The sequence below is a fragment of the Tenrec ecaudatus genome, chromosome 8 (assembly GCF_050624435.1).
Source record: "Tenrec ecaudatus isolate mTenEca1 chromosome 8, mTenEca1.hap1, whole genome shotgun sequence".
Taxonomy (NCBI): Eukaryota; Metazoa; Chordata; class Mammalia; order Afrosoricida; family Tenrecidae; genus Tenrec; species Tenrec ecaudatus.
The window spans coordinates 44,233,873-44,362,118 of NC_134537.1; the positions used below are offsets into that span (position 1 = coordinate 44,233,873).

The window sequence follows — 128,246 nt, forward strand, 5'->3', positions numbered from 1 at the left end:
GAATTTACATCTCTTGAGCTGGGGACTGTCGGACCTTGTCATCTGGCTGACAGTTGGTGACCTGCCTTGCTATTTGCTGCCTGTGCCCGGATAGCCTGAATTGTTCTACAGAGGACTACCTGGCAGCCCTTAAGACTTGAAGGACTTCCAGTGTCTCACAACTGTCTCACGGGAGTGAGTTTCACTGAGCTATTTGTGCTGCTTTATAATTTAATTAAATGCTCACTTCTTATGTTATATATCTATCTGTATGAATATGTATAAAATTGTTAGCATTCTGGTTTTGTTTCTCTAGAGAACTCTGTCTAACACAAAGTGGTAGCTCAATGAGGCCTCTTTGGAAGTGCGGTCTTCCTGTAAGAGGAAAAAAAAAAAACTAGGAATCTCCCTCTCTCTTGGTGACTCTGCCTCCAGGGATGGCACCATGTGGGTCACCCAACCTGAGCGCTGTCAGTGCCCCGCCATGTTTCCACCCACCTTCCACCCACCAGACCGTGCACCCACCAGCCTGTGGCCTTCCCGCATCTCTCATCACTTTGCTGTTTTATCAGCCTGCGGCAATGTGAGTCTAAAGAGGACCCTGACTTGCATCAGACTTGTGGAATTGAGTTGGACTGGACTGGGATGCCTTTTTTTCCCCCTGTAATTTTACTTGTTGATATAAACCTCTTCCTTACACATATATGACTGTCCCTGGATTTTTCTCTATATACAACCCAGCCAAACGCATTCCATCAAACACAAGCTAGCATTTTTTCTGGTGTTATCTGCCTTCAGCCAAGATCCATCTGATATCAGCAGTGATATCCCTTGTTCCATGTCTTCTTCTGAATCCAGCCTGACCCTCTGGCAGCTCTTTGTTAATGTAAACCTGCAAATATTATCTGATGATCGTCAGCAAAATTTTATTTGTATGTGATATCAATGATATTGTTCTATAATTTGTGTATTCTTTTGAGTCACCTTTCTTTGGAATGGGTACAAATACGAATCTCTTCCAGTCAGTTGGCCAATTAACTGTCTTCTACATTCCTGGCTCAGACTAGTGAGTGCTTCCAATGTTTCATCACCCTGTTGGAACATCTCAATTGGTATTCCATTGATTCTTGGAGTCGTTTCTGGCTAATGCTTTCGGTGCAGCTTGAACTTCTTCCTTCACCATCATTGGTTCGTGCACATATGCTACCTGTTGAAACGACTGAATGTCAACTAGGTTTTTTGGTAAAGTGACTGTATAGTCTTTCCATCTTCTTTTGAAGCTTCCTGAATTGTTCAACATTTTGCTCATAGAATCTTTGAATATTGTAACTCGAGGCTTGAGTTCTTTAAGAGATGCTGAGCATGTTCTTGCTTTTTGGTTTTTCTTATTCTAGCTCTTTTGCACATTTTTCATTATATTATTTTCTTCGTTTTCTCTAGCTGCCCTTTGAAATATTCTGTTCAGCTCTGAATTTATCATTTCTCCTATTTGCCTTAGCTACCTTTTAATTTTCAGAGCAGCGGTTGGTTCTCAACCTGTGGGTCGCGACCCCTTTGGGTGAACAATCCTTTCACGGGGGTCTTCCGATTCATAATAGTAGCAAAATGACAGTGATAAAGTAGCAATGAAAATAACTTTATGGTTGGGGTCACCACAACATGAGGAACTGTATTCAAGGGTCACAGCATTAGGAAGGTGGAGAACCACTGAGTTAGAGTCTCTCCCGACTCTCACAGACTTTTTCTGTCTGGCCTGTCCTTTTTAATGGCCTTTGCTTTCTTCATGTGTGATGTTCTGGATGTCACCCCATAGGCTCATCAGGTCTTATTACTTAGGTTCTCAAAATTCAGGTGAGATAGACTCAAGAACATATTTCAGCTCTTGTGGACTTCATTCAATTTTCTTCAGCTTCAACCTCAACTTACATATGAACTATTGATGGCCTGGTCCACAGTTGGCCTCTGACCAGGTTTTTTGTTGTTTTTTTTTTACCAGGTTTTAGGTGCTGTCATGCTTTCCCATCATCACTTTCCAGAGATGAAGTCAATCTGATTTCCGTGTATTCCACCTGGAGAAACCCATGTGTATAGTCACTGTGCTGTGAAGGAAGAAAAGGTATCTGCTGTGAAGAGTTTCAAAACTATCATCATGTGATCTCGGGCTTCATTTCTCACCAAGGCCGTATCTTCCAACCACTGTTCCCTCCTCTTTATTTCCAACTTTTGCATTCCAATTACCCATGCATCTTCATTTCCTGTTTTAATCAATTTAGATTGAAGACAATGGTAGGATTCTTCAACTTCTGTATCACTAGCTTTGGTGGTTGGTGCATACATTTGAATAATAGTTGTATTGATTGGGTTCCTTATATGCCAATAAATAGATCTCTATCACAAACAGCATTGAACTTTTGGACAGATCTTGAAGTGTTCTTTTTGACAATGAATGCAATGTCATTCCTCTTGATTGTTTAATTCCCAGGAGTAGTAAACCATATTTTTCTGAGATGTCCAGTACTAGTCAATTTCAGTTCAGTAAGATCTAGAATTCAAATTTTTGTGTGTCTCATTTCATTTTTCACAACCTCCAGTTTTCCTAGATTTATACTTTGTCAAGTTCCAATTATTATTTGATGCTTGCAGTGGTTTTTCCCCCCTCACTTTGAGTCCTGCTCCATCAGCAAATTAAGGTCCTGAAAGCTTTATTCCCACAGGCTTTCCATCATCCGTATCATTATGGTTGACTCCACACTGAGAAGGCAGCGTTTCCTCAGTCATACAGAGGAGTACCCAAAAAAAACTTGATTTTTTTTCATGGCCACTATATTTATTCATATAAAAATCATTTTATTGGCGGCTCATACCACTCATATCACAATCCATACATCCATCCATCGGGTCAAGCACATTTGTACATTTGTTGCCATCATCATTCGCAAAACATTTGCTTTCTACTTGAGCCCTTGGTATCAGCCCATTTTCCCTTCCCTCCCTATCCCCCTCCTTCATGAACCCTTGGTAATTTATAAATTATTATTGTCATGTCTTACACTGTCCAATGTCTCCCTTCACCCACTTTTCTGTTGTCTATCCCCCAGGGAGGAGGTTATATGTAGATCCTTGTGATTGGTTCCCCCTTTCTACCCCACCTTCCCTCCACCCTCCTGGTATCATCACTCTCACCACTGGTCCTAAGGGGTTCATCTCTCCTGGATTCCCTGTTTCCAGTTCCTGTCTATATCAGTGTACATCCTCTGGTCTAGCCAGATTTTTAAGGTAAAATTGGGATCATGATAGTATGGGGAAGGAGGCATTAAAGAACTGGAGGAAAGTTGTGTTTCATTGTTGCTACACTGCACCCTGACTGGCTGGTCTCCTCCCCGCGACCCTTCTATAAGGGGATGTCCAGTGGCATACAGATGGGCTTTGGGTCCCCACTCTGCACTCCCCCTCATTCATAATATGATATTTTTCTCTTTGATGCCTGGTACCTAATACCTCATGATCACACAGGCTGGTGTGCTTCTTCCATGTGTGCTTTGTTGCTTCTCAGTTAGATGGCTGCTTGTTGATCTTTAACCCTTTAAGGCCCCAGACACTATATCTTTTGATGGCCAGGCACCATCAACTTTCTTCACAAGATCTGCATATGCACCTGCTTTGTCTTCTTCAGCAATTGTGTCAGAAAGGTGAGCATCATGGATGCCAGTTTAATAGATGAAAGTGTTCTTGCATTGAGGGAGTACTTGAGTGGAGGCCCCATGTCTATCTGCTACCTTAATCCTAAACCTATGAATACATACACATAGATCTATTTCCCCCTCATCATATATTTACATATGTACATGTCTGTATGTCTACCTTTTTAAATGCCCTTTGCCTCCTACTTCTTTCCTCTATTTCCTTTTACTTTCCCCTTGTCCCACTATCATGCTCAGCCTTCATTTTGGTTTCAATAATTCCTCTTGGTTATATTGCCCTTGATCAAGCCCTACCAGGTCTTTTTCGCCCTCCTTGCCACTGATTTTGGATCAGTTGTTGTTCCCTTGTCCCTGGGTTAGTTAACAACTTCCTTTGCCCCACCTCCCCCTCTGCCATGTCTCCCCACAACCATTGGTCCCATTGCTTTTTCCTCCAGATTGCTTATACTACCTATCTTATCTAGAAAGACCTACAGAGATAATAATATGCAAGAAACAAGACAGCAAAACAAACCAACAAAACAATGACAAAGAAAAAGAGAAAAGCCTGTGTATAGTTCAAGGTCTGTTTGTTGACCTTCAGGAGTTTTCCAGTCTAGTCTGATTGGGGGCCACACACTGGCCCCAAAGTCTTTTTTTAGTATTTCCTCTGGCTTCCTTGTTGCTCCGCTTGCTGTTCTGTTGCACGCCCTCAGTGTTTTGCCTTGGTGTGGTGGGTCAGATCAGGCTCAATGCCCACAATGTGTCTCCAGTGTTGTCCCCTGTAGGGCTATGGGTCAGTGAGAAATGTCAGGTCTCATAGTGGGGCTGGCCATATGGTCTTATCTGTGGGTTGGCTGCTCTGAGCGGGGATATCATCGTTAAGGCTTGGTAGGCCAGGATGTGCTCCACTCTCTTCTTTCCCCTTCATTTGCTCCCGTGTGCTTTAATCAAACATGTCCCTCTCCCTAAGTTGTAGCTTCAGTGCTGTCCTCTGAAGTGAATTCTTCTGGGGGAAGGGGTGGCTGTCCATGTAGTTGTGATTGGGGCCAGTCCCTCAGCCCTTTCTTCATGCCGGTATGTTGCATTCACATCTTGGAGCACCAGGTTGGTCAGGTCCTTTTTTCCCTGTGGAGATATAAACAACCTCTCCTTAGGTGGCTTAGTGTTTCGCCACTACCCATTTCCTTTTATTTTTCTTCTCCCCCCACCCCCTCTCGTTTTTAGTTGGCTACCAGATTTGGTCTGGCCCTGCCATACTACCTGGACCTCACCTCAGGAAGGTTTGTATACAGTAGCTATTCCCCTATACCCCTTTTGGATTTTTTTAAAGCTTACCTGAGTGGACTTATGTTGTACTTGTCCTTTTGTGCTTGGCTTACTTCGTTTAACATAATTTCCTGCAGTTCTTCCCATGTGGCGATGTGCTTCATGCATTCATCAAGGATTTTTAGCAATACGTAACACTCCATTGTATGTATGTAGCACAGTTTTTTAATCTATTCATCTGTTGATGGAAATTTGGGTTGTTTCCAACTCCCTGCAATTTTGAACTGTGCCACGATTAACAATGGTTTGTTAACATGGTTTGTTTCTTGCCTCTTCTGAGTATATGCCTAGTAGGGGGATTGCTGGGTCATATGGTAGCTTGATTTCCATCTGTTTTAGATATCGCCAGATCGATTTCCATACGGCCTGTACATACCTATAGGTCCACCAGCAGTGGATGAGAGTTCCTATCTCCCATAGCCTCTCCAACACTTGTTGCTTTCTGATTTTTTTAATTGGGCTATCTTTGAGGGTGTTAGATGGTACCTCATTGTTGTTTTTATTTGCATTTCTCTTATGGCTAAATATCGGGAAAATTTCCTCATATGTTTATTGGCCATTTGGATTTCTGCCCCTGTGAAACTTCTGTTCAGGTCCTTTGCCCACCTTCTCAGTGGGCAATTCATTTTTTTTTTCTTTTTGGAAGCTAGCAGAGTATTGTAGATTTTAGTAAAAAGGCCTTTGTCTGATTTGTCATCGCTAAAGATGTTTTCCCAGTCCATGGACTCTCTTATTACTCTCTTGGTGAATTCTTTCGATGTACACAAGTGTTTTATCTTCAGTATATCCCATTTGTCAATTTGTGCCTCCTCTGTATGTCCTTCCCTATTTCTGATAGCCTATGTATTCCTTGTGCCAAAGTTCTCAAGTTGGTCCCAATTCCCTCATTGATGGCCCTCATAGTTTGGGGTTTTACTTCAAGGTCTGTGATCCACCTTGTGCATGGAGTGAGATAAGGGTCTTGCTTCATTTTTTCTCCAGGTAGATATCCATTTTTTTCCAGCACAACTTGTTAAAGAGGGCATCTGTTTCTCATTGGATATTTGTTGGGCCCTTATCAAAGATCAGTTGTCTGTATGCTGATAATTTATTTCTGGGTTTTCGTTCTTTTCCATTGGTCTGAGTATCTGTCATTGTACCAATACCATACAGTTTTGACAACCGTGGCTGTATAGTATGTGTTAGTCAGGTAAAGCAAGCCCTCCCACTGTGTTCTTCTCCTTGAGGAGTTCTCTGATAATTCTGGGCTTCTTCCCTCTCCATATGAAGTTGGCGATCAGTTTTTCCATTTCTTTGAAGATGAGGGTAATTGTATCGGTATCGCATTAAATTTATACAGTGCCTTAGGCAGAACTGACATCTTTACTATATTGAGTCTTCCAATCCACGAGCATGGAATATTCTTCCATTTGTTGAGGTCACTCTTGGTTTCTTGTAATAGTGTTCTGTAGTTTTCCCCATAAAGATCTTTTGTTCTTTTAGTCAGGTATATCCTTAGATATTTTAATTTGCGTTTGACTATTATGAAGAGTACCACCTTTTTGATCTCCTCTTCTGTGGTCTTATCTGATGTATATAGCAGTCTGATGGACTTCTGTTTGCCGATCTTGTATCCTGCCACTCTGCCAAACTCCTCTATTGCTGCCAGTACTCTACTTGTGGAGCTTTTGGGATTTTCCATATATAAACTCATATCATCTGCAAATAATGATGGTTTCACCAATTCCTTCCCCAGACGAATACCTTTGATGTCTTTTCTTTGCCTTATGCTGTTACCTAAACCTTCCTAAACCTTGATGTTAAATAAGAGTGGGTAAAAGAGGCATCCTTGTTTGGTCCCCTTTTTCAGTGAGATTATGTTAGTCTTTTCTTCATTGACTACCATGTTGGCTGTTGGCTTTTCATATATATTGTCTTGAGGAATTTTCCTTCCATTCCTATCTCCTCAAATGTCTTTAACAGGAATTGGTGTTGGATGTTGTCGAATGCTTTTTCTTCATCTATCAATATTATCATGTGGTTCTTATAGTTTTTTCATGTCAATGTGGTGAATGATACTAATGGTCTTTCGTATGTTGAACCATCCCTGCATCCTGGTATGAATTCCACTTGGTCATTGTGAATTTTTGTTTTATCTACTTTATATTCTATTGGTCAGTATTTTGTTAAGGATTTTTGCATCAATGTTCATTAGGGATATTGGTATGTAGTTCTCAATTTTTGTGGGTTCCTTGCCCGGTTTTGGTTTCAGAGTTATACTAGCTTCATAGAAGGAGTTCGGGAGTTTGCCATCTTTTTCTATGTTCTAGAAGAGTTTGTGCAGGACTGGTGTTAGTTCTTCTCTAAATGCATGGTAGAATTCTCCAGTGTAGCCATCTGGTCCAGAGGATTTTTTTTTGTTAGTAATCCCTTGATAACTTTGTCTATTTCTTCTATTGCTATGGGTCTGTTGAGATTCTTGATGTCCTTTGGGGATAGTCCAGGGAGGGATTGTTTTTCCAAGAATTTGTCCATGTCTTCCAAGTTGTTGAATTCATTGGAGTACAATCTTTTGTAGTACAGTGTAATTATCCTTTTGATTTCATTAGGATCTGTTGTATTGCCCCCTCTTTCAGCCCTCGTTCTTGCTATTGAAGTTTGTTCCCTCCTTTCTTTGGTTAGGTTTGCCAGCGGTCTCTCGATTCTGTTTATCCTTTCAAAGAACCAACTTTTAGGAGCATTACATTTTCCATAATTTTCTTATTTTACCTCTTCTGAATCTCATCCCTGATTTTTATTATTTCTTTTCTTTTGCTATTAGGATTGTCCTGCTGATTGTGCTCTAGTTGTAAATTTTCTGCCAGCATATCACTCGTGAGTCTCTCTTCCTTTTTAAGGTGTGCATCTTTTGCTATGAAACTTCCTCTGATAACTGCCTTTGCTGTGTCCCATAAGTTTTGGTACGTCATGTACTCATTCTCGTTGGTTTCTAGAAATTTCTTAATTTCATCTCTGTTCTGTGCCAATACTCACTCCTTTTGCAATAGAGTCATTCATCCTCCAATTGTTTGTTCTTATATTCTTTGTCTTCCTTTGGTTGATTTCCAGCCTTATGGCCTAGTGATCAGAAAATTATCTGTATGATATTGATGTGCTTAAATTTATGTAGATTTGCCTTATGCCCCAGTATGTGGTCTATCTTCGAGTATGTGCTATGTGACCTTGAAAAGAATGTGTTTATTTTGTATTTGGATGAAAAGCTCTGTAAATATCAGGTGAAATTGTCTAATTGTAGTGTTTAGATCTCTAGCCTCCTTGTTGAGTTTCTTTCTCTGTGATATATCTTTCTCAGAGAGCAGTTTATTGAAATCATCCACTATAATTGTTAACCTCCCTAGAGGTAATCGCGAGTGGCTCCACACTCAGGATTACACTGCAGAGAAGTCCTTTATCTGCTCCATGGTCTAGCGGTGTCCTCCGCTGTGATGGCAGAGCAATCTGACTTCCTCATACCTGGAATGTCTGTCTACTAGAGAGATTAAAATGAGTAATTTCTTAAGAATTACAAGCCCACAATATAAATCAACAAATTTTATGCAAAACAATGTACCGCATTGGGTACAAAATTACTCACATAATTAGGCCGCCAGGGAGGTTAAGGCAATTTCTTTTTTCACCTTTTGGAGTGTTTGGTTGCCGTATTCAGCGGGTCTCCTATTCGGGGAATATATGTTTACAATGCTTGAGCAATGCATTCGCTTGAGTATTATATAGTGTCTCTCATTATCTCTTTATGGTTTGCACTTTGGGGTCAATTTTATCCAAGATTAGGATTGCAACCCCTGCTTTTTTAGAATTTCTCTTTGCTTTGTATGCCTGTCTCCCAGCCTTTGATTCTCAGCCTAATTTTGTCTGTAGTCTTGAGATGTGTCTCCTGCAGGCAGCAGATTGATGGGTTGAGTTTCCTAAGCCAGTCATCTAGTCTCAGTCTTTTAGTGGCTAAGTTCAGTCGATTGATATTCAAGGTTATTGTCTCCATCTGTGGACTCTGTGATGTCATATTATACCTTTTGTGTTCGGTGTTTTCCTACCTTCCTTTCTTATTAGTATGTTGTGCATGTGTGTATCATTCTTTACTTCTTTCCATCCCAAAGCCAATGCTATCTCGGGGTCTATTTTCTCTTTGTTGCCCTCTGGCTGAGGTTGTTCTATGTGGCGGTCTCCCATTTATGCTTGGTGAGTGTTTTTCTTCTGCCCATACTGGGTCGGCAAGGATCTTTTGTAGGGCTGGGTTTCTTCTAACGTATTCTTTGAGTTTTTCCTTGTCTGGGAAGACTCTTACTTCTCCATCTATCTTGATCAATAATTTGGCTGAGTAAAGTATTCTTGGGTTTGCATTGTTTTCCTTCAATTTTTGGAATATGTTACTCCACTCTCTCCTCTTCTTCATAGTGTCTGCTGATAGGTCTGAGCATATTCTTATTCGGGAACCTTTATATGTGATTGCTTGTTTTTCCCTAGATGCTCTCATGATTTTCTCCTTTTCCTCAAAGTTGTATAGTTTATTATGTGCCTTGGTGGCTTCTTGGAATTCAGTCTAGTTGGTGTTCTTTCAGCCTCCTGAATGGTTTCCTGGTTTTCATTCATTAAGCTGGGGAAGTTTTCCTCCAAGAATTCTCTCACTATTGTTGCAGATGACTTTTTTGTTCTGTCTTCCTCCAGTAATCTAATTATTCTGATGTTGTTCCTCTTCATAGCATCACACTTTGTTAGGTTTTCTTCAACTTCTCTGATCTTATTAGATTTTTGTTTGCGATTGTTAACCTCCCTGGAGATCTAATTATGCCAGTAATTTTGTACCCAAAGCAGTACATCGTTTTGCATAAAATGTGTTGTTTTATATTGTAGGCCTGTAATTTTTTAACAATTACTCATTTTAATCCCTCTAGTAGACATTCCAGGCACGATAAACTTTGATACACAATTCTGTTAGTAATTCGAAGTCACTGTCGCTGTCATTTATCTGGTCTAAAACGCCTTTTATGCTAAAGTGACACTGTTTTGATACCATGGACAAAAATTTTTCTGAAAAAAAAAAATTTTTTTTTTACCCCAAATGGCAGGCAGGGCACTGGAGACTAATATGGGGACAAACCTGAGGTGATTTGCTTTGATGCAATGTAATCCCCATAGGTTACACTGTATCACTGTTTGTGTGTGTGAATATCTCTTTTAGACTTGCAATTTTGAATTTCCCGTCCAGTTACACACCCCTGCGGCATGCAGAGAACAGAACAGACAAGGAAATCAGATCACTCTGCAATCACAGCAGAGGACACTGCTGGACCGGGGAGCAGATAAGGGACTTCTCTGCAGTATAATTCCGAGTGGCTCAGGTTACCGCTTCTGACAGTTAACATTTAACCCAAACCACACATGCAATTACTGCCATAGAGGTTAAAGTCCGCTTGGTTGTCTTCTAGGTCGCTGGTGCAGTTTTCTGCCTCCTACAGGCAATTGGTGAAGTCGGTGAGTCCACTAGTTTTTGTTATCTCGTCCGTAAGCTCTTATATTTCTCTTTGGTGTATGGTCTTTATCTTCTCTATCATTTTGTACTTTTCCTATATTGTTTCCCTCATATCTTGTATGACTCCAAGCAGCATTCTGAAAATTTCCTTCTGTGGTAGATCAATATCTGCTTCTTTTATGCATGTTAGGTTCAGGACATCTTCTGCCATTGCCTTTTGTTTCTGTTTTTTTCATTGAGGTCGTCAGGACTAATTGCTGTTTGCATTGTATTGTTTTAGAGGATCCAGGTGCTATTTTCCAAGTAGTCAAAAAACACTGGTCTCTCTGGGTGACTCGTAGGAATGCTTCTTCGAATTGCCTGCAACTAATTTCACTACAGAAGTGGCCAACCACTTTATCCTCCTGTGGCTTCACTCTTTCCTGGTCCTCTCTGGGGAGGCTAGTTGGGTTGTTGTGGACCCATGAGGATGGTGGTGTACTGGGTGATCTCACAAGAAGCCGTGATGATGTGGCCCATGGCAACTTGGGGAGCTGTAGAGGGCGTGCGGGGCTGCCTTTCTGTAACAGGAGTGTCACAAGTTAGTGAGTTTCCCACTTTGGTGTAGAGCACCACGAATGGTGGACAGAATTTCCGTGGTACGGTAGATTCCTGCGGTGGTTGGTCAGAGGTTCCAACAGCAGCATGGAACATTGGTGAGTGTTGGCTGAGCTACCTTAGGCAGTATGAGGAACTACGGCAGGCAGGAGGAAGTTCCCTGTCATGTGGGACCATATAGGACAAGTAGGAACTCCCTCAGCCACACAGGCAGGATTTCCCCTGAAGGTGGATGGGATTTCTCCAGCCACATGTTAAGCACTGCAGAGTGTGGGCGGTAGAAATTTCCCAGGGAAGGTGGGTGGGATTTTCCCTGGAAGAAGTTTGGCAGGATATCCCCTGGTGGAGGGTGGGCGGGCTTTTCCAAGCCTTGGTTTATGCTGCAGAGGGTGGAGCCCTCCTAGATGAGTGGAGGGCAGGAGTAAATGCCCTAGACTAAGGGGAGTGGTCTGGAGGTCGGCAGTGGTGTATGAGAGAAAAGGGACAAGAAAAGAAAAGAAAGAAAAAAAAAAAAACTAAGCCCGCTGGGACTCAGGGGAGACAGAGAAGAGAGGGAAACAAAAGCAACAATATAGCTGAGCTCCGATCCCTGCCAGTGGGGCTTGAGGGGTTTAATCCCTGCCTCAAGGTGACGGCAAACTGTCGCTGTGGTTAGACGAAGTCCATGAGCCAGCTCCAAAGGATGCTGGCTGCGGCCGAGAAAGTGGCAGGTCTAAGGTTAGACCCCTAGCCAGCCTCCAATGTGGTAAGTCACATATTTTCCAAAGCACTGTCCTTGTAAGCTGTGTTCAACATCACAATAGTTTCTGCCGCATTTTTCCCGAGCAAAATATCACCGCTGCACACTGTTCTCTTAAACTGGCCATCACAAAAAACAAAGTTTGAATAAAACTGCTTTTACAAAAAATTCCCCGTGAAGACAGAACCTTCCCAGGCAATGCCTATGGGTGCAGTCAGAGTTACTCAGTGTGTGACTGGTGGGAAAACGCACTTCAAAAGCTCCACTCTGCCCAGCACAATTTGTTTTTTGGGGTACCCCCATATATTTTGGGTGCCTCTGACCTGAGGGGCTCATCTTTTGGAACTAATCTCTTGACAATGCTGTTTCTTTTCACGATATTTTCAGTATCTGACAGTTTCCATTCTGTCTGTAAGGTTTTTAGTAACTAATTTCTCAGAAATGGATAGCCTATTACTTCTTTGTCATCTGTTCTGAGTCTGGAAGTTCTGTTGAAACCTGTTCACTTTGGGTGACCCTGCTGGCATTTGAAATATCGATGACATAGCTCCCAGCATCACACCAAAGCACAAGCCACCAGAGTATGACAAACTGACAGACAAGTGGTGGTTGGTCTATTAGGCCACGGGTTTCAAGAATGCTCAGTGGAATTCATCAGGACACGTCTTCCTCAGTCAAATTCTAAGTCACACCCAACTCTGGTTATATTAGCCTAAAGATAGACCTTTTTCAATTCTGTAATATTTCCTCATCCACGTTAATGTTGCCTGTTGGTTAGCAAGGCACTCCCCATCCTGGTACACACCAGATTTGTGTGTATGTGTCTGTGTGGGCATTTTTGCCTGACATTGATCTTTTTCAAGCCAAGTTGAATCTGTGATTTTTTAAAGTACTGTCATATATACTTGTGTATAAGGCGAGTTTTTCAGAACATTTAAATTTTTTTTGTTTAGTCATTTTTATCATTTTTTCCATTGTCCCCAATTTCTCACCTGGATCATATGAGTTATGTGCTTTCTGGTTTTCTTTTTTTGCTGATGATTTATTTATTTAAAATCATTAGGAGCTCATACAACTCTTATCATAATCCATATATACATCAATTGTATAAAGCACATTTGAACATTCATTCCCTTTTCTCAAAACATTTGCTCTCCACGTATAAGCCTCTGGCATCAGCTCATACTTCCCCTCCCTTATGAAACCTTATTTTTTTTGTCATATTATTTTGTCATATCTTGCCCTGTCCGACGTCTCCCTTCACCCACTTTTCTGTTGTCCATCCCCCCCGGAGGTTATACTAGATCCTTATAATCAATTCCCCCTTTCCAACCCATCCCCCTCCACCCTCCCAGTATCACCACTCATACTGCTGGTCTTGAAGGGATCATCTGTCCTGGGTTCCCTGTGTTTCCAGTTCCTATCTGTACCAGTGTACATCCTCTTGTCTAGCCAGATTTGTAACGTAGAACTGGGATCATGACAGTGGGGGAGGATGAAGCATTTAGGAACTACAGAAAAGTATGTTTCATCATTGCTATATCGCATCCTGACTGGCTCGTCTCCTCCCTGTGACCCTTCTGTAAGGGGATGTCCAGTGGCCTACGAATGAGCTTTGGGTCTCCACTCCACTCACACCCCCCCCCCATTCACAATGATATGAATTTTTGTTCTGATGCCTGATACCTGATCCCTTCGACACCTTGTGATCGCACAGGCAGTGTGCTTCTTAGCTAGATGGCCGCTTGGTTACCTTCAAGCCTTTCAGACCCCAGAAGCTATATCTTTTGATAGCTGGGCACCATCAGCTTTTTTCACCACATTTACTTATTCACCCTCTTGTCTTCAGCAATTGTGTCAGGAAGGTGAGCATCATAGAATGCCAGTTTAATACAAGAAAGTATCCTTGCATTGATGGAGTACTTGAGTGGAGGCCCAATATCCTTCTGCTACCTTAATACTCAGCCTATAAATATATTCACATAGATCTATTTCCCCATCCTTATATATATATTTACATATGTACATGCCTGTGTATCTAGACCTTTATAAATGCTCTTTGCCTCCTAGCTCTTTCTTCTTTCCTTTGACTTTCCTCTTGTCCCACTATCATGCTCAGCCTTCATTTGGGTTTCAGTAATTCCTCTCAGTTATATTACCCTTGATCACCCTTGATCACACCCTACCAGGCCTCCTATACCATCCTCACCACCGATTTGGATTACTTGTTGTTCCCTTGTCCCTGGGTTTATTAACACTACTACCTTTCCCCCCACCATCCTCTCTCCCATGTCCACCTCCCCCACCACCCCCCCGAAACTGTTGGTCCCATTGTTTTCTCCTCCAGACTGTTCATCCAGCCTATCTTATTTAGACAGCAGACCTGTGGAGATAAGAACATGCACAAAAACAAGACAGAGCAAAACCGAGCAACAATATAAAGCAAAACAACAACAAACCAATGACCAAAAACAAAACACAACAACAAGAAAAGCTTATAGTTAGTTCAAGGACTGTTTGTTGGCCTTTAGGAGTGTTTTCCAGTCCAGTCTGTTGGGGCACCAAGCCCTGGTCCCACTGTCCACCTTCAGCATTCCCTGGGGACTTCGCTGCTCCATTACCCTGCTGTTCTGTTGTACCATCTTAGTGTTTTGCCTCGGTGTGGCAGGATCAGATCGGGTGCAATTCCCACACACTATCTCCAGTGTTGTCCTCTGTAGGGCTGTGAGTCAGTCAGGGACGTCATGTCTCATAGTGGGGCCGTCCATGTGGTCCTCTGTGTGGACTGGCTGCTCTGAGCAGGAACATCGTCCTCAAGGCCTGGTGGGCCAGGATGTGCTCCACTTTCTCCTCCTCCCCCTTTATCTGGTCCTGTGTGCTCCCATCAGACATGTCCCTCTTCTGGAGCTGCAGATTCAGTCAGCACATTTTTAATGCAGGTTTTGTGGTAAAATTAGGTGCCTCGGCTGATATTCGGGTTGGCTTATACTCGAGTATATAGGTACCTTTTTGCACTCTCATTCTCTTATTTATGTGATATTGCAGGTTGAAGCTTACTGGCTTCCCACCCAACCTGTCATCCCCCCCCCCCCATACACAAACCAGAGACACATTCTTAGGTGCTATGGAATGGTAAACACTTGAGCAGGTGCCATTCAATAGCACTTGATAACAGATCAGCATGCTCACAACACAGTGTGATGGGGCCAAATGCTTCCAGGATACTGGGTAATTTGGGGGTTCCTGCAGTATCCTTATTTCACAGTGCTGCAGACTCTTACAGAATGGGAAACCAGTGAGCACAGCACAGCCCTTTTAGGGTGTAACACTAGCTAATTTACCCTATTTATCTCAGGATTCCTTTTAATTTTCATTAGCATTCTGTATGTAAAGCACCTCATACACAGTAGGCACTTGGCAGTATGAAAGGCGCTCCCATAGTGCTGGGGGTTCAGTGTTGGGCTGTTAACTCCACAGTTGGTCGTTCAAACCCACCAGCCACTCTGAGGCTGTCTGCTCTCATAAAGATCTGCCATCACAGAAGCCCTCTAAAAAGGTGCTATGAGCCCAAATCCACTCGACGTCAGTGGGTTGTTTGGTTTGGGCAAATACGAACCCGCACGAGTCCCTTCTCTTCTCTTTGCACACATCCCCAGGCCCCACTTAAAAGTCTGCCCATGAAAGCCTGTCTCGGAGATCCTTGTTATTTGGTGATCCCCAAAACGCTACAGGCAATAAATCATTACTTTTGTGGGGTATTTACACCTTAAGACTTAAAGCAGTAACACCAACAAGGTAGATGACAACATGGTAGCCAACACTTCCAGAGCACTTGCTGTGTGCCAGGCTGCCTGGATTTATTTCATCACAATAATTTGTCAAAAGCTCCTGATATCCCTATTTTATAGGTGCAAAAGCTGAGACTGAGGGGCTATGTGATTCTGCAAAGGTCACATGCTGGTAGAGAGAACCAGGGTGTCTTGGAGAATACCCAGTATCCTCTAAGGATCCCTGGTGGTACTGGCCTGCTAACCACAATGTCAGTGGTTCAAACCTACCAGCTGCTTCTTGAAGAATAAAGATGAGGCCATTTTCCTGAAAAATTTATAGTCTCGGACACTCTAGTTAGAGTCACTATGACTGGCTTTGATGGTCGTGGGTTCGTGTTTTGTTTGTTCTGTACTACAAATAGTTCTCGCTTTTTTATTTTCAGATTTGGGGGTCATTTAAATGGAATTCCCGCAATATTTCTTGATGTCAAAGAACCAATTCATTCTGGTCATCAGATGGAAAAGTAAATGCAACTCAAAAACCACCGATGAAGCTGTAACATTGTATCCAGAAATATCCATTCATGAGTTGGTTTTGAGTCTCAGGTGTGGTGCCTGCAGTCCCTGTCTGATTCCAGTTATCAATGTCGGGATGTTAGGAAACTTGTTCTTTCAGTCCAGGACTGCTACACTATACAAGTTAGCATGGACTTGACCTCTCTCATTTGAAAAAGTAATGTGTATTACTTATATCTCGGGGGTCTTAAAAATTCATGAAAAAAATGGAACTAAAGGATAATAGGATTTTTCCATGAACTTTTTGAAATTCATATAAAACTCAAAACTCACGATGGAGTAATTCTGACTCATAGTGACCATATACATATATATTCCTTATTTTTTCCCCAACATACTTGAAACATGTACCTTTTGATGTATGAAACAAAAAAGGGCTTTTTAACATGTTTTGCTGATTGAACAGTTCGTGGTGGAATGGATGAGCAGGGCTCTGGCGTCCATGCGGAGGTGAGCAGAGGTTCTGAAGCAGGCAGACCTGGACTGAATCCTGACCCTAGGCTTGAGTGTGACAGTAGGCAAATTGCTTCCTTCAGGCCTCAGGTGCTTCGTCCTGGCAAGTCTTCGTTTGGAGCCGCTCCCTGTGAGGATGGCATGCTGTGCACACTGTACACTGCCACCCCTTCCTGTTGGCTTCACTACTTCCCCCAGCTGCTCTGACAGGAAGCGCCCAGCTGTTGTCAGTAACGCACACACATACATAACAATTTTCTGACAGGCACCATGGCATAGAAGTCGCTGTTTGTTGTTAGTTGCGCCTGACTCACAGTGACCCTGTAGGACAGGACACCACAGACCCACAGGGTTTCCTAAGGGCAGTCAGTCTTACTCCACAGGTACTCCAGGGTCTCTATGAGTTGGAATCGACTGAATGGTACATCTCACACACACACACACACACACACACACACACACTACAGAAAACACACACGGAGTACAGAAAACACACACACACACACACACACACGGTACAGATCACCAGGACTTTCCTCCGCAGTTGCTGGGTATGTTTGAACTGTTGGCCTTTTAGTTAGCAATTGAGCGTTTAAGCTGTGTCACCAGGGCTCCGTGTAGCATAGGAGAATGCCCATCCACGTTTGCATCATTTAAACCTGAACTCACCTCCACCACTTACCCTGTGATTCCCCACACAAGCCGTCCGCTGTGGGAGCAGTCACTGTGTGTAAGACTGAGTGCTGGCCCACAGTGGGATGGGATAAGCCTGGTCATCACTACTCCTAGGTCCCGGAGGGATTCCAAGTGCAAGGGCAGCACAACGTTTGCTCACATTCAGGCAAGGTTCCCCTGACCACTAGCCACAGAGCAAGCACCCACGGTAGAGTCCGGGAGGGTGGCTGGGCCCCAAGCAGAAACAGAACATGGGAATCTTGTTTCCTGTGGCCACATGGAGCCAGTGTAGCCCACAGGTGAGGCTGGGCAGCTGAGAATGCTGTTGCCCAGGTAACAACAGGGACAATCTGTGTGGCTCTCGGGTTTCGAAAGGCACTCTGAGAATGCTCAGTTCTCTGGGCCCCCAATTATGCAGACTATTTATCACACACGAGCAGGGCGCATGCAGAACACAGGGCGTGCACACACATCACCACCAGTCACTAACAAGCAAGGAGGATGCCAATCACATGGCTCCAGCCATGCAGCGCTCTGACGTTGTGATTCCAGCTGCGACATAAGCCAAGCTAGAAGGCTTGGCCTCTCAAGGAAGAGCTAAGGGTGGCAGCCACAGATCCCGTTTCCATTAAAGGCCTCGACGCTCAAACCGAAGCTGCACAGTCTGCCAGCACTCAAAAGCAGCTCCAGAAAACGATGGTGTGGTTACACGATGGGCTGCTAATTGCAAGAGCAGCAATTTGAAGCCACAAGCCACTCAGCAGGAGAGGCAGGGCTTTCTACCCAGGTAGAGTTACCATCTCAGACACCCACGGGAGCAGTGCTACCCTGGCCGATAGACTCACTAAGAGCTGGAGTCCACTCAGAGGCAGTGCCGTTTTGGCTTCAGAATAGGTGGAGAGCTGGTCTCAATGGAGCTCTGACAAGTCAGCGGTCTGATGGGGATTCAGGCATGGCTAGAGAACTGAGCTCTGCAGTGTCTCCAGACCCGGCTCCACAAGCACACACACGGCAGCACAGTCAAAGGAACTTGCACTCTATAGGGGTTATCAAACCTCCACACTGGGTCAAGAGTCTCCATGCCTGAAGGCGTTTGCCTCAGATGAATTTTCAAGGTTCAACACGAGACACTTGTTTCAGCTTCGGATTTCTTAAGGAACAAAACCCTTATTAATCATATAAATAAAACCAACCAACCAAAAACAACTCCTACGAATGCTGCCCAAGCACCGTGAAAATGGCAACCTCTGGAAGCCACACTGGTTGAGGACTCCGGGTGTAATCGTGATAAGCACACGTGGATAAAGGACAGTTGGGGACTTGGTTCATTTCAGTACTTCCTAGGGCTCCCAAGGGAGGGCATTTTAACCCAACTCACGAGGACAGAGCTTGCTTTGGACGCCCCACAGGGAAGCCTGTCATTTGTTGCCTTGCAAGCGTTGGATGCCAGGAAGATAGTCCCCGAGTCAAACTGTGTGGCCAGTAACAGCAGCAGATGAACCCTTCCTGCCCATTGATTTTTCTCCCCTTCATATTTTAATAACATCAACTTCTTTTGGGGAAACAGCCGGGTATAAGTATATCTCAATGAACGAGAAAAAACCAGGCAGATCACTGCAATTACTTGGGGACAGAAAGTCTAGAGAAGAGCAATTACACACCTCGCTTTGACAGTAGCTCCCAATCCCTTGATTTTTGTTTTTTTAACAAAAACTTAGGGCAGGCATCCTTCCCGAATGCAGTGTCTTGGAAAGAGCCCTGGGCCGACTGATAAACGGGGCTCGGCTGTGTGCTCTTGGAAGTGACAGCTTTATAGCCTGTATGCTTCCCCTTAGCGTCCTACTCTACAAAACCAGTTATTCAGAGGTGCACACAGATTTGCTTTTAGAAACAAAAGTACAATGTAAATGTAAGATTATAAGATCATGCGCATGCTAGTCCTAAGTGACTCTTTCTCTAGAGTTATGGGCTTCTTAAGTTCCTTCTCTCTTCAAATGCATAGTTTCTTTGGGCAACAATGGGGTAGAAGTGGGGAGGCTACATAGGTAAACCCTCCGATCCAGGCACCAAACGCTGGACGAAAGCATCGTACACAACATGCTTTCTAATGGCTTTGGTGTTGTACAGGGAGATGCAGACGCCCCTTACCCCAAAGCTGGTGGAAAACCAAGCAGACACCAAAATCAAACGAGACGCTTCACAATGGCTGGGGAGCACATTCCAGTTCTTGCAAGTCGATCCAACAGCACTCCCTGTTCAGTGGGAAGGAGGGAGCGGCCACACCAGAGGAGCACCAGTGCTCTAGGCTTCCAGCAGCCTACCAGACAGCACAATTCACTGAGCGCTCAGACTTCCCAGAACCAGCCGTTAGGAAACCTTTCTAAACGGAACCACTTCACTTCCCTGAGTCCAACAGGCCAAACATGCTGCTCTCACGATTTATAATCATGTGATACTTTGGCATCTCTCTCAGAAATGAAAAAATGTTTCTTATTTTAGATGACTCCACAGTATCTTAAGCTTCAAGCACTGGAAAGGGGTGTGGAGCACAAAGGTTCCCGGTGGGCAGGATCTCACAGTTTCAGTAACCCCCATATTTGGTGCTGGAGGTACACAAAGTAGCCTGACAGCACCCTCCCATCTTAACAACCACAGTTCATCATGTGAAGTCATGTCATGGAGCCGCTATTGTTCTAACTGATGTGAAACTTCAGTATCTTAGGAACTCCCTTAAAACTTTTGTTTAAAAACCAAGAAAATCAATCCTGGAGAGCTGGAATGCTGTCCACTTTACTAATGGAATCAAACTGTATTTCCTAAATTATTCATTCATAACTGCTTAGACAATCTTTACAATGTTACCAAAACTACGTAATTGTCTCAGATACTACAAAATGCTTAATTCCTCAAAACCACAAAATAGAGTGGCTGGGAGAGAAGCCTGGCTCTGATTCTCTGCAGGGGAGTCCAGTGCTGGCCCCGGTGACAGGACAGAGGAGACTCTCGCCAGGGGTGGGCTACCCCGTGGATTAAATAACAATGAAGCGCAGTGAGCATATCATTCCCTTTGTATTTTCCTTCCCATTCCACAGAGAAAGCCTCGCTGGGGCTGGGTAAAATCTCTTGACTTCAGGAAAGAAAGAGTCAGCCTCTTAATTTCATTGCCCAGATAGACATGAGTGGGAATTTAATAACTTCATTTGTTTTCATTTTCATTGTTTTGTGGCTACCTTTTATACATGGCAAATGGATACTGGCTTTCCACTTGTAATAGGGATTAGTTTCTTTTTACAATACTTTAACAGTTAAAAGATAAACATTAAGTAAATAATAATTTGGCAGTATTCAAGTCATTACAGTTTAAGAAATAATGGCTATAGTCTGACACAGCATGTCTTGAAAGATGACTTCAAAAGAAACTACAAAAGTGGTCTAGGCAGAAAACACGTGTCACCGCATTTTCAATGCTTGTGATGTTCCAGACGCGGGCTCATGAGTGCCTTCTCCCATAGTAGGTGACTTCCAGAGTTGATTCAGGCAAAAGTACCGAGCGAAAACCAGCCAAGTCCACAGCATCCTGGCCCTCAGAAATGCGTGGTACCATAAATGAGTAAAGAAGCTGATGTTTAGTAAGTCACCTGTTTACTGCCCCATCTTTCTCTACTCATGCCTCACAAAGGCAAACCCAGTGTACACTTCCTGCCCTGTCTCCAGAGCAAGGATCACATATACAAGACCCCACTCCGTCAGCAAGAATTCCAGACTGCCAGCCAAGTCTTCCAATGGTGCCCGACTCTTCTTTCACGTAGGGCCCAAGAGAGCGGCCTCTGCCTCCTCAGAATGATGATCTCACAGCACCATTCTTCCGACAGGAGGCCACCCGGCAGGTCTTGCAGGCTCACGGGCATGCCGTGCTGACTGGAAACAGAAAGGAAGGGAGGAGGCAAAGGAAAGTGAAGCTTCTCATTCATGGTGAGCAGTTTCTTGCTCACAGCGGCAGGTAAGATATGCTCCCTCCTTTACCTCTTGAAGCCAAGGCCATCCATCCGAAGGGTGGTGTCAGACATCATAGTCTGGAGCCTTGCCCTGGGCTTGCCTGAGCCAGATCTGTAGCGTGACGAATGCTCCCACAGTCACGTGAAAGAAGAGCTGCCAGAGGTTGCGCAGTTCATAAAGATACATGTTGCACAGGCAGATTAAGCCAAAAGTCAAAAAAGACTTGACGTTCCGCCAGCTGGTGTAGTAGACAAGTAAATAACACTGTTCAAAATATAAAAGTGAATGGTGATTAGGGTCCTAGGAAAAGACACCGATGCTTCTAGCATCCGTAGAATATAACAGGCGAGTCAAAGATGAGAGTGGGGTAGGGGATGAAATAATTAAACCAGGAAGGACAGCAATGAAGCTGCCACAGCCTGAAAGGGATATAGATTTTCTCCTTTTATGGTTTTCATTTTTCAAAGGAAAAGCGTTTTATATCATATTTAAGAAGGAAGTACAATTGGATTATTCCTTTGCAAACAGACCAGGCAAATTGAACACGATGTCAGGGACTAAAAAGCTTCTCAGTGCTTACAAGGGAGAGCTAGGTCCCAGCTCTCATTCTCAAGCTGCGCCCCACCCCCCACCATAAAACAAGCTCCCATAAGCTATTCAGCAAAATGGACTCTTAAAACCTGTATCTGAATATTAATAACATCAATGAATCCTTCTGATCTCCTCTGAGTGCAAGGAACTATGTGTATTTACTGAGGGTCTGTTACAAGTCAGGCAGAGTTCTGCACTTGTGAGTAACACAGATAAAGCCCTTGCTTATACTCTAAAGAAGACAAAAAAACTACAAACATATTTAATATATTATTTAGAAAAATATAAATCTCTTGAAAAAGATAAAGCAGGCAAAAGGGGGCAGAGAAAGACAGAGTCCGAGTTTGGAAGCATCCTGGAACACATCGTCTCCTGTTTTATTTTTCCTCTTCATACAGTGTGGTTGTTGCTGAGTGCTGTCGAGCTGGCTCCACACACGAAACATACTGTACACATACCCACATGTTTACGTTGTCATGTATACCTTTTAAGAGAGCCTACACTTCAACAAAGGAGAGGTTTTGAACTCTTTTCCTAACTCATTTTTCTCTCCAGTGCCCAGATGAATGTCTGATATATATTACATGCTCAGCAAAAAAAAAAAAAAATGCTGAATGGATGAGCTAGTTGTTTTTAAGATGCCTCATCTTGTATTCAAACAAGCAGCCATCTAAGGAGTCAACTAAGTCCACATGGAAGAAGCATACCAGCTGTGTGATCCAGAGATGACAAGTACAAGATTCAAATATGAAGGGAAAAGCATCAGAGCTTAAATTGTGAACACCCAATTTGTGGAGGACTGTGGAGAGCAGTGGGAGCCCCAAACCCATCTGCAGAGCATCTAGTCAGATGAAGCCTCTGGTAGATCCCCTCTAACCACAGACAAAGGTCTGGAACAGCCTTACTATCAGACATAGATTACTATAATCCTGATTGGGCTGGATCACACTTGATACTTGGCCTGCTGCCCGCCTTCTAGACCCAACCTGAACTTGGTCTAGGTGCATGGATGTCTTGTTTGATCCTGGCTTTCTGGATATTGGTGGAGGACTTTTCTTACCTGCTCATTGCGGTATTTTATCTTTATATTGCTGTTGTTTTGTCCTTACCACTTCGTTTTGCTTTTGTTCTTTATTGTTTCTGTTGGGTTTAACAGTTTATGAAGTTCAGAAGGAGTGGAAGCGTAGAAATGATGACTGATGCTAGGATATGTAGGGTGGGTACGGGCAAGGGAGATGGGGAGCATGCACAAGAACTGATATAAGTACACAGCTCATTTAAAGTTGATTTAGTCATGGGGGCAGGGGAGAGAACATGTCTGGAATTGATTGTGGTAATGACTGCACAATTCTTGGCAAGACGGAACAACTGAGTTGTATGTGCAATCAAACTGACAAAAGAAGAAACCTCACATGGATAGCACGGTCAGTATAGGAATGAACTACACGTTAAGGGCTCCGTCTCCATGTGGAACCGGGGCCGGGTGTCAGACAAGGAAGGACGTTAGGGTAGAGCAACAATACAGGAAAGAACCCAGATGAATTCTGCTAAACCTGTTTACTTCTTACACAAATTAGAATGTTGTTTTTATTTTTCTAAGAACATTATTTAAGAATGCAGAGGAAATCAAGACATTATTGCCAGTAAAAGAAGTTCTCTAAGCAGAAAGGAAAAAAGAAACCTTGGTGTATCCAGAAGAAAGAGCTCAGAGAGTAAGACTACGGGTGAGTACAGCAGGTCTTCCTTTAGCACCTCTCTCAACAAACAGGGAAAAAGCGCAGCAAGGATCTGTTAACTCCACACTGCTGACCAAGACCAAACTGACATTCATCACTCACTCACCCAACAACAGGACACATTTACTTATCAAGTGCCAGGGAGTTTATGAGTATACCAGGATAAAACAGATTTTGGGTCATAGAACAAACCTTAGTAAATTAAACAAACAAACAAACAACACACAATTGAAATCATACAGAGATTCTGTTAGAAAATCAGTAACAGAAAATCTTTAAACACTTAGATACTAAATAATATACTTCAAAATAATCTATAGGTCAAGGAGGAAATTTCAAAAAGCAATCAAAAAATAAACGTGAGTAAATGAAAATACAACATGGCAAAATTTGCAGGGCAGAGCTAAAGTCATGGTAGTCACATAATTTCGTGTCAACTTTAAGTGTAGGGGTGGAATCTAGCCTGTTAATCAGGTCACAGCTTGATGGTGCCTCCTTGCGAGTGTGACCCTCCTTCATTACCCGCTGCTTTCACCTTTCTGTTGGTGAGCCAGGTAGCTGAGACCTGCCAGAACCTGGTGGTACTTCCATCGCCACTGGCTCCATAAGACCCTGCACTCACCAGCCGGCGATCTTCCTGCATTCTGCATCATTGCATGGAACAGTGTGAGGATGAAGATGGATTTAAGGACTAGTATCGGACATTTGGACTTAAGTTGGACTGAGCTGAGATGTTTTCCCGATATATACTTACTTCTTGATATAAAGTTCTCCCTTACACAAATGTGAGTGTCACTGAATTTGTTTTTCTAGTCAACCCAGCCTAACACATTCTGGTACCAGGAGTGGGGTACTACAGAAACAAATCATGAAGTTGGAGAGTGCCTGCTTGTCTGACCTCTGCCTTTTAGTAGTTTTTCTTCTTCTTTGGCTAGCTAGAGGTCTGATAGTCTCATACTGTTTACTTGATTGTTTAGTGGAAAAAATATGGAAAGTTACCTTTTCTTTGGCTGATTGTCTTTGGTTATTCCTGTCTGAAATGGTGAAAATCAATGTGGTAAGTATAAATTTTGAGCTCAGTGGGCAAAACTATCCCTTGAACTTCTCCTCTGAGACCACGCTGCACAGTCAGAATGGCTGACAGAAGGCCTCACCCTGGTGTAATGCAGCCAGAGGCATAAGGCTATAATGAATATGAAGGAAGAGTTTAGATAAGATTGAATTTGACTGTTTTAAGCATATGTTTAGGATGTGTCTGTACTAGGAGGTATTGATCTCTTCTAACTATTGTTATTAGTATAATAATGTGGTAGAAATGATTATTAGCAAGTATAATAGTCTGTAAGCCCACTTGCCTTCAGCCATTAAATTCGATCTTTAAATGGGTATTGAACATGCCTGGAAATAAGCCCCACCCAGTGCCTTGAGTGTTCTAGACATGTAAATTTGAAAAGACTTGCTGAGAGAGCAGTTCACAAACTGAAGAAAGAAACTACTGAACTAGTAGTTTGCTCCTGAAGCTGGAAAAAATTTGGAGCAATGAAGAAACTCTCCTCTTTAGGGCTGAAAGTTAAAGAGAAGCTGCAGGCAGCCTGAAACACTTTCTAGGTGATCATCTGGACCACTTGTTGAGTGGAAGTGGGAGAAACACAGCAATAGAGAGATGGGTTGAATCTGGCCACTGACACCGTGGATCCTGGTTCAAAGGGACTAGAGGAGAAGACAAGAGTAGGTTGGTGGTCTGAAGTTTAAAGAGTTATGCAGAACCTGAGCCTATAGCATGACCTATCCCAAGGGGGGGGGGGGGATGGTTAGGGTTGGTGAGAATTTGTGACAGGGCCGATGGTCGAAAGGCAAGGCAGCCAATGGTCACCCTAGTGAGGCTAAGCAAGGCAACCCACATTGAGTCAAACAGAACCCAACCAGACGAAGGTAAGATTTTTGAGCCTGTGAACTGGTGAATGTTGCTGCTGACTTTATGGACAGCCTGTCCTGATTTGACTTTGCTTATGGATGTGGACTCATAAGGTTCCAACTGGAATGAAGATTCTTCACATTAGAGAACATGCTTGTCTCCTCAGAGCACTGAGTTGATGTAAAGGATACCCAAAATGGGGAGGATAAAGGCATGAAGTGGATGTTTACAAACTTTTATCGGATGGGGGAATATTTTGGTAGGATTGTGGTGTAGGTGTTCACATAACTGCAATTGTTAGGCATCGAATACTTTTGTTCACTTATAGAATATGTTTAAATGAAGCTGGCACATTTTGAGTTGTATGCCTTTTAGTTTTATCCTGTTAGATACAACTACAGTTTTACTATTGCCTTTGTTTTAAAAATCATTTATGGCTAAAGAGTTGTGTAAAAGTGTCAAGTTGACGAGATGGTCTGTGGAAGTTACATAATTTCATGTCAACTTGAAGTGTGTGGGTGGAATCTGGCTTGTCCATTAGTTCATAGCTAGTTGGTGCCTCCTTGTGGGTGTGACCTCCTTTTAAGGAGTTGTTTTGGAACCTGCCCCCTCTCTCTGCTTTCATCCTTCTGTTGGTGAGCCAGGCAGCTGAAACCTGCCAGAACCTGATGGTGCTTCCACTGTCACTGGATCCGCAAGATTCTGCACCCACCGACCTGTGATCTTCCTGCATGCTACATCATTGCATGGAGCTGCGTTGAGTCTGAAGAGGGAATTATGAACTAGTATAGAACTTATGGACTTGATCTGGGCTGGGCTGGGCTGTTTTCCTGATATATAAACTACTTCTTGATATAAAGTTCTCTTACACATATATGAGTGTCACTGAATTTGTTTCTCTAGTCAACCCGGCCCAACACAGTACTGCGTAAAATGCAAGCCCTAAAAAGAAGGCACTCTCAAATCAGTAACTTAGCTCCCACCCCATAAACTTAGCAAAAAGAAAACCAAACTGAACACAAAACAAGCAGGAGGGAGAAAATAATAAAGGAAAGAATAGAAATTCGTGAATCTGAAAATAGAAAAACAATAGGGAAAAAGTAAATAAAACAAAGAGCTGGTTCTTTGGTAGGGGAGGTGGGATCAATGAAATTGACAAGTATGAATGATTGGGGGTAGGGATGATACAAATGACCAGCACTGTGAATGAAACAAAGAATTAGCTCTACAGACATCAAGACAATGAGAGACACTATGAACAACTATAAACCAGTTGCTGTTCAGTCAATTCAGACTCATGGAGCCCTGACATGTGTAAGAACAGAACTGTGCTCCATAGAGTTTTCAGTTGTTGATTTCTTGGGTTGCCAGGCCTTTCTTCTGAGGTGCCTCTGGGTAGACTCAAGCCCACTATCTTACAGCTGGCAGCTGAGTGCATTACTCATTTGCTTCACCCAGGGCTCCATAAACAGTTATACAGACAAATGTGAAAAGTTAGATGAAATGGTCTACTCTCTCAAGAAACACAAACTGCCCTAACCAGCCCAAAACAAAACAGATAATTTGAATAACTCTCAGAGCCCTAGTGGCACTGTTGGTTAGTCATGAGCCTGCAAAAAGAAAGGTTCTCAGTTCAAATCCACCAGTTGCTTCTTGAGAGAAAGATGAGACCATCTACTCCTGTAAAGATTCACATGATCAGAAATCCCGTCGAGGGTCACTAGGACTTGGAATCTACTTGATAGTAGTGGTTTGATTCAGTTTTTGAATGACCACTAAAGCAATTGGATTTATAATTAGGCACTCTCAAAACAGAAATCTCCAGGCACAGATGGTTTCACTGGAGAGTTCTATCACAAGTTTAAAGAAGAATTAATACCGATCCTACATGATTTACTCCACATTATAAAATATTATTTCAATATCAAAAGAAAACTGCATACCAATAGCCTTCATGAACACTCATGTGAAGATCCTTAGCAAAATTTTAGTTTTGCAGTTACATTTTAATCTCCTGTCTACTTGCAAAGGGTGGAGTCTAGCAGGTCAATCAAGTCATAGCCAATAATGCCTTTCTGCAAGCCTGGCCTTCTCCTGAGGATTCTGGGAGCTCCTGTCTTCTTCCCTGGAGGAGGGACACACACACACACACACATTCTCTGCTACACATTCCTGTTGACAAGACTCATGGAGCTAAGCTGATGGAGCCAGAGCCCTGGAATTGGAGGAGCCACGGGGAGACCCACGCCAGCGCTGAGATGCCTCCACTGCCACTGAATCCATAAGGCTTTCCACCTACTGGCCTGTGATTATCCCGCATTCGGCATCATTGCATGGCTGCGTGAGTTTGAAGAGGAATTTATAGACTGATGTTGGACATATGGGCTAATATTGGACTTATGGACTTGAATTGCACTGGGCTGTTTTCTTAATGTTCAATTACTCTTTGATATAAAGTTCTCTCTTATACACATGAGTTTCTGTGAATTTGTTTCTCTAGTCCACCCAGACTAACACAATCAGGAAATAGAATTCAGCATTATATAAAAAGAATTATATGTTATTATCAAGTGGGGCTTATTCCAGAAATGGGAGACTGTTTCAATATTGAAATACCAATCAGTAGAATCCATCATATTAACAGCTAAAGGAGAAATATACATGTTCACATCAATTAATACATATAATCATTCGAAAAAATTCCTATTCATTCATGGTAAAAATTCTTCAAAAAAAGGAGTAGAGGAAAACTTCCTTAATCTGGTAAAGAACATCTATGAAAATCCCATGGTAACATCAAACTAATGGGGAAGATGGAATGCTTTCCTCTAAGGTCAGCAAGACAAAGAACTGCAATAGTTAACAAGATTTTGAAAAGGAATAAAATGGGAGGAATTGGTTTACTCAGATTAACGATTTACTATTCAGCTACAGTAATCAAGACTGTGCATTTTTTGTCAGAGAAATAGACACAATGATCAATGGGACAGAGTGAAGAACCAAGAGACAGACTCATATAAACATGACCAACTAATATATGTAAAGCTACAAAAGTAATTCAGTGGAAGAAAAATAGTCTTTTCAACAAATGCATACAGAAATAAATATCCATCTAAGTCATTCCTAAAATTAACTCAAAATGGATCACAGACTTACATGTAAAACTTAGAAAACTCAAAATTTACAGGAAAACCACAACAGGGAATTCATCGGGGTCTAGGGCAAGGCAAATGGCACCTGGGCCTTCCACAAGAAGCCCAATCCACGCGCGGAAAAATGGCCCCACCGGACCGAAGCCAAGGGGAAACGTTTGCTCCGGGAGACCTGTTAAGAGGATGCAAAGGAAAAGCATAGACGGAGAAACTCTTTGCAAACGACATCTCGAACAAAGGACTAGTACCACTGCGTGCGTGCGTGTGTGTGTGTGGGGGGGCGAGCACTCTTAAAATTCAGCAGCAGCAGCAAAAAAAAAAAAGAACCATCAAGTTAGAAAGTGAGCATGGAAAGGAAATGGAGCAGACGTTTAACAGACGGAAATAAGCACAGGTGTTCAGTATCAGTGTATCCTTAACATCTATCAGAATGACTAGATGTTATTTTCTATTTTATATGTAAAATAAAAAACAAAAAACCCCACAAGGTCACCACCTAATGTCAGCAAGGATGCAGAGATGCACAAAATGGATCTCTTACACACAGCTGATGAGAACGGAAAGCCATACAGCCACCCTGGAAACATTTGAAAAACAAAGCAAGCCATTACCATATAACCTAGCAATTGTGTTCCTGGGCCTTTATCCCAGAAAAATTAATATTTATATTCATACAGAAAGCTGTATGTGAATCGTTAAAGCAGCTTTATTTGTGTTTGCCCCAAACTGGAGACAGCGGATGTCTTTCAATGGGTGAATGGTTAAACAGTGGTACGCTGAACCATGGAATACTACTCAGCAGTAAAAAGATGCAAACAAAGATACACACAACAGCCTCTATGAAACCCCACAGAATTGCGAAAGATGAAAAAGGCCATACTAAAAGGCTACATACCGAATGCTTATATTGTGGTGATAGACTTACAATGACAAAATCAGAGATGTGGAGACACGGCAGTGGTTGCACAGGGAGGGGCGGGCTGGGGGCACAGAAGTGGGTGTGGCTATAAACAGCCATAGGAGTGCCTTAGGATGGCAATGGTCTCATGTCCTGACCGTATCAATGGCGCCACCTTGGCTGTGACGCTGTATTACAGTAGTGCAGATGATACCACTGGGGAAATCGGGTAGAGAGGCAGAGGAGCTCTCTGTATCATTTCTTACAACTGCACGCAAATCTACAATTATTCTTTATTAAAAGTTTAATTTCAACTGGTTTATATGCAACTATCTGTCGACAACCCACTTTAGAAAGAACTATATACACATAATACACATGAAAAGAAAATCTAACCATTGATGAATCTAGATGTACTAGTCTTTCACCTTTCCCATACTTTTATCTGAAAATAAACATTGAACGCAGACAACTGGTCTTTATTTTCTTCACATTCCAATTGGAAATGTTCCGCTGCTAGCTGGTGCCCATCTGGCTGTCCTCCCATGGCCTAGCGACAAAGGCATCCCGCCATGGAGCAGCGGCCTCAAAGGCTGGTCCAAAGAGGATGACGAGCATCCTGACAAGTGGGGATGAATCATGTTCTGCAGTAAAAGGTAATCACTGAAACTTTACTGTGTAAGCAGGTCTGAGCTATTATTCTGCTCGGCATACTGAGAAAGCATATAGTTTCATGCCTGATGGGATGAAAAAATGTTTGTTTTGGCTTTTCGTTTTTGAAGCACGCGTTTACTTCTTTCCAGTGAAAGCACACTGAGCAGCAGTGCTCCACCGAGAGGTAATGTCTGGTACTACATCAGGTTGGCCTCAGGAGAGACTGGTGGCCGAGTCACACAGACCTGAGTTCAAATCACTGAGCAACCTTGGTGTCAGGCAAAAAATGGCAAATGTAAAATAGGGCTAATGTGGGGCTTTTTGTGAGGATTTAATAGCAAAACTAAAAATGATAATAATAATAAAGGGTAAAACTCATATAAAAAGGTTAACACAAAAACCTCAATTACTTTTTTACTATTACCTTTTAAAATTACTTCTACTAAGGGAATAATCAGGTAATATAAGAATCTTCAGATAATAGATTTTTATGAGAACAGTTCCTGAAATTACTTTAAAGTTAACACTAAACAGAAATTTCCATATGCTATGTCGTTTTAGACTCAATAGAAACTCAAACACTCACTGCCATGGAGCCGATGCTGACACAGAGAGACGCTCCGCTCCCCCTCTGGGTTTCCAAGGCAGCAACTGCTAACAGGAGCGCCAAGCCCTGTCCTTCTCCCGATAATGCATACAGGAATTACATACATTGGGGCATTCTGCTTAAGGCATGATATAATGGAAAACATACAATATTTAAATTCCAAAAGGCTGAAAATTCAGCCCGGATCTCAGGATAGTATTGAAACTGCCTCAGCTTTCTCATTTTCAAAATGGGACCATATTTTCTGTGCAAAGAATTGCAAGGGTTAAAGCTGAAGTTTTATATAAGCATACTTTATAACTTAAAGCACGATGTAACATTAACAAATACCAATTTTCCTATTTCCTGCATGAAACATCATTTATATGGCTTTATCTTTCAAATTTGACAGGAAAACAATTTCTGAAAATAATACAGATTATTTTTTTAAAGGGAGAGGATTTTTAAAAGTGAGACCAATGAAACTGCAATTTCTAGTTCTTTACATAAAAGTTGAATACATATAAGACAAATATTTCCCCACAAAGGTTTTAATCTTACATTGTCTTATAATTTTGAAATGTTCTAATTATTTTTCTCTACAAGACAGAGGAGTATGTTAGTTATCAAAGACAGGTCAGAGGTTCTTACTCTGAAATGTCTTTAGGGAGAAACTCTGGGTAGGTGACATGCTTACTCACCCTTCCTCCCCACAAACCCGGGCCCACCTTGGGTTAGGGAATGCCTCAGCCTCCCCCAGACACAGAACCTGGCCCTTCACTGCCTTTCATACTTATTCTAATGCCTTCAAATTGTGGCACTCTTCTTTCCCAGTATTCATTTTTTTCTCTATTCCTTAGGTCCATTGTTTAGGTTCTCGTTATCTCCTGGCTGGAGTAGCAAAATCAGTGTTCAGATCACTTGCTTCCACTTTCTCTAACCCTTATAATCCATTCTGTTCACCAGTGCTAAATTGAATTTCCAAAGATCCTGCTCTGTGTCCTCCAGGTACACGACCTGTAGCCTAGAGCACCAGGAGCTCCCAGAGGCAGGACAACCAGTCACCAGGAAAAGGAGAGTTAACCTTGTGTGTCCTGTGCAGGTGACATACTGCCACTGAGGCCCTGGCACAGTGATGTGCATTTCCTAAAATCAGAGCTCCAGGCCACTCAGCTAAGGGAGGCTCCAATAAAAAGGGAGGGAAAGAGCCTAAACATTATCTTCATTTGCTTAGAATGTATAAGCTTTAGCACTGTCGTTGGAATTGACACTTTGGGAAAGTATTCCAACTGTGAAAGAACCTACCTGGTACAGACAGGCTGCTGTGCCAAGGAAAAAGGCGATGATGTAATTAAAATCCTCACCATCACTCTGGAAAAGAAAAGAAGAGATTGTTGTTGGCTGGTGCAAGCCTGTGTCCACAACAAATCCGGTGGGGCAGGGCAATGACAACGTTGAGGCACAAGTGACCAAACACTTCACAATGTGGCATGGAAAAGTTCTCGAGAGTCCCAAAATGGAAATATAAAGCATACTGCAATGCGACAAATGGAGGCTACAAGTGTGCCTCCATTACTTGTCCGCTCACGGCGACTTCGCTTCACCCAGAAGAGAAAGAAAACGGACAAGCTCAACACCCCCGAGGCCCGTAGAGCTACTTCTGCTCACTAGGGTAACTATTTGACTCAATACTCATACTGACAGACTTTCCTGTCTCGTAAGCACAGCACTGGATTGTCCAATAAAGTAATTTGACAGGATTTAAAAGGTAAAACAAAATCATGAAAACTGAAAAGCGACTGCCCACTAGAGTGTGCTAAATCCCAAGGAGAGACCTTGGGCCTCATCAGTCATGTAGGCCAGGCTAGGAAACCAGCCACCCTGTGGAAAAACAGAGGTGGATCACGCATAGAGAATTAAAAAACAAAAACACAAAAACAACAGAACTGTAACTGCCCCTTTCCTATCTCTTCTGTCCCCTTGCGCAGGCACTCTTACTGTTGTCTGAAAATGCTCCTCTTCCCAGGCAGGCGAGGGAAGAGGGCATCTCTCAGGATCATGTCTTCGTGAAATCGTGTAAGGAGAAAAGGCCCTTTGGAATATCAGGCAACAGAACTGGCTCTAAGACAGAGGGCGAGCGGCTTCCCCAATTGAGAAGCTCTTAAAATAGGACCCATTAATCTGTCTGGGATGCTTAGGCCAGCTCTACACCAGAGACAGGGAAGGTCAACAGGAAACCTTTCCACTTTAATAGTTCTAAGACTTTAAGTAAACTGTGGATTTTTTCCCCTTAGTCTTTTTTCTGATTGTAAAGTTTATGTTTACTGCAGAGAATTCAGAAAATACAGGATAATACCAAAGTCAAACAAACTATAAAACCATGTATTTTCTTTTCAGCCTTTTCTAGGTAGATACCAAAGGGTTTTGAAAATAAGTTTGTGGAAAAATGGAATTAAAAGAAAATGTGAAAAAAAGATAACACAAATATTCCATTAATCTTTGAAATTTCATAGCTAGCTAGATAAAAATCAAGCTCTTCAATGTACAATTCGACCACTGCGAACAAGTAGGTATTAGGTTTTCTTAAGTTTACACTATTGGTTTATAACTATATTGTCTTGAAACATCACTTAAAAATAAATTCCTACTGTCAGTTTAAGACAAGGGTTCAAATTTTTACTTAGCATTTGTATGATATTGGGCTCTTTATTTAACTTCCCTTCTTTTGAAAAACTTAAACCACAACTCACAAACTCTGTCACACCCAAACTCACTGCCATCAAGTCGACCGCAACTCTTAGCTACCTGACAGGTCAGAGCAGAGCTGCCCTTGGGGGTTTCCAAGGCTGTAGCTCATGGCAAGAGTAGAAGCCTCCACATTCTCCAGAGGAGCACTCGTGGTTTCAACCTGCGAACCTTATCGTTAGCAGCTCAATGCATAACCCACTATGCTACCCGGGCTCCTTATGAAAGTAATACAAATTAAGTAAGATTTGCAAACACAGGGCAATGAAGGTACAGATGTGCTGGACACAAGTGATGTATGTGTGGACTGTGATAAGAGTTGTATGAGCCCCCAATAAAATGATTTAAAAAGATGTGCAAACACATAGCTAGAAACATACCTGGCACACGGTAAGTGTGCAGTCCTCAACCTCTCTCTCCGGGGTTACAATCATTCACCTGACAACCTGGTTTTCTCTGAGTGCTGCTTACTCTCATGCAATGACGCCCTTATATTCTCAATTAGATCCTAAGTTTCCGTGACGGTAGAAAACAAATCTAGCCACATAGTCTTACACCAAACTGTACACTAGAAACCCAATAAATGCATGCTGAATGGAACCAGGCTTCCCCAAACTTTAATTCTTCTTAATAAAAAGAACATTGAAACATACCTCTGTTCAACATATAGTAACACCTGTGGGGTGGTGCTGTGGCTCAAATAAATATTAATAGACTTTACAATCTAGTAAGCATAGCACTGAATTGCCCAATAAAGTACTTTGACATGATTTAAAAGGCTAACACATAATGTTAGCCGTTTAAAACCACCAGCTGCTCAAGAGGAAGGTGAGGCTGCCTGCATCTGTCAAATGTACAGTCTCAAAAACTCTACACGGGGCCACTGCCAGCCACACTGACTCAGTGGCAGAGGGTTTTAATGGGACAGCCAAATAATTATATTCAGTAGATACTTAAGTCTGTGTCAGGAGGGCTTTGACCTATACATTTAGTTTGGCAGTCACCATATCGAACCCAAAGCACCACATTTAAATAGAGATATGACAAGCAAATGCAAGTCTGAATTCTTGATCAGAGAGGGAAAACACCGTAAAGGACATTTTAGTCAACTGTAGAAAAACGGACTTTTCATATTATATTATGCATCTTCTTAAATTTCTTTGATGTGATGAAAGGTATCGTGATTCTATAGGAGCATTTCTAACTCCTTGGGACACATACCGTATATACTAGAATATAACCCGACCTGAGTATAAGCCGAGGTACCTAATTATTACCTGGGAAACCAGAAAAACTGATTGACTCGAATATAAGCCAAGGGTGGGAAATGCAGAAGCTAATGGTGAGTTTCAATAATCAAAACAAATGAAAATAAAATTACTAAAAATTGAGACATCAGTGGGGTAATGCATTTAAATATTTATTTTAAATAAAAACATAAATAAAAGGACAACAAGTCATTTAACATTAGTAAACCAGCACAGTAAGTGGAAAATAGGTTCAACAAAAACAATAAGGTATCAACAATGATACCTTAAGAGTACTATTCCCTGAGCTCAATCAGCAACCAAGCTAAACTGTAAAGAGTTAAAATCCTTCAAAACTGGATTCCTCATCATCATCTGTATCCCAATGTAGAGCTTCAGCTGGTATGAGGTCATCAGAGACGCTGTCCTCACTGAGATCGCCGTCATCACCATCACTGCTGTCATTTTCATACAAAGCGCAGTCTTCACTGCCATCCATAGCATTACTAATACTACATTTCTGGAAGGCACGTCGCACCGTGTCTTCTGGAATGTCTTTCCATGCATCTCGAACCCACTTTGCTATTAACTCTATGTCAGGCTTCATGAGGTTTCCTCCTTTTGTTAGTCGGGCTTGACCAGATGACATCCATTTATGCCACATCCTTCACACACTGTCTTTAAGAGGCTTATTCAAAGATACATGTCATAGGACGGCTCTGATTGGTTAGATATGATAAACAAACATTCAAAGCCCTGCAGTGTCAGCGGGGCTTTGAATGAACAGCAGAGAAACTGCAATCTCCATGAGATAACAGGTGCTCGTCCCGTTACCTCGGGGGGGGGGGGAGGGGGGTCCCAGCGAGATGTTACACCTCGCTGGGGTATCATTGACCCGTGTATAAGTCGAATCCCAGTTTTTCGGGACATTTTTTGTGCCAAAAAACTGGGGTTCGACTTTTGTGCCGAAAAAACTCGGCTTACACACGAGTATATCCAGTATATTGACTAACCTGGGGGAGGGCTAGTAAACAGTCCTAATTTATACAATTATATTTCCAAAACAGAACAAGAGTGGTCTACAAGTGGATGTTAACTGTATTGGTCTTTAAATATCTTTCTATTTGTTTCAAATAAAACGGTGCACAGTTGGGAGGAGGGGAAGTGGAAAACAGTGAAAATTGCTAGGTAGCTACTGAAAGAATGCTCCAGATTTCTGTGCACTCACCGACAGGGAAGCATCTCCTAAGAACTGCTGGGAGTAAAAAGCAAGAGGCAAATCAATGAGGATATACTGCCATTTGGGCAAAACTTGATTTTAAAAGAAGAAGTCATAAGTAAATCTACAGAAACAGATATACTAGCCTCTGCCTATACTTCGGAAGGATACATCAGTGGTTGCGGACAAGAAATGGGAAGGGAATTTTTCACTTTTATGAAAATTATGTATCAACTTGAGCACACTGTGAAACTGACTATGCATGTTTTCTTGTGTGTGTCTGTGTGTGTGTGCATGGACTAGAGCAGGCGTCCTCAAACTATGGCCCGCAGGCCACATGCGGCCCGCCGAGGACATTTATCTGGCCCGTCGGGTGTTTTTGCCCCTTTTTGATTTTTGCTTCAAAATAAGATATGTGTAGTGTGCATAGGAATTGGTTCATAGATTTTTTTTAAAAAAACTATAGTCCGGCCCTCCAACGGGTCTGAGGGACAGTGAACTGGCTCCCTGTTTAAAGTTGGAGGACCCCTGGACTAGAGGTCAGCAAAAAGATGATGGAAATTTTTTATTATCTTTAATTCTATTTTTCCATAAACTGTTGGCAACACCTTTGTGTTTGTGTGTGTGTGTATATTTAACCTTTTTTTAAAGGTCATGAAAATATTCGAGTAAAAAGTATACACCATATATACTCGTGTATAAGCTGTTTTTCAGCACAAAAATGTTTTTCAGCACGGGTCAGTGGTACCCCAGAGAGGTGTAACATCATGCGGGTGATGGCCGTTCCTCTGCTGTTCATTCAAAGCTCCGCTGACACTGCAGGACTTTGAATGTTTGGCTTATACTCGGGTTGGCTTATACTAGAGTATATACGGTAGTTGAAAGAAAATAAAATAAATAAATAAAATCCAGGACAAAACACTGGGGTAGAGGTATGTCACTATTTCAAGGAAAGGGGAAGGAAGAAAATTTACCAAATAATCTGAAGAAAGAGAAAAAACAAAAACTAGTTGTTTCAAACTACAGGAGACTAAAACGGCAGCATTTGGTCAAATGCAAACGCAAAAAAAATTAATGAGCAACAAACATAAAATAAATCATTTAAAAAGTGTTTGCATGGAAATGAAGGTATCGAATTATCACAGAAAAAAAGTTAATGCACCAATCAAACTATTAAGAGTAATTTATTTTTATTAGCTTTCTAAAATAAACATTACTCTTGAACTTCGGTGGATTCCAACTGTGACAAGGCTGAAAGTGTACCAGGGCAGAACTGTGCTTCACTAGGTTGTTACTAACTGGGGTTTTCAAAGTGGATCGCCAGGCCTTTCTTCTGTGGCAACTCTGGTAGACTCAACCTATGGCCATCTTAGTTTGCCACCAAGGGCATCAGCCACTTGTACCCTCCAACAACTCCTCAAAGAACGCATTTAAAGGGAGAGGCCACGTAAGAACAAGACGTGAGTGTGGCTGCCACATTTGTCTCCCAGAAGGCTGTTGTTAGGTCCATCGAGTTGAAGGATGAGGAGATAAACACCAACAGTCACAAAATGTGGCCCCAAACCCACTGCCAACAAGTCAATTCCAACTCAGAGACCTGACAGGGCTGCGTGGAGCTGTCCCGACAGTCTGAGGCTGCAGAGCCTCACAGAGGCAGCGCTTCTATCTTCCGCTGCACAGCATGTACAAGGGACGATGCTACTAAAATGCTACTTACTGGTAACTCCACAACACTCACTTTTAATCTTAAGTGACACAAAGGGCACAAAATTACACAGTGAACAGGATACAGATACAGAATATAGAGGGGAAATGGGGGGTGGCTCTTTTTTGGGGGAGTGGCTTTCATTTTCTTCTTTATACCTTTCTTCCCAATTCTTTGACAATTATCATAAAATCAGAAGCGTGTCCTTTAATTCTTCTGAAAGAAAGCAAATACTGCACCCTGCCACAGACACTACATCACTAAACAAATTTTAAATTTCCACTGCGCTTAGACAGGTATATAACTTTTAAAAGATATTAAAACATTATGGGAAATAAAGAAGATAAGGAATATAAGCAGAGTAACTACTTTTGCTTCTTTATGGGAGCAGAAAGTTTCCTCTTTCTCCCCAGAGGCAGCTGGTGAGTTGGAACTGCTGCACTCGTGGTTAGCAGCCCAACCACCCACTAACGTACCAGAGCTCCTTGAAGTCACCACTACAAACAATGTTAAAACCAGGGACTCTTAGAATGCGAATGTTGAAGTGGTCTTTGAGCTCATCTTGCAGATTAGGCAACGGACAGTCATGGTCACACTGTGAGGTGGCAGCCATTGGGAACACACGGATCTTGACTTTTAGGCTAGCTTTTTTTTTCCATTTCAGAAGAATAAAAAAAGAGTTCATTTACATATACCCAACAAAAAGCATGTTGTTAGGTATACATCCATGTCCAAGGGGACTTTAAAAAGTTAATGGGCAGATAGAATGAAAATTTTCCAAGGAACTCTTTGAAGCCCCCTTTGCATGAACATATTCATTGGGCTTCAAAAAGTTTGTTGGGAAATGGAATGACAAGATAATAGAATTTCAATTATTTTCATGGAGAGAGAGCCACCATGATGGTTAATTGGCCCGCTGCTAACTAAAGGCCAGTGATTCAAACCTGTCACTCTAGTGACTCGGGAGGAAGACTTGGAGATCCGTTCCCATGCAGAGCACATCCTAGAAAACTCCACGGGGCAGTTCCACGGTCACACAGCGCTGCCACTGCAGATTGCCCCTAGAGGGGCATCGGCGCGCCACGGTGGATTCATGCAGGCGCACAGACAATATAAACTCAATGTGATTCAAACTCATGTCTTCATGAGTGTCAATTCACAAAAAACTTACTGACACCTGGACACTCAGAGCCAAGTGCAGAAGAGAATGAAAGTGATGTAGTTCAGGCCTTACCACGAGCCCCACATCACCTAACAACAGAAAACCCATCCTACACTTACAAGTCGTCTGAACTCAAGGGACCTAAGCAAACTTCAGTGATGCTTCATCCTAGGAGGCAGTTATTAAACTAGAGGAAATATACGCACATTGAATCCTCAAGCATAATTAACAATACACAGAAATGGTGACTCTTGGGTTTCTCAAATTTAAATGTGCCTCAGGCACAGAGTTTCATATTACAAGATAAATATGGCAATCATTTCTAGGAAGATTTCAGAAGAGTAGCAACTCACGGCCTAAAAAAACCAAAAACAACCTGAAATTACTATCTCTATATTGCTTTTATTCAGGAAACATATTACATATTTTTTGCTAGATCTTATAATATGATCCCAAATGAAATCCTATGCTGTTGCATCAAGTATTAAAGAAATGTTAAAGATAATTTAATCCTCCTCCTCTATTTCCACCAATTCTGAAGGACTCACTGTGTAAAAGTTAAAGTACCATGGTTTGAGATTTGCACGCCAGTGTACATGGTAGATCACTTCAAAATAGCTTTGACTGATCAAAAATTCTCTAAACAGCGATTTTAGAGACTATCCCTAACACAAAATACATCTAGAGAGAAGGCTAAGAGTTTGTCTGAAGTCCTACGGCTTCTGTGAGAATAGAAAGCATCTTTCACACAGAGTGGTTTCACTAATACTCCTTCACTAGCCTCCACCACTCACCCCAAGAGCCCTGGTAACCAGTGTTTTCTAACTGCCTCTACAGTTGTCTTTTCTAGAATGTCACAGTTGGAAGCACAGGCTAAACAATGAACTCCTAAGGTCCCCACCCCGGGTCTGGTCTTTTTTGTGGTTAGTAGCTCATTTCTTCTTCTCCCAGAGCACCTACTTTCCATTCTATGGCTGTATGTCCATGTATGTCCAGGCACATTGTGATGGACATCTTGGCTGCTTCTAGAACTTGCCAATTATGAATAGTGCTGCTACAAGTTCATATACAGGTTTAAGTTTTCAACTCATTGAGGTAAATGAGGAGCACATCAATTAGATCACATGGTAAGACACAGTGTAGCTTTGTGAGGAGCTGTCAAACTGTTTTCTAAAGTTGCCTATCACTGTGTTTCCACTAGCAATAAAAGAGAATTCTTACTGTTTCACACCCTAGCCAGCCTTTGATACTGTCATTAAAAAATAACACCCTTGAATTAATTGATTTTTGAATGTTCAACCCGTTTGGCATAGCTGGATTACAAGCCCACTGGATGTGATATAAAACACACTAATATTTTTTCGAGGATTTTCACACAGGACCTTGAGTACATCCCGCCTGAATCTGGGGATCCCATCAAGAAAAGATTTAATGAATCAGAGACTAATGATTGAAGATCAGATGAGCTGTGGAATGCCTTCAAAACATCATTCATGAAGAAAGCATTCAAAAGTCAGAAGAAATGGACAAAGTAGATGTTAGAAGAAGCTTTGAAACTTGCTCTTCAATAGCGCAGCTACAGCAGATGGAAGAAATGATGAAGCAAAAAAGCGTGACTCAGAGGCCAATTGGCAGACTTAAAGTTAGAAACCCCAAAGGGAAGAGCACACCTAGTATTTCTCAAGCGGAAAGAACTGAAACATCCAAACCTTAAGTTAAATATTCAAAGTTTCTATGAGCAAAATATTAAATGATGCAGAAGCATCACACAAAGATGAAAAGTATACACAAAGTCACTGTACCAGGATGAATCTTTTTCGGAGAAAGCGTATGATTAAGAGCTGATGGTACTGAAGGAAGAAGTCAAAGCTGCATTAAGGGCATTGGTGAAAAAATAGAAAAGAGCTCCAGGAATGCACAGAACACAAGCTGAAATGTTTCAACGAGAGAGACGATGCTGGAAGCACTCACCAATGCCCAGAGGACATGATACAAAGTTTCACTAGCCTCGCTTCTAAAGAGCATTCTGGCTGTACTTCTTTCCAGATAAATCTGCTTTTTCTTCTGCAAGTCCATGGAGTATTTCAATTTCTTTATCATAACTTTAAAGGAATCAATTCTTCTTCCTTATTCATTGTCTGTCTTTTGCATACATGACTAAAAATACGATGGGCTGGGTAAGGTACATTTGACCTTGAACACTGTAAAGAAGTCTTTCCTTTGTCCAGTGCAGTCCATCATCTGATTTCTTGACTGCTGCTTCCTTGGGCATTGACTGAGGATCCAGATGAAATGGACTCCTTGACAGTGTCCCCCTTTCTCCGTTTGTTATGCTGGTGCTTACTGGCCCAGTTGGGGGCTTTCTTTTCTCCCCACTTGAAGTATAACCCTTACTGAAGGCTTCTGTCTTTGATCTTCATCAGTAAGTGTTCTAACTGCTTCAGTTTCAGCAAGGTTGGGTCGTCTGCATATTTCAGGTTATTAATGAGTCTTCTCCCAAGCCTCATGCTATGTCTGACTTTCTATGCAAAGGGAGCTTCAGAAGTTCATACTTACTTTTTCTTCCAATTCCATTTTCCATGAAATGTTTTGAGCTTTTTAAGTTCCCTAGTAATCCAGCTTCTTGGATTATTTGCTCAGCATACAGAGAGAGGTATGGTAAAAGGACATATACTTTCCCCAATTTGAAACCACACAATGTACTCTTGTTCTCTCTAAATGATTGCCTCTTGGACTGCCTGCAGGTTCCATAAGAGCACAGTGAAGGGTTCTGGAATTACTATTTTTCTCAGTGGTACCTATAATTCCATCCAGTTCACACAGTAGAATATACCTGTGCATAGTGAATAAAGCATAGGTAAACTTTACATCTTTTGAAGTATTCTCTGCTTTCAGCCAGGATTTATTTTATATCAGCAATGACACCTTTGTTGCATGCCCTCTTCTGAATGTAGCTTGAATTTCTGGGAATTCTTTGTCGATGTACTGCTGTAATCATTTTTAAATGATCTTTAGCAAAATTATGTTTGCATTACTGATACTGCTTGATAATTTCCACATTCTGTTGGATCACTTCTCTTTGGAATGGGCACAAATATGCATCTCTTCCAGTTGGTTGTTTAAACTACGTTCCTTAGTTTTGAAGCTGTGAGTCAGAAGAGGGAGAAAGAAAGAACTTGCTCAAGAAAGAGAACGCTAAGCTATCTGCGTGCAGATAACGGCCAAGGATACACGCGTTGGTTCCTTCATGGGTTTCGTAAAGTACAATAGCTTTGCCTGAATTATGTACTGTCTCCTACGTTAGGGGAGGAATGGCTCTGTGGTATAAAAGATTTTCTCTACTTTTTTATTACCAAAAGGATTGTAAAGACACCCCTGTCCTTGTTCACAGGGGCAGCAGCTTAGTTTAAAACTCTCATTTTAATTTAACCAGAAATTGGCTTAATGCTCTCCTCTGACTCAGGTCTGGGGTAAGGACAGCCGATGTGGTCACCAAGTCCTGGTTTCCACTGCTCCAGGAGAGCAGCTGAGTCTGGTGGGCTACATTTCTGTGCTTAAAAGTCGTCCCCCCCCCCCCCCCCCCCCGCCAGTTTGTGGTCTTCGGCTCTGGCAATCCTAGAAAACTAATACATCCCCTTCTGCACAGAGCCACCTTGTCCTATTTTGACTCATGCTGACCTGAGCTCTGTATTTCGCAATTACTCATGGACTTTTTTGCCTTCCCAATTCAACTGTAAGGTCTGTGATGGTCCCCAGAATGCCTATACAGCACTGCCTTCTGCAAAGTGGAGGTTAAATAAATGTGTACTGATTGAATTAAAGAAGCCGCCTAGAAATCAGTGTTTCAGGAGGAAAGGGAGACTCACACATCAAAGCCAAATTCACTGCCAGTGGGTTGATTTGACCCACAGGGGTTCTGTAGGAGATATGCTGTAAATCTTCACGGGAAGCCTCTACATTTGTATGGCTCTAAATCTTTATGGCAACAGAAAACCTCATCTTTCTCCCAAGAAGCACCTGGTGGGTTTGAACCACTGACCTTGTGGTGAGCAGCCCAACATGTAACCCATTGTGCCACCAGAGTTCCAGAATAGGTATAAAGAACAAAGAACTTAATACCAATACCCAACCCCATTCAATCAACTAACTGTGTGGCAAAGTCATCTCTAAAATGCAAAATTGGTACAGTACCTGGAGGAGACTTTCTATGGCATGGAACCCTCTAATTAAATTCAGAGCCCCACATAAAAGGCTAAGGATAAATGCCACAATTCCGGACAGAGTTGCGGGTTCCAGTCGCTGATGAGCTGGAAAATAAAAAGGTTAGAAATAAACTTACAAATAAAACAGACTCACTGTTCAGCCTAAACTGTCAAAGACAGATTAATCTTCAAAAAGTATTTAACAGTATTTGTTAGCAATTAAGTATTACTAAAAACTGAAGAACATTTGACAACACAAAAGGTTCCCGTCCTCAGTTGAGTGGATGTCCGTTTCCCCCATGTTAGCAAAGTCCTCTAACTTGTGCTTGGGTGAGATGGTGGTAAGGAATGCCCACATCTCGCAGTACACCATGTAAGAAAACCTTATTGCCTAAATGTCTACTATTTGCAACTAGGCGCAAGTGTTTGCAAAGGTGACTTTGCCTGGAAATGCACTGCACAATTCCTTCTTTTTCGGGAAATGCTTAGAAAACATTTTTAAGGACAAAGGTATGCTTTTAAACAGCCCTCCCTTACTTCCCGAGCTAGAAGTACTACTGCGTGTATGTGGAAGCTCATCTAATCTCGACTCTGTACTCCCCAACAGAACAGGTCCTAGAGCTCTGAAACCACTGATGTGACCCTGTGATCGGCAAACATATTTGTTTATGTTGAGGCTTCAGGCGCAGAAGATACTCAATTATACAAGAGCTTCTGTTCATCATCATTTTGCTCCTAATAGAATTAACAGTGGAATCTAAATGAAAACACAAGACTAAATACATAGTCATCTACATGACAAAGGGAGAGACAGGAAAAGAGAGGACAGCAAATTACATTTAGATCAATTTAGTTAACTCATTGAAGTGTAAAGGTGCCAACAATGAAGTTAATGAGGTAGAACTTAATATAAGACAGAGCTTAAATCTTCACTACTTATATTCAGCCATCACAGCAGAAAACCTTGCCTAAACAGTTCATAAAGACACCAAAACTCACCTATCATACACACACACAAAGGATTTATTCCTCCAGTTCAGCATAAAATGGTAATATGAGAATAACATTAGAAATTTTTTTCTGTGCCCAAGTTCACTGCCAGGTCTCTCAATCAATTTCCTTGAAATTTTATTATGAAAAATGGAAAATTAAATGTCATTAAAAAGTATTGATACCCATCAGTAAAGAACAAATTTCACAATTTAAAAATCTATGCAACTGGTCTATCAGTCATGTTTTCCATTTCCTCGCAGCAGTAAGGGCATCAAACAAACAAGAGTATGTAATCTGGGTCTCAAGTAGAAAACCACCAGAATTCAGAACAGATTATGTAAATCATACTTCAGAAGTGTATAAAACGAACTGACCATTAAAAAAAACTCCAAATAATATTTGGCATTATAGCCAAAAGACCTTACTTATTATGGTCATGTAAAATATGGCCATTCTTAAATGGAAAAAAATTACCAACCTAATATGCTGATGACTGTCTACTTAAGAAATGAATAATAAGACTGTATAAATGACATCGGTATTAAGTTTGTAACACTTGCCTCTGGCCTAAGAGCAGACTCACTAGAATTACAGTACACTATAAAGTAGCTGATTCAAAATGACCACAAATATTTTCAAAGGCATTACAGCCAAGAGATAAGCTTACAGATGAGATGCGCGTTGTATGAGGAAGGGCTGGGACGTGCCAAATCACCGTGGGAAAGACAAGGTCCCTCACGAGCCTCCTGAGCATGGTCATCAGGAGACAACTATCGGTGCACACCAAGGATGGCCAGGCCCTGCTTGAGGAGGCCTCATGTTAGCAGACTGCACCAGCCGTTCAACTGCATTTTAAACGTATGATGTATAGTAAAACCGATTGTAGACGTGTTGTCTGCACACTTTGACATCTAGAAGAGTAACAAATGAGAGCCAGGGTAGGAAAAATGTTTGCGGACCCCGAGTGCAGTGTTACCTAGTCCATTTCCTCCCTTCATTACCATGTGCTATCATTTCTTGTCTTTGGTCTCCTTGAACCCAATAAGGAATGGCATTTTCCTATCAAAATTTTCTCAAAATGTGCAATGATTGATGGAGAAGACAAAAGTTTTTAAAAAGCCAGAGAGAAAATCCCTCGGAACCAAAGGACTGATGATGTGGCCGTTAGGTACCATCCAGTCACTTCTGACTCACAGTGGCCCTTTGTTCAAAAGAAGGACGCTGGCCAGTCCTGCGCCATTCTCACAACTGTTGATTGAGCCCACGATTGCAGCCATGTCGGCCCACTTCCACTGAGGGCCCGCCTCGATTTCCTCGCACGACGTCCTTTCCAGTGACTGCTCCCTCCTGGCAACATGTCCCAAGTAGGAGAGACAGTCTCCTTCTCCTCCGTTCTAACCAGCATTCTGGCTGTCCTTCCAAGGCAGATCTGTTGTCTGGCAGTCCATGGTATTGATCACAGGGAATTAATACATGCATCCAGCAAATACTTTTTTTTGGCATGATTCTGGGCAACAGGCTATATGCTTTAGGAGACAAATCTGCCCTCCAGGCATTTCGGTTCTTTTAAAGAGAAACAGGCAGATAAACATATCAAAGTGATAAATACTCTAAATGTGGAAGGATTCCGGAAGAGGAACAAATAGAAAGAAGGGGGTAAAGTCATTAGATCTTTAAGAAAGATAACGTGGCTAGCTGCCAGCGAGTCCGCCCACTCGTGGTAACCTCACGCAGCACAGGATGAGACTGTTGAGTGAGCCAGGAACAAATGGAGAGACGTGCACTCCATGCAGAGAGGAACACGCGCATGCCGACGTTCAGCAACAGCACCGCCACCACTAGGCCGGCTCCTCCTCTCTAACTGTGGCTGCACTCGTGCCGAGAGCTTATCTACAGCTTTCATTTTGTCCTTCTAATAACCCAATGCAGAAGGTATGAGCACTATGCTGGTTTTCAAATGAGGAAACTAAGGTTTAGGGAAAATACATAATTTTTGCAAGATCACAAATGAACTTGGATTAAATTCAGTTCCAAAAACCCAAACCCATTGCCACTGAGTGCATTCTGATTCATAGCAACTGCATATAGGGCTTCTGAGTCTGTACATCTTTAGGGGAACAGGGTAGTCTCACTTTTAACACCCTCAGAGCAGCTGGTGGGTTTGAACTGCTAACCTTGTAGTTAGTGGGCCAACACTTACCAGGCAGTGCCAGCAGAGCTCCTAAATCTAGATCACCTGCCTCTAACGTTCATACTCTTAACTACTCTGTTCACAGAGACTCCACAGGACAAAGAGGGCTTCCAAGCTGTAAATCTCTATAGAAGCAGAAAGCCTCATCTTACCCCAGCAGTGACTGGCGTGCGCGAACTGATGATTCTGTAGTTAGCAGTCTAACTAGTAGCCGACTATGCTACCAGGGCTCCTAAAAGGTTGCTATGAATCAGAATTGACTTGTTAGCAGGGAGTTTTTTTAATAGGTAACCTCTGCCGTTGGCCATTGGTAGTTGTTTTGTTTACATCCAAGGGATGCTTATGCAGAACAGTAGAGGGAACTGGATAAAAAAAATGGAAGTTGAAGCAAATTAATAGTCCATAACACTTTAAAAAATCACTTTATTGGGGGCTCGTACAACTCTTATCACAATCCATTACATGCATTTGTTGCCATCATCATTCACAAACATTTTTTTACTTGAGCCCTTGGTATCAGCTCATTTTTTCCTCTCCCTCATGAACCCTTGTTAATTTATAAATTATTATTTTGTCATGTCTTACACTGTCTGATGTCTCCCTTCACCCACTTTTCTGTTGTCCACCCCCAGGGAGGGGGGTTATATGTAGATTATTGTGATAGGTTCCCCCTTTCTCCCCCTACCTTACCCTTACCCTCTCCTGGTATCTCTACTATCATTATTGGTCCTGAGGGGTTCATCTGTCCTGGAGTCCCTGTGTTTCCAGTTCCTATCTGTACCAGTGCACATGCTCTGGTCTAGCCAGATTTGTAAGGTAGAACTGGGGTCACGATAGTGGGGAGGGGGAGAGGAAGCATTAAAGAACTACAGGAGTTGTATAACTCATCATTGTTATACTGCACCCTGACTGGCTCACCTCCTTCCCGAGACCCTTCTGTAAGGGCATGTCCAGTTGCCTACAGATGGGCTTTGGGTCCCCACTCCGTACTCCCCCTTACTCACAATGATATAATTTTTGTTCTTTGATGCCTGATCCCTGATCCTATCAACACCTCGTGATCACACAGGCTGGTGTGCTTCTTCCATGTGGGCTTTGTTGCTTCTCAGCTAGATGGCCGCTTGTTGATCTTTAAGCCTTTAAGACCGCAGACACTGTATATGTTAATAGCCAATATTTTCTTCACCACGTTTGCTTACGCGCCGCTTTGTCTTCAGAGATCACCATAACACTATTCTATACTAGAGCCACACTAGCTTTAATATGATTTATTATACCTTGGTAATATGTTTAAAATCCTTTTGGCTATGCTTGGTCTTATAATTCAACAATGAAATTTGGAATCAGCTTGCCAGTTTTCACAAATAAAAGACAGCTGGACTTTTCATAGTGATTGCATCAACTCTGCCTCTCAACCTGGGGCTATGACCATCTCAACAGAGTCCCTGGGCAGCACAAATGATTGGATAAGTGAATCCACCAAGCAACACGTATAGAAGAAAAGTCTGGCGATACCTCTACTTGGGTCCAAAGGGTAATTGTGACTGGTGCTACTCCCATTTCTAAGCCTTGATTCTTGGATCCAAGAATGTTCCCTATGAGAAAATAGCCCCATATATCGGACACTGGTTTAGAGCCTACACAAGCCACCTGGAGAACATCGCCCCAACCCTGTTTGGTATTGGCACCAAGTTGGATCTCTAACTAGGTCTTTAGAAGGTCATTCTATTCTATTAAGACAACTTCTTCAAGATAGTGGGGAACATGATAAAACCAGCAAATTTCCTGAGCATGGCCCACTGCCATACCTTATTTGCTGTAAATTTGAGTCCCTTGGGGAAAAGAGGGGAAAAAGAGGACCTGATACCAAGGCCTCAAGTAGAAAGAAAATGTTTTGGAAATGTTGATAGCAACATATGTACAAATGTGCTTAATACAACTGAATGATGATTGTTATAACATTTGGAAGAGCCCTCCTCCCCAATAAAAATGATTATTAAAAAAAATTGAGTCCCTTCATCTTAGGCAATGCTGTGTGGGATACTATACTTACATTCTGTAAGTCTACTGCTACCGATTGTAGTTTTGGCAGGAGCACTGCATACAGGGAAAGTACATTCATATCCAGAGTAAGTGTCTATTTCAGAAAGAATAGAACAGTGTCCTTTTCATGACCGAAATGATCTAATGAAATCAACCAGCCAATTGTCCCTAGGAATAGTGAGTGCCATATCTGGAAATCAGTGTTGGTGTCTGCTGTTGGCAGACTGGACACTCAGCAATGGTGTAGCCCAGTTGGCTGTGGTGTGGGGAAGTCCTTGTTGCTCAGCCCCTGTACAGCCCATATCCTGCTACCCTGAGCCCACTGCGCAATGACAAGAGTAGCTAAGGGAAAAAGATGACTGGTTCCCAAATAACTCTTAATCTTGCCAACCTGAGGAACCTAATCTTATTCCTCACTTATTAAAATCTTCCTCTGAGGTCACCCTTGGGTGTGCATACACAGGTGTTACGAGAATCTTCACTTCTTTGGCCCATTCAGAAAGTTCTATTAAGTACCTCTTAAAGGAAGAGTCACTCTTGTAAAGGTCACAGATCCCTGTGGGGAAGGCTGGGATGAAGGTTAACAGTTGAAATGTTTGGCAGTATTGTGGAGTCCTTCCTCAAAGGAAACCAATCATCTCTTCATTAAAAGGGTTATCGCTGTGTAGATAGGCTTAAGTCCATGAGGGTCAGGCTATTCTGATCACTGCTTTCACTCTGAAGGCCATTACAATAATAATGCTCCCCTTGTCTTCATACCTGAGTGACAGCTCAGGGGCCCTTCCATCAGAGTCCCCATTGCCTCATTCAATTAGGGCAGTTCTGAGTCAAGTCTGACTTACACAAAACAGCAATCACAGAAGTCTTCAAGGATGCTGGGGGCTCCCTTCACAAACTGCTCCTCACTGTAGTAGGCTGGGCACTCAATGTGAGGGTCGGTGAGTTCAACATGATAAATCTACTCTTCAAATGCCAATTTTCCTCTGACATTTCAACTTTAGTGTAGACTCAATCCATGCTTCAGAAACCAACCAAATAAACTATGAGATGCCTTTCTAACCACTCGAGGTCAATCACTGAACGAGGAATCTGCGCTTTGTGGGCCCATATTGATAAAGTCAAGACTAATCTAACTTTGTATTCCTTGAATCATTACCCCACACTCTTACTAAACATGCTTATACATTTTCCCCCAGCTGTTTGTATATGTTAGATAAAGCAAGCAATGCTTTTGGAGTGTAGCATACTTACTCCTGGGTTATATTTTCTAATTCACCTTTTGGGGCTAGCGAGGAGTCCTGGTAGCCTAGTGGCTGTGCAACAGGTAGGTTTATTGTGGGAAACAAAGATTTCTCCCAAGTTGTCTTCCCCAAAGATATGCCAAACCCAAGAAGCTGCTTGTTACACATAGTAAATGACTGTACATTAGGAGGTCAATCAAAGTAAGTCAGAGGTTATTCGCCTTAAGGGTATCAGCCATCTAGAGCAACTGGACTGTATAGTCTGACTCACCCTAAGTGGGACCCGCTCCCTTCTGATATTGTTCCCTTGAAGGAGAGTCCAAAGGCAAGCCCAGGATCACTCAAGGATGACTAAGGTTAGGCTACTATATTGAGTCTAGGGTCCGCCCATCTTGCCACATATGTACCCCTATTCCCTCCCTTTACTACTGCATGTACACCCCTAAGTCATCCCCCTCCTATTGCTTGTATTGCCTATGTTACAACTCCATTCTCAAGACATACATTATTATCTGTGATCAGAGGGCTTGAATGCCCCCAAAGATATATACACAATGGTTAGAAATAAAACCTTACGAGAGCTCTCTCCTGCCCTCTCGTCTCCCACCTCCACGTGAACCACCAAGAGGAGCTGAGGTGAGCATGCTACTATGAAATGTGTGTGACTTCTTCATTTTACTCTCTCCCATTTCTCTGACTTTACTATAAGCTTTATATATCTTAACTGTACAATTGTACCTATAGAACCTGTGATTAGTTGTGGAGGGGGCTGGCTACTCCCACAGTTCACTGTGCCAACCTGGCCAATGAACACATGTGGGATTAATTGAAAGGTGGAGAGCTAAATGGTTAAGTGAGCCCCGGCTTTCTTATCTCTTGCCCTTTGATGATCGGACTAGTGCATGGTTGCCTTAGCTTGTTCTCTGCCTCATTTGCAAGCTGCACTACTTGTGGGACACCTAACCTGTGGACTGTGTCGCTGTAGTTGGAGGCTCCTTCAAGACCTGCTTCACCAAGCTACTGGAGTATACATTGCTTGAGCTGGGGACTGTCGGACCCTGTCATCTGGCTGACTGTTGATGACCTGGCTTGCTGTTTGCTGCCTGTGACCAGATAGCCGGAGGACTACCCGGAGTCCCTCAAGACTTGAAGGACTGCCAGTGTATTAGCTGTTTCATGGAAGTGAGTTGCAATGAGCCATTTGTACTGCTCTATAGATTAATTAGTTGTTTATTTCTTAAGTTATCTATCTAAATATATAGAAAACCATAAGTGTCCTGGTTTTGTTTCTCTAGAGAACCCTGTCTAACATAGGCTGTGATCCGCAAGGTCAGCAGTTTGAAACCACCAGCCATTCCTCAAGAGAAAGATGGGACTTTTTACTCCCATTAAAAGTTAAACTTGGTTCAAACATGATAATGGGATAGGAGAAAAGTAAAACAAAATAAAGAACTAGAATTCAAAAGACATTTAGAGAGGTATAAATGTAGGCATGTACATATGCAAATGATGATAGTTATAGGTACATATATTTATAGGTTAAGTATTAAGGTAGCAGACAGACACTGGGCCTCTACTCAATGCAGGGGAATAAGGGGTAATGCTTTCACTAAGGGAAGTGCTTTGCAAACATAGAGCAGACTTTTCAGATGGGGGTAAGATGGTTAGTTTTGTTGGCAAGAGTGAATTAGTGGAAAGTAGGGCCTAAATGTCCCTAGCTTCCTGATTATCTGCCCAATGGGACTTCAAAACATTCCTGGACAGAAAGAATCTGTCTATGGAGAATGGATTTTTCTTACAAACTTGTTAAAGCTCACTTTCCCAAGTTTCTGAATCCTGATTCTACCTAATCAATGGTCTCGCTTTAACTTCACACACCATTTAAGGTTGGAATTCAAATGGGCATTATAATTCAGCCACACTTTTAAGAGTCTGGGTTTGGCTTTTGGCAATATCCGCTCTCTGACTACAAGAAATGAAGTTTTCTTTCAGAGTGAAAGGTCTTACCTGTAGTGATTGCTCCGTGGCTCTGAAGCCTTGAGCTCATCCCGTTCACCACCTTTCCCAACAAAAGCAGGACTGACCAACTAGCTCGCTTTATTTCTCATTCTGACAAAATTATAGAACTGTATACAATATGGAATCATCCAGAGCCTTGTCCCTCACAATTATTTAACCTTTTAGATCCAAAAGGTGATATTTTAAGTATTTCTACTGATATCTCATGCCATGCCTCTTGACTATGAGGCAGAGTCAAAAGAATCCTTAAAACTTAAAAACCAATTCAGAACATTCATCCATAAGATTTAGAATTCTCATTCTTTGAAATTCCCATTCTTCTCAAGGTTAGCCAGAGTTTATTATGATCTACACATCTTCCTGTATTCTCTGTTTTGAGCCAAGATCCATCTGACACCAGCAATGATATCCCTTGTTCCAGATACTCATATGCCTGTGAGTGTTGGACACTGAGTAAGGCAGAAGAGTTGATGCATTTGAATTACAGTGAGAGTGAAGAATCTTGAACGTACCATGGACTGCCAAAAGAACAAATAATTCTGTCTCAAAAGGAGTATGGTTAGGATGCTCCTTAAAGGCAAGGGAAGTGAGACTTCAACTCACACACTTTGGCGATGTTGTCAGGAGAGACCAGTCCCTGGCGAAGGACATGCTTGGCCAAGCAGAGGGGCAGCGGAAAGAGGAAGGTCTCAACAAGAATTGCCACAGAGGCTGCCACCATGGGCTCAAACATAACGACAATTGCAAGGATGGCCCAGGACCCAGCAGGTTTTTTGTTCTCACAGGGTGGCTATGAGTTGGAACTGACTTGATGGCCCCTAACACCAATTAACAGAACCACTTAGTACTGACTATTTTAGACTGAGTTATCTACAGGAGCAAAAACAATTGACTGTGCTCCCCCAAAACATGTGTTATAAATCCTAACCTCTAAGCTTATGTTTATAATTCCATTTGGGAAGGGGTTGTTTTTCTGATGCTAATGAGGATTAGTGGAGGCTGTATCTTGGGTCATTCCCTACAGGGATATGAGATGACACAAGACAGAGAAAGACAGATGCCAATAATCAACTGCTTCTGTAAGGATGAGAGCCGAGAAAACGCTTTGAAGCAATTCTATTTTAACATATGAGGTCACTACGAGTTGAAACAAACTCGACAGCAACAAGGTTTAGTCCTCGAGCTGGTGCAGTTTGTACTCGACAGCTAAGCATAAGGTCGGCATTTGAACCCCCCTAGCACAACTGAGGAAGACAGGCCAGGCGGCCTGCTTCTGTAAAGATCACAGCTAAGAAAGCTCTGAGAAACAATTGTGCTCTGTCAAACAGAGTTGTCATAGCTGGAATCAATTTGACACCAACTAACAAGGAGAGCATCACAACAGGAGTCTGGATTAGTAACATTTTTGTTTTCTTTTTAAAATCATTTATTGGGGCTCATACAACTCATCACAATCTACACATCCATCCATTGTGTCCAGCACATTTGTCTATTTGTTACCATCATCATTCTCAAAAACTTTTTCTTTCTACTTGAGCCCTTGATATCAGCTCATGTTTCCCCTCCCTCCCCATCCTCCCTCCCTCACAAACCCTTGATAATTTATAAATTATTATTTTGTCACGTCTTACACTGTCCAACGTCTCCCCTCACTCACTTTTCTGTTGTCCGTCCCCCAGGGAGAGGGTTATATATAGATCCTCGTGATTGGTTCTCCCTTTCCACCCCACTTTCCCTTCCCCTCCTAGTATATCCTACATCTGCGACCTTAATACTAAACCTATAAATATATGCACATAGATCTATTTCCCCATCCCCATATATATTTACATATGTACATGCCTGTATTTAGACCTCTATAAATGCCCTTTGCCTCCTAGTTCTTTCCTCTAGTTCCTTTTCCTTTCCTCTGGTTCCACTATCATGTTCAGCCTTCATTTGGGTTTCAGTAATTCCTCTGTTACATTGCCCTTGATCAAGCCCTACCAGGCCTCCTACACCCTCCTCGCTATCAATTTTGGGTCATTTGTTGTTCCCTTGTGCCTGGGTTTGTTAACACCCACTTCCTTAACCCCCCCTCCCCACCTCCCATGTCCTTCCCAACCATCAGTCCCATTGTTTTCTCCTCCATATTGTTTATCCTGCCTATCTTATCTAGATAGACCCGAAGAGACAATATGCACAAAAGCAAGACAGAGCAAAACAAAACAACAAAAACCAATGACAAAAAAAGAAAAGTTTAAGGTGTGTTTGTTGACTTTTAGGAGTGCTTTTCTGGTTGAATCTGATAGGATGCCACGCCCTGGCCCCAAAGTCTATTTTTGGTATTCCCTGGGACTTCCTTGCTCTGCTCCCCTTGCTGTTCTGTTGCACGCCCTTAGTGGATTAATAACATCTTAACTTCAAAGTGTGCAAAATCTTTGCACTCGTATAGTTTAGATCGCTTTTCTAGAAATAGAATTCCGGGTGGGCAGTCTTTTTCTTTCAGTGCTTTGTATGACATCTTACTGCGTCTGACCTCTAGGTGCCTGATGAGAAATTAGCTGTTAATCTTATTGAGGATCTCTTGTAGGTGATGAGGTTTCTTCCCCCTCCAGTTGATTTTAAGAGTCTATGTCTTTAAAAAATTTTGATAGTAATATGTCCAGGTGTGTATTTTTTTAAACTCCTCTTACTTGAAGTTTGTTGAATTTCTTGGATGTGAAGATTGTTTATTTCATCAAATTTTGGCAGGTTTGGGCTATTTTTCCCCAGGCATTCTTAACTGCCCTTTCTCTTTTTCCTCTTCTTCCAAGACTCTTATTATGGGTATATGTGCGTAATCTCTTACTAATTCCTTTCACACAGGTCATCACAAAGCTGGTTTCTATGAAACAGCAATTAAAGATGTTCCATACATATACATACATCAATTGTATAAAGCACATCCGCACATTCCCTGCCCCACTCATTCTCAAAGCATTTGATGTATATATATGTATGGATTGTGATAAGAGTTGTATGCGCCCCTAATAAAATGTAAAAAAAGAAAATGATTAGGGCAAAGAATATATAGATGTGCTTTATACAACTGATGGATGTATATGTATGGATTGTGATAAGAGTTGTATGAGTCCCTAATAAAATGTTTAAAAAAATAAAGTAATGTGTGAAAAAAAAAAGATGTTCCAGATGTCCAACTTTTCCAAACTACTGTACTACTCCATCATCTAACATCAGTGACTTCCTTTCTCGCAGTATTCTTCTGACTTTGGGTTCAGTGATTCGCCGTAATGTCTCACAGTTCTTACAAACCATACTCACAGATAAGTGGTTTGTTAGAGAAATAACAAGGTAACTTAGGATAAGGATCAACTTGGAAGTAACAAGAACTCAGGATCCAGTTCCTTAAGCAGGGCAATTTCTTCTCCTCTGACACTGCCCCGCTGCTGGGCCTTGCTCTCTTGGCAAGTGTTCCAGCCCTTAGTGCTGAGGGCTGTTGATGTGGCAGTTGGATAATTTTATGTCAACTAGACGCTCCTGGCTAGACCTGTTGTTACTCAAGTGAGATCTGGATGAGACCTCTTGGGGGGATGGGTCCTTTTCTATCAGACTGAGGGACTCTGGGGTCTGTTATGCTTCATCACAGGAGCAAAATGACAGCTATGAAGTAGCAACAAAAATGTTAGGGTTGGGGTCACAACATAAGGAACTGTATTGAAGGGTCACAGCATTAGGAAGGTTGAAAACCACTGCTCTAGACAATCTGGCCTAACAGTCAGCAAGTCCCAACAGAGCTGCCTCGAACAAGGAACCCTGTTCCAACTGTCTTGTACTATTGCTGTCGCTACTGCTGGGTGCAACCATCTCCTAGGGTCTCCCATGTGACAGCTCGTCTCTCCCTTGAAGCTTAGAAGGATGGCAACATTGGACAGTCTCTGCATTGAGGTTCCATACACATCACTGGCAAGGCCTCGCCCCCATGAGAATGCCATGCACCTTATGTAAATGATTCCCAAGCTGCGTGCATAGTGCTCCAGTGATGTGGTGGGAGTAGCAGAGACTAGCTAGCACAGCCTAATGTCGCTCTGATGGTATCTCACGGGTCTCTGAGCTTCTGTTTGTCTTTATTCTTTTTTTCTCCCTTTCCTCAGACTACATAATCTCAATTATCTTCAAACTTGAGGATTCTATTTTCTGCCAACTCAAATTTGCTACTGAGTCCCTCTAATGAGTATCTCAATTATTATACTTTTACACTTGTCAAGTTTAACTTTGATTCTTTTAAAATTTTTTATCTTTTTATTGATATACTCTATTTGGTGAGAAACCAATTTCACCATTTAAGGAAAAATAGCTGACTTCAAGTCTTTGCCTAGTTAGTCCAATGCCTGGGCTTCTTCAGAGGAAACGTCTGTTGACGTCTTTTTTCCAGTGTATGTTCCATATTTTCTTACTTATCTCGCTTTTTGTTGAAACTAGACATCTCATATAACGGAGTGTGGTAACTCTGGAAGCCATCCTCTCTTTTCCCCAGAAGTTGCTGTTGCTGTTATTTGTTTACTATCTTTCCTGAACTAATTATAAATGTCTGCATTTTTGCCATGTATGGAAGCTTTAGTCTCATTCTGATTAGCTTCATGAGTAGAGACAGAAATTTCCTTAAATGCCTTGTACCAATAAACCTCCCAGTCACTGCTTCTGGCTCTGAATTCAGGCAGGAAGGGAATAGCGGGAGGAATGATTACAAAGGGAGACACATTAACTTTGGGTCAAGGGATGGTCACCAGCTTAATTGTGAGAGATTCACAGATTTGTCAAAATTTATCAAATGATGCACTTTAGGTTCATTCAATTTACTGGACACCAATTTACCTCGAGAATGCTGTCTTGTTTGTGTTTTAACTAGAAAGACTTCAAATTCCCCACTCCTTTAACCAAATGTACAGAAAAAGGTACATCTACAGATGGGAGTAGCTGGACCACCAGCCATGCAGATGCAGATCCCTGTCTAACCGTGCGGCACGCAGAGGTAGGAAATAGAGGCACTTACCTTTTCTTTCACACACAGAGACGGTAACGCTACTGTGTGACTCAACTAAACGGTGGAGTTTTACAGATTGCTGGAAAAGAAGAAGGAAAAATGGAAAAAGGTCTATCTCCACGGTGTCACTCTGTCTGATGATGACCCGTCGGTTAGAGAATACAACACAGTGAGTGCTAGGAGCTTCTTGGCTGTGACCTTGATGAAAGCAATTCTTCTGAGGCACTAGTTCAAATGTATCTTTTATGTTTCTCTGTCTACCTTTCAAAATCTTGGATCTTCACAAAGATTTTTATATAGCTTCTGTTTTTGTTTTTTTAACTTCTAATTCTTCTTGTGACTGGTCATACTTTACAGTCTATTTATTGATAAGTGAATCTTGATGTCGAGGTTCATTTTAGTTCATTATAATGAATCCTAAAATACTTAGAACCTTTTATTACCTTTAAGGCAGTGGTTCTCAACCTGTGGGTCACGACCCCTTTGGGGGGGTTGGATGACCCTTTTACAGGGGTTGCCCATTTCATATAGATAGCAAAATTACAGTTATGAAGTAGCAATGAAAATAATTTTATTTTTGGGGGTCACCACAACATGAGCTGTGACATTAGGAAGGTTGAGAACCACTGCCTTAAGGTAGTAATTGATTTTACATCATCTCCCATTTCTTCTTTTTGGTCCTACATATGCCCCAGCTTTCCTGTCCACTGTTGTCTCCACTGCCTGTTTTTAGAAGGTGATATTTCAGGAAGTAATTCAAGTACATTTGAAGAATAAAACTGCCAAGAGATATCAGATAATTTTACATGACTGCGCATCTAGAGTTCACTTCAATTATATAAAGCATTAGGAAAGCTGTGTTTATATCTAAGTAACCACTGAAAACAAAAAAGTGGAGTGAATGTTCAAAAGTATTGAAAATTAATCATGGACCAAAACTTAGGAAGAGACTTTCTGGTTAAATTCTAAGCAAGGATTTACAAGAAAGTAATTGGCTAAAAGCTCAGAAATAATGAGACCATATTAATAGATGACAAAAAACAAAACCTAAACTATTCAACTATGATTCTGCTTTTACTTTATGATATAATAATCCTAAAAACAAGAAACACACAACATGAACGTAATATTCTAAGAACAAAATATAACAAAGGTGCAGTAATGATAAGGACTTATATTAAGCAAATTACTGTTTTGCGTCTCCCTTTCCCAAACACTTTGGAAAGTGCTGTAAAACGTTTACACACAGAGCTGCAGTGTGACCAATGGTAAAGTGGGGGAATCGTGAAACTCGGAAGCACTGTCTATAGCAGAAAGGAAAAAAATGTCACCAATGTCAAATGCCGAGGTGGACAGACAGAACTAGAACTGTGAAAACGACGGACAAACGGGGCACCCATAATATGCTAGATAAGAACCACGTCACACAGTGTATTTTGTGAGAACCTAGCAAGAAAGTCACCAGGGCGCTCACTGCAATTCACAAAGGCTAAGTCATGATGCACTAGCCTTAGTCTCTTACCTCCACCTTTCTCTCCAGTTATCCTTGAAAAGGCTGACGCTGCTTGCTAGCGCTTTAAGTTTTGCATAGTTCTGAGATGGTGCCATTGGAAATAATGTAGGTAGAATAGTCCAAGTAGAAGGCTCATAGCTGACTGGCTAAACACACAAGAACGAGCTACGTGCATTTTGTTCCTCTGCAGTCCTGATTTGGCAAGCTGAACTTGCCAGGAGCTGTTACTATGGGGTGCCCTCGAGTCGGTACCCTATGCAGTATGCAGACTGAAATGGCCAGTCCTGTGCCAGCCTCACATCTGTTCCGACGTTTGAACCCACTGTTGCAGCCACTGTGTCAATCCATCGTGTCGAGAATCCATCTTCCTCTTTTTGGCTGCCCCTTTATTTTACCAAGCATGATGTCCCGATCCAGGGACTGGTCTCTCCTGACAACATGTCCTATATGAGATGAAGTCTTACCATTCTTGCCTCTATGGCAGTGGTTCTCAGCCTTCCTAATGTCGCGACCCTTTCACACTGTTCCTCATGTTGTGGTGACCCCCCCAACCATAACATTATTTTCACTGCTACTTCATAACTGTCATTTTGCTACTGTTATGAATTGGGCGCACCCTGTGAAAGGGTCGTTCAACCCCCAAAGGGGTCACGACGCACAGGTTGAGAACCACTGCTCTACAGAGCATTCTGGCTGTGTTTATTCCAAGGAAGATTTGTTTGTTCTTTTGGGAGTCCATGGTACTTTGAATATTCTTTGCCAACACCATACTTCAAATGCACAGATTCTTCCTCTGTCTTCTTATTCAATGTCCAACTTTCACATTCACCTGCGACAACCTGGGCTTAGTCCTCAAAGTAACCTCCTTGCTTTTCAACACTTTAAAGAGGTCTTGTGTAGATTTACCCAATACAATGCAGTCTTTAATCTCTTGACTGCTGCTGCCATGAGCATTGATTATAGATCCAACCAATGACAAAATCCTGGTCAACTTCAAACTTTTCTCCATTTATTAGGATGCCACCTATTGGTCCAATTGTAGGACTTTGGTTTTCTTTCCATTGAGTTGCAATCCATTACTGAAGACTACAATCCTTGATCTTCACCAGCAAGTGCTTCAAGTCCTCCTCACTTTGAGCAAGGAAGGCTGTGTCACCTGCATATTGTAGGTTGTTAATAAGCCTTCCCTCCCATTCAGATGCCGTATTCTTCTTCATATAATCCTGTTTCTATAATTATTTGTTTAGTATAATATTTGCCAGATGATAAATACTTTGAAAATCGATTTGTTGAAAGGAAATATCAAATTGGAAGAGGTTCTGATAGAGTGCCTTATATTTTAATCAGTGCTGTTTAAAAGTAAAAGAACAGAAACAATAAAAAAGCAAAATAAAATAATTACCAAATTTGTAAAAAGACCTAATGTGAATTGATACCATCTAAAAATTCAATGGTATTTCATAATGAACTACAAGGGAAAATTACAAGGGAAAATTGAATGTCAACAAAGTAAGATTGAATTCCACACTTAGTCTTCAAAAAACAACTGAAAATAAAATTATGAAGCCCTAGCTTGATATTATTCTCAAAGCAAGTATGGCAGATTGTATTCGGTCCTGAGTACCACACTTTGCTAAAGTAAATGGAAGAAAGGATAACACACAAGAACTAAACAGAAGATTTCCAAGGGCAGCGTCCGATGACAAAGGGTTGTGCTGAAACAGGGTGGCACAGTGGGTTAGCTCTTAGCTTGCCATTTCATGAGGCATTCTACTCTTACACACAGTTACAGTCTTGGAAACCCACAAGGGCAGTTCTACTCTGTCCTCTGGGGTCGCGATGGGTCATTATCAACTAGATGACCATTAGAGTTAGAAAACCATAAAGAAGGAACATATTTAGCACTTCTCAAACGGAAAGACTGCAAGAAATAATTCTAGCCTCCATTTAAAAAATTATGAATGATATAGAAAGCATCAAAAGAAGATGGAAACAGTACACTGAAACACTGTACCAAGAACTGGCGTGTTCAACCAACTTTAGAAGTAACATATGATCAAGGACCAATGGTACTGAAGGAAGAAGTCCAAGGTGCACTGAAGGCATTGGTGAAAAAGAAGGCTCCAAGGAGGCACAGATTACCAGGTGAAATGTTTCGTCAAACTGATGTCGCATTGGAAGTATGGTCTGCTGTCAAGAAATATGGCAGACAGGTACACGGTCAAGTGGCTGAAAGAGATGCAGTCCAAAGAAAGTTAAACCAACAAATGAGGAAACTATTAAACAATATAATTAATATCATATACATGTAAAAATATTTTGGAAAATAATTTTAAAACTGTTGCAGCACTACAGAGACAGGCAACCAGTAGAAATTTAAGCTAGATTCAGAAGAGGATGTGGAATATCCTGCTGACACTGGATGGATTTTGGTTAAAAGCAGAGAATACCAAAAATATGCTTACTTTGTTCTATTGACTAGGCAGAGGCATTTGACTGTATGGATCAGAATAAATTACAGAAAACTGTGAGAAGAACGGGATTTAGAACACTTAAATGTGCTTATGTGGAACCTTTACATAGACCAAGAGGCGGTCCCTTGAACAGAACAAGAACTAAACTATTGTTTAGTTTGAAATCAGGGAATGAGTAATGGTTATATCCCTCAACAATACTATTTAATCTGCATGCTGAACAAAGAATCAGAGAAGTTCGACTATATGAAAAGCATGTGGCACCAGGATTGAGGAAAGGCCATTAAAAACCTTTGAGAGTCATCAAGGAGCTAAGTCCCCACTCAATTCCTTGGGACCAATGATCAGGGATGTGAACACCCTTGCCCTTAGACACTGCATCGGAAAGTGGATTAATGCAGATTTAGTTAGGTTAAAGTTTAACATCTAATCATTTGTTTTCCCTTTGATACATTTTAAAATAGTTTTTATTATTTTCTGCTTTCTGTTTGACTGAGGTTTTTCTGTTTTGTTTTGCTGTTGTTGGGTTTTTGGGGGGAGGATATGTTTTTCTTTACATGAAATCTAGCATAGGTAAACCTACAGAGGTGGCAACTGGACTAATTCCTTAGGGTCATGGCAGGGGAGGTTAGGATGATTGTAAAACTTTTTAATATAGTTAAACCGTTGAATTGTAATGGTACATAAGTGATAATGTCAATAAAAGGGTTAAAATAGTAAAATATATCTATGACAGAAACAGCGCTATGGTTGCCTGAGGCAGTGGTTGTCGGGAAAGGTGACTGAATGCAAAGGGGCATGAAGGAACTTTTAAGATATAAAGCTGCGATCTATCTTGATAGTGGTGCTAATACAAGTCTCTAACTCGGTCAAAACTAAACAAAAACAAGACCTCGTGATGTGCAGATGACACAACCTTACCTGCTGAAGGTGAAGAGGACTTGTAGCACTCACTGATAAAGAACAAAGAACAGAGCCTTCAGTACGAAATCAAAATCCTCACAAAGGGACCAAGAGACAACATCATGATAAATGATGAACAGATAGACGCTGTCAAGAATATCCTTTCACTTGGTTCCACTTTCAATGCCCATAAAAGCAGCAGTCAGGAAATCCAGCAACATGCTTCGCATTGGGCAAATGTGCAAAAGACCTCTTTAACGTATCAATAGCAAAGATGTCACCTTGAAGTATAAGGTGTGCCTGACTGAAGGCATGGGATTTCCAATTGCCTCATATAATGTGACAACTGGACAATGAATGAGGGAGACAGGAGAAGTGATACATTTGAATTATGGTATTGGTGAAGAATATTAAATCTGTTTTCGAAGAAGTAGAGCCAGAATGCTCCATAGAAGTGACGACGGCAAGTCTCTGTCTCATGTACATGCATGTTATCAGGAAAGATCCCTCCCTGCAGGACGCCATGTTTGATAAAGTACAAGCTCAGCAAAAAAGAAAAGGACCCTCAGCAAGATGGGCACAGTGGTGGCAACCACAGGCTCAAGCACAGCAATGATTAGCAAGGATGGTACAGCCTGGGTGGCGTTCCACTCTACTCCCCAAAGGGTCGCTCTGAGTCAGAACCAGGCCTGACATCAACAAATGAAAGCCTGACCAGAGGAAGCTTCCAGCATGGCGAGGGATTCAAAATGCACAGAAAACATGGTTAAGGGAGGTAACGTAAATCCCAGGCTAAAATTGATGGAACAAACTGACTTCACTGTATTGCTGACTTCACAGTTCTGAAGTGCTTATTATTAGGGAGGGAGGAAGAAGTTTAAAAACGTGGATAAACGGGGACAATATAGGCAAGCTAAGTTATTGAAGGAGGAGGAAATTTTTAGATAGTGATATGTGGTACTTTATAAAATAATGAAATTTTTGTTTTTAAGCCATTTTTAACCTATCACAACTTTTGAGGCTCGCGTTCCTCCCTTCTTTGGGATGGGAAGGGTAATAGATGTTCACTGAAGTCCTTACGGTTCCTGGGATGGTTATGAACCCTGGTCTTGCGTGTAGTCATTCTGCCATTGGGAAATGTGCTTTACATGTCTATAAACATACATTATTCATTTCTAGAAGTGAGTATTCTCCTAGCAAGAGATCCTCTTAAGTATCCAAGTGAAAGAATTTTCCTGACTAGTCAGTCATCTATCTGGTAGCTTACTTTATATACCAGAGGGAAAAGGAATTACTTTGAATTTCTTCATTCTCCGGTACTCAATTTAAAAAATTAGGATAAAGTATAATGCATGGTCAGGAGCTGTTCAGTTCTTAAGAAAATATGATTTTTGTTTAAAAACTGAAATAGTTGAGATCCAAAACTCACCAGAAGAAATCTTCGCAGCACCTTTACAGTCAACAGAAAATGCAGACGTGACGCCATTGGCTGACCCCAGTTCACACATGGGGATTTGATAAGGGGGCCTCAGCTTGATTTCCGTCTGCATGTCAGACAGATTGATCTTTGTTGAAAGAGACCTGGGATTATTATATCGCTGCTTGGTCCTCTGAATGAAGTTATCTATGTAAAATAAAAAAATAAATTTCCTTGCCATCATGTGTTCATTAAATCATGAGAGTGTGATGTTCATGGACAGTAAATTTTCCAGATAAATAGTTTAATTTGTCACTCAAAACTGTTCAATGTATCATGGGATATCCTACCACTATTTGTGTCTAAAGTTAATATACAATGAAGGCATCAACTATACATTCTAAAAATTAATAACTGTAAATAAACTATGAGTTTAGCTGTACATGAGTGTGAGAATATTTTTATTATAACCACTTCACTTCAAGGAATTACAGAAATAAAATCAGCTTTAACTTTAAACAGTATTTTTATAGGGATTCTTATCTCATGAAATATTAAATCTATTAGATTGCAATTACAGAAGAATATACACTCTGCAGCATACTTTTATAAATATTATTGCCTACACCATTAGAATGTCCATTAAGAAATTAAATAAAACCAACTAAAGTTATTTCTTAGATACTTCCCAAGTAGAAGTTTATGTTTACTATTTGTACTTGATTTTACTTTTCTTTCCCCATCTCCATTAGGACAAGCAAACTACTGTCCGCAGACCAAACCCAGCTTGTTGCTTACATCCGTAAATAGTTTTATAGGAACATAACTACAGGCATTCATTCATTTATATTGTTTTTCCACAGAAAATGTTTGCCAACCCCTGTTCTACGTTAAACAGACTATGTAAAATAATCACATTAACACAAAACTCTGAATATCTGAGAAACTGTCCTCTGGGATTAATTCTTTGTGCTAATAAGCACAATTCGCTTCATAATTTTCTCCCCGCCACCCCCAGTAGGCATCTTTATCAGGTAACAAGGTGCCACAATTTATGTATCACTTGCCAAATTTCTCTGTGCTTCCTCCTCCGCTCCCTAGTATCAAATGAAAAACTGCTTATGACTGAAGGAGATAGGAGACTTAAAAAGGGGAAAAAAAAAATCAGGCCCTTACCAAATTCAATGACACAGTACGGTCTGACAGCAGTATTTGTCTTCATCACGTTATAAGTAGTAATGAACTCCTTCTGAAGCTCATCCAGGAAAGAGAAGGCCAGGACATTGGGGTAATTTTCAGTGCACAACATCATGTAGCTCACTCCCAGAGAGCTGATAAAACTATGGTGTAAAAAACATTGGTTTTAAAATTTCAAATTAAATCAAGGTAATTCACTGCTTCACATGACTGGTTCTATACGCCATAAACTGCTGCTACAGTGGTAATGAAGACATCAATATTTATTACATATTCCTGCAAAGTTTTAGAAGGAACCAAAATATGTTTTCAAGTTAATTTAAAAGTAGGCAAAGGGTAGAAAGCAAAGGCAAGAATATACAAGCAAACAAAGGTACAGATAAGCTGGAAGTTTAACCCTTTTCCTCAGGGGAGTCAAGAATCTTTTAGTGTCTAATCAAAATTATAACACTGTCCCCAGGAATATGTCCAAACAACACTATTTACAGATAATCTCAAATTGCTTATTAACTCTTAAATTCATCCACTGACCCCAAAGTTAAATCCTCTATTTTACACAGTAATGAATTATAAATCATTAGGGAAATGGGGTGGAGGTGGAATTGCCAAAGTTCCTAACAGTAATTAAAAATAAAGTGCGGGAAGGGAGGAAATGGGGGGAAGAGAGGATCCTTGCTTACAACAGAATACTGAGTGCTCACCAGTCAATGTGGGGTGATGGCAGAAGTGGGAGAAAATGAGTACTGTGCAAGCCTCATGGTAGAGTGGATCAGGAAAGGATAGTCAATGGATGCTAACTTCAGAGAGTTAATGGGCAAGCCATCTGTGTGGTTTGAAACTGTCTTCCCATGGACTTCTAACCATTACAAAGGGAAGATACTAATTGTACAGCAGACAACAGACAACATCTTGATTAGCTACTCTTCACATCACTTGGGAGGAGTAAAGGGACACATGTGCCCTCAGGTGTGGTAGCTCAGAAAACTGCATTACCTACGCAGTATTTTTACCTCTGAGGGTACATGGCCTAAATCCAATCATGAAGAAACATCAGAATGAGGGACATGTTTTTAAATTAAAAAAAAAAGTGTGTGTGTGTTGCTGTACTGTTTTGGAGTTTCAGTGTTGTAAAAAAAGACAGCAAAGCCAGGAAGTGTTTCAGATCAAAGAAGCTGCAGAAACATGACAACAAAAAGCAGTACCTGGTCCTACAAGGCATCGTGACTAGAGAAGGGGAAAATGCTACAAAGAACCTTTCTGGGTTGGCATCTATTAATCATCTATCATTAATGGTGCGAGATATACTACTGGTGGAATTGTGCCGACCCTGTGCATCTGGAGGAACCAGGAATTCCCCTTCTACTGAACAGTCGATTGGTTTAATACTTTTCAAACTGTGAATTGTGACCCATTAATTATGAAATTAGTTTAGTGGACTACAAACAGCATTTTCTAAAAAAGAAGAAACATCACAAAACATCAATGTGCATATAGCTGCATAAAACATTTTCATTTCAGAATGATTGGGGCAGGGAATGTGCAGATGTGTTTTATACAATTGATGTATGTATATGTATGGATTGTGATAAGAGTTGTATGAGCCCCTAATAAAATGTAAAAAAAGAAAAGAGGAGGAAAAAAAGAGAAAATGATTAGGGCAAAGAATGTACAGATGTGCTTTATACAATTGATGTATGTATATGTATGGATTGTGATAAGAGTTATATGAGCCCCTAATAAAATGTTTTTTTTTTTTAAAAACCATTTTCATTTCTTAACTGTGTCGCTCAGGAGCGCTCGTAGGTTAAGCATTGGACCGCTAACCACAGGTCAGCAGTTCCTCAGGACAAAGATGAGCTGTCTGCTCCCTGAAGACCTCATCTCAGAGACCCTATGGGGCAGCTCTACTCTCTACCCTGGAGAGTGGCTCGGAACTGGAATTTATTCAAAGACAATGGGTCGTCCTTTTGTTTATTTTTAAATTATCTCTTGCCTTAAATGCCTTATTACAGCATTGGAGTCAAAACATTTTGCCAGAGAACATTGCCTTTTTCTACAAAATTGGTAATTAAATCAAAGGCCAAACTATGTTTCTACCAAGTAATTTCCTCTCTTCCAGAACAAAAACAAAATCTTCATTAGCATTATCAAATTTCTCAGATATGTCATCAGCATCCAAATACACCCAATGAAAACTTGACCAAACACAGGTGGAAACCGGCTCTCCCATCCTGGGAAGTGGTTAATTGGCTAGCCAGCAATCACTTCATCTTCTTCCAGTAAGAAGACTGAAGTTTCCAGACCCCATCTTTGTGCTATGGTGGGGTTTTCCTATGTCTCACAGAAATGAGAAAGTGAGTCACAGACATCTACATGACAATTTATCCCAACTTTTTTATCTGGCTTGCAGTAAATTTAGCTAGAAAATTTAATGTGAAGAAAATGGAACCCTATGTTTTTAAGATCACTTGTTAGTATTTTCAGGGAGTCTTTATTCCAAAGTCTGTATTTTACTGTAATAAATAAAGATGCTCTCCTGTAAGATTACAGAACAGTTAATTATACTATGATTTTTTATAAAGTGAACATAGCCTTTTAATGCTGTCTCTTTGAAATGCAAAGCCAGTTTTCCAGAAGTTTCTTACAACTCTGTCAATGTACCTTTGCTATGAATACATTTGCTTTTCCAACTATTACTGGGTCAGAAAGCAATCCTATCACTTCACTGACTCAGATGATGTATTAGTCTGGGTACATTAGAGAAACAAATCCACAGAAACTCATGTATAAGAGAGAGTTTTATATAAAGGTTAAGTGCACATCAAAAAAACATCCCAACCCAGTGCTGTCCAACCCTACAAGTCCAACATCAGCCCATATGTCCAACACCAATCCACAAAGTCCTCCTCCATCTCACAAATCACATGCCATGATGCCAACTACAGGAGGAAAGCCAAGTCGGTGAATGTGTAAGCATCTCAGCGCTGGCAGGGGTCTCTACACGGCTGCTCCAGCACCAAGGGCTGCATCGGGGTAGGTCCATGTGGCTTCTCCTCAGGAATGTCTTGCAGGAAGTGAGCCTTGCCAGCTAAAGCAGGGAACTGGCTAATGCAGCTGCAACCAGGTCCGACCATCAGAAAGCTAGAGACCCGAGAACTAGAAAGGCGAGGCTCACGGAGCCACTTATCCCTCTGCCCTTCAATTAACCCCACCTGTGTTTATCGGCCAGGTTGGCACAATAAACTAACTACCTCAGATGATATGGTGTGTTGTGGCATCTACAGGTATGCTGGCTTGTGCATGGGTAGCAGTGTCCACGGGGTGCACTAGCTCGCATTGTATAAGCAAGCACGGCGCTGTCCTTCTGCCTGGAAGAGGAAGAGGGGTAGCGGCGTGAGTCACGCCCCTTGCTAAGTGCTTTAGTATCATTTCAGGTTCACAATAACTGAGCCTCGCTACCGCTATTTTACAGATGGGGAAACAGAGAGGCGTAGCAATTTACCCCAATCACGTACCATTAAGAAACAGAGCCAAGAGGGATCCAGTACTGACCCCAAAGTCCACATTCTTTCCACACTGCTCACCAACTTCCAAATAATATAGATGAGCCGTTTACTCCCTAACTCACTAACTTCCCCCTGCCACTTTTCTCAAGCCACAAATCCATCTCTAGCTCTGCTCCTTAATGAACACTAACAAAATTTGAGGATTCTGGAACATGCCTCACCAGGTACATTCTGTGCCAACCTCTCCACTGTGTCATGTGCAGCCCAGACACACGAGCCGGGTTGCAGAACCTCAAGGGTGGCCCATTCCCAGCCTCCTACTCCAATCCGAGAAATTCACAATCCTGTCTTCCTCATTTGCAGCGCTCCCAACCCCACCTCGGCCACGAGCCAATTCTCACCTGCAACACCCACTCATCCATCAGTTCTTTAAGCCCCTGTCACAGGGCACATCTCAATTGATTGCCACCCCAGGGTTCTACCCCAGCAGTTGTTTTTCCCATTACAACTTAATCCAGTTGATAACCTATATCTGTATGGCTATTTGGATAATACCTTTTTCACTACTCTATATGCTTCATGAGCACAGGCTGATTTCTATACTGTTCACCACTATATTCTTGGTAACATATTTTCTATCTATGGGTTCAAACACAGGAATGACTGTGCAGACCAGCCATGGCACCCAACAGCAGCACATAATACGTGCTTAATAAATTGGTAAAGAAATTAGTACAAGGATGGTATTATTCATCCCCTCACTGATACACTAATTTGTTGAACGCAAGCTCAGTAAGTATTTAACTACACGGCAGAAGAACTTTACCTGCTCTTCAGGTAGTGCCCACAGTCCTTCAGAGTCAGGCCCGTGAGCCTCCAACATGCCGCAACTTCACAGAGGATGTTCTTGGGACCATTTTGCCCCCTCTGCAGGGAGGACTGCAGACGGCTCTGGAGGTCTAAGAGGCAGGCCTATAGCACAGCCATTGCTGTGAGAACACACACATACACACACAGCCCATCTCCTCCACCTGGAGCACAATTTTTAAATTGCCAACGTTTTTGGCTCGAATTTTCCTTCTTTATTGTTTCCCTTCCATTTCTAGGCTTTGCCATTTCTCATTTTCAGGAAATGGTCTTTACAGCTACAATGAGAGCACCCCTTTCTCCCACTCAGGCAACTGACCCATCATATTACATCTTTGGTTCCCCTCTCTGCCATGCATACCAGGAACCTCTTTAGGCCTTTGCAGGGCCACTGGTCTCCTAAACAGGTAAGGCCGGCAAAATTTCACACAAAAAAATCCTGGTAAAGAGGATTTACTCCTTTCAACCAGTTTCTTAAAAAGTTCACTCAATCATGTGTCCCAGCAAGCCATTCCACAAGTGACCCCAAGCCCTAATGTCCAACCAAATGAATACGCAGTGGTACACAACTGTATCTATGAACTTGCAAGTAGAAACTGTACACACTGCCAACTGAACATTGACATTATTAGGGCAGGTCAATCAATACCCTGCCCTCCGCAGAACCTAAGAGCACTCAGCACAGGCTTCACACTCGACACTATGGGCCGATGCCAAACCCCAGGTCTTGCCTGCAGGAGATTGCAGTAAGTACTACGAATACATTTGGAAGTGATACACAAACAGTACAAACTTGCAAAACCATGCTTTATAGCATGCTAAATGACTGGGTACATAGCAAATGAACTGATGATACCATAATCATTCAAATGTACACGAAATACACGATGTAAATTTTCTTCTGTAAAGAGGCCTGGTAGCGTAGTGGTTAAAGCACTTGACTACGAATGGAAAGACGGGCGGTCTAAACGCACCAGTGTTTTGAGGGAGGAAGATGCGGCAGTCTGTCTCTGGAACGACGTACAGCCTTGGAAAGCCCTGGTTCTCTGGGCCACTCTGAGCGGGAAGGGCCCCAAGGGGTGGGTTTCCCTCAGTAGCGGCATTCGCACACAGTGCCAAGCTCCTGATCCTTGGCAGCCACATGTGCCCTGTGAGCAGCTTGCCTGGTACAGGAACTTCTCCAGTGGAATACGGCATCTTGAATCCACTGTTAAAATTGCTAAGTATAAGAAACATACTATTTTAAAAATAGAGCCTTCCACACTGCATTCCATTCTCTAAAATACTATGGAAATTTTTAAATAGACATAAAAAGATGTGACATTATGAAAGTGAGCATATGGGTTTGTCACCACCAAGTATGTCCAGTAGGAAGCAAGCTGAAAACAAATGCTTTGCCATCAGCAGGGCAGCAAGGGTATAAGAACCAGACGAGAACTAACTCGGTCACCCGGCACGGCCACCTTGAGCCAACAGCCAGCTAGGGAGGACCTGGGCCTGGGCTCTCATTTACTCCTCTCCTACCAAGCCAACTCTCAACTCCCCTCCAGTGGAGAGGAGCAAAGCCATGAGTAAACTGTAGCAAAAGATACAGCAAAGGGCGCCAAGTGTGCCTTGGACATCCTGCATCTCCCTTTCCACATCAATCTAGCTGCTCAGTCACCCTTCCCCACTAACGCCACACTTCCACACTGCTCAGAGGATGAAAGAGGAGGATGGTTTGTTTTTTAAATGTCTTTTAAGATAATTAATCATACCCAGAGAAACAGTATATTAGGACAGCAATTAAGTTCTAAGAAGTTGACAATTGCTTTTAATATATGTGGTACTGAAAAGACGTGCATTTTCCATGATAAACAGGAGGACAGGGAGCAGTGTGCTATTAGTACAGAAACAAAATGAGGAAATAGGACGCATAGGTTATCGTCTCCTCCTTAGTAGTTTGGAACCACAGGTGGGCCATAGGTCCTCCAATGTCCCCGCCCCGAAAACACTTGTCTTGTCTCCAAAGAGACAATGCTATCATCACTTAGGTTTCCCCCAGCTCTGCTCCTTGCTCAGCTAAAGGCAGGAGAGAGGCGAAGGGGAGAGTGAGAAAGGGAATGGAGAGGGGAGGGCGAAAGAGAGAGAGCAAGAGAGTGTGAGGTTTACTTCACTTCATTCTCCTTCTGGGCAAATTTCTCTCCCCATAAAAACAGTAAGGAATTAGGACCAGACCCCGTCAAGAAAGGTTTAAGCAGCAAAGGGAGGCAACCCCCTTGTTTACCAGAGAATAACATGAACGTTGGTGCCAAAAGCCTGGTTCTGACCCTTCATTAGCTTTGACTTTGAGTTCATTTAAAACAAGGGTGAAGGCACTCTACTGGCCATTTACCTAGCATGCCTCTCTCCTGTCCTTTGGGGAACTCACTCCAACTTTGGCTTCCATGGCTTTGGCGACGATGTCCAATCAAAGGAGGGGATGGAGGTGGTGGAGGCCTGGTCAATTAAGATACCTCACCCTCTGGCCACATCAATCCAGAAATAGACCAAGACTCAAGAAAGGTCGATTGAAGTGCTTCACTCTTTTTCGGAAACACGGAGGGAGACGGGTTGCTCACGGGGATGAAGTACCCCTACCTGGAGCTGGCCCTGTAGAGTTTTCTCACACCCCGATAACACCAATATGCGACGGAAGGGAGGAGGCCCAGGTCTTGCAGGAATAAAAGCAAGATTTCTGAAAACACAGTTTCTGGCGCCAACCAACTTTTGTCCTTCACAATAGGCCTGCCTTTTGGGGGCTTAATCTAGTGAAACCTGTGCTTCTGTGCCTGCGATGACCAAGCGCTTTAATTATTAGCCATGCCTGCTTAGCAAAGCGACTGCATAGTATAATGATAAGGTAAGTAAAACAAAACCAACCAAACCCACTGCAGTTGTCAATCCTAACTCATAAAACCCTACAGGACAAACCAGAACTCCTCATGGGTTTTTCAAGGCTATACTCGTTACAGAAACACCTTATCATATCTTGTCCCACAGAGCAGCTGGGGGGTTTAAACTACTGACCTTACAGTTAGCTGTCAAGCACTTTAACTACTGTGCCACCTGGGTTCCCAATGTAAGTGAAGTACCTGGCAATTGCACATACTTAATAATTAGGTCATTACTGATGTTGTTACTCTAGTTATCAGAAAATACCACCAGGAGTGAAAAGAAAGCACTGCTCCATACTGAACCATCGGGCTGGGAAGTCTAGAATGGTGCTCCTGGCTGGAGGTAGCAGTTTGAAAGCAAATACAGAGAGTGAGCCCTCAGGTCAGGAGGGAACCCACAGGGCTCACATCCACCAGCAGCTTCAAATAGGTCGGCAGCAAAAGAACCGAACAGTTGCTTTTCCTTGCACTAAAGGAAATTCACAATAGGGCACCACTGGCCTCCCCAAGGGAACTTCTTTTCAGAAGCTCACAGATCTCAAAATGTACAACTCTTAAACGTTCACAACTTACCACCAACTGCAACATTTTAAGGTTGCAGATGACAACTTTTAAAAGGTTTATATTTATTGCTCTAGCTACAGTTTCTTAAGGAATGATGTAAGTTTATTCATTAAACATGTGTTACAGTTTAAGTATCCTTCAACATAGAAGACAGATGGCTTTCTTAACATTTTTACATAATTTATAATATCACTATGGAATGGAGGGAGGAATCACAAAATTAGATATCTACCTTCCTCTACCTACCCAACACACACACACACACACACACACACACACACACACACACACACACACTAGCTGAGTGGAAACTTTTTGGAGGAAATAAGAACTTCATCCCACGGCACTCCCACAGTGAAGCAGCTAATATTCTATGTGCAAATGGTTAGCACGTTCTGCAGTTATCCAAAGAGATTAGGGGTTTGAGTCCACCCAGAGGCAAAGCCTGGTGATCCACTGCTGGACAACCAGCTACTCAAACCCTACGGAGTATCACTGTCCGCTGACACCCAGGGCTGACATGTGTCAGAACTGACTCCGCAGCAACTGACTTTGGCCCGCAGACAGGCAGCTCCTCCCCATCTGTCAGTGGGCGGTACTGTGGAGGCTTCCACTGTGCTATGAAGCGGGCAGCTATGCCACCTGGATTTCAAATACCAAAAGGGTCAAACAGGTTTCAGCAGAACTCCCATGTTTGTAACAGATGAAGTAGAAAGGCCAGGAAACTTACTTCCAAACATTAGCCAATGAAAATCCTCTGCATTATTGTCTGACACAATGGCGAAAGGGGGCCCTAGTGGCGCAGTGGTTAAGTACTCAGCAACTAACCTATAGTTAATGTTCAAACCCACCAGTCAGCTGTTCCAGAGGGGATCGATGTGGCAGGCTGCTCCTGTAAAGATGTGCAGGTTGGAAACCCGTGGGGCAGCTCTCATCTGTCCTATAGGGTTGCTTTGAGTCTCCATCAGCTCACCTTCACCAGGTGTATTACAGAGGGGTAGAAGGCACTCAAAATGCACAGGGGCCACAACCAGCGACCGTGAAGATAGTGTGGACCCTAACATGATTCAGTCTGGGACACAATGAGTTGGAGCCCACTGGACAGCAACTCCCACCCCCTGGCCACCCCACTGTGCACAAGACATGCCAACTTGAAATGGGCTCCCCAAGCTGACCTGACACAGTCTCTACATCAGACCAAAACACAGGGATGGGAGGGATGCATTTAAAAAGCCTTTACTGTAACTAAAATCTCATGTGAGGTACCACCTCATCTTAGCACATAAATTGAGTTATTCTGTCTTACATTCTGCAACATGTATGTTGAAAAGAGCACCTAATTTCTATACAAGTTTGGAAACCACCGCACTATGAGTTGAAGAATCAAAAATAGCATAAGCCAAAGCAGATCAATGAGTTATAAAACTAGCTAGAGAGAGAGAACATACAGAAATTACAATTAAATAAGAAATTTTAATATTGAGGACACAAGTACTCAAATGCTACCGGCGATCTGTGAAGGAAGTGAGCTCGTTAGTGAAATGAGATGCAGTAGTAAGGAAAAAGGTGAATCCAAAAATGTGTAAGCAGGCCTTTGAGGGGAAGAGCATTAGAAAGAGCTAGGTAAGGAGAGGCAGGCAGGCAGCCAGCCCCAGTCACAAGCTGTGCTTCAGTGGTGCTTTAGCAGATCTCTGAATTCTATCTGGCAAATCAGCGGGTCTAGAAAAAGAGCTGCCACATGAGACTTTTAAAAGCCAGGTAACACAAATTCCTTGGTATATTAGATACTCATTAATACGATTTGTTTTCCAATGCTCAAAAATGCATGAAAATCAGTCCTGGTCAAGAACTAAAACTACAACCACAATCTTTAACACTTGGCTACAAAAATAACACACAGCGGTTTTTCTGCGCACGGTCTGGAAGCCATGGGCTCTATTTGCTTCTTTAGGTATTTCTCAATGGTATTTATACGTTTGTCAAATTAAGACTTCTGCTGCTTTTTTCCACTAACTTTCTTTTATATATTTGCTTTTGGCACATGCCATTTGCATACATTACAGGATGTTATAAGGAAAAATCATACACAGATTACTATGGATGCTAGAAGAATGCTGCTTATCGTCTGTTCATCCCTCTTCAGGTACATCGCATTTCAGTATGCGATGGGAACCGTGAATTCCGTAACTAAGCCTATCTACTGTCCCTCTTTGACACAAACGTTGCTCAGAGCAACATACCATCCATACCGTCACTCTAACAAATGCGTGGACTATATAATTCGCCCCTCCAGGAGGAAATGTTATGTCAGACTATCATTCTATCTCAAATTCTCTTTCATTTGATTCCCTTACCTGGGCTCTATTTTTTTATTTATATATATATATTTCCTCAAATCCTTTGGGGGGAAAGGTTGGGTATAAATAAACTGCACAAAATTGACAATTAGCAGAAATGAGGGATGCTAAAATTATGCTATATTCTACTCTTAAGAAAGCAAAGCAGAGGCACAAACAATATTTGCAAAAAGGTTTTGAGTGTGTTGTATGTCCAGCATACTTTCCCGAAACACACAATTAAGACAATCTACTGTAACTTTGACACCTATAGCTGAAACTCTGCATAATAAAAAGACTATTAATAAAATATTTGAATGTTTCAAGTTGTTTCTCCAATACTAGAAGTAGGCTAAGACATTATTTTAGATAGAAAAAAATTAATAACATTATTTTTCTAGTTAAAACTCCTTAAAATCTAATGAGACATGGCATCTCAATATCTTACCATTAATTACCCATGTCACAAAAATGACTGGAGACATTCTCTACAGGTCTATTTGGACCGCTCCCTAAGCTCAGGGGCTCCCTAAGCTCAGTATCAACCACTTCCACCAGAAGTGAGTCCAGAAGCCCTTTTCTGCCAACTCAACTGGAGAGCTTTGTCGTAACCGCACCTTTAAAACTTCATTGCCGTCCTCTCTTCCCTTGCCTCGGACCTCATTCCAGACATGGCAGCATCATTCTGTCCAAATCTAAGCCTTCAGTCATTTCTATCCCTTCCTTCTCTTCTTTGTTGAGATTCCATCTCATCAGGCTTGCCCATTTCTTCTTGTAAAGTGTCTTTCCGGTTAGCTTCTTGTTCATTTGCACTTTATTTCCGGGTGGGGCCCTAATCCCGGGTACCTCTTCCATTCTGACAGCTTCCAAGCTAACCTCTCGGCCTCACCTCTCTTCTCACAGATGTTCCACTTCACACTAGCTTCCACTGTCTTGCATTGTTTCTCTGCCAAGCCACTTCTCTTGAAAATGCAGCAGCAGCGTCCGATAACCTGTTAACATCTAAATGGCATCCCGCAATCTAAACTTCTAAGGATAAATAGGATCTGGTCCCCCACTAATCATCACACATTTCCCATAACTATTCCTAATTCACCATCCCCGACACCAGGCCACACAGTTTAATGAACCTATCACGCTCAGTCACATTCTTGGTTTATTACTCTTCTCCTCCCCGCCTATGCATGTCAGATCTCTAACAGGCTGGGCAGGTGAATCATGTAACTAACTAATCCTTTCTATTGTCCCTCCTCACCTGCCTGCCCTAGTAGCCAAACTGTAATAAATTTTCAGGACATGGCCTATCTCATCCATCTCATCTTAATAATAAAGCCCCTATTTTTCTACATTTAACGTACCTTTGTAATTAACTAGCACACCTATAGGCGTGGGGATTGCTGTTTGCAGAAAAACCCACAGAAAGCACACGTGTCAAAGCACAGCAGTCTATCCCATATGGACCTTGTTCTTATCAGATTCCCTGCTGCATGCACAATCAGTATCAAATGGCTCCGAAGTATATTGTGCTGTGTCATGGGTATGTTCCATGGCTTTACTACAAACTCTAGGATGACTCCAAAATCTAAATCTCCATACTTATTCTCTCTACTGAACTTCAGACGCTCACACCCACTTCCCTATCTGACGGGGCTTCCTGAATGTCTATCAGGTATCTCAGGAACAGAACTCATGTCTTTCACAACTTGACTCACTTCAACCTACCAGCCATCCAGGTCCTTGGACCAAAAATCTACAGGTGATTCCCGATTCTTCTCTTTCGCTCACATTCCGCATCAATTAGGAAGATTTGATGGTGCTACGCTCCAAACCAGTTGCCAATGAGTTGCTTCTGACTCCTGGCAGCCTAGTGTGTGGCAGGGTGGAGCTGTGCTCCATAGGGTGTTTAAAGCTGTGGCTTTCACAAGCAGACTGCATGGCCTTTGCTCTGCGGTGCCCGGTGTTGGTGGGCTCAAACCATCAACCTTTCAGTTAGTAATCAAGCATTCAACTATACGCATAGTCCAAATCTAACCACTTCTTAGTATGATCACCCTAGTTCAAGTTAAAAATAGCACTTCTACATGAATGACTCCAGGATTCAACTGATCTGCTCCCCCTGCTCTCTCAGAGTCCATTCTTCAGAGCAGCCAGGGCAGGCAGCTCAATGCTAAAAGCAGACCATGTACCTCTCTAGACTATAGACTCAACCCAAACTCTCTATCACGGCCTACAAGACCTACGTAATCTGCTCCATTTCCTACCTTTCCAAAATCACATTCCAACCTGTATTTTCTATTACATGTCCGTAATGCTCCACATCACCGGACTTCCTTTCAGCCCTTGACTGAAGGGCTCCTGGACCGGCTGTTCCCTGCCTTGTTCTTCATCCAAAGCATCCTTCATATGACCTCCTCTTTTCTCATCTTCTAGGTATCTGCTAGGAGCCCTGGTAGCTTAGAGATTACACACTGGGCTGCTAATCACAAGGTCAGGAGTTTGAAGCCATTAGCAACTTCACTGAAAAAAGATGAGGCTTTCTAGTCCTATAAAGAAGTACAGTCTTAGAAACCCACGGAGGCAGTTCTACCCTGTCCTATAGGGTTGCTATGAGTTGGAATCGACTGAGTGGCAGTGAGAGGAGATCTCTGCTTGTATCACCCTCTCAAAAAGGTCCTTCACCACCACAGATAAAATCACTCTCTGCCTATGAAGTTTTATTTTCATAGGCAATAATTAGTGATAAGCACTCTCTCTTCCCACTGACATTAGCTTCTTTAATTTCCTTAAGAGAGGATATCATGCAAGACTTTTTACAGTTCCCATTAAAGTTTATTTACTAAAATCCTGGGCATGTGCGAACCCCAATAAATGCCTACAGGTCTTCTTATAAGAATAAAATAACTATGAACTGCACATTATAAAATTTCTAAAGCCAGAAATAAATGCGGAGAATTGCAAGATGGGTGATGACATTATGACTATTATTTAGTACATGTGTTCAGACTTACATGACACCTGAACAAGTTTTTCTAAATAATTGCTAATTTCTATTACAAACAACTTAAACATTGTTAAAATGGCAATCATCAGGAAAGCAATTTGAATTGAGCAAATTGAAGTCTTACTTAATGTTGTAATGTCCAGTTTTCAGTGTACATCGATCAGGAAGGTGCGCAAGCTTCCTCGAGAGCATTTTGAAATATTTTCTGCACTCTTGCACTCCTGTGCTTTGCTCATGGTCGGTAGAAGCTGAAAGGGGCAGCCCATCTCTGACACGAAGGACTGAGGCAGATAAAATCATAGACATTTCAACTGATAGTAAAGACCTAAAAAAAATGCATAATTTGGGTTAGATTAAAATGTTTAAAGCCAAAAAAAAAAAAAACCTTCAACTCTCTCGCCATCAAAAAAACCAAAACCAAATTCAGTGACATCAAGGACAGGGTAGAACTGCCCCACAGGAGTAGAAAACCCCGTTCACCTGAGCAGCAGCAGGTGGTTTCAAACACTGATGTTGCAGTTAGTAACCCAATGCAAAACCACTAGGCCACCAGGGCTCCCTAAGCCATTGGAGAAATTCTAATCAGAGTAACAGCATACTAAGCTCCACATAACAAATCAGCTTTTAAAAATAAATACTTGCTTCTTTCTACTATTCTCACAAGAGGTGGATGTAGAAGACGCATAAACACCATTCTTAAAACAATTTGCCCAATACTCAAATTTAAATATATTTATTTCCTCTGCTCCCATAAATTTAAATATACAATTCTACCCCTGAGGAGCACAACCATAATCTATAAATTGTAATGATTAACAGTATCTATCTCACAGAGTTAAAAATTAAATGCAAACCACTTGATGAAAAGCCTCAGAAACCCACAAGGGCAGTTCTACTCTGTCCTATTGAGTCACTATGAGTCTGAGCCAGCTCAACAGCAGTGAGTGATACGGTCACATTAAATTGGAACTGACTCAGCAGTGGGGTTCATTATCCATATTTATTGGTTGCCTTCTATGGATGAGGGCACTTTATATACATGATCTCATTTACACCTTCCAAAAATGAGGTGGGTACTGTGGGAAATTAAGCCCAACAGAGGTTGAGTAACTTGATCAACCCCTTAATGATTCAAACAGAAACCGTGTAGATATTCACATTAATTTAGGGTATGGTCCCTGGTGTCCCTTCAAATACAGACAATTCAACTTCACATTCCAGAAACTGTAGGTAGTTTGAGGTGCGGCTTAGTCCCTTGCGATCTTAACACTGGAGTGGGTTGGAATTTGATGCAGAGTTGCTGTTGTGTTTGTTTTAACCAGTTCCACCTGTGTTAGGACCAGAATGCACCCTCCTCTGTCTGGTGGCTGGCACTTTAGTCCTTGGCTGGACTTTGAGTGAGTAAGCATAGGAGGGGCTGGTTCTCAGGATCTACACAGAAGCACACAACGACGCCCAAGTGGACGATCCAGGAAGCTGGGGCGCAGGAGGAAAGTTCAAAGCTGTTTTCACTTGTCAGCCACTCAGGCCACCTCTGGCTCGGCCTCCTCTCTCAGTGCCCCAACCTGCAGGTTGCCGTGAGCCAAAGCTGTCAATCATCTCTGGGCTCTATGTTCTTTCAAATCCCACCCTACCTCAAAGCAATTGGACATGCCTCCTCAAGCACTCCCGGGCCACCTTCCCAGCCAGGTGGATGCCGGTACTTCTGACATCTGCGAGCCCGAGAATTCCCCACCCCGCCGGGCACCCCTGCCCGAACTACCCCACACCCGGGACAGGCCGCCCGCGGAGCTCAACTGCCGCCCTCGGGGCTCGTCGGCCCCTCAAGCCGAAGGGGATGGATGGATGGATCCCCGCAGGCCCGCCCCTCCAGGGCCCCGCCGCGGCGGCTCGGGCTCAGCTCCTGGCGGGGACCCGAACTTTGGGTTCGGCCCTGGCAGGAGGTAGAGAGAGCCTGGGTAGTGGCCGGCTCCGGGTCCTAGCGGCCCTGAGAAGACAGGAAAGAGGACTCGGAGGGGCCGGGCCATACCTGTCTAGCTGGGACCCGCCGCGCCGAGTGACGCGTCTCGCGGTGCATTGTGGGCCAGGGCGTGGCCTTCCGCTGTTGGGCGGCCCCGCGTCCAACGTGGTTCGCGTCCTACGGAATCAAGCCCCGCCCCCTCTTGCTCCGCTCCCCGCAGGCCAATCAAGTTCTGTGAGAAGAACAGCCTGACCCGCCCTCGCCCGTGGCCCGCGTTAGCCCCGCCCTCTTCAAGGGAGATTGGCAGCCTCTGTCGCACCTGCGCCGAGTCCTCCGCTAAGAGCTGGGTCTTCCAACAGAAATAAGGCTACTTTCCCCCATCTGCCAGTTGGTCTCTCACACTCAGTCCTGCCGCCGTGAAGACAGGGACGCGGGGGCCCGGGACTGGGGGTGGGGGTGGCGGGAAGCCCCCTGTGGGTGAGCGTGGAAAGTGCCTGCCAGAAGCACCCTGGCGCTACAGGGCCACAGCCCCCCCACCTGGACATCAGCCACGTGAACAGAGCACACGAGGCGATCGCAGGTATGGTAGGAGCAGCAGGCATTAAAATACAAATCAATACATAATTTGACATTGCGATTCGTGCTATGAAGCACATGAGTGAAAGTAACGAACTGTTAGCGAAGCGCTCCATGAAATTCCTTTTAGATTCCAGACATAAGAAAGGGCAGTAATGTCCAGGCATGTGGGAGGCATGGGGAGCTAATCACAAAGAGTACAAGACAGAAGAAAACGCTCAAAAATTGATTGCGCTAATGACTGTCCAACGCTTCTTGACATAATTGAACTATTGGACCGTGTGATATTTGGATTATGTTCCAATACAGCTGTTTATTAAAAAAGAGAGTGTCCAGGCAAAGGGAACTTTGTGTGTGTGGTGATTGTAGCATGAGAGAACGTGTTGTGTTCTAGAAACGGAAATAAAGGTAGGGTGACTACAGGGCAGAGAACCAGAAGAAGCTAGGGCTGAGATGAGTGGGGTCAGCTCTATTGGGTCTTTTTGGCCGCATTATAGATTTCAGACTGTATTTTAGAATATATTTTAAGGACAAAGGGCAGCTTATAGAGAGTATTCACTAAGGTAATATTTACATACTTAAAAGCTCCCTCAAAGAACTTGGCGGGGAAGATTGGAAGAGGACAAAAAGGGTTTTGCTGGGAGGCAGCTTAGAGGCAGGTGCAGAGTCAAGGGCAGAGGTGATGGCGCCTCTTGAACTAGGGTAACAGCGGAGGCAGAGTGAGGTGCATAATCTCAAGACATTGTAAATGGGAGGTGGAATCTAAGAGACATTATAATGGATTGGTTTGCCAGGAAGGATGAAAAAAAAGAGGACTATTAAAGAATGACTCCGCTTAAGTAACTAGATGGATTAAAACAAATCATTTACTGGTTCAGGGGACATAGAGACAGAGCAAATGTTTGGGGATATGTTAAATTTGAGAGACTTATAAGTGGAGATGTCAAGTAGGTCTTCATTCATAGGTCTGGAGTTCACAATAAATGTCTGAAGTAATTATCCAATTTTGGTGGCTGGAGTGTCTAAACTAAAACGAAACTCAGTGCCATCAAGTCAATTCTGACTCATAGTGACCCTGTAGGACAGGGTAGAACTGCACCTGAGGGTTTCTGAAACTGTAATTCTATGTGAATAAAAAGTCTCATCTTTCTCCTGAAGAGGGGCTGGTGGTTTTGAACTGCTGACCTGTGTTTAGTGGTCCAGTGCATAATCACTAATGCCAAGGTATAGATGAGCACCTAGGGAGAGAATGTGGAAGGCCCAGGAGAAAGGCCTAAGAGGAAAGGTGAATGAGGATGTCTGACAAACCTCATGTCCTAATCTCCTCTCCCATAACCACAAGCCTAAAGCTAAGCAAGCAATACTGCACATTTGGTACTTAACTTCACTAGTGCTCTCAGTCGTGGTGAATAGGAGTAGTGGGGAGCCCTGGCCCCAAAGCAGGATGCTTTGCTGAGCTATCTGAGCAGAAGGAATCATTTGTCTCAGTCCCTCTCCTCCCACCAAGCAGGGGCCAGCCGAGGTGTTTGCCTCCCAGGGAGAAGGACAGAAAGGTAATTCAGGGAAAGCTAAATAAATATTGACTTGTTTGAACAAAGAAGAGTAACAATAAACTGAATCTAAACTACTAGATAAGCTTTACATTTGGAGATGGTAGAAAAGTGATTGAAGTAAACGCATGCTAAGGTTTTTATTTAGAGAAGCATATATAGATTCTATCTAGACCAGCGATTCTCAACCTGTGGGTATCGACCCCTTTGGGGGTCAAACGACCCTTTCATAGGGGTCACCTAAGACCATCGGAAAACACATAAATATTTCACAATATATAATTATGTAGTGTTTTGTGATTAAGCACTATGCTTAATTATGTTTAATTATGTTCCATTTGTAACAATGAAAATACATCCTACATATCAGATATTTACATTATGATTCATAACAGTAGCAAAATGTCAGTTATGAGGTAGCAATGAAAATAATTTTTAAAATAATTTTATGGTTGGGGGTCACCACAACATGAGGAACTGTATTAAAAGATCATGGCATTAAGAAGGTTGAAAACCACTGATCTAGACTGTGCTAAAGCAATTTCATTTAAAATACCCACATTAAACTTCTAACAGTATTGTGCAGACACCTTGAAAACCTGCTTCTCTATACCTAGTGGAGCTGAGTGAATGCCTGCCCTTTAGTCCATCAACTCTACTCCCAGATCTATCCTCAAAATAAAGGGATTCTAGGTTCATTAAAAGCCAAGAAGAGTTTTTATTCATAATTACCCTAAACTGAAAATAGCTCAAGTGAGCATCCAAAATAATTGAATAAATTGTAGACTATTCACCTAGTAGAATAAAAAACAGAAAAGATAACAGACAAAACATGGACAAATCTCCTGATCATAATGTTGAACAAGGGGAATTGGTCACAAAAGCGTACAAACATGACTTCCTGCCAAAGAAAGGCGACCCAACAGAATGCAGAAATTACTGAGTAGTGTCATTAATATAACACAGAAGTACAAGGTTGCTGAAACTTAGTCAAGAACAGTTGCAGCAGTAATATTGACAAGGAGCTGTCAGAAATTCAACCCAGATTCAGAAGAAAAGGAATGAGGGATATCATTACTGATGTCAGTGGATCTTGGCTAAAAGCGGGGAATACTAGAAAGCTGTTCCCTTGTGTTTTATTGATATCTAAAATGATTCAGCTGTGTGGATCATAACTCTGAGTATCATAGGGAAGAATGGACACTCCAGAACACTTTAAAAGCACAATTAATGTGCTCATGCAGAAACTGCACATGGACCAAGGGGCAGTGGTTGGAACAGAACAGGGGGATACTGAATGCTTTTTAAAAATCATTTTTAAGTGGGGAGGGGTTTAAAAAGCATATGATGTATGGATTGTTATAAGAGTTTTAAGAGCCCCCCAATAAAATGATTTATTAAAATTAATAATAAATATTTTTAAGCAAAAAACTTATCTTTAAAAAAAGTCTGCTAGGGTTGTGTGCTTTCCCCATGCTGATCCAGAGTCTGTATGAAGAAGAACACAGCATCAGCATTAGCGACAGACTCAATAACTTGTGATATGCACACCGGGCTTGAAGCACTTATTGATGAAGGTCAAAGACTATTAACTTTGATCTGGAATGATAAAGATAAAAGACTATAACCTTCCATTGGAATTATACCCTGATAGAAGGAGAACAAAAATCCTCCTAACTGGACCAATAACCAATAACGGGGGAAAGGCGAGAAATGTCAAGGACTTCATATTGCTTGGATGCACAATTAATGTCCGTGGAAGCAGCAGCGGAGAAATTAAATGATGTGTTGCACCAGACAAGTCTACAAACAGGTTAAAGAACAAAGATGTCGCTTTGAGGACGAAGGTGCATCTGACCCAAGTCATATGCCGGTGAAAGCTGGATGATGAATAAGTCAGAAGAATTCATGCATTTGAATGATGGTGTTAGCAAAGAATATTGAAATTACCTTGGACAGCGAGAAAAGCAAACCAATCTGTCTTGGAAGAAGTACAACCAGAATACTGCTTAAAAGTGAGGATGGTGAGGTTTCATCTCATGTACTTTGGACATGATTTTAGGAGGAACATCATGCTTGGTAAAGTCGAGGGTCAATGAAAAAGAGGGAGGCCTCCAGTGAGGTTTCAAACATAGGCGAGATTGTAAGGATGGTGCAGGACCGAGCAGTAGCTCACTCTGTTGGACATAGATAGGGTCACTACCAGTCAGAACTGACTCAATGGCACTGAACAGTAATAATAGCAATGTCCCCAAATAGGAAAAGCTTGTATACGGAGGTGGAATTCAGGATATTGGTTACGGATGTTTAGGTTGTTAGCTATTAATGTTTAGGAAGGGAGACTGGGGAGTGTCTTAGAGAAGCAAAAGCAACTAAGCTTATATATGGATAGATAGATAGATAGATAGATAGATAGATAGATAGACAGACAGACAGACAAACAGAAGTTATATAAAAGAAGTGGCTCACATTGTTGTCGAGGTAGGCAAGTTCCAAGTCCATGGGTCAGGTGTCAGGCTGGAGGCTTCTCTTGACTCTTGTAGCTGTAGGGACTGATGATCCCAAGAGCAACAAATGAAGATGGCAGCCTTCTGGCTACAGAGGCGAATGAATCCAAAGCTGGCAAGTAAGGTGGCTGCTGACAACTCCTAGGATGAACAGGTAATAAGACAGTCTGTTGGCTGAAGTCCAAAGAACAGGAAGTCAGAGGATGAACCAGCTGTAGGATTCAAAGCCAGCAAAAAGCAAGCTGCTTTTCCACAGGGTCCACTTGTATTGAATACAGGCCATATCATGGAAGAAATTTTCTTTCAATTGAGTGGATCAGGGTTGTGATCCAAGTAAGGCGCTGCATTGCTCCCCAATCTTCTTCCCACGGATTGGCTACTTGGAGCAGATCCCATTATGGGCAGTTATATTGTGTTAGATCTCATCATGGAAGATTATTAGATCTCAACTGCCAAACCACAGAGGACCCTGACCCAACCAAGTTGACACAATCTTATTCTCACAGGGAGCTTCTGGGGTCCTAATAATATTCTCCTTTTTCATTCCAGTGCCTTTTCACCAGTGTGTTCAGTTAATGAAAATTCATCAAGCTGTACAGTTATGATTTACACACTTTTTCATTGTGTACTTTCTTAGGCAATAGAACACTTGCATTTTTTAAATGTGAAGAGTGATTCAGTCATGAAAGTAGCTGATACCAGACTAACCCTCCTGCCAAAATAAATATGAAACTGTACCAACTCTATAAAACATGCACATTTAGTCATGAGACAATCAATCTACACAGTAAGATTGTGATATTGAAAAGAGGTAAAGCCAGCAAGATGAGCTGAAATATTTCCCCCAGATTTCTTCCGGGAGGTATTTGTGGACGGAGGGAAGTTAAGCAGAGGACAGTGTGCTTGCTAACTGAAGAGACAAGGTCAGAATCCACAAAGGATGAGCAAGTGTTATTTGCAGGGACGAGGACCGAGAGGAGGAAGATTCCGAGAGAAGGGGCTGGAGACGTACACAGAAGAACCTCTTGCCTCTTGAGTTGGTTAAAGAACGACTTGTATGGAAAGCCCGACTGCTGGAAAGCTAGAACCTGAACAACTAGGAGAGAGCCAGAAGAGAGTTTGAGAATGCGCAACTTCTGACCGACTGGAGTGGAGAAACCTCACTGAACACCTGGGGCATTCGGTCGAGAGCCCTCAGCAAGACCACACTCCCGATAGAAGTCCAGAGGCCTCAAAGTGCCCTTGCTTGTCACGCTTTAGAATAAATAAATGGAGGCAGCCTCACAGCTAGAGTCAGGTAAAGTGTATTTTTATTTCATAAAGTAAACATGGGGACAGTGTTCGCTCAAGCCACTAAAGCAGCTGCGTCTCTGAAAAGAAATTTACAATGGTTTTCAATAGATTCTTAAAGGGTCTTCGGCCAGGAAACCCCGTGCTTGTTCGTTAGGAAGGTGTGGTTCATTTGGACAGGAGTGGGCTATGCTAACATGGGCGGGTGTGCAGTCATCCATGGTGTCACTTTGGCCAAGAGCTGCCTCCCAACCACACGTGCGCCCTTCACAGTCTGCTCCATGGACCCAGGTTTGATCTCATCCCTGTCAGGCCTCTTGGCTCATGGCGTCCACCCCAGAAGGGTATGCAGTGGTCGGGTTTACTTTTGCTGCCCGTGCCTAGCCCCCGTGACTATTGGTAAGCAACATAAAATGAAGGCATTATCCCCCAGACAAAGGAGCGGAACTATAAACCTGGACCCTTTAGCCACCAGCAGGATGGTCTCAGCTCTGTTCTTTCTCACACATCATACAAGAAGAGTTGCTCAATCATCACCACAATCAATTCCAGAACACTTTCTTCACATACTCCTTGTTAGCTCCCCATTGGCCCCAAACTTCCTCTGAGATGCCCTTCCAAAAAAAAAGCCCTCCAAATTCACAGCCCTCAAGTTGATGCTGACTCATAGCGATGCTACAGGACAGAGTAGAACTGCAGTCCAATGAGTCCCGTGCCCCTAGCTAGTCGCTAATCCAGTTACTGTCTCCTGTAGGTTTACCTACCCTTGATTTCATACAGAACACCAACAGGCAGCAAGCAAACAAACGAGCCAAACCCTAGCAACAATGACAGAAAAACCTCAACCAAAAAGCAGAAATATTAAAAATGACAACAGCTTTAAAATGGGTCCAGAGGTACATCCGGTGATAATGTGTTACATTCACCTACCTACATCTGCCGTAATCAACTTTACACTGCTCTCTGACACGTCACATCCCTGAACTGTGTTCAGAGGGAGTTCACTGGGGCTTCATCCATGTGGGGACCCTGCGCATGGACCTTGGGCTTCCGCTGTCATCCATATCTACTTTAATAACATCCCTCTTTCATTCCCAAATCCATGAGGCTCCGGTAGAAGTCGTTTAGCCGCTGAGGTAGGATCCAGTATTGAGCCCAGTCCTCTCTGTCTCCAGCTAACTCTAAGTAAAAACTATACTAGACTGACCTAAACCATGCTGTAAAAATGGATCTGCATGTAGACGAATGACGAATTACAGTTAACAGTCGTTAATAAAAGACAGTAAAATCCAGATACTCGACCATATAAACCCACAGTATCTTGCATCTAATTCCAAATCACTACACATGATTAAACAAAAAAAATGACAAATAGATGAAAATGTATTCAATAGAAACAGACCCAGGATCGACAGTGATGATGAAATGAGCAGATAAAAACCTTGAAAACAGCTGCCTGGCATAGAGGTTATCTGTTGGACCGTTAACCCAAAGGTCAGCTGTTCGAAACCACCAGTCACTCTTTGAGACAAAGACAAGGTTTTTTATTCCCATAAAGAGTTACAGTCTCAGAGACCCAGCGAGGCAGTTCTGTCCTGACCTATAAGCCAGGTGACTGGCTATAAGTTGTCATTGACTCAATGGCAGTGATATTTTTTAGATTATAAGCTAGGAAACTGTAAGTAAATGATACAAAATTGAGCTTCCAGTGTTGCGTGCTGTCGTGCAGCGAGCGTCACGCTCCGGCTGCAGTCATGTTTGGTGCCATTTTGGGTTTCTCTTTTCCTTTTGCCTTCTTCTTAGTTCTTCCCGCCTCTCCTCCGGCCTTTCTTCCTCTCCCCACCCTCTTGTTGGTTGATTTTTATACTGAGGAGAGGTGTCATGTCCTTCATTGAAATCCCTGTGTTCCATCGCTTATCTCCCTGCTTCCAGTGTTTCCTGCTTCCATTCCTCTTTCTTCCCTACCCTCCTGAGCTCTGTCCTTTTGATCTCAAATGCTTGATTAGCTTAACGGATGAATACTTCACTAGTGTTATTGTTACCCTTATCGACATTTCAATTATTATTACTTTTTTAATTAAATCATTTTATTGGGGCTCTTACAGCAATTAGAACAATAATCCACACATCCATCGTGTCAAGCACATTTGTACATGTTGCCATCATCATCGCCCAAACATTTTCTTTCTACTTGAGCCCTTGGTATCAGATCCTCTTTTTTCCCCTCCCTCCTACTCTTGTGAACCCTTGATAATTTATAAATTATTATTATTTTCATATCTTACACTGTCCGCTGTCTCCCTTCACCCATGTTTCTGTTGTGTTATATGTTGATCATTGTGATCAGTTCCCCCTTTCTTACCCACCCCCACCTTTCCCCTATCCTCATGGTATCTCTACTCCCATTATTGTACCTGAGGGGTTTATCTGTCCTGGATTCTGTGTCGACAGCTCTTTTTGTTTTTTTTAAAATAAATCCTTTTATTGGGTGTGTCAAGAACTCTTATCTATACCAGTGTACATGCTACAGTCTAGCCGGATTTGTAAGGTAGAACTGGGATCATGATAGTGGGGGAGGGGGGAGGAAGCAGTAAGGAACTAGAGGAATGTTGTGTGTTTTGTCTTTACACCCTGGCTGACTTGTCCCTTCCTTGTGACCCTTCTATGAGGGATGTCCAATTGTCTACAGATGGCCCTTGGGTCTCCATTCTGACCCCCTCGTTTGTATGGAAATAGTTGAAACACCAGTTATTTTACAGAAAATTGAACCAGGCCGGTGAATTCATTTACAGACCTAAGAGCCATAGTCTTGGGAATTCCACCAGTATCTAAAAGATCAGTAAGTCTAGATTTCTTTTTTAAATCATTTTTTAATTCTGCTCCACATTTTTGCCCTACGATACCCACAACTTTCTAACGTGATCACTTTCAGAGAAGTTCGTGGTGATATCCAGGCACCATCTAGGTCTTCTGGACTGTGAGGACTAAATTTTTTTATGTTATCTTGATTTTCATCATTTGTTTTTCCTCCAGAAGGAGATCAATAATTGGCCCTTAGGTGGCTGTTCACAGGTTTTTAAGGCCAGTCACTGCTCACCAAATTAGGATATAGAATATTCCTTTGTGAATTTTGCTGTGACAATTGAAATATTCGCGGTGGTGTCTACCCCTAAGATGTTGGCCTTGGGTCCCTAGGCTCAGTGATTCATTCCCACCTCATTTGATTGCTTGATTTCTGCTTCCACGAGCATGCATTGCGGACACAATAAAGTGAAATGTTGCCTTCAGTCTTTTCTCTCATTTATCATGATGTTGTCTCTTGGCCCGGTTGTGAGCATTATGTTTTCCTTTACATTGAATTGTAATCTCTACTCAAGGCTGCAATATCTGATCTTCATCAGTACATGCTTGAAGTCTTCTTGGCTTTCAGCCAGAAGGTTGCGTCACCTTCGTATGGAAGGTTGTTAATGAACGTTCTTCTGATCCTGACACCACCTTCGTCTTCATTGGATTCAGCCACTCAGATCATTTGTTCCGTTTACAGACTGAGGAAACAAGCCTGAAGTATGCCTTTCCTGGTCTTAAACCACTCACTGTCTCTCTGTTCTATTCAAATGACTGCCTTTTAGTTTGTGTACAGAATCCCCGACAGCACAATGCAGTATTCTGGGATTTCTCTTCTTTGCAATGTTATTCATAGTTTCTTATGATCTGCACAGTGGTTGCCTTGGCAGAGTCAATAAAACACAAGGGAGCATCTTTGAGTCTTCTCTGCACTCAGTGAATATCCACTTGACATCAGTAATGATGCCCCTCCTGCCATGCCCTCGTAGGAATCCAGGGTGAATTTCTCAGAGCTCCCTGTCTATAACTGCTACAACTATTTTTTAATGACCTCCAGAAAAATGTTACTTGTATGTGATTTTAATGGTATCATTCAATAATTTCTACATTCGAATGGATCGCCTTTCTTTGGAATGGCAGAAATAGAAATATTTTTTCCCATAATTTGGCCAGGTAGCTTTTTCCCAAATTTCATGGCTTAGACTAGTAAGTGCTTCCAGTGCTGCCTCAGGTGGCTGAAACATTTTCATTGATATTCTGACAATTCCTGGAGCTTTGTCGTTCCCTAACACCTTCAGTACAGCTTGGGCTTCTTCCTTCAAGACCCTTGGTTCTTGAGCATATGTTACTTCTTGAAATGATTGAACATAGGCCAATTGTTTTTGATAGTAACTGATTATTCCTTCCGTTTTCTTTTCATGTTTCCTGTAGTCCTTCAATGTTATAGTTCAAGGCTTGGATCCTTTCCCTTCATTCTTTCAGCTTGAGAAATGCCAGGTGTTCTTCCCATTGGTTTTCTAGATGTAGACCACTGCACATTTCATTATCGTACTTTGTCTTCTTGAGCTGCCCTTTGAAATCTATTCAACTCGTTCACTTCATCATACCTTCCCTGCTCTTGAGCTACTACTGTACATTCAAGGGAAAGTTTCGGAATCTTTCCTGACAACTAGTTTGATTTTTCTTTCTTTCCTGTCTTTCTGGTTACCTTTTGCTTTCTTCAATAATGATGTTCTTGATATTATCTCCTAACATATCTGATATCCAGTCATTGGTGGCCAGTGTATCAAATCTGTTCTTGTGCTGGTATCTAAATTCAAGTAATATATACTCAAGGTCCTATTTTGGTCATATTGTTGTCAGTTTCAACTTGAACTTGTATAGGATGAGCAATTGATGTTCTGTTCCATAGTCAGCCCTAGCTTTGTTTTGGCTGATGGTATTGAGTTTCTTCATGGTCTCTTTCGAAGATGTACTCATCTTGCTTCCTGTGTATTTTTGAATCTATTCATTACTGGCCTTAGTGATTGGTGTTTAAATTTGTATTATTGCTATATTAGCTCATCTTCTTTGTAGGGATATGGATGTTATCCTATCACTAACAGCATTATATTTCAAGGTAGATCTTTTTGACAATGAATATTATGCCACTCCTATTGAGTTTTTCAATCCCACTATAGTAAACCATGTGATTGTCTGATTTCAAATGGCCAATATCAGTCCATTCCAGCTTACTAATACCTAGGATTTATGTACATTGTGTTTTTTCTTTCATTTTTTATGATTACTAACAGGGTTAATTGGCATCTCATACTTCATTCATCTGATTTTGGCGAGTACTAATGAGGGTCTTAAACACTTGTGAATGGCCATGTTAACTGTAACTATTGGTCTCTCCCCATCTGGAGCAAAGAAGAGTCAGGAAATGGAAAGGAAACAATGAATCCAAAACATGAATGAGCCATGTGAGTGCCCAGCTACCAAGACCAACCACTCTGAAAGGGATCGGATCGCCATAGGAGCTTCTAGAGGGAGTGTGAGAAAACTGTGGGCAAAAAGCCTCAACATCATGAAATAGCTAGGCTTCCTTGTGATAGGAACTGGTGGAGTCCCAAGATTGTGGCCTCTAGACACTGAACTCGGTGGCTCTATTTCCAGCCAAAAGATAGCTAGGCATATAAAGTGAAAGCACAATAACACCAGGGAAGTACACATGTCTTTAAAAAAATCAACCAAAGCAAATCCAAGGGGCAGCGTTGGCCCAGGGATAGAGCTGAGAAGGCTGGAAGGACAAAGTGAAATGGTAGACTCAAGTGGGAAGAGTGCTCTTACATCATGGGAATTGCACTCAATGTCACAAAACAAAATGCTGAATGGAAAACCATTTTGCTCCGTAAGCTTTTACTTCACTCACAATAAAAAAGTAAAACGTACACTCTACAGAGAAACACACACACACACTTTCCTTTTGTAACAGGCTTATTTAGCTCCACACACTTGACCGGATTTTAACCTTTTGAGTCTGGTCTTGATCTTGAGTTTTATTGCATGTGATATTAATGATTTTCTTTAATAATTTTCACATTCTGCTGGATCACATTTCTCTGTAATGGGCACCATTGTGGATCTTTTCCAGGCCGTGGGCCATTTCCAAATTTCTTGGCAAAGACAAGTGAGCCCTTCTAGTGCTGCATCTGTTTACTGAAAAGGAAACCTAAACATCCATTAATAGAAAATGATTCAATAATTTATGATACATGAATATTACCATCTGCCACTGGTAGAAAGGATTAAATACTTCCACATATACTAACAGATGGAATAGGAATGGAGTGTTGTCCATAAAATATTGTTAAATTATAAAAACAAGTTGTAGAACAATATGTGGAATATGAAAATTCATTAAAATTATTTTAAAGCTCTGTGTGGAAGGATAGTCACTAAATTGGTAAAAGGAAAATGACAGAGTTAAGGGATGATTCTTTTTTTACTAAATATATTTACTTATACATATATAAAATACATTTTAATATATATGTGATAGGTTTATTGTGCCAACTAGGCCAATAGGAACATGTGGGTGGAGTTTAATCAGGTCGAAGCTTGATTGGAGGACTACTAAAATAAATAAAGACAGCCGGCATCCCGCCTCCCTTGTTTGGTAATCGGACCAGTGTGCTGCTGCTTCAGCTAGTTCTCTGCCTCACCCTGTGTGCTACACTACCTGTGGGCCATTCCAACCCATGAATCGTGTTGTTAGAGCTTGAGGCTCCTTCGAGACCTGCTTCAGCATGCTGTTGGTGCTTACATTGCTTGAGCTTGAGGCTGGTGGATCCTGTTGCCTTGCTTGCATTCAATATCCCATCTGGGCCTGCCTTGCTAAGCTCCCAAGCTACTGACTGTGGCTGACCCACCCTGCTGTCTGCTGCCTGAGGGAAGATTCTACTGCCTGTTTCCTTGATCTTGGACCCAGAGCCGAGTGAGTTGAAGGTCTTCCAGTATATTAACTGTTCCATGAAAGTGAGTTGAACTGAGCCTTCAGCACTGCTGTGTAGACTAGTTAGCTGTTACATTCCTTCTCGCTGTATGTGTGTGTGTGTGTGTGTGTGTGAATATATAAATATATATTCATAAGTGTCCTGGTTTTGTTTCTCTAGAGAACCCTGCCTAACAATGTACTAATTATGCCAACATTATGTTGCTGTTGTTAGGTGTCATTGACCCTATGCACAGCAGAATGAAACACGATGTGGTCCTGCACCTTCCTCACAGTCGTCCCACACCAGCGCTCATTGTTGCAGCCACTGTCAATCCATCCCTCTGAGAGTCTTTCTCTTTTTTGCTGTTTGAAGCATGATGTCTCTCCAGGGATAGGTCTCCTCCTAATACGTCCAACGTATGTAAGCTGAAGTCTTGCCATCTTTGCTTCTAAAGAGCACTCTGACCATAGTTTTTTTCAAGACAGATTTGTTTGTCCTTTTAGTAATCCATGATCCTTTTCACATTTTCTTCCACAATTCAAATTCATTGCTTCTTCCATGTTCCTTACTCAATGTCCAACTTTCACATGCATACAAGGCAATAGGAAGCACTTTAAGAGTAGACAGGTAGGTTTGGAAATCAGGTGAGAGACTTCTGACTGCTCTTCACTTCATATATATATATTTTTTATATTCCAGCGTTTATATCAAACATGAATTACTTGTTAAAACATAAGGGTGAGTAAAACAATATTGCCACCAGAGGTCCAGCTCATGCATACGCAGGTTTATTCCAAACAAAATGCGTTTAAACTTGTCTCTGATCATGCATGGCTGCAAATTCATTTCTTCAGTGATACACTTTCCTAAGTCTTACTAGGATGCTTTCAAAAGAAGTCCAGTCAAAAGAGGGGCTTCTGAGGGTATCTGCTAGACTAGTTCAATTCAAGGCAGAGAGGAGCTAGGGTTTTGTTTGTTTGTTTGGGGGGGCAGTACTCCAAAGGGGTAATCTTGATGGGGTTTCCAAAAAACACAAGATGATCACAGGGGCTTATTATGGAAATGTCTTTCATATCTAATTTGTTCAAGATGAGTTTCTAGAAAAGGAATACAGCAGTGGCAGGAATAGTCTAAAGAATCTCAATGCATCGCACCAAGCTGCATCCAGAGGAGCTAAATTCAGTTACTGAAGCTTCAGCCATCTGACCCTGGCTGGGAGGGGGGAGGTTATTTTTAATTTAAACTAATAATAAAAATAAACGTTTTGTCTATTACATAAGTAAAACAAGGGTTTTTTTGTTTTGATTTTATCTGATTGCTAGGACAGTTGGAAGAAGGGACCATGTTGGTGTAGTGTGTTATCTGCTAGGCTACTAACCATAAGGGCAGCAGTTCAAATCCACCAGCTGCTCTAAGGGAGAAAGATAAGTACAGATTTACAGGCTCAAAAACCCAAAGGGGGCAATTCTACATGTCCCAGCAGGGCACCATGAGTCAGAATCGACTTGATGGCAGTGAGTTTGACTTTAGTTATGTTTTGGGGGGGGAAAGATAGTATATTTTTTATCACGGTGTGCATCTTAAACAAGAACATTCACCTCTAAGTTAAAATCGCATTCTCATGGTGAACACAATGAATAATAATTGTTTTGTAACTTATCTGTTCAGGTCCCCAGTCTCTCTCATGATGGGAGGGTTTTTCTTCTCCTGCTTGTGGTGTTCTTTGCCTTGTAGATATATATTTGATTCCCTCACCTTGTTATCTGACTTCCAATTTTCTTGACCTCGTTCCATGTGCAGATGATTCATACTTTTATAGAGTCTTAGTTACTATCGTATCCCACCCCCTTCCCTCCCCTCCCCAAATAATCCAAACCCAAATCCAACCCACTGCTGTTGAGTCCCTTCCAACCTGGAAAGACCCTGTAGGACAGAGTGGAGCTGCTCCGGAGGGTGTGCAGAGCTGGAAATCTGACTGCTTATTCTGCTCTGAGTGCTTAAGCCCTTTGCAAATGCAACCCCTTTCCCATCCTTTGCCACAACCCCCCTGATACACTGAGAAAAGGATCCTTGTGACTGTGGATTGAGTGATAGCTTACAGAGCAGCTCATCAGCCTGACATTCACCCATCCAGGCACATTTCAACTCATCCACTGCATCCCCTAGACCATTCCTTCTCCCACTTCCCCGCTGTGCTGCCTGTTTCCATTCCTGCTTTCCTAACTCTCTGAGCTTTGTCCTGGGATTGATGTTGCCCTTTTGATCTTAACCGGCTACTTACCTAATAAACTTTTATTCTTCCTACAACTCTCCTGTGGCAGTTATATAATCGTTTGTCAATCTGAGAGGATTAAGAGTGAAGGGGTGGAGTCGAATCTGTCAATCAGGCCATAGCCAAAGAGGCCTCTGTGTGGGTATGGCTTTCTCCTGAGGATTCTGGGAACTCCTGTATTCCTCTTGGGAGGTGGGAGACACTCTCTCCTGGCTCACTCCCTGTGGGACATCCCTGTGGAGAAGACACAGGGAGAGAGGCTGATGGAGCCAGACCTCTGGAGCTGGAGAAGCCATATGGAGACCCTGCCAACACTGGATCCACAAGACTTCCCACCCCTGGTCTGTGATCTTCCTGAGTTTGGCGTCATTGCATGTGTTTCGTGAGTCTAAAGAGGACTTTATAGATTGGCACCAGACATATGGGCTAATACTGGATTTATGGACTTGATCTGGACTAGGCTGGTATGTTTTCTCAATATTCAATTGCTCTTGTATATAAAGCTTTTTTCTTATATGCATATGAGTGCCTTTGGATTTGTTTCTCTAGTCTACCCGGGAGTGGAAACTACAAAGAGCCGGACAAGAGCAGATGTCCTGTCCACGCCTGAGATCAGAGCGGACTACTGGAAGCCACACAGAGGAGCAGCTGAAGCTCTCCAGGGGTCGGAGAGCAACCAGGAGTCTCTGGGACAGCGGTTCTCAACCTGTGTGTCGCGACCCCTTTGGCGGTTGAATGACCCTTTCACAGGGGTCGCCAAATTCATAACAGTAGCGAAATGACAGTTCTGAAGTAGCAATGAAAATGATTTTACGGTTGGGTGGTCACCGCAACATGAGGAACTGCATGAAAGGGTCGCGGCCTTTGGAAGGTTGAGAACTACTGTGCTCTGGGGACTTGATCCACGTGTATTTCCCCTTCACTAAAAAAAAAAAAAAATGGAGCAGCTTTCACATGGGCAAAAGGGAGATCAAATGATAAGATATTACATTTTGACTTAACTGTGCCTGCCATAGTGGACCCTACATTCCCCGTTGTCTAATAGGAGGGCTATTCATGTGCCTCCACCATGCTCAGAGGGGAGTCCCTGGAGGCTTCATCCATAGGGGGACCCAGCAAATGAATTTGGGGCTTCCACTGTCATCCATGACCATCTGTAAACCACGTGTTCACAATTTAAGCACTGATGCCATTCCTGCCTTTAGATTTGGATTGTATGATTTACAATCCTTGGATCACACAGACTGGTGTGCTTCTTCCATGTGGTCTTACTTGGAATTAATGCCTCACTTAGATGGCTCAAGGATGACTTTTGAAATGCAGGGTTAGTGACTGTGGAAGCTAGATTTTGGGTCTACTTGAATCTGTGTTCAAGTTGAAAGTGTAAAGGTAGAATTCAATTTGTCCATCAGGTCACAGCCTTATGTAGCCTTCCTTGGGCGTGTGGCCTTCCTGTTTTCTGGGACTCCTCTTGCCTCCAGGGACAGCCCCATGTGGGTCGCTTGACCCTGTGAGCAGTTACCTCACACCCTGCTATGTTCTACCAACCCTGGATCCATGCCACTTTGCCCCCACTAACTAGCCTGTGGTCTTCCTACATCCCACTTCACCTCTGTGTCATTGACTTGCAGGTACGTGAATCTGAAGAGAGCTCCAGCTTGCATTGCACTTATGGACTTGAGTTGCACGGGGCTGGGATGCTTTCTTGATATAAAGAAGTATATCACTTCATTTACATATATGACTGTCACTGATTTTGTTTCTCTAGACAATCCAGCCAAGCACAGTGACAAAGAAATTGATAGCAAAGTTATTGATGAAATTGTGTAGTCCTGGGAAATTTCTGTTCCAGATCACATGCCTAGAATCACCACACCCTCTTTTCCAGAGCTCTGAATTCCCAGTTCTGAAGCTCCAGGCTCCAGGCTTCAATTCCTACCCAGATGAAAATCTTCACCTCCTTCTGATGCTAGGACTACATGGAGCCTTGAGGTGTAAGAAGTGCCCTTATATAGCTGTCTGCACAGAGAGATTGCAGAGGTCAGTTCCAATTTTTCTCCCTAATTGCAGTTTAAAGACCAAGGGTGGACACAGAATTGGTTTAAATATTATTAATACAATTTTGAAGTATGATATGTAAAAAAATGGCAGAAGGGGGGCATGAAGAGCTAATGCTAACAAGTACAAGAAAGAAGACAATGTTCTAAAATTGATTGTAGTGATGAGTGCACAACTCTTCTTAATATGTTTAAATTATTGAGCTGTATGGTAGGTGCATTATATGTCAATAAAGCTGTTAAAATAAAAATATGGTCATAATATACATAACCTGATTTAGAGCTTTTCAATGAAAGCTAGCAAAATCTATAGGCCGAGAAAGACATAGAGTTTAACAGTGCAGTTCCAAGAGCAAATCAACACCGAACTACCCCTGATCGTTAACAATCAGAGACCATTCTTAATGATGACTCGTGATAATGAGCACATTTTTATGCCCTTATTGCTTTTATGCCAAAATGCAGATACTTATTGGGTGGTCACAACATAACCTAATTTCTGAAGACTTGATTCAATGATATGAAAGATAGTTTTAGAATAACCTGAGATTGTGAATCTTCCTTTTCAAGCATAAATTTTCCCAAAACTAAATTCTGCTGAAGAATCTCTAATGTATTTTTTAAATGCATTATTGGGATATGCTGCCTTTGGAAACTAGAAGACAGTAGAAAGGGAAGAGAATATAACTTAGTCCACAAAGAAATTTATATAAGAATATCTGTTTTACTTTAAATTTTTTATGTCTACTATTATGGGATATATTGAGTTAAAGAAAATGTTATTATTATTTTTAAAAGGCAAACCATGTGTGTTGTTGAAAATTTCCTCATGGTTACTTAAAATATTTTTTTTTTAAATCCACCCACTCACACGAAGTTAGTTCTGACTCATAGCTACTCTATAAGGATCGAGTAGGCCTGATCCTTGGGGTTTCTGCGATTATAAATCTTTACAGAAGCAGATTGCCTCATTCCCCCCGACCCCCAGAGCAACTTTGGGGCCCAGTACTTAAGCCAATGCACCATCAGGACTCCTTAAAAAGAAATGTAAGTGGCAATGTACCTTAGTGTCCCCTGAGATGATGACCCTGGCCCCCAGGCTCACGATTTGGTTATGTCTAAGAGGCTCTGCTCACTGCGTGTGTGCGTTCCACCACATCCGTGGGCATATTTACAACAAAAGTAAATACACATATACAGAGAGCTTCTGTCAAATCTATATATATTTGTGGGCATATTTGCAGTCGCCTGCTCACCCCTATTCAGCTTATGTGTCTGTCTGCACACCTGCTTGTAGACCGCCATTGTTGGCAGGATTGTGTATACAATCATATCTACCTCTGTTGCCTGTAACTGTCCTCCCAGTGTCTTCCTCTGCCTCCATCATTTCCCACAATGGCAATGTTCTACAGCCTGCTTTGGTGAGTAACATTTTAAAAGTTCAGGAGCAGCCATCTAAGTGCAGCTATTAGTCTCTCGCTATCTTGGGAAAAGAAAAAAAATGATGAAAATCAAAAGGTCCATGGAAATAATTAGTCCAGTAAATTAATAGTCCATTTAAGGATAATCCCCACGACCCTGAGATCAGACTTAGAGTGTGCCTGCTACCACTACCAACCTCTCTACGAGGGATCACATTAGAAGGTCCTGGATGGAATACAATAAAATATGGAACAAAATTAAAAATACTTGAAAAGACCACTTACTGGTCAGATAGAGGTTGTTGGAATATGGTCCTTAATCACGCTTAAGAGGCGGAACTAAGTTTACCCCATGGCTCAATTTTCAGGCAAACAATAGGCCTGTAAGAAGAACAATAGCATAAGTGAGGGATGCACACCTTAGCATGAGCAAGCATTTGAGATCAAAAGGACAGGAGTTACTCAAGGACAATGTTCAGGAGGGTTAGGAGAGAAGAGGGAATAGGTGGTGTTGTATTGAGGGGTGTGATAGCTAAAGTTTTTGTCAGTTTTTCTTGGCCAAGATGCTCAGTGCTAGCCAAGATTCCCTCCTGAGGAGATCTCAAGGGAAGGGACTGCTCCCAATCAAAATGGTCACTGTGGAAGAGCTTGCTTGCTTTTTGCTGGTCTGGATACTGCATCTGGCTCACTGACCTCCAGTTCTTTTGACTTGAATCAACAACCTGTTATTCTGCCTGCTGATCCTGGGAATCTTCGTCAGGTTGCCATCTTTGCCTGTATTGAATTCATTCACCTCTGCAGCCACAAACTTGACTTTGGATTCATTCACCTGAATAGCCAGGAGCCTGTTGTCTTCCTGCCGATCTTGGGTTTACCAGCCCCGGACCTACTTGAGTCAGAGAAGCCTCCAGACAAACATCCGACCCATGGACTTGGAACCTGCCTGTCTCCACAACCATGTGGGCCATTCTCTTCAAAGAAAAACCTCTGTGTACATATGTAATCTTGAATGGTCCTGCTTCTCTAGAGAACTCAACCTAAGACAAGGGGATTACAATGAAACAAAATGGTATAAATCGTTGAGTGTTAAATTAACGGTCTGTTCTGTAATCCTTCATACAATGCACAATAAAAAGTTAAAACTGAAAAATGGGTAGTATTAATCACAACATAATTTAAACCAATATGTCTAAAAATGTTATTTCAATATGTAACAATACAAAATTTTCCATATAGCTTATATTTAAAAATTAAATTTAAATGATTAAGATCAAGAAATTTAATATTGATGCTAGTATTTAATCTACTGCCCATCTTCAAATTTTTTTTCTGAGTTCAAGTTTAATACAACTACAAAAGATCAATGGGCTTATGCCCCACTACTAGTACATGATACATATCAGGCCCTGCCCAAAACAGCTCAGGGTCATTTTCACTGGGGTGTAGAAAGACTGCCCCCTCCCCAGCCCCTACAAAAAATGCCTATCATATTATCAAATACCACGCTCTCAGTAGAGTCTAAGGCCTTATGTTTGAAACACGAAGAATACAAAAGAGGTTTGTTTGTTTTTCTCAAGGCTACTCATGGCTGCCTACCACTGCAATGGTTCAATGCTCACTTCTGCTTGGCGAAATACTCTCTGCTCTTCTGGACATCAGGCTTGACAGTATCGCTGCCAGGCTTCCAACCAGCTGGACACACTTCTCCATGTTTATCCGTGAACTGGAAGGCCTGACCCAGTCTTAGAGTCTCATCCACAGAGCGGCCCACAGGGAGGTCATTTACAGTGATCTGCCTAAGAATTCCTTTATCATCAATGATGAAGAGGCCCCTAAATGAGATGCCTCCATCCACCTTTCAGACCCCATAGTCCTGAGCAATGGTACGCTTGGCGTCTGATACCAAAGGAATGTTCATAGGCCCTAGGCCTCCTTCTTTCTTGGGTGTGTTGATCCAAGCCAGATGGCAGAAGTGAGAATCCACAGAAGCACCAATCACTTGGCAGTTGAGTTTCTTAAATTCTTCTGCCCTGTCACTGAAAGCAATGATCTCCGTAGGGCACACAAAGGTGAAGTCAAGAGGGTAAAAAAAAGAACGCGATGTATTTTCCTTTGTAGTCAGTCAAGCTGATATCTTTGAACTGACCATCAGGCATAACAGCTGTAGTTTTGAAGTTGGGGGCAGGGTGCCCAATTTTGGCAGTTCCTGAAGACATCTTGTTAACAGCAGGGGCGCCTACAGGAGCGAGCACCCGTCGTCACCAGCTGGGGAGAGCATCCAAATTTTTTTAATTAAATACATTTATGGGGCTCTTACATCTCTTATCACAATCAATACATTTATCCACTGTGTCAAGCACATTTGGACATATGCTGCCATCATCATTTTCAAAACACTCTCTTCCAACTTGAGCCCCTGATATCAGTTCCCCATTTCCTCCCCCTCCCTCACCTGCCTGCCCTCCCTCATGAACCCTTGATATATTATAGATTATTATTTTCATATCTCACATCATCCTCCGTTGCCCCTCACCCACTTTTCCATTGTTCATCCCCCTAGGAGGGGGTTATAGTTTGATCTTTGTGATCGATTCCCTCTTTCTCCCCCCCCACCCTCCCCTAATCCTCCTGGTATCTCTATTCTCATTGTTGACCCTGAAGGGTTTGTCTATCCTGGATTCCCTGTGTTGCAGACTCTTATCTCTAGCAGTGTGCATGTTCTGGTCTAATCCGATTTGCAAGGTAGAATTGAAGTCATGATAGTGGGGGAAGGAATCACCAAAGAACTAGAGGAAAGTTGTGTGTTTCGTCAGTGTTATATTGCTGACTGGCTCATCTCTTCCTTGTGACCCCTGTGTGAGGGGGATGTCTAGTTGCCTACAGATGGGCATTGGTCTCTACTCCATACCGCCCTCCCACTCATTTACATTGGGTATGATTTTATTCTGGATCTTAGATGCCTGGTACCTGATCCCATCGACACCTCATGATCACACAGGCTGGTGTGTTTCTTCCATGTGGACTTTGTTGCTTCTGAGCTAGATGGCCGCTCGTTTCCTTTCAAGCCTTTAAGACCCCAGATGCTATATCTTTTGATAGCTGGGCACCGTCAGCTTTCTTCACCACATTTGCTTATGCACCCGTTTGTCTTCAGCGATCGTGTCGCATCTTCAGATTTTTTTTAATTTAGTTATTTTATTGGGGGCTCGTACAACCATCTTCAGATTTTTATCTGTCATCCAAGTAATATCCTTCATGACGATTTCTTCCCCTGAATATAGGATCTAAGTTAGAACCACATTATTTATTAAAATCATTTTAAAATTATGAATTAGGTGGTGCTTCACATTTCAGACGATCGATTCAACAACTTAAGTAACTTCCCAAACTTCCCAATAGCTTACCCGACCTCTTCCCTCACTTTGATTTCTTTTCTCCCTCTTGTGGCACACGATCTCCCCTACATTTACATCAGTCCCTGTCCACCCTCGATCTCACTGCTTCATCTGCCTTCCCTTTCCCTCCCTGGCACGATCACATTCTTTATTAAATTGTCGTGTTTGTTTTTTTAGGACTCCTTTAATTTGGAAAATATTCTCATCCTCTCTTTGTCTTTTTGGACACTGACATTTTTGTAGAGTAGAGGCCTATTAATTTGAAGAATGCTGCCCAATGTAAGTTTGGTATTTTTCACACGGTCATTTGCAGGTTTGGGGAGAATCCCATGGTGATGGTATTGGACTGCAGTAGGCACCGTGATTCCTTGCCAAGATCCACCTTGGAAGGAAGGCTTTATGTTGAGCATTAGAGAAATCAGCAGGTAACTGCTAGCTGATGGCTCCTCAGCGGTCTTCCTGAGAGTCATCTTGCTTGATGTCATACTGTCTTGGGGAAACGCACATCTGGCGATTGAGTGAGAAAACCTTAGTAATTTTTGCCTAACACAAGACACTTTAATGGGCCATCATGATTCCAGAACCCACTGCTGAGTTGGTCAAGGTTGCATCAGAGATTGTTCAACATCCCCTCTACCTAATGCTGTTTTCTGCAACTTTCCTTACAGATGTTGATTCCTAAGAAACATGCTGCACCCTAAACTTCATCTTAGCACCAGTTCCTACAGAACTCAGCCTGGGATGGTGCCAGAATTCATGTGCTGTGGGAAAACAGGCAGCAATGTGGGTATTTGAAACAGATTCCTTTGATACCTGACTGTTGGTAGGTGAAACCCAGAAACAATTATTGTGTGGCCTTCAGTCATTCACGTTCAGTGAGTCAAAGCTGTTCTTCAGCTGGTCTCTAAATTCAAGTGGTATGCACACAATGTCGTGTTTTGGCTCTCCTGGACTTGTTTAAATTTTCTTCAGCTTCAAGTTGAACTTACATATGATCAACTAGTGGCCTATTTCACAGTAATCCTCTGGCCTTGTTCTGACGGATGATTTTGAACTTATCTATCTTCTTCGCAGATGTAGTAAATTTGTCCAAGCTCCGAATCCATTGTCAACATTTATGTTGTTGGAAAACTATATTTGCAATGAATTGGTCGTTGTTCTTTCAAAGGTCTATCACATGATCTCCAGTATTGCTTCTTTTATGAAGGGCACATTTTGCAACTGCTGATCCTTTTTCCTGGTTTCCAATGTTCACATGCAATCACCAGTAATCATCAAAGTCCCTTGATGACATGTTTGAGGAACCTCAGACTCCAGTTGATAGCAATCATCGGTTTCTTCTGCTTGGCTTCGGCGGTTGGGCATAAAGTTGGACAATGGTCGTATTAACTGGTTTTCCTTACCCTATCACCGACAGTGTGGCGCTTCAGAATGTATCGTCAACTGTCACACCAACGTGACACCTTTCCTAATCAAAATGGTCATGTAGCTCACTAATGTCTAGCATATCGACCGTCATGCATTCCATTTCATTTTTTATGATTTCTAATATTCTTGGAATTCATACTTTGTACAGTCCATGGTGAATGTTTATAGTGGTTTCTTCTCATTTTGAGTCGTGTTCCATCAGCAAATGAAGGTCCTGAAAGCTTGGCTTCACCCAGGACAGTAAAGTTGACCCTGCTGGGAGCGGGCAGCCCTTCACCAGTAGTGTTTTGTTCGCCTTCTAACCTGAGGGGCGCATCTTCTGGCGCGGCGTCATACAGTGCTTAGCTGCTATTCCTATGATTTTCAATGACTAATTTTTCAGAAGTTTCTTCTTCCTAATCTTGTCTGTATGCTCTGCTGAAACCTGTCTACCCTGAGGGCCCCTACTAGTGTTCTAAATAACAATGGCTTAGCTTCCAGCATCACAACAACACACAACCCACCACAGTATGACAAACTGACTGGCATGATGTGATGGCCCAATTCACCTGGGCCGTGATAAACTGAGAGGGAGTGTCAGTGGAAAGGAGCACACTTACATTAGTAGGTAGACTATATCGGGCGCTTAAAATGTGTGACAGAGCCCTAGAGGCCACTGTCGAGTAAGCACTGGACCGCTAACCGGTGAGAATGAGGAGGCTGTGTGTCCCATAAAGATCTCCAGTCCCAGAAACCTCCATAGGATCTCTGTGAGGCAGAAGCCACTCTGTGGCAGTGGGTTTGAAGATGATTTAATAAGAGATTATCTATGGGGATCATGCACAGAATGACTTTTGTTGACTGCTCCAAACAAAACGGAACCCCCCAAAATCCAGACTCGCTGCTACAGAGTTAATTCCTACTCATAACGATCCCACAGGACAAGGCCGAACTGCCCTCCTTGGGTTTCTAGGGCTGGGAATCTGTGTGGGAGCAGAAAACCCCATCTTGTATGAGAGGAGCTGCAGGTGGGTTCAAACAGCTGACCTTGCAGTTAACATCCTGATGTGTAACCCACTGCACCAGCAAGGCTTCCCCTGGTTGACTGCTACCCGGGCTCCATGTCGAAAAATAGCAAAGACGAGGGGGGAGTACCAGACCATTTAAAACGACGTGCGGATGCTGCAGGGCCATGTCGGTGGCATATTAGAAAAGCAGGTCTCAGCTCTTTTGACCTGATCGCATGACCAACAAACACTGCCGGCAACAATTCTGCCATCTGCTCAGATGCACGTGCAGAGTATTCAGGCGCAACCGATTCCTTGAGGTGGAATTTCTTCGTCAAAGTGTGTTAAGGTTTCCGTTGTTTAGAACTATTACCAGATTCTCTCAAAGAGTCTACGCCAATTTGCAGTCTCACTAACACGTGTGCTGTTCCCGACACCCTCGCCAAAGCTGGACGCCTAGCAATCAGACTGTTTATTTCTTTCCAAGTGAAAAACGCTGCTTCACTATTTTGCTTGTAACTTTTATGTTATTAGTGCGGTTTAGTAATTTTTTACATGCAGTGTCTTTGCCAGATGTGATTCCTTTTTGTTAATTGCCTGTTCATCTGTCCCTTTGCCTGAACAACGTATGAGTTCCATTAATTTCCCTGGTGGGGCTGTCGGGTCAGGGTTGAAATGCTAAACTGCAAGATTAGCAGTTCAAACCCACCAGCCAATCCACGGGAGGTCACAGGAAGCTCTCTATCTGCTCCCGTAAAGAGAGCGAGTCCGCAAGAGGCTGCGAAGCTCAAGGTCAGCCGTTCAAACCACCAGCTGCTCTGCAGGAGAAAGACGGGGCTTTTTACTCCTGTATACAGCTACAGTCTTGAAAACTCACAGGGGCCATTCTACCCTGTCCTGTAAGGTCGCTAGAGTCACTGTTGACTCGATGGCAGTGAGTTTGGTTTGGTGTTGGTTCCAGGATCACCAGGAGTCCAAATGACTTCCATGGCTGTGAGTGGGTGTTCCATGAGGCCGTGGATTTCAAGGGCTGGACTGTAAGACCTGTGAAAGCTAGAACGTGTACAGACAGAGACATGCCTGAGAAGGAAAGCTCGAACACTTACCACTAAAACAAGCAACAGAAATGCGGTAGGACTGCACTCCCCCAGCCGAAGGTGGGGAACTTAGAGACGGAAGAGCAAGGCAGTCCTGTGGGGTTCCAGTTCTCACTGGTTTCACTGTATTGGTTCCTCAGACCCTTGGGTGGTGTCTCTTAACTGAAAGATCAGTGGCTCAAGTCCACTCAGGGTCTCCTTTGAAAAACAACCCAGCGATAGTCAGTCACTTCCAATTCTGTGTACCACCCTTCTACTCTTACAAACCCAAGTTGCATGGAGTCGACTTTGGGGTGTTAGTTTCCTAGGAGAGCTGTAACAAAAATACCCCAAACTTGGTGATTCGTAAGACCAGAGATAGTTGTCTCAGAATTCCAGAGGCTACAAGTCCAAACCCACATATTGGTTGGAGCGCTTCCTCTCCCAATTCTGTAGGAGACCCCAGTGCCTTCCCCAGCTGCTGGTAGTCCCACGTGTTTCTTGGCTTTTAGCTACATCTTTATACGTATGTCCTGTCTCTGACTGCCTGTAGCTCCTTCTTCTCCTGTTACAGCAGTCTTTAGATTGGCTCAGAACCTGCTACTCCCATCCGACCTCATGTTAATAGAACCAGTTACACATCTTGAACTACTGGATTTGCAAACAAAGTTGTCTTTAGAGTTACCCGGGTTTAGGACTTCACGTATCTTTTTGAGGGACACAGTTCAATTCATAATAAGCAGATTCTTCAAATGCTACAAATCTCTTCGTTGTGGATGAAATAGTTCAGGCTTAAGGACGATTCTAATTTCCCGGACTCTTGTTTTGAAGGTTTGGCTGTTTGGATCCGGAAGACATAAAGAATTTTCAAGGGAGGCTCCCTCTGCTCTAACCACAGGCTCTTGTCCTGTACTTCCCAGACAGTTATATTACCATCGTGTTCCAGGTGGGGAGCAAGAGCAGTAAGTGTTGTATGCGGCCAGCGCCCCAGTATGATTTGGGGGCAGACATGCCTCTAAAATCCATAGCTCTCGCTTATCTTTCAATTATGTGCCCCCACATTTTGCTCCTTCAATTCACTCCACACCATAGTCTCATTTACTGGAATAAAGAGCCAATTAGTATTCATGGGTTTTATTCAAACGCATAAATATGTAAGTTCGTGAAAGAGTAAATTGATTACACATAAACTATAAATTATTTCTTATTCCTGTTTACAAATGATGCTTTAATTACTGTATACATCCTGGCCATAGGAAAATTACTTAGAAATAATTTCCCCTTCAGCCGAAATACAGTAAGAAATATGTTTTAGTACAGTAATAGTTGCACACGGAGAGAAACCTCAATGTGACATTGCTGCTGTCGTTTAAGAGAAGAAAGGGGGGAGGGGGAGGTAGGCTGCAAGAAAGGACTTTAAACTTTTATTACAGGAGCGAGTCTCAAGCAGGGGAAGTTCTCCAAACCCAAAATGCCGTTTCCTAACTGCTATAAATATCTCTATCATTCCTTCCCCACCCCCATGCAGCAGTGACCTTGTAAGAAAGATGGAGTGGAGAGAAAAGCCTGTTACTCAGAGATGTGGAGCTGGCTGCCTAGCAGAAACCATGTCTCCTGCTTACCGAGAACTGGGAAATATTAATACCGAGAATAATAAAAATTATTCTCGTTTTTCGTTATGTGCTAGTTACGTGTCACTCATCTCATTTTGCTTTTCTAGCGGTCATATGACCCAAGTATTGTTGCTGCTAGGTTGCAGGACTGCATGAAAGGCAACGTGGCCGGCGTCTACAGCTGGCTGTAAGGACTGGGCTTTGGATTCAAGCTAGCGGGACCACACGCTGCTTCTGGCCCTGTGCTGCGCTGCATCCGGTGCTTTAGATCTGTCCTTCCAGGGCAGCTCACAGGTCTCAGGGGTCAGCCATGTTCAGGCCACGCTCTCCGCTTTGTGGGAAAGAAAGAGGGAGCGGGAAAGGGAAGGAGGAAGGGAGGGAGGGACCCAGAACTAGCAGGACAGGAGGGCATTGTGAGTACCCATAAAATCTACAGTCTGTAGAGGGGGCCAGAGGGAAGCCACAGAGCAGGGCAAGAGCAGATGTCCTGTCCACGCCTGAGATCAGAGCGGACTCTTGGAAGCCACACAGTGGAGCAGCTGAAGCTCTCCAGGGGTCGGGGAGCAACCAGGAGTCTCTGGGACAGTGGTTCTCAACCTGTGTCGCAATTCCTTTGGGGGTTGAACGACCCTTTCACAGGGCTCACCTGATTCATAAGAGTAGCAAAATCACAGTTCTGAAGGAGCAGTGAAAATAATGTTATGGTTGGGCGTCCCCACCACATGAGGAACCGTATGAAAAGGTGGCGGCATGAGGAAGGTGGAGAACCGCTGCTCTTGGAACTGAAGGGACCGATGGGAGTGTTGGTTTTTCCCACCATCAAGGAAACCATCCTGCCGAGCCACTGGCTGGCCAGCCACCAATCACCTCCTCTCAAGACGCACAGAGCAGGAGCGGGGCAGATGGCTTGTCCACTGAGCTGCAAGACCATGTGGAGGGTAGGCCGGACTCCATGAAGTACCACGTCCAGTCCACGTTCAAGAGGAGCCAACATGAACGTGTGAGCAAAGGAAGCCAAGACAGGCCGAGCAGAGCACGCGTCCCCAGAGAGAGTCAGACACTGAGAGATGATTCAGTGTGTGAGTCGGAGGAGGGAGGAGGGGCTAGCTCCTCTCACTGGGACTCAGGAAGATGCCCTTTAGTCCCGATAACAAACCCTTCTTAATTGGAATCTTCCTATAAATTTCTTTTTCCTTCCCCACAGTTTCCGACCTGGACACTGCCTTTATGAATGGCAATGCCGTCGCATTTCTGAGCCAATGGGATGATCCTTTCTGATGAGGATTTTTGGGGACTGCTTCCTGATGTCAACTCCATGCAGACAGGGATTAGCTGTCAGGGTGTCACTTTGTGAGCGGAGCATTCAAGCCCGGGGTGTTGGATCACCTGTTAGGAAGTTTGGTTTGAGTTGAGGCAGCAGTTGGGTAACACTGCTTCCTGGGGGAAGCAGAAGAAAATGAGCAGCTGTTGAACATTGACAAAGGGCCCTGGGGTGTTGCAGATGAAGGATTCATTTAATCCCCGCATCCCTTTTCTAATTACAGGAAATAGCTGAGACTCAACGTGTGTGCTCTTTTCTGCTCAGGTGTCCTGTCTCCCAGGGACTAAAGCCCCACAGCGCCTCCTCCTTGGGCAGTGATGGATGGCTACTTCCAGGTTCGCTTTTCTGCCTGTCTGACTTAGGGCGGTTACCTCTGACATCCTCGGCTCAGAGAAAAGAGCACTCGAATCACAAGGTAGGATATGCTACAAAAATCCCTTCTGGGAGACAGCTGTTGGTGTAAGATATGAAAGTAATAATTTATAATTTATCAAGGGGTCACGAGCGGGCGGGGGCAGCTGATACCAAGGGCTCAATAGAAAGTAAATGTCTAGAAAACAATGATGGCAACATGTGTACAAATATGCTTGATACAATTGATGTATGGATTGTAAGAATAGCTGTAAGAGCCCCCAGTAAAATGATCTTTTAATTTTAAAAATGATGTTTACACATCAAAGCAGGAGAGATTACTTTGGAATGAAAGGCCTATTTGAATTGCAGCCCAGTGTCTAATAGGCTATTGTTTCATGGTCCTACAGTATTAAAAGCATGTTGTATGTGTTGCATATTTTCTGTGACTTAAGGGATTTATGAGAAATCAACAATTTGAAAGAACAGAATTGCAAGATTGGACAGTAAAAAAATTTTTTTTTAAAAACTCCCTTCCTTTGTATATTAAATCTCACTAGATTCCATTTCCAAGAATGACTTTCCTGACCTTGTCTAAAGCTTCCAGCTTGACTCCACGCTTCAAGTAGTGGAAATGTCGACCTCAGCCAGGCTGTCACCTGTCACACAGGAACACTGGCACTGATCAGTCCTGGTTCCGGCCCTGTGTTCTGTGTGCAAGCACAAACCTCCATAACCTCTCTCCACACACAAATGTCACTGACACCTGCCGTGACACAGAGGAGAAGCTCCTTTGGAACTTCTATTGGCTGTAATTTTGTTTGACGATGGTGAATGGAATCACAGATCAAGCTAACGGTGTTTTTTCAGATCCATCATGAGTTCACACAGTTATTGGAAAGATGGGGGAGGGCGGTGAAGTCAAGGCTGAGACCTCTCATTAATAGCTCAGCTGTGTCCATTCTACTTTGAGACATTTCCTTTGTTATAGGCCACCAACAACCTTCGGAGGGGGGGAGACTAAAGAGCAGCTATGGAATATTTATTAAAATTGTATTATGAGCCTTTTGCTACATGACAAAGGGGAATACTCAGGCTGTATGAATACCGGTGCCTTGCTAAAATAAATAATATTAATAAAGATATCAACCACAGAGTAACTACAATAGGAATAGAGTTTTAACATAAATTAGCAATAAAAGGAAGTAATAGTACAATTGATGTATGTATATGTATGGATTGTGATAAGAATTGTATGAGCCCCTAATAAAATGTAAGAAAAGAAAAAAATGAAGTAATAGAAGCCCTCGTGTCTTTAGAAATGAAGAGCAAAGAGTCGGAAAATGATCCACAAGTTAAAGGAAAAATCACAACAGATAGGATAACTCTTAAAACCATGAAAACACTGTCTACCGAGACTTGAAGGGAGGAGTCGGACACATGAGAAGGAAGGCCTGCCTGTCTCAGCAGCAAGGAGGATGGGAACTAATAAGCAAAGCATTCGTTCAAGAAGAAAGAGAGATCGCAGTAAAATGAACCCCCCCACACACACACAAGTAAAAGAAAATAAGACGAAAGCAGCAATCACAGGCAACAGAAAACAATTTAAAATAATTAACAAAATCAAAACAGAATTTTATTGAAAAGTACTAATAAAAAATGACATATTTCCAGCATCCCCGATCAAAGCGATTGGGGGGGGGGGGAGTAGGGCGGGTAGGGGAGAGCAAGAGAAAGCACAAATGAATGACATTCACAATGAAAAGGACGCTATAATGATAAGCCCAGAGTGTTGGGGAACAATATCAAAGAATATAACTGGCCTGTCAGCTTGTCAGACTGTGGTGGTTTGTGTGTTTCTGTGACGCTGGAAACTCTGCCACTGGTGGGTCAGAGAGCAACAGGGTCCCCCAAGGTGAGCAGATGCTAAAATCAGACTAGGAAGAAGGGATAGGCTGTCCACTGAGGAAGAGACTGAGGGATTAAGCCACAGGAAACCTTGTGCGTAGCAGCAGAGCACTGTCAGAAATGCCAGAAAAGGGGCCCCTCCTCAAAGTAGATGGAGCAAAGCGTTCAGGACCTGCACTCGCGGATGGGGCATGTGGTAGGTAAGTTTATTGTGCCAACCTGGCTGATAGGAACATGTGGGATCCATCAGGTCACAGTGTGATTGGAGGCCAAAGAGATAAATGACTCTGCAAGGCCCACCCTCCCCCACTCTCTTGCTCTCTGGTGATCAGAGCGTGCTGGTGCAGCTGCTGCAGCTAGTTCTCTGCCTCAACCTGTGAGCTGCACTACCTGTGGGCCGGCCGGCCCATGAATTGTGTTACTAGAGCTTGAGGCTCCTTTGAGACCAGCTTCACCAAGCTGCTGGTGCGTACATTGCTCGAGTTTGACCCTGGTGAACTCTGCCGCTGCCACCTGCTTTGTTAAGCTCCTGAGCTACTGACTATTGGTGACCCACCCTGCTGCTTGCTGCCTGTGGGCAGACTCTGCTTGCTTTGCCCCAGAGAGGACTCAGCTGTCTGCTTCCTTGACCGGGACCCCGCAGCTCATGTGAGTTGAAGGACTTCCAGTATATTAACTATGGAAGTGAGTTGAACTCTGTAATGCTGAGTGGACTAATCAGCTGTTACATTCCTTCTTGCTGTATAAAATCCTAAGTTGCTGTGTAAAATCCTAAGTGTCCTTGTCTCCTCTCTCTAGAGAACCCTGCAGCGAAGCAGCTGCAAACATCTATTAATTATCAGAACGTATGATGTACAAAGTATAAGTCTAGGAAAATTGCCCCAAATGGAGTGGAACACATTCAGATCGATATCCTTGGCATTCATGAATTGAAATGGACTGATATTGGCCATTTATGGCGGGAATGCCAAATGCAAGAGAAATGGTGTCACCTTCATTGTCGAAAAATGTTTCAAGATCAATCTTACAGTACACCATCTGACCCCAGGTCCCTCCTCTGGCCCAGTCCATGCTGGCTTTCCCTCTGCCATAGACAATGCGATCAGCGAAGCAGAGTCTCTGGGTGGTGTGAATGGTGATGTGCTTGACCAGCCCCAAAGGAGGGCAGCTGGAACCCACACGAGGCACCTGGGAAGATGGGCCAGGCGAGCTGATTCCAAAAGCTCACAGCCTGGAAACTCTAGGGAGCATATTTCTACTCTGCACACACAGAGGCACCATGAGCCAGAATTGACTCCAAGGGCAGCGAAATCAGTTAGCAGGAGGCCATTCTGGCGGGAGAGTCCTGACGCAGGGTGCGTATGTTATTACAGAAGAGGAGAAGAGACACGCACTGAGGAAAGACAGCTACTTGGAGACCGAGGCAAAGGCAGGGCAGAGTTGTTGCTAACTCCACCTGGGGCTACCAGAGCTGAAGAGACAAGAAAGGCTCTTCCCCGACAGCCTTTGAAGAGAACGAACGTCCTGGATTTGGACTCGAGCCTCCAGAGCCTCGGGGCAGTCAGTCTCGGCTCCGCAAAACCACTCGGTTTGCGTGACTTGCTAAGTCCACCCCAGGAAGTCAAAATCGTCCGTCACCGCTTCCCTTCTCTAGAGACTGTGTTTCTGACTAAGTTTCCACATCTGGGAAAGGATTCAGGTGATGGACTGAAGGCCGTGGTCAAGGATCAACCTTCGCATTTTCCTGGGCAGCTTTCCTCATGATCCACACGGTGTTTGTTGCTGCTCGTAGGTGTCCTGCAGTCCGCTCAGACTCAGAGGAGCCCTATGTGTTTTTCTGTGTGAACGGGACAGAGGAGGGAGTGGGGCGAGATGGTGGCTGGTGGCAGAGAGGACCCTGGTGGCAGGGATGTGCACGCTGGTGATGGGATTTAAAACAAACACAAAAACAGGATAAATGAAAATCATGGCGGATGAGCTCGCATGACACCGTCAGAGGAGCTTGCAACAGAGGCATCCCCGGAAACAGGGCCAGCTGGAGCTGGTGTTTGTCGGTCCCTGACTCCCGGTGCTCTGAGCCCCATGAAATGCAACACTGCAGTCCGGGCGGTCCCACCGGGCAGTCCCACCGGGAGGAGTTGCCGGTTGGACCGTTGTGACTCGGGGCTCTTTGCTGGCTGATTTTCACAAGGCCCATCAGCCTTCCCTCCCCAGCCAGGCTCGTCTGGAAGTACCTCCAAACCCTGCCCGGCGACACGACAATGCACGTGTCCATGCACAGGCGGGCGGGGCTGCACTTGAGCTTCCTCGCCGTGCCCACTGGGTCTCCTGCCTGGGAGGGCAGAACTTGAGCCATTGCGTGGTAGCCCAGCAGGAGCTTGGCGCTGGTCACTGCCCGCTGGACTTATCAGAATGCTTGCCCAGGTACCTGCGACCGCAGGAGAGCCCGCTGCTCTGAAGGCGCAGTGTGCCCGGGAAAGCGCCCACCCCTTGCGTGCCAAGCCTCGCCTGCTGAGAAACCCCTGCATACCTGTGCACACCTGGGCTCGCCAATGGTCAGAACAGCACGGGGACAGTAATGATGAGGTTCCACTGTACACTCACACAGGTGGCAGTGAGATTTGAGTGTATTAAAGTTACCCAAATGAACACGAAAAACTTATGAAAAATTAAGTAAAAAGTAAGTTGCAGAAGAATTCGGAGAGAATATCATTGGCCTACAGTTTACTATTTAAAAGTAAACACCATTGCTTTTTAAAAAAATTTTAATAAATCATTTTATTGGGGGCTCTTGCAGCTCTTATAACAATCCATACCTCAGTTGTATCGAGCACATTTGTACCTAAGTTGCCATCATCATTTCCAAACATTTTCTTTCTGCTTGAGCCCTTGGTATCAACTCCTCTTTTGTCCCATCTCTCCCTCATCCTCCCTCCCTCTTTTTTTTTTAACACTCCCCCACTTCCCTCCCTCCTCTTGAACCCTTGGTAAATTATAAATTATTTTTATTTTCCTATTTTATACCATTTGCTGTCTCCCTTCACCCACGTTTCTGTTGTTTGTCCCCCCAACAATATTGTTGTTTTGGATGCTTAAATAAGTAGTGGAAGTATAAGGACTTGCATGGGAATGATTTCCAGGAGATTCAGGATAACAGTGCTGGACGCAGCAGGGGTAAGAGGGCGGGGAGGGGGACAGGGTCACGAGGAGGCCTCATCTATATTTGTAAGATCTCATTTCTGAATTTGAGAGAGTGGTACAGTGATGTCCTTTATATTATTTTAGTGATGTTTTTATATATTAAATAAATTATTTTTAAAAGAAAAAAGCTAGGAGGCGTGGAGTGTGTTATAAAAACACTGCTGGGGGCGGGGAGGGAGGGAGGGGGCATGAGGAGCTGATACCAAGGGCTCAAGTAGAAAGCAAGTGTTTTGAGAATGATGATGGCAACAAATGTAAAAATGTGCTTGACACAATGGATGGATGGATGGCTTGTGATAAGAGTTGTAGGAGCCCTTAATAAAAAAGATTTAAAAAAAAGATTTATAGCCTCAGGGGGCAGGTGGGTGGGTGGGGTGGGGAACTTACTGCTATTGAATTAATTCCAACTCATAGCGCCCCTATAGGGCACGAGTAGAACTGTCCCTGTAGGTTTCCGAGACTAGCATTTTAATGGGAGTAGACGATCTCATCTTCCTCCTGTGGAGTGGTTCCGAACTGCTCACCATGTGGTCAGCCGCCCGATGCATCACCACTACGTCACCAGCGCTTCAATGGTATTTAATATAGTGATTCTGGGATCTTAAAGTACTCTTTTCAAATTAATGAGAAGACCATATTTTAATCTATACCCTGAATGCATAACTTCTCTTCTTTTGTCACCTGTATTTTAATACTCAGACAAATTGAAGGGGAGATGGAACTAGATACTGATATCATTCCAGAGGTAGTGAACCAATTCTCTGCTGAGGATTAGAATTTAAAATAAATTAGGTTTGGTACATTCTGGAGTATTAATTGGATTTAATTATTTATGAGCTAAGTGTCACCAGGGTCTATGATCCTGAAAGAACTAATCATATTTCAAAGGGCACCGAAAACCATATAAATGCAATAAACTTGCACGGTCTGCTCCGCCGCCCGCTACCACCTGAAGTCCTGTGGACAAATGGTCTATTTAACATTCTAAAACCTGGTCCAGACACTTGCATCAGACTTTGTTCAATGTCATTTAATGCCCGTGAGGAGGAAACAGATTGCCCACACCTCATAACCCGTATTTCTGAAGGATAAATGAATGTTTTAGGAAATATCTCAGATCTATTGGTGGCCGACCATCTGGGGGACTGAGGATGAAGATACAAATAAAATGAGATCAAACAAGAGAGAGGCTTAGATGGGCCGATAAAGTGGATTAGTTTAAACTCAAGAGTAGGCCACACTCAACTGTCAGCATTTGAAGTTGAAAATGTAGTAAGACTTGGGCCCTTGACTTCTACAGTGCTTACAAATGGCTTTCTTTTAAATGACTTTGTCACGGAACAGGGATAGCCTGTGAAATGCTAAGAATGTGTGGATTCTTAACTAAAGAGACCATCTGAGAATTTCTCACTGGCTGAGTTTGTTTACCCCAATGCCTGACTAATTCAATTATAAAACAGTTCGTTTTGTTTCCAAAAGTGACAAAAGAGGCTCAGCCTGTGTTCAGCGGAAGGTATAGCGTGTTTCATAAAGCCATCTCCTTTGAACTGAGCCACTGGCTACAAGTGATCAACAAAGGCAGAGCAGTCGCAGAGAGAAGCCAGAGAGCAAAAACAGCCTGGTGAAGGCTGCACAGACCCACCAGGGACAGACAGGGGCCGGCTTTCATGTGGCAAAATGTCCAAGAGATGCCAGACAGAAAACATAAGGATACAGATAAAGTGAGCTCCATTTATCTGAAGAGCAGAATTTCTGTGTCCACATGGTTCCCCATTTATGTGATATGATACCAGCCCTTAGGAGAGAACTTTGGTGGGCGTTCTGTATTAAAATAGTTGGTTGCGGGCCAGATTAGATTATTCACTACCAAGTGTGTTGTTGACAGAAGCCAGTGTGCACTTTCTACCTCCAAATGAAATCCGCTTTTTGCTTTGTGTCCTGTCCGGGGGGTGCTGCTAGTTTGGCGTGTGCTTCAGAAGGGCAAAGGCTCAGTGATGGAGACTTAGCTTCTGGGGGTCGGTGAGGGAGTGGGGTGGGAGGGGAAGGGAGGGGAGGGGAGGAGAGTGTCAGGAGACACACATGCTGAAATGCTGTTCTTATGTTTTCTTTCAACCCCAGTCTTGGGCCTCTCCATTTGTTGTTTTGTGCGACCCTATTGCCTTTGAAGGTTTAATTAAGTTTGTACTTGTTAACTGGTCCAGTTTCCATGGAATCTTGTATTCATGATAACAGGAAATTGTTCTCTCAGATCTGAAAATAAATGAGTAAATAAACAAAATGCAGTTTGTCTGAGACACGATGTTCTTAATTGCCATGTAGTCAGTAGTCAACCTCCAGCCATTCCACCCCACCCCACCCCCACCCCCGAGCACAATGGCAGGAAATGCTGCTCTGCCATCCTGGGTTGAGACTCAGAAGGTTGAGGGCCACCGTGTTTCCATCAGCTGCTTTCAGAAGGACATTGCCAGCCCTTTCTTCCTACCCTGTCTGAATCTGAATGCCAAAGCAAACTCATTGCCACTGAACTGCTTCCAACTCTCAGCGGCTCTGTAGGACAGAGTAGAACTGCCCCCATGCGTTCCCAAGGCTCCATCAAAAGCTGGTCAGCATCCTAGCAACAGGAAAGCCTCCATGCACAGGGGGCGGAGGGGGGGGTGGGGGTGCTGCTCCCGTAGTGTGGTGCCTGGAAAGGAAACCTAGGTCTCCTGCACGGAGGGTGAGCCTCTTCCCACTGACGCCCATTGCCCTCACCCAGAAGGAACCACTGTCGCTACATTGCTGTGTTTCCTCCAGCTGTTTGGGTCAAAGCAGAGCTGCCAGTCTTCTTCGTCTCCTCCTCCTCCTCCTCCGTCTTCAGACTGACTCGTTGAAAAGCAATCCCCTCGCCATGTGGTTTGCCCACACAGGGGACAATACATGCAGTGGTTTGGGTGGACTTGTGCCGCCATGAGCATCAATATTTAATTTTAGAACGTTTTTATCACCCCGCAAAGGAAGTTTCCAAAACGAATCTGTTCTGTATGTAAACTTTCACTCAAATCACAACGAAAAGTTCAGGAGGGTGAGGGTGCAGGGGGACACAGCAGTTTTCCAACCCACTAGCCGTCACTCCTTGTCATGAATGGAATTATGTCCTCCCAAATTCTGGGTCAACTCGGGGTTAGGCCCTTAAGCCTTGATTCTCTGGTTTGGCGGTAATGTCATGAAATGGCCCTCTCTCTGCCAAAAAGATGTGATCCGATCGGATAAACCCATCAGCTGTAAGTTTAGGACTGGACAGAGCACCCTTCGTCCCATCACTCTGTCAAGGGAGTTTCCCTGGGGTGCGGGCGGCCCCTCCTATCTTACACGAGATGGTCCTGGGGCAGAGTGGCTACCAGTTCAGCTGCTAACCACAAGGTCTGAAGCTTGAAACCACCATGCACTGTGCTAGAGCAGGATGAGGCTTTCTACTCCCTGAAAGGGTTAGTCTCGCAAGCCCACAGGGGCTGTTCTATAGGGTCCTATAGGGTCGCTGTGATTCTGAATGGACTCAGTGGCAGTGAGTTTGATTTTGGGAGTTTTGGAAGCAAAAAGATTAGGACCCACCACCTACTATACAGGAAGGAGCAGAGAGTGGAGTTGATCCTTTGCTAGGGTCTCTGTGCTGGGAACACCCAAGACCCAGGGGAAATTGATGCCAAGACATACGGAGATTCCCAAGGGATGCCAAGCCCACCACTTTTGAAAGGAAATAAGGGCCTACGCCTAGAGCCAACAGAACGAAGCCCTTCCCCTGATCCCCGGACACTGAATTCCTACATCAAGCTTCCTCACCGGTGAGCTAATAAATGTCTGCTTGTTAAAACCATCCCCTGGCGGGGTTTGTGTTCGAGCAGCACTAGATACCTAAGTCAGATTACCCCCCCCCCCAATCAGTGCTGGACAATCACGAATCTCCTTTCCAGCTCCATAGACTGGTCTTGTCTGGACCTTTTCTATCAATATAGTCATACAACATATGGTCTTTTATGATCATCCGCTTTCAATTAACACATGTCTTTAATGATTCATCCACATCGTAGCATGTATCAGAGGAGCATATTTTTTAACCAAAATAATACTCTATTTTATGGCTACACCACACTTAATTTAGCCAGGTTGTTTACTCAATTGAAGGGTCTTTAGATTGTTTCCTTTATTTTATTTTTTTTACTATCGAAAATAATGCTACTCTGAATGTTTACATACAAATGTTTGTGCAGCCTCCTGTTGTTGTCCGTAGGGTGTAGCCTTAGGAAGGGACTCCTCAGATGCCCTGACTGAACCTTGAGTTGTTTTCCGAAGTCGCTGTCCCATTTTCATGGCTTCTCGGGCAATACACTGTGTGTGGGCGGGGTTCCAATTCCTCCACCCCTGTGCCAGCACTGATAGCTTCTTTCTAGCCAGCCTGACGGGTGTGAGGTGCTATCTCATTATGGCTTTAATTTGGATTTTCCTCAAGATGGATGCTATTTAACATGTTTTCATGTTTGTTTGGGGTCTTTTGCCATCATATATATATATATATATATATATATATATATATATATATATATATATATATATATAATGCCTTGTCCCTATTTTGACTGGGCCAGCCTTTATTGTTGAGTTGAAAAAGTTTCTCATATACTCTACCTACAAGCGCCCTCTCAGATTGCACGGCTTGTGAAAACTTTCCCTATTTTCTGGGCTGTCTTTCACTTTCTGGGGGGTGTCCTTTGAGTCACAAAAGTTTTAAATTTTGATTGAGTCAATTTATCTCTTTTTCTCTTTTGTCATTTGTGCATTTGGTACCATATCTATGAAGGAAAATTCTTTATTTTTGATTACAAGTATTTAAAAGGAAATAAAATCATGTTAGTTAAAGTATTTTGTACCTAGCATTTTTGTACTTCACATTTTGTCAGGAGCCCTTTCGTATAAAATCCATCAGATTTTTTCTTATAATTTTACTTTAAGAGTATTCTCTACTACATCAACTCTTCAGAGGACTAGTAGGATTGGAGGAAAAGCTGGAGGGGGGCCTGGAATTACAACCTCTCTACCCTAAAATTCCCAAACCAGCAAATTCCTCATAGGAAAATTTAGGAACATTTACATTTTAAAAGTCATATCATCGTACATCACAAAAATGCAGAAAGTAGAGAAAAGAAAAAAAGATACCCAACCATCCTAACAGCCTCATCATTATCATTTTAATATATTTTCTTCTGATACTTGCTTTTAAAAATACGCCTTTGAAGAATAAAACTTTCCATCTTGCTGTTAAAATTTAACACACCATGTGACTTCTTCCATGTGTATAAAACGCGTACCCACTGTTACATCTACTAGAAGATCTCTCCCAAGTTTCATAACCATCATTTCTACCAACCGCAGAACAGCAAATGGATACACCATAATTAACATAAACATTATTTTATTCAAGAGTCCTGATAGTGTAGTGAGTTACACATTGGTCTGCTAACCACAAGATCAGCCGTTCAAAACCACCAGTCACTCTGAGGAAGAGAACCGAGGCTTCCTGCTCCTGGAAAGATTCACAGTCTCAGAAACACACGGGGGAAGTTCAACTCGTCCTTATGGTCGCTGTGAGTCAGAATTGACTCCACGATAGTGAGTTTGAATATCCTTTTATTTGATATTTGGATTTTTTTCAAAGGCTTTCCCTACGTTTTCTTCTATTTTGTATTATGAATTATGCATAGACAGATATCTTCATATAACTGTTCACATGTTTGAGATGTTCCCCTTAGGATATGTTGCTCGAACTGGAACTGCTAAGTCAAAAGTTTTAACGTGTGTGTGTGTGTGTGTCCGCGTGCGCATACCTGGAAATAGGTAGTGATTTTCAAAAGGTTTGAAACACTTTAAAATGCAGGTGATGCCAGCCTGTGTGATCATGAAGTGCCAAAGGGATCAGGTGTCAGGCATCAAAGAACAAGAAATCATATCGTTGTGAATGAGGGAGAGTGTGGAGTGGGGACTCAAAGCCCATCTGTAGGCAACTGGACATCCCCTTAAGGAAGGGCCGCGGGGAAGAGATGAACCAGTCAGGGTGCAGTGTAGCAATGATGAAACATACAACTTTCCTCTCGTTCTTTAATGCTTTCTTTCCCCACTATCATGATCCCAATTCTACCTAACAAATCTGGCTAGACCAGAGGATGTACATGGGTACAGATAAGAGCGGGAAACAAGGAAACCAGGACAGATGAACCCCTCAGGACCAGTGGTGAGAGTGGCGATACCAGGTGAGTGGAACAGAAAAGTGGGTGAAGGGGGACATCGGACAGTGTAAGACATGACAAAATAATAATAATTTATAAACTACCAAGGGTTTATGAGGGAAGAGGGAGTGGGGAGGGGGGAAATGAGGAGCTGATACCAAGGGCTCAAGTAGAAAGCAAATGTTTTGAGAATGATGATGGCAACAAATGTACAAATGTGCTTGACACAGTGGATGGATGGATGGTGTTAAGAGTTGTACAAGCCCCCAATAAAATGGGTTTGTTTTAAAGGCAGGTGATGATGATTTATAATGATACTTTGGGGAACATCCTTTAATAAATATTTTGTTAATTTAAGTAGAAACAAGTGGTTTTCATTTTGCTTCTTTAATATGATTAGGTTAAGTGTTCCTTCATAGATGGAATGTTCTAGCTTTACTTTCCTGTAACGGTTCACATGAGGCCCAGTCAGAGCTTTGCTATATCTAATGTGCAGCTCTCTACCTACCTACATTCCAAGCTAACGACTGTCTATATCTACTTACCTACCTATCGACCTCATGGACTTGCTTTCATTTGTTTCAGTTTCAACCCCAACTTACGTACGAGCCCCCTCATCAGTGGCTGTTGCTCCGTTGAGTTCTCTGCCAACTCAGAGCGACCTCCCGACCTCGTGCCATCTTCACATCATGTCTGTCTTCGAGCCCCCTGTTGCAGTTCCTGTGGTAACGGTCTCATCGAAGGACGTCCTCTTTCCCACCAGACCTCTGTCTTCCCGTGCATGGTGTCCTCCTCCTGAGAACACGTCCAAAGTATGTGAGCGGCAGTGTCATAGGAGTATCCTGGCTGTACTGCTTCCCAGACACATGTGCTTGTTCTTTGGACAGCCCGTGGCATATTCTATATTTGCCATTAATGTCATCATGCAAAGGTATCAATTCTTCCTGAGGCATCCTTATTCATTGTCTAGCCTTTGCATGCATGTGAGGCCGCTGAAACTACCTGGTTTGGGTCAGGTACACTTTAATCTTTAAAGTGACATGTTGGCTTTTTAAAGAGATCTTTTGCAATAGAGTTGCCCAATGCAAATGAGGGTCTCTAAATTAGTGTTGTGTGGCCCCCTCCCCTCGGTAGAACGGAGTTGGACCTAAAGGAGAGATTCGTCAAAGAAAGAGTATTAAATGAGAAAAACAGAATTATACCTCATATTGTTCATGTGAAAGTTTTATAGCTAAGTTCTTTTCACGTTGGAGACATCTTTTAGTACGTAATTATCTTAAATATAGACTATTAGTTTAATTATCTCAAATTAAACGCACTTTCACTTATCAATGTGTATTCTAGTGAAAAGGAACTTTGAATTCCTCCCATTTTCTAAAACCGTCTCGATTTGTCTTTTTGAAGTAATTTTTTAATGTAGGCAATAAGTCCCAGAGAGTTTCGTTGGATAAGTTATGAATTTTAAAACTAACTCACATTTTTTATTTTATTGTGTTACGAAAATAAATGGTAAAGGACTTTTCACTAAATGTCTCTTTCTTGGCCTCCACTAAGTACTTATCTTTAATCTAATTATTCACATGCTGCTTTCAATGAATACTAACTACTTTTACTTGGCATTCTAGCTCATAGTGGGCAGGTGGATTCACCGTATCCTCATTATCGCTATCATTCCATTAGCCAGGGCAACCCTGAGGACCACAGGAATGTGCCCTGGGCTTTGCTGTTAGCGTCAGTCATTACCACCTGGGATTCATGCAGAATAAAATTGAGTCATGAATATCCCAATTCAGATGCTTCTTTTGAAAAACCGTTTTAAAAGGCATTTGGGAAATTTTAGAATTTTTTGTTTCTTCCCTGCTGTTTAAAAGAGCCCTTTGGAAGTTGAAAACTGATACACATTTTCTTACCACTTGATTTGGATTCCCCACTCTCTCCGTTCTCATCCATTTATTATCCTAGGACTGACTTGAGGCTCAGGGTGAGCAATTATTTGAATCCAGATGAGGGAGAGTTCAAGTCATTGACTGTGGAGACCTGTCTCTGCTCCCCTCCCCTCGCCCACGATGACAGTCATCTTCCCGTGCCGGGGGCGAGGGGGTGGTCTTCCTTCTCCCCGTCAGCAGTCTACGTGGATGTGCTCCAGGTCCCCATTCCTGCCTTGTTTCTTCCCTCTTGGTGTCCTTTGGGTCTTCCTGCCCTGTCTTTGAATTCCACCACCTAGCAAGCCACCAGAGGACCCGGATTTCAAGAGAGCATTGTAGTGCCTAAATAAGTGCTGAGAATCTTAACATCTCTGCCCATGGGAGTAATTCCATACGGGAATAGAGTTTTCTTTGTTAGAAAGGCCTTCTCCGTGTAGCAGGCGGTAGGCACATCATTTGTGAGATGTGAAAGAGGCAGACAAGGCTCAGGAACAAGCAGGCGCAGACGGGGTAGGATAGATGCCATGCCACATGGAGACTGCCAAGGAGCGAGAAGAGGAGACAGGACCTTAATGCCCATAAAGAGAGCTTCCCCAGAGAGCCCTGAACATAGACATCGGGGCTCCAGACTACTAGAAAAAGAAATTTCTGTTTGCTAAATCCAGACACCAAGGCAAAGGATTGAATTAAAAAAAAAACCATTGTATTAGGGGTTCATACAACTCTTATCACAATCCATACATACGTCAATTGTGTAAAGCACATTTGTACATTCACTGCCCTCATCATTCTCAAAACATCTGCTCTCCACTTAAGCCCCCGGCATCAGCTCCTCATTTTTCCTCTCCCTCCCCGTTCCCCCCTCCCTCATGAAGCCTTGATAATTTATAAACTATTATTTTGTCATATCTTACCCTGTCTGACATCTCCCTTCACCCACTTTTCTGTTGTCCGACCCCCAGGGAGGAGGTCACATGTAGAAGATCGAACTTTTTTATAGTTCACTTTTTTGTCATAGAAAGATTTTTTTAATTATAGATAATCAAATTAATTTATATTCTTTATAGAAACTGGGGGAAAAACACAAACAAAGTAGGAAGGAATGAAGAAAAGCTCAAAAACCCAGACTCGCTGCCATCGAGTCAATTCAGACCCACAGTGACCCTACAGAACAGGGCACACTGCCCCAGGGTTCCCCAGACTATGGCTCTTCTTGGAGGTAGAAAGCCTCCTCTTCCCGAGCAGATGGAGTCTGGGCTCCCACTTAACTCTAGCCCCAATCCAAGAACAGTTCGTAGAACGTAGCCCTCCTTGGTACCCGCCTTCATGAAATGATCACTGCAGATAAGGGCGCTACAGCAAAATGTGGCTAAGAAAGCAGATAGGGCCCAGTTATCAGTTGGAATAATGTTTGGGGTCTTAAAGGCTTGTCTTCAAACAAGCAACCATCTAAGTGAGGTGTCAACTAAGTCCACATGGAAGAAGCACACCAGCCTGTGCGATCCAAAGATGACAACATCCAAATACGAAGGGGAAAGTATCAGAGCTTAAATTGTGGACAGCCAATGTGCAGGCGGCTATGAGAACGTGAGCGCCCCAGACCCATCTGCAGACTCTCTGGTCAGACGGAGGCTCTGGCAGCGCCCCTCCAGCCTCAGCAGGGGACTGAAACAGCTTCCCTGTCAGACAGAGGTGATTGTAGATTTGATTATGGTGGATCCCACCATGGGATAAGATTCTTGGTCAGCTGACCTCCCTCTTGACCCAACCTGCGTTTGTCCTAGGTGCAAGTCTTTCGCATTTGTTCCACAACAGAAATTTCTTCTCTGGCTTTTAAAATATTGATGGTGGTCTCTTATTTCTTAATCTTTATTTGCATTTGTATCTTTATGTCGATATTATTACTATTTTCTTCTTGCCATTCTGTTTTGCTTTTTCATTGTTTCTGTTGGGCTTCCCAGTTTGTGGGGCACAGAGCAGTGGACGCACAGAGACAATAGCTGATGCAGTGGTTTATCGGAGATGAGGAGGGGGCGGTGGGTGTGGGGTGGGTGAGGGGACTTGGGAGCAAACAATAAATGCAGGAGGGTGGGGGAGCACTGGAAGAGATTGTATTAAACGTCATTTAACCATGGAAGTGTATGATGTATAAATACTATATCACAAAAACTATTTTTAAAAAATCAAGCTTGGCCAGTGGTTACTATGGGTGAAGGAGAAAGGGTTGTTGCGTAGGGGACATTGAGTTTATGTTAACGGGGGTGGAATACTTTGGAAAAGAGTATCAGTAATGACTGTACAACATGAAGAGTATAATCAACGGTATTGAATAATACGTACAGAAGTTTGAGGAGTGGGGGTAGGTAGAGAGCCCTGTCTTGGAGCAATTGGTGGGTTTGAACTGCTGACTATATGGTTAACAGCCCAACACATAATCGCAATGCCATCAAGGAATGAAATCCATCTGTCGCTGTGGCATCCTGAGTTACACCCCTGTCAAGCCGACCCACCTCACACTGACCTGTGGGGCAGAGTAGAACTGCCCCTAGGGATTGTCCATGCAGCAGAAAGCCTGGCCTCTCCCATGGCGGGCATGGCCGTGAGTCCAGCTGACCTGGGGTTAGCAGCCCAAGGCGTAACCCACTCAGCCACCGGGCTCCTACGTCCAGAGCGAGCCGCTCTTCATGTCCTGCTGTATCTCCTTTGTGTCTTTTTAAACGAAAATAATCCTTAAACAAATCGGGCTCATGTCAGGCAAAAACATTTCACATCTAACCCTTTTCACTTGATATTTCATTGTAAACAATTTCGCACCGAGTGTCTCTAGAATTCTAAACATATCATTGGAAGTAAATTGAGGCATCTTGTAAAACAGGATGAGGAAAATGTAAATACCCCACTTTTTATCATCTAGAGAGAATCCTCTACTATTCTTACCTACTTCTGATGTTCCTTTTCCATGCATAGTAACCCTTTGATCACTGGGCCAGACTCTGTAGACACTCTTTAAAATGTGGAATTGTGTGGGAAACAACACTTCCCCACAAACATTTACCCAGTCCTCACATGCTCTGGGGGTGGGGGGCAAAGTGGTGAATAACAGAGAGAATGTCGTGGGCCTTGCAGCGCTTCCCTGCTAGTAGGGAAGAGCGTCAACAGACAAGGAAGAGGCAGGCGCCCTGAGGAAGACGAGCTGCAGAGTACAGCTGCAGGAGGAAGGCCGGGGGAGAGATGGGGAGGGCGTGAGTAACTTGTAGAGAAGCTGGCACACAATTCACAAGCCACCCTTGCAGTGGCGTGGTCTATTAGCGAAGCAACAGGCTCCAATTAGGAATAAGAAACACTCAGAAGCGACAGGAACAACTCAGCATACAGCTCTTAATCAGGGCAGCTTCTTCCCACACTGTCGCTGGGCTTTGGGGTGGGGGGCTTGCATCCCCTGGTCCTGCTCAGGGCCTCCTCGGGCATCTGTTACAACACAAAACTTCCTGGATCAGCAGGCTGCACCGTCATCTGTCCTGCTGCAGTGTGCTGTCTGCAATGCCGCAGCTCCTCCCTCCCGCTCTGCCTCCCTGCAAGGCTAGTAGGATGACAAAACTGGCCAGTTAGGGTCCCATGCACCTGATCTGCGTGGTCCCATCCCTGGAAGCCACCACTCTCTGTCGGTCACACGGGGCAATCCTGTGCCGGGCCATGCCTTGCCTGCCTGCTGCTCTGACACCTCCTCCCTCTCCCTGCCGTGAGTCGAAGCTGACCCACGGAGATCCCGGGCTGGGGAACTGTTTACAGGACTAGAATGCCCAGTCTTTCTCCGGAGGAGCGGTCGCTGATTTCAAACTGCTGACCATGCGGATTGTAGCCCAGTGCTTAACCACTACACCACCTGGGTTCCTTGCCACCAGTATTTCAAATGCCAACAGTGTCAGTCCTGGTAAACAGGTTTCAGCTGAGCTTCCAGACTGTGTTAGTGTAGGTAGACTAGAGAAACAAATCCATATGCATGTAAGAGAGAACTTCATATCAAAGAGCAATTGAACAGTAAGAAAACATCCCAGCCCAGTCCAGATCAAGTCTATAAGTCTGATATTAGCCCACACGTCCAGTACCAGTCTGAAAATTCCTCTTCAGACTCAAGCAATACATGCAATGACACCGAATGCAGGAAGATCACAGGCCAGTGGGTGGAAAGTCTTGTGGGTCCAGTGGCAGTGGATTCATCTCAGTGCTGGCGTGGGTCTCCACGTGACACTTCCAGCTCCAGGGCTCTGGCTCTATCAGCACAGCTCCATGTGGCTTGTCAGCAGGAACATGTCGCAGAGAGAGTGTGTATCTGGCCTCCAGTGAACGATTTATCTTCATTGTGCCTCCCAAATGATGTCATCAAGCTGTAACCTCATTGACAAGCTAGACTCCACCCCTTTGCAAGTTGACACCAGATGATGTAAATGCCACACAGACTAAGAACAGGCTAGGAACCTGGATCAGCCACTGAACACTTCATTCCCAGGAGTAGAACCTTGCCAGGCCTGGAGCCTGAAGATGAGTCAGTCCCTCGTGTCAGAGGACTTTGGGAAGAGCTGTCTTCCCAAAGTAGAGCTGCCTTCCCAAAGTAGAGTCTCCTCTAACGTGGATGGAGCCAAGCTCCCCAGACCTTCCCCTTCTAGTGGGGGATGACTCAATTTGGGAAGAAACAAGTACAATCGCCCGTTAATAATTGGAACATGGAATGTATGACATATGTAGCTAGAAAAAATTGGAAATCATCCAAAGTGAAATGGGATGCATCAAGATTGATGTCAGGGGCATCGGTGAGCTAAACTGGCCATTTTGAGCTGGGCAATCATCTAGCTTGCCAGGCTGGGAATGAGAAATTCAGGAGGAATGGCATCATCCTCATCATTAAAAAGAACATTTCAAGATTCATTTTGAGGTACACTGTCACCTGTGATGAGATAATAGCTGTCTGCCCCAAGGAAGACCAGTAAATCCACTATTACTCAAATTTACACACCAATCACTAAAGCCGGTGACAAAGAAATTGAAGAATCCTACCAAATTCTTCAGTCTGAAACCGATCAAAACATACAATCAAGGTGCCTTGATAATTACTGTTGATTGGAATGCAAAAGTTAGAAACTATATATATATAATATATAACTATATAATATATATTTAAAACTATATATATAATACTAAAAAGTAATGATGGGACTTAATTTCACTAAGTTGGGACATGTTATTGGGAGGAACCAGACCCTAGAAAAGGACGTGTTTGCTGAAAGAGGAAGTCCCTCAACAAGAAGGGTTAACCCTGTGGCTGCAACGATGCGCTCAAACCTCGCAGGGACTGTGAGGAAGGAGCAGGACTGGAGAGTTTGGTTCTGTTGCATGTGGGGTTGCCACGAATTGAAACCAACTCAACAGCAAAAGTCAAACAGTGCCCCCCACAATCATGACCCTAGTACTGCCTTTCCCTGTGCACTAGACGGGGGCATATAAGACTGGGTACAAATAAAACGTAAGCGCTCACGAGATATGGAATCCAGGAACAGGAATGGGAGTAGCGATATCAGGAGGAAAGGAGGAAGGTGGGTAGAGGAGGGGAGGAAGGGGGAACCGATCACAATTACTGACACATAACCATACACACACCCTCCAGGGGATGAACAACAGAAACCATGGGGGAAGGGAGACAGCAGTCGGTGTCTGATATGAAAATAATAATAATTTATAATTTATCAAGGAGTCATGGGTAGGGGAAGAAAAAAGAGGAGCTGATACCAAGGGCTCAATAGAAAGTAAATGTCTAGAAAATAATGATGGCAACATATGTACAAATATGTTTGATACAATTGATGTATGGATTTTATAAGAGCTCCCAATAAAATGATCTTTTAATAAAAAAATTATAACAGTGTAAACACTAAGTATTGATCTAATACAAATTGTACAACTATTGGCAGACCAGGAGCAGTACACATGTGTCGTATTGGCTGGGTCAGAAAGCTAAGTCATTTCTCCCGCATCAGGAAAGCATTAGATCTCCACACTGGGAAGTAGGGAGTGGGAATGAAGAAATATCTTTTCCCAATCTTTGTCTCCATATTTCAGGAACATTCCTTTGGTTTATAATGGCAGAACTCAATGTAGAGGGTTGTTGTATGAGTTAAATAAAATAATCGATTTAGTATTTGGGACATGGTAAACTCTCAATGTGAGCTGTTTTTAGCATGGTTTACAGGTTTTTATCTACATCAACAATCCAAAGAAAGGATGTAAAAGTCTTAAATATGAATAGGTACCAGGACATTAGGGCCACGGAATCTTTTTTCCATGTGGGAATTGTGCTAAATATAAAAAAAAATGTTCAAGGCCAACGATTTGTCCACCATATAAAGTCATGATTTTGACAGCCCAAGCATTTTCTTGACAAATACAAGCCAAATAGCTAGCAATTTCTACAATAAATCATCTTTGCTGCTGCTAACAAAGCATTTGAACAAGAAGATGCATCACCTTTTTGTGTTGGTGAAAGCAGTAACAGGTCACCTTTTTTGGTGTCTCATTGCAGTCAGTGGCATGAGGGCCATCTCGGACCTCCTCTGGTTTCCGTATTGCCAGGAAGCAGAGGACAGACGTGGCACCCTCCACCCTTATCTACATGACTCTGACACTCACCATTTTTACCTTAGGCCACTCTATGTCTCTGCTGGGTTCTAGAATCGGTCGCAATGGCTGCACAGAACTTGCAGACAATGATCACGATCAAGGGGATTTATTTAGGGGAGTGACCAGATTACCTGATCAGTAAACCTGAATCAGGACAGTCTCTCTGGCCCTCGAACTCTCAGCCTCGTGGTCCCTTGGCCTCTGCCTCCGGGATCCAGGAAGCCCACCTGTGGCTCAGCCTCACAGTCCCGTGGTCTTGGTGCTGCTCTTCTGTTCCATCTCATGGGTGCCTTGCCTCGGCCTCTGGTCTCCGCCTGGCTCCTTTACTCTGTTCTGTAGTCTGAGCC

General features: G+C 42.9%; 1 protein-coding gene and 1 pseudogene across 2 annotated transcripts; both read right to left on the reverse strand.

Moving 5' to 3' along the window:
• Positions 1 to 20,339: 20,339 nt before the first annotated feature.
• SEC22A (SEC22 homolog A, vesicle trafficking protein) lies at positions 20,340 to 79,405 on the reverse strand. 2 transcript variants are annotated; one of them, XM_075556324.1, is made up of 8 exons: positions 79,345 to 79,405; positions 77,440 to 77,640; positions 64,106 to 64,269; positions 62,942 to 63,136; positions 43,102 to 43,217; positions 32,138 to 32,203; positions 21,328 to 21,564; positions 20,342 to 21,222 (listed from the first exon to the last, which is right to left on the reverse strand). In XM_075556324.1, exons 2-7 carry the CDS (start codon positions 77,619 to 77,621, stop codon positions 21,364 to 21,366), a joined length of 924 nt encoding a protein of 307 aa, XP_075412439.1. In that variant the 5' UTR covers positions 77,622 to 77,640; positions 79,345 to 79,405; the 3' UTR covers positions 20,342 to 21,222; positions 21,328 to 21,363. The 2 variants fall into 2 exon arrangements, with proteins under 2 accessions (XP_075412438.1, XP_075412439.1); XM_075556323.1 differs by having other exon boundaries at positions 20,340 to 21,564.
• A 19,982-nt stretch (positions 79,406 to 99,387) lies between these two features.
• Positions 99,388 to 100,005, reverse strand: LOC142454289 (peroxiredoxin-1 pseudogene; annotated as a pseudogene).
• Between the last annotated feature and the right edge of the window lie 28,241 nt (positions 100,006 to 128,246).

Bases quoted from the DNA above. Each gene is read 5' to 3' on its own strand.
- SEC22A (XM_075556323.1), bottom strand. From the start codon at position 77,621: ATGTCTATGATTTTATCTGCCTCAGTCCTTCGTGTCAGAGATGGGCTG. The intron at 64,270-77,439 runs GTAAGACTTCAA...TTTACACCATAG, and splicing joins ACTGGACATTACAACATTAA to TTTTATCAGCTCTCTGGGAG. The intron at 21,565-32,137 runs GTAGGTTCTTTC...TATTTTGAACAG, and splicing joins CAGCAGCCTGTCTGTACCAG to TGTTATTTACTTGTCTACTA.